The sequence below is a fragment of the Podarcis melisellensis genome (assembly GCF_964234715.1).
Source record: "Podarcis melisellensis genome assembly, chromosome: 6".
In the NCBI taxonomy this organism is placed as follows: Eukaryota; Metazoa; Chordata; class Lepidosauria; order Squamata; family Lacertidae; genus Podarcis; species Podarcis melisellensis.
The window spans coordinates 68,377,519-68,520,489 of NC_138538.1; the positions used below are offsets into that span (position 1 = coordinate 68,377,519).

The following is a 142,971-nucleotide window of genomic DNA, read 5'->3' on the forward strand; positions in this document are numbered from 1 at the left end:
CCAATTCAGTTCAGTCAATTCAATCATCACTCTAAAAAACAACAACCTTGTACTGGAATGAAAAAATGCACCCCAAATTGTGAACTCTGAAATTCTCCACAGTCACAATTCTGTTTTGTTACAGAACTTCTACGCTAACAAAACACAATAAAATTTGCATCACACTTAAAGCTTGGACTGCTATGTGCATTTTTGGAAGGGAGGGCATTTGACATGGAGAGAGACCACTAATAGGCAACAACTGTGGTCCAAAGACTATTTAGCACAAAGTAAATTTGTGCAGGTGGGTGATTTCAGCCTGTAAATTAGGCTAGATTGTGCCCATCTTCCTGACTATAAAGTTTCTATTTACATCTTCCTTTAAAAATGAATTTGTGTTGTTTACTTGCATGGAGTAGCATGCAGCCTCCGGTGATAATAGTACAGACAGAGGTTTACCACTTCTGATATTTGTGAGAATTGGGTCTATGTAGACACAGAGTGGGTGGGTGTGTAGTTATGTAAAAGAAACTGGCACCTTCCAAAAGATTAGCCTTGACATATATAAAGTTGGTCACTTTAGGCTACAATCCTAGCCACTGGGATTAAGCCCCATTGAAGTCAACAGATTTTTTTATTTATTTAAGTAGACATGTTCAGGACTGCATTTTTAGTTTCTCCTTAAGTGGAAGATACAGCTAGCATGGGGGGTAGGCCCCTCCTCTGAAGCTGGAAAAGCAGTTTGCTGATACTTTTTGCAGATGGCGAAGGGCCCTTTCTTGTCAGCCCCAGATGACATCTTGTCTTTATTGCGGACAGAGCTCTTGTAGGCAAGAGAAAGAGAGAGAGCAAGCAAAGACCTTTCTCAAGAGGGAGAGTGGAGAAGAGGTATTTCTCCCTCATCCTCTCAATCGCTTCTCCCTGGCACTAGGAGACAGCGAACCTCACACAGGACAGAAGCAGGTTTTCCTCCTGTAGCTATTCCTATGGATCAGCATAGCTCTAGGAGAGAGCTGTTGAGCTAACTTTCCTCTCCTGCTCCACTACGGCCATAGAAAGCCAAACAATATTGTCCCTCAGACCATTGCAGCTTGCGAGCTCCTAGGTCAGGGGTCTGCAACCTTTAAGACAAAAAGAGCCACTTGGACCCGTTTCCGAAGGGAAAAAAAACTGGGAGCCGCAAAACCACTGCAACATTTAAAGCATGCGCGCTGCTGCCCTCCGATCTGACAGCAGGCGGGAAGGTGACGTCGGGACGGTACGTGACTAACGCACACACCGCCCCCATGCGACGTCACAGCCAGTACAGCGCCCACCACAGTGGGGAGCGTCGGGGCGCACAATACGCCTCCTCCCCTCGCTAGTATCCGCCCCGGAGCCACGGCAAAGGTGTAAAAGAGCCACATGCGGCTCCAGAGCCGCGGGTTGCAGACCCCTGTCTTAGGTACACATCATTTCAACATTTATCCAATGAAAATAGGGATGTCCTAAGGAAAAGTGCGATATTCCAGGATCAGATCGGAAACCAGGATGGCTTCTGTAAATCTCGGACTCTCCCTAGAAAATAGGGGCACTTAGAGGGTTTGAACTTGGAGGGTTTTAACCACTTTCAAAGGAATAGGTCCCATTGAACACAGGTATTTACATCTAAGGAAGTATGCACAAGACTGGAGTGTGACAGTGCTTCAATTTTAAGTTAGAAGTATCAGTGGGTTCATGATCCTGGCCTTGTCCCTCAATCCTATGCAAACTTGCTTGGCAAGGAACTTACACTGAGGTCACTAGGGCTTTTTTGTTGTTTTGTCGTTTAGTCTTGTCCGACTCTTCGTGACCCCATGAACCAGAGCACACCAGGCACTTCTGTCTTCTACTGCCTCCCGCAGTTTGGTCAAACTCATGCTGGTAGCTTCGAGAACACTGTCCAACCATGTCGTCCGTCCCCTCCTTGTGCCCTCCATCTTTCCCAACATCAAGGTCTTTTCCAGGGAGTCTTCTCTTCTCATGAGGTGGCCAAAGTATTGGAGCCTCAGCTTCAGAATCTGTCCTTCCAGTAAGCACTCAGGGCTGATTTCCTTAAGAATGGATAGGTTTGATCTTGCAGTCCATGGGACTCTCAAGAGTCTCCTCCAGCACCATAATTCAAAAGCATCAATTCTTCAGTGATCAGCCTTCTTTATGGTCCAGCTCTCACTTCCATACATCACTACTGGGAAAACCATAGCTTTAATTATACGGGCCTTTGTTGGCTAGGTGATGTCTCTGCTTTTTAAGATGCTGTCTAGGTTTGTCATTGCTTTCCTCCCAAGAAGCAGGCGTCTCTTAATTTCGTGACTGCTGTCACCATCTGCAGTGATCATGGAGCCCAAGAAAGTAAAATCTCTCACTGCCTCAATTTCTTCTCCTATTTGCCAGGAGGTGATAGGAACAGTGGCCATGATCTTAGTTTATTTGATGTTGAGCTTCAGACCATATTTTGCACTCTCCTCTTTCACCCTCATTAAAAGGTTCTTTAATTCCTCCTCACTTTCTGCCATCAAGGTTGTGTCATCTGCATATCTGAGGTTTACTAGGGCTTACTCCCTAGTAAAACTGAGTAGAACTGCAGGCGTAACCCATGATTCCAAGCCAACATATTTATTGCTCCACTAACTTTTTTTTTTGAGATTCAGAATGGAATTCTGTTTTGTTTTTGCTTTATGCTTGAACCTTGCCCTTAAGCTTCTCTGCCTTTAAACTCTTACCTTTATCTGCCATGGTGCTGTTCGACATTACTTTTAATTATGATCAGAACATCTGATGCATGGAAGGAACCCAGGCTTGTAGTTCCACCTTGTGGCTGTTGTACAGCATTAAGCAAAAACATCAAGGACGCTTCTGTCTTCCTCTGGTGCTTTGATCCGAAGCTATTTTTCAGAAGCACTTTTGACGCTGATTGTTATATTAAAACTACACACTGCAATGAAAGTCCTTCTAATGTGCTGATTGAGGAGGTAGGGGAGGTTTTCCCGCAATTGTATAAGAGGTTACTCCAGCAAGTTCCCTGACTTCCAGGTCAGTTTGACAGGTACAATAGCCTGGAAGTGGATGGAAGGGAGAGAGGAAGCTCATGTTTCAGCCAGGCATACAGAACTTCTGTGCATAGCGCATCTCTTTGCCATAAGAAGATTCTACTGAAGCTTTTCCATAAAACAATACAATTAAAAAAAACTAATCCAAAGGAAAACAATAACAAAGGAAAGGAAAAAAAGAAAATGCAAAGTCCTCTCAAAGGTAGATCTTAAACCCTTCGTCTCACACAGAAAGGAATGGAGCCATCATCACCTTCATGTTTGTATAATCCCAACAGTGACCCAGCCTAAAGGAGATACACACATAAGCAAAGAAAGAAGAGAAAAATAATAAAAGAATTAAAGAAGAGATGAAAAAAGAGCGAGAGAAATAAAAGGGACTTCTGATTCTCCACCCATCAGTTACACTTAAAAAAAGATTTTTCAAAGTATTCACTCCAACTTTTCCTCCTCCTGCTAAGCAATATTTTCCCCAAACTTCAGACCCAAACATCTCCAAATTCATTCATTTCCCCTTCCACACAAAAAGTCCAAAAGGGGTTCTCTAATTATCATTATCAATAAATGTCTGCAATAATCTTCCTCCAGTCCAACGTAACAACTTTACCTCCAATAACTTCAACAACCATTCCTCCGTGTTGAAGAATATTAAATCCTTTCATCTTTGCTCAAACAAGAGTCTCTCTACCGCAGTCATATATTATAAAACAATATTCTGTAGTTATTTGCTTATTATATATTCCTTCATTCACAACCCAGTTCCGTATCTTCCGGTTCCATTTCCTGTTGGCTGTGATTTCCAATTTCTTTAGATTCTGCCTAGGGTTAAGGAATTGCAGTGGATAACAATTACCTACTATCATTAGGAATATAAAAGGCGTAGAATCGTCACCAGTACTTTTGCTTAGGGTGGAATCTTCAAAGAGTAAAGAGCTTGCATAGAAAACCATTGGTTGCTTCTCCCAACTCATGAACAGTATACAATTAGCACTTTCTAACCATGGACTCGGGTGGCGCTGTGGGTAAAAGCCTCAGCACCTAGGACTTGCCAATCGAAAGGTCGGCGGTTCGAATCCCCGCTGCGGGGTGCGCTCCCGTCGTTCGGTCCCAGCGCCTGCCAACCTAGCAGTTCGAAAGCACCCCCGGGTGCAAGTAGATAAATAGGGACCGCTTACTAGCGGGAAGGTAAACGGCGTTCCGTGTGCTGCGCTGGCTCGCCAGATGCAGCTTGTCACGCTGGCCACATGACCCGGAAGTGTCTGCGGACAGCGCTGGCTCCCGGCCTATAGAGTGAGATGAGCGCAGAACCCTAGAGTCTGGCAAGACTGGCCCGTACGGGCAGGGGTACCTTTACCTTTACCATGGACTGCAACAGGGCTGGGGGGCCTTTTCTGGCATGGCAGGTCAGATCTAAAGTTGAAATGATGTTGTGTCCCACTCCTCTGTCAAAGTTGACCTGTGGGGGTACAGCAAGTGGAGATTGAACTCTCCAATCATCAGGTGATGAGCAGAGAATTCAATCCTGCTCTCTGGAGAGGCCTGACCAGGATTTAAACCCCACGCTCATCAGCTGAAAAGTGGGGGTTAAACCACGTCGCTTTGGCAGCATGCACCACTTCCCTGCAGAATTGAACCCCATGCCTATCAGCTGATGAAACCCAACAGAGTGACAGCAGCTGATTGACAGGTAGTTGTGGTTTGGGGGAAATGGTCTCATAAGCCAAACTGAACCCCCTTGGACAACAAAGAAAGAACAACCGGAGGGTTCTCATTTATTACATGAACACGATGCTATTAGTACTGTGCCCTGGGTCTGAATCTGATTGGCCATCTATTTGGGTTTTGGAAAGAATCCTTACTGAAGTCAGTAGCGCCTGGGGTTCCATAGCAGCCTTTCTCACTTCCGTGAGACATTTGGAACTAATCTGCAGAAACTCTGGCTGAATACCAATGAGCAAAGTGTTAGGAAGCATTACTATTTGATAAGACTTTTACCACGACACGTTAGAATCTGTGGCAGGGAGAAGGAAATAATGCCATGACTGCAATAATGAAGACCACCAAGAAACCACAGGATAGAAACCCTTGACATGGGGGCAAGGTTTCTTGCCTTTACTCACTCTTTGTTTGAAGTACAAACAGCTTTCCAATTATGACACTCATTCTGATCAAGACTGCACAGGTGTATGCATAGGTGCAGAAGTGTATCTTTTTTTAAAAAAACTATTTTAATTAAAGATTTTCTTGGGTTACAAACGTACATACAGTACACTGTCTTTGTTTTCAGATAATAAAGTTATTTCAACAGGTCAGTTATATTAAATGTGAGACATTAATGTTGTAGACAGACAGTATAAGCTTGGGGGAGAAGGGAGGTGGGGAGAGAGATATCTGTGGTCAATGCAGTCCTTCCTTTGGGCAAAGAAAACCTCTGTGATACAGTTGATAGCAGGGTGTCTAGTGCCCATTGGGACTGGTAGGGCACAAAGCAGGGAGGCCAACAGTAAGTGGCGCCACAACCAATGACGGGCTAATTTTAGTTTTGCTGCTTCCATAGGAGCCAACTCCTAGGGGCCAAGGGGTCTTCTTCCCCCAATAAAATAGGGGGGGCAAAGTTAATGGCCATTGCCATTCAAATGGTGTGTGTGCCCTGCATCGTGATTGATTGCACAGGGCAGGGCTTACCTGGGCACCCTAGGCTAGGGTTGCCATATTTCAAAAAGAAAAAATCCAGGACACCCCCAAATTGTTGTTGAGTTGTTGTTTTTTGTTTTCTAAAAACCAAAAAACCCACAATTTTTTGATTGATTTGCCTAGGATCCAGGACAAAGCAGTGCCTTTCAGAAATTCCCTCCAGATGTCAATTCTGCCTTTGAAATCCCAGTAATGTCTGGAAAAATCTGGATGTATGGCAGCCCTACCCCAGGGCCCTTCCTTGATGAGTTCTACAAAGGCAACGCTGAGACTTAAGCTATGTACAGTTTTGTGGAAAGTTCTCCCCAGGGAGGTTCGGCTAATGCAGGGGTGCCCAAACTATTTTCAAACAGGGCCAGATTTGATAAAGTGAACATGTGTGATTGGGTTGCTGAGCTTTTTTTTGAGGATTTTACCCAAAGACATATACTGCCACGGGGGCTGGATTAAATTGAATTATGCCCCCAAAACGGACTTTGGACATGCCTGGGCTAGTGCCTTCATAATGCACCTTTAGGCACCAGACAAAAACATTCTTCTTTAGCTAGGCCTTTGGCTGATTGACAGCTAATGCCCTTTTAAAATGTGTTGGGGGTTACAGTGGTACCTCGGGTTACATATGCTTCAGGTTACAGACTCCGCTAACCCAGAAATAGTACCTCGGGTTAAGAACTTTGCTTCAGGATGAGAACAGAAATCGTGCTCCAGAGGCGCAACAGCAGGAGGAAGCCCCAAAAGCAAAAGTGGTGCTTCAGGTTAAGAACAGTTTCAGGTTAAGAACAAACCTCCAGAACGAATTAAGTACTTAACCCGAGGTACCACTGTATTGGGTGGTTTTCTTGTTTTTATTTTTGTTATGTATCTTGTGAACTGCCCTGAGATCTGCAGATCTAGGGCAGTATACAATGTTAAATAGCAGCAGCAACAACAACATCAACAACAACAAAAATTCCTTCCAGTAGCACCTTAAAGACCAACTAAGTTAGTTCTTGGTATGAGCTTTCGTGTGCATGCACACTTCTTCAGATACACTTCTTCGTGCATGCACACGAAAGCTCATACCAAGAACTAACTTAGTTGGTCTTTAAGGTGCTACTGGAAGGAATTTTTTTTTGTTTTGACTATGGCAGACCAACACGGCTACCTATCTGTAACTGGAACATCAACAACAGTTAGCAGTGTAGAGCTGCCATACATCCAGATCCCATTACTGGGATTTCAAAGGCAGAATTGAAATACGGCAACCGTAACACATGAGGTTCCTCCTGCTGTGTTTCAAGTCACATTTTTACATTTCTGGTGTACACAGTAGAGGAAATGGGGATGTCTTTACTCAATGCACATTACCTGATTCCCTGCCCCCACCTATGCTGCTCCCTTGAACTACGATCCAATGAAGTTGTCATCTGCACATGTGCAATGGCTGTCTCATACGTACACACCTCAGCTTAGCAGCGGCTTACATTTTCAAATGGGATAGAAGCTGGTTTGGGAGAAAACGCCCCAAACGGCAGTATCTCTGAAACTGCAGGATGCAGATGAATTGTGGCAAGCCAGTGGTGGAAGCGCACTGAAACTGGAGTAGGAAGAAACGTGTGCACTGCCTAAGGAGGAGAACTCTGACAGCCCAGGGAATGGTTCTAAATAAAAAGGCAACTGGGTCAGGGGAGGCTGAGGCTGGTGAGGCAGTGTCCCATTTGCCCTAATGGAACAGAATAATAGTGTTATGATTCAGCTAAAGATACCTGGAACAAATCCCCATTTAGCAATGCAGTGGTACCTCGGTTTTCAAACAGTTTAGTTCCCAAACAGCTTGGAACTTGAACGCTGCAAAGTTCCAGTTTGCGAACTTTGCTTCAAAAGCAGAACATGCTCCATTTTGAGTCCTGAGCTTCTGTTTTTTACTGTTGCACTGCTAATTTGCACTCCCACATTGTAATTCAAGCCTTCCGTTTCTGACTGCAGTGCTCTGAGGTGATATTTGGAGCTTATATTTGGTGCTTTTGTTTTTGCTATTTATTTTGCGTTTTTTGTTTTTGAGGCTTTTTTGCTTAATTTGTTTTTGTGACTGTGTGGAATCCAGTTCAGCTACAAAGTAAGTGAGTGACTGTGGAACTGGATAAAAGCCCCCCATCCAAACAATGACTATCATCAGTGCAGGTAAGAAAAAATAATATTTTTTATCATCTACAATACTGTTTTATTTATTTTATAGTACAGTACATTGATTATTGCTTTCATTTTATGGATCAATGGTCTTGTTACAGTAAAATCCATGTTAAATTGCTGGATTAATCCGTTTTGCATTACTTTCTATGGAAAAACACACCTTGGTTTTGGAATGGACTTCTGGAACGGATAAATTTGAGAACCAAGGTACCATTGTAAAGATAACTTTATTGTTTGAATCCATGAACTGGATGTTTACCGGGTTACTTGCACTTTGTTCCTATTGAAGTCAATAGGGCTAAAGTTCATCGCTGCAAACATTCTGAACTGATTTCAGTGGGATTCAAGTAGGAATTCATATGGACCCAACACACTAGCTCAACACTTTAGGCCTAGAGATTCTATAAAACAGCAATAAACACTGATATATAATGGTAGCATACATTGGGGGTGGGGGAGGGTAGGCAGACTCCTGCAGACTTGTGCCAGCTCAGTAACCTACCATAAATTATTAGAATTGGTTGATACCACCCTTCAAGTCATGTGTTAACCTGGAGTTGGAAAATTCCTGCCCCAATTTGCAAAAGAACAAAGCTGGATATTTACATCTGATTAAAAAAAAAACACAAAAGGTGTTCTTGTGGCTCAAAAAATCATTTCAAACCAAGAGGAAATATGTGACTCTTCTCTGATGGGTGGTGGACATAATAAAGGTTTGTAAGATTATTAACGGTGGAGCCAAATGAGTTTTTCTTTCTCTGATAATACGAGAAACCCAGCTCACCCAGTTAAATCGATTAGCTCAAGGCAAATCAATTTAATCAAGGCATATAAAATACAGGTTTTACTAACACACTTTTTCAAAATGGCCAAATTAGGTAGTGAAGTTAGAGGGTTTTTTAAGTCAGGGTAGCCCAGCAGGCCCTCCTAATAAAAGATCGTAGTGGGGGCTGCACCCAGTGGGCAAGATAAGTAATTTTTACTTTTTGGCTCCCAGAAAGGAGGCAATTAATTGGCTGGCGACTGTTGTGGCACAATGCTAGGCGAGACACAACCATCAGGCATCTCCTTCGAGTCTTATGACCCCTCTTGGCCACTTTAGGAAGAGCAGCTCTGATTTGGGGGCAGAAGGACAGCGGCCTACCTGGTTTATGAGAGGCAGGTGGCTGATTGTAATTCCGGGCGACGAAATTCCTTATGTCTTGAGCTGCTTTAAGCAGAAGCTTCGTGTAATCCATGGAGCCAGGTAAGGAGCAGCCTTGTGCTGGCCTTAGGAGGCAGGTGGACGAGGAGAAAACGCCTTCTCCAGTTTGGGTTTGGTTTGTCACGACTTCTCCCGGGTTTCCAAGGGATTTGCCTTCTATGGGGACCTTAGGGGTAAAGGGCGAGTAAGGCATAACCACAGCGTTTTTCTTTCTTTCTTTTACTTTCCAAAATAGCAATGGTTCCTTAACTTCATTGCTTTCAAGTGTTTAGATAGAGCTCTACTTTATTTCTCACTCCTCCTTCAATGAGCTTTGAGCGCCCCACCCCATTGCAGCAAAAGCAAAGCCTCTTTTTAAGACATTTGCAATGTTTTGTCCTCCAATTCAGTAGGTCATTAAAATCATGTTTTCAGACGTCCTAATCAGCAGGCTGGCAATGTTAAGAGTAGGAAAAGTTGTTTCAGGATAAATACTTTTTAAGTTCCTTGCTCAAGCCCAAACTTGCTTTCATTCAGCGCCCCCACCCCACCCATTTCACTTTTTCCACCCACCCGCCCTCATTCCAGCGTTTATCGCATTTATAAATGCGTGGTTTGTGTATGTTGGATCACAAGCAACGGGTTTGCAGACTTTTTTCCTTTTCTTTTTAACGTCCTCGCTCTCAGCACGTTTATTTGGAAGCCGCTTCCACTTATTTCAGTGGAGCTTACTCCCGAGGAAGCGTGCTCAGCAGCTCCAAGGGCTCCCTCTCCTTATATAGCTCAAGAACCTTCGCATCGGGTCTATAAATACGATTCATTCCCCCAAAGCGGCAGGTTTCTGGAGTTCTGAACTACGGTTCCCAGCATGCCTCCCTCCTTGACAGCTTCTTTCTGATTGGCTGCCCCGTGTTCTAGTTGGAACTCTGCATGTGGCTGCCGCTGTGCTGGGAGGAAGGCAGCCTTTTGCTGGCTATGTATGCATGTATAAATGAAAAAAGGTAAGTGAGCTCTGCTGTGTGCTCCGTTTGCAATGGGGTGTTGTTGTTGTTGTTTGGCCCACTCCTTTTAATTATTGCCTCCCCCTCTACCCCCAGTTCTTTGTTCCTGACCCAGTTAATGGTGAGCGCTTCCCTAAAAGCAGCTGCTTTTCAAAAAGGCATGTTTGATATTGGAATGTGTGCTTAGGAAGATTTAGCCAATCGAAAACTGGAAAAGCAAGACTTGGGGATGCACCGAGTATGATCCCGAAGGGATAAAGAAAATATGTTCAGGGAGGATTACTACACACTCGAGAGCTGTGAAAACACAAGTACTGTAGTGATTTCTACCCCCTCCCGTTTTATGGAAACACCAGCTATTTCTGTTCCTCCTTGAGAAGCTTTGATGTAGTCGAGCAGAAAAGTGGAGGAGCCCTGATGTGCGATATATATATATATATATATATATATATATATTATTTTAATTACAATCTTTCATTAAATGTTTCCTTTCAGGCAACTGATCCCCTCCAAAATCATTGCAGAGAGAAAGAAAGAAAATGTTAGCATTTGGTTTATTCCAAATCCCTTTTGAATTCTAGTTGCATTGCTGCATTATTTTTAAAGTTTGTTTTGCATGGTGTGTGGGAAGCTTCCTTTTCTTCCTCTCATCATAACATGGTGTTGGCACTTTGAAGGATGTTAAAAGCTTTGCAGCTTCTTGGTTAAAAGCTGTTTAGGGATTTAGGACTACACATTAGATGAATGACTTCTTAGCAGGCTTACTTCTCTATCTGTGTGGGGTGTTTGTTTTTTTTAAAGAATAAAATAAAAACATTGTTTTGCTTGATTTCACTTCCAATTCTCACAACATTTCTGAGGATAGACTTAGAGACAGAAAGCTTTTTTGGCACTAAAAGTTACGACACACCTACAAAAGCATCATGCCCAAACTTTACTCCCTTCCCACTCAGCTGTGTTTTTCAAAAGTATAAATTAAACAGCCTATGTTCAGGTGCACAATATAAAACAAGGAAACTGACACTAAATTCTCCCTGTGCCTACTACATACATTCATATTGCTGCTTTTAAGCAGCTGTTGTTGTTGTTGTTGTTGCTTTAAAGGTAGAACACCCAGGCAGTCAGGGAACTTACTGGAAGGAAATTCACGGAGGATAATTGAGCAGCTTCAGAATGGAAAGAATGAGGGGGTGTGAGTAAAAAAGATGAGTTCTCTTTATATCCAAAACAAACACATTAGATGCACCTAATATGGAAAACTCTGAACTCTTCTTTGTGGCATTTGAGAATGAGGATTGTGTTAAGCTTGCTTGAGGTTATGACCGCTTTGGAACACGGGTCATGGTATTTCAGTGTTCTTTCTATACTAAAAAAGTTTATTTTTAAAAAATACTTTTTAGGAAGTTCCCTGTGAATTCCAGTAAAGTGTAGTTAGGTTAAGAGCTTGAAGCCAATAGTTGTGTTCACTGACCATTCTCTTCCTGTAGGTATCTTCTGTTGCTCTTAAGTAAATATGTGTTTCTTTAGACACGTGTTTAGAAGGGTTATAGCCCACTATTTGATTAAATGAACCTCAAGGTGGCTTACTACATATTGTAATAACATGCACACAGGCACACCCCCCCCCAACCAACCAACCCTGGGACTCCAGAGCTGAAAGCCTTTGACCAGGACACCAAGATTTCACTTCATGCCTCTCAGGAAGAATGCCATGGCAAGGGGGAAACCATCCTATCCAGTGCTTTTTCCCTAGAAAAATAGGTGCTGGTATTCACCATGAAGTTGTTACTATAAGTGCCACACCTTTTAACAACAACAAAAGAGGTGATGGTACTGCGTATCCTTGAATGCCCCCTGGGGAGGAAGCACTGATCCTATCCCCATCCACTAGCTAGAGAAGGAGCAGCTGCACACAGCTTTCTCCCCACTCAGGGCAAAAGGTTTTCCAGTGCTAATTTATTATTTGTGTGGAAAATGTTTAGGAAGAATGAATGGGTGCCAATTGCAAATGCAGTATCGGGCAAACTTGACAGTTCCGAGGTTTTTAAGATACCGTAAGTGTGCTAAATCAGATTGTTCTCTGGGGCATCACAGTTCCCCCTCTCCCCATCACTCTGGCCAGCAAGACTCTGGACTGCAGGGAAGCGCAAACCGGCCCCATCCATTGACCAGGGGACTTAGGGCTGCTGGACTGTCTGGTTTTTAGGTGTATGCATGGGATCACACCCAAAGATGAGAGCCAGAATGTTGTAGTGGTTAGAATCTCAGACCAGGACTTGGGAAAACACAGGTTCAAATCCCTACTCAGTCACAAACTCTAGGTGACCTTAGGCATGTCACCATCTGTCAATCCTAACATAACAGCCAGGGTTGTTGTGAAGATGAGATGGAGGTGTTTGTGTGGAGAACCATGTGTGCCACCTTGGAACTCCTCGGAGGAAGCTGGGATATCTTGCCAGTTCCCTTGAGGATATAAAACCAATTAGTATATGTAATGGTTATATGGGGTTGCTCGTGCGTAAGTTGCCGCCACTCCTGGCTAGGTTGCCTGGTTAAACCTTTACCTGGCTGGACAGCCCTTCACTTCGTGGCTGTTTCAGTCGCTAGCAGAATCCGTCAGTGGGCGTTTCTTGAACTTCTTCCAGCAAACAAGTTCTTTGATGCCAAGTCTACGCCTACTTTCCCTGCGCGGAAGTCTTCTGCGCAGGGTGGGTGTGGGTAGCGGAGGACCCGTGCTCTCCCCGCTGGTCTCCGGCGAGGAGTCCTGGAGCCCCCTCGCCGATTCCCCCATGTGCCCCCTTTTATCCCTGGTGTTACGCTGATTTCCTTCCCCAGCCGATGAGCTCCCTCTCTCCCTGCTGGGCCCTTCTCCGGCATCGCTTGGGAGCCTTGCCTCCACCTCTGGCTCCGATATCAATTCCCTGACAGTATATAAAGCCCTTAAGAAGTCAGGACCAGTTTACCTACGCGATCATAGAATCACAGAATTGGAAGGGGACCATAAGAGTCATCTAGTCCAGCCCTCTAGAGTGCAGGAATCTTTTGCCTAACCACCTTGCCCCACATGTGTCCACTTGACTGTGCCAGTTGACGGAATTGGCGCTGCTTACAGGTGCTGCATAATACCCATTCCACATTTGTGAGAACTTGATCATTTTAGTTTGGTAGCACTTACACTTAGGAACCCCCTTCCTATTGAGATCAAGCAGGTGTGTTCACCATACTCTTTTTGGCACCTTCTTAAACGCTAATGTTTAGACAAGCCTGCCCAGATGCTGAGAAAGCCGAGGTAATTTTAATCTGTTTTAATATTTTCACTTTTGTATGTTTTAAAGTACTGTTGTAATTTTGGTTTTCTTGTTTTATCATTTCGTAAACTGCCTTGAAGGTTGTTTTTCCCCTCATTCAAGTGGTGTATACATTTTATGAAATAAAAATAAATCTGTGCTTCAAGATGCTGGCAAAATGAATTTCTCAGACAGAAGTAGACTTGGGGTCTTCTCCCATTTCATCAGTATATGCATATCCATATAATTCTGTGTTCCTTGTCTCCCATTTTCTAAATTCATAGTCCTTTCCGTTCCTCAGCCTTTTGAACCCTCTTTTCCATATTACTCTGTTAAAAAGAAGCCCAAAAAACCCAGTGCTTACTTCTCTAAATTTAACATAGTACAGTGGTACCTCGCAAGACGAAAGGGTTTTTCGCTTTTTGCGTTGCTTCGCAAGACGATTTTCCCTATGGGCTTGCTTCGCAAGACGAAAACGTCTTGCGAGTTTGCTTCCTTTTTCTTAAAGTCATTAATACCCAGTGAATCCGCGCTCCGCAAAATGAAAAAATCGCAAGACGACACAACTCGTGGAACGAATTAATTTCGTCTTGCGAGGCACCACTGTACAGCCAGAATTGACCCTGGGATTGCTCTCAAGAACAAATCACAACTGTTGGTGCACGGGAGCAAGGGGAAATGTGGTGTGTGTGTGTGTGTGTGTGTGTGTCAGTCAAGAGGTGAGCAGTTTGGGCAAAGGCAGAGTTACCTACCTGCTTATTTATAAAGCTGGTTGAGAGATTTCTTAAGGTGGCTCCTGCGAATAAAAACAAATAACAAGAAGCAGACACTGAAAAAATACAGTCATATCTCAACTTACGAATATTGTGGGTTGCACATTTCCGGGCTGCGGACCGCGCCGAACCCGGAAGTCCTGGAACAGGTTACTTCCGGGTTTCGGCACATGCGCAGAAGTGCAAAATGACACCATGCACATGCGCAGACACGGCGCTTCAGGCTGCGAATGCTGCGGGTTGCGAACGTGCCTCCCACACGGATCACGTGTGTAATCTGAGGTATGACTGCACATTGATAACCAGCAGGAAAGCAGTTTAAAAAAGAAAAAAAAAACCTTTGAAAACTCCAAGCAGCATCAAATTTACTAAGGCAAAAAGGCTTGGGCAAATTAAAAACCATTTTTAACCCGGCACCTTAAACCAGTGTTAAATTTGGTGCCCGGTAGGGAGCTCTGGGCAGAACATTCCAGAGTTTGGGTGTTACCATGGCAAAGATCTGGTTACCTCTAATGGTGAGATTACCTGCAAGAAGGACCTCTGATGAATGATCCTAACAAACCGACAGTCCCCTGCAGGAGCAGACAGCACTTTCAAAGCTTTGGAATCGCCACCAAGAAACCTCTGCTTTCCAATTCACACACCCGCCATAACAGGCTGCGCTTCAATGAAGTCGCAAGTGGCATTTAAACAGGTGTCGGTCATGCTAAGCCATGTTTTGAACAAGCTAAAACTGTTACCTTTCCCTAGGCTACAGCTACATAAATCTGCAAAACTATAAAAAGGGCTGGCCCAGATTCTTGCTAATTTGGGGCCCTATGTCCAGCAATGTGTTTGAGCCTACAGAGAGCTGGGTAGAACCTCATATAGAGTCTCATGTATCCTGTAAATACAAACATCCTGACCAGCTGTGGGGAGTTGGGTGGGTGGCAAATAACATCTCATAAGTACCCAAAGCACTGCCTGACCTGGTTGTTTAGGCATGCTTATGTTACAGAGTATGACCTGGGTCGGTCAGTAGTGACCTGCTTCCCTGGCCGGACACCTCACTACTTATTAGCTCGGGGCTCATTCTTAACATGTAATTTTGGTGCAATAAATGAATAAGAGAAATGAAACATTTGATGTTAAACCATATGAGGAATGTGTATACAGTCATGGCTAACGGCCCATAGGGATGCCTGGACATGACTGGATTTCAAGTCTTTTGGCAGGGATGCAGATCTGTACCAAGGGACAATTACCGCGTACCTCTATAGAAACTAACAATTCATAATTGCCTTTTTTATTATTTTGCATGTGGCCATGGCTGGATGGATGGGAGTACTAATAGAATTCTGCACTGCCTTCATGAGGGAAAAGTAATCATTTGGTTTTATTTCATGCCCACAACAGCAAACGTTTGGTTATATCCTTAAATGAGAGATCTATCCAAATAAGCTGGTTTGGGATTAGACGTCTCTCCTGAGTTGCATAAACATATGCAAATCTTAAATACCTGGGGCTTCGTGCCTACTTTGAAAATACAGATGTAGAGAACCATGAAAAATGGTATCTTGAGTTTTCTCACTTCTATGAAAACCTTTTATTCTGTTCACAAGGGTGGTAGTACAGTAGTAGTAGTAGTAGTAGTAATATGTTTTGTTTAGGTCACAGCAAATATTTTTAAATGGTGTTTTCAAGATAAATCCATCCCCACCTCTCTCTTCAAAGAGACTTAAAGGCAATCAAGAAACAACAAATAATCCTTAAGAAAAACCCAACATACACTCACATTAATAAGTTAACAATATCCCTAACTAATAGTTCTGCCTTTGTCTACCTATAAAATCAGCAACTCAAAACAAACTCGCAGGTTTGAATTTCTCTCTCTGCTTTTTCAGTCAGGTTAACGATGGATAGCATTACTTGACCTCCCCACTTGCCAGGAAAAAGTTTCTTTTGCCTGTTTTTTTTTTTTTTTTTACATCACAGGAGTGGAGTAGCTATTTCTTCTTTCCTCAGCTGCCTTCTCTTGCCTTTTTGCTGACCTTCCACCTAGAAAGACTAGAAAACCCAGCTGCAAAACTTGCAAATCAGCCTTGCTTTGCTACAGCTCTGAGCAAGCTAGAAGGTCCCCCTTCTCCAGGCTTGCTAAAATGGCGGGAAAAGTGTCTTGCTTCTGCAGAGCCACCAAGAAGCAGTCCATGTACACGCTTCTCCCTCACCTTAGAACTAATTGCCCCGATACCATCATGAGGACAAATCATCATGAAAGTTCAATGAAAAAAGACGTTTGAAGGAGCCCTGAGTGAATAAAGGATAGCAATTTCTGGCAAGGCAGGCAGTGTTGAAGGAATTGATTCCCTGATGAAATTGCCCCAGCTTCACTTTCCCCTCAGATTAGCACCTCACTACTGCTGCCTTGAGGCAAAGAAGTCAGTTGTGAATCTCCATTTTTGGGTCTGTTTCGACTTAATGTGCTTTCCTACTAACCGTCTTCTCCTCTTGCATTGCCACAAAGAGAAACTGGAAGTGATTGCTTATATTTTTCATTAACCACAGCTTACTGTTCTGTCTGAACTCAATAAACTGTGGATGACCTTAAGTATTGTTAATGTAAACGTACCAAATTTAAACCACATTTTTTTTAAAAAAATTAAAAGGCAGTTGTACCAGAGCCCATAAATGAAGTCAGTTCTTAAGTCCACCCCCTGCTTTTTTAAAATTTAGCAAGGATGGCGTTCAGTGACACAAAAGGTCTTCTAGCTTGCAATCATTGCTACCAAAATCATTTTGGCAGGAATGGGCAGAGAACATCTTTAAAAAGTCAGCTATAGCCCTGAAGACAGTTGCTGCAGCTTGTGTGTGTATTTCTTTTCCACAAATGTTGACATGGATAGAAATATACACATGGATACTGTAAATTAAAATTACCTCACTAACTGGAGCCCAAGAGAAATAACTTAACTGATATTCTATTCATTGCTGATTTTTTAAAAAAATTGCCCTAGAACTCCAGGAGATCCCAAAGAATGTTTATGGAAAAGGTATTGGTCCCGGTTCAGTTGTACGTAATAACATCACTGTGTGGAGGTGAAATGAATATTCCCATGCAAACCCAGCCCATTTCGTGGGGCCTGGATGAGTCGCCATACTGATAGGGATGTATATTGTCATATGTGTTGCTGATGCCAACTGTGAGAAACCTACCGTATTTTTCCGTGTATAAGACTAGGTTTCCCCCCTAAAAAATAATGTCAAAAATTAGGAGGGGCATCTTATACACGAATATATCTCCCCCCATTTTCTTAAATCTGAGTCCCTAAAAATAGGGGGCGTCTTATACATGGGGGCGTCTTAGAGACGGGAAAATGTGGTACTTTTCTCACAAGAGTTACCTAGCTGGATTGAGGCAATTGAAATTGGACTCAGTACACTATATTGATGCTTCACTTGTTGCATAAAGAACTCTATGATGTTTGTGAGTCGGGTTATTTGTGCTTCACCCGTGGAATGAGAAAAATACAGAGAATACTGATGTTACGCTTTTTTTTAATGTGAGGGTGGCAAATAAATTGACTGGTGTTGGGGAGAAGAAATAGTGTAGCTGAGTATCATTTTTACTCTTAGCAATTTGGTAGATTGTATCGCACATTTCATTCCTCTCTGCACAACAATGATATTGTTTGTATTTCCACATTATTCATTACTGCATTTATATCCCACGTTCCCCCCACGCCCAGGAGCTCAAGGTGGTGTACGTGATTCTTCCCCTCCTCATTTAATCCCAACGACCCTATGAGGTACATTAGGCTGAGAGACATCAACTGGCCCAAGATCACCCAATGAGCCAAATGGGAATTTGAACTCTGGTCTCCCAGGTCCTATTCCGATGCTCTAACCACTATACCGTACTGGGTCTTTGTAGATGGGGAACTGTGTCTGAGGGGAAACGTCTTACCCAAAGGCTGCCAAGTGCCCTTCTGATCAAGGGGACCTACACTGAAAAGTCTTAGTGCACAGTCCATGGCCAAAGGAACACACTTCATGCCGATTGACAATATGGCGGTCTCATTTGTTGAAGCTTCAAACAGAATTTACCAAGTTTTCTTTTAGAGATAATGTAATTTGAAGATTCATTGGTGGGTGATGCTTCCCCACCACTTTTATCTGATTTTATCCGATTTTTTTCAAGGAAAAAAAATCAAGGTTTGATCTCCTCTGTTGAGGTACTCTTTAGCTACAGCTTCCAAGTCAGTGTAGTTTTCTTCTTTCTCATCTTTATTAATCTAGCTCCTGACATAAAAGATACTCCCGGCCTCCCCATGCTGTCCATTGACATGGAGAACAAGGAAAATGGATCTCTCGACACAGAAAAGTAAGTGGTTCCCTTGGGGCAGTCATTTTGAGAACAGTCAGTGCCATTTTTTTTGAGAAAAAGAGGTGCCGGAATTCACCACAAACACCTCCCTTGTTCTCTTAGAGTGGCAATGGTGCCCACCTGGGAGGTGCCAGAACCCACCTGAAAGGTGCCCTGGTTAGAGAAAACACCCACCAATATAGCATCCCTGTTTTGTCGGGATTGAGGTCAGTGTATTGGCCCCTCATCTAGTCTGTCAGTAATCTCCAGGTACTTGATTTCAGTATTTCTACCCACCACCAGTTGAACTGGATGAAAATACGAAGTATAGTTTGGTGTAATCTGTGCAACTGACGGCATCTCACGCCACAGTAAGTGACCACAGTAAGTGGCTTCATGTAGATGTTTCGATAGCATGGGGTAGGAAATATGACCCCTGCAGAAATGCATAGCCCCACAGCTGTGGGACTGCAGGAATCAACTCTCCTGGCAGGAGCAGAGCCACCTCAATCAGGTGTCTGAAAGGACACCATGTTTGTGATTATTGAAAGTCACAGAGGAGAATTAATAGGGACACACACACACACGGTTTCTGAGTTCATGAACCTGGTCCAGAATTGCGCCTAGCAACCCAGTTGGCATTAAAATGGCAGTATTTGTCCTCTGTGGTTTGTGTGTTGTGTCGTTTATCCATATCTTACTAGCAAAGCACATGCCATAGTGATTGTTCTTTCCTTTGATGTCTTAAATGCTTCAACGCAATAGTGTTGTTGTTATTTTAAGGCATTCTGCGGTACAAATCAACAGTAATTCATAGTGTTGACTGTGGAAGACACGGAATATATCAAGAGGATGGTGGGAATTCATTTATTCCTCTTCTCTTCGCCATCCTCCTTGGTTTGAGAAGCCATTGGAGGATGAAATTTCGAATAAGGAATTGGCTCCTTTGAGTGCATTTGGAACTGCCTGCCAGGAGGTGGCACTGTAGCAACAGTCTCAGGGTGGAAGTCCCATCTGCAGCTGCATGAGCTGAAAGGGACATCGGATTGCATCTTGTAATCCTTGTTGGTAGTTTATCTCGATGCCACTTGTGGTGGTAAATGAGAAGTTTCTTTTGCATCATGGACCTAGAACTAATAGGTTCATAGTGGACAGAGACAAAATATTTTTGTCCTATAGTAAACACTTGAGAGTTCGTCAACAAGGATACAGTAGATGGTATTTCTTTGCTGACTCCTACAGCCTTCTGATATTAAGACTACTGAGCTGTAGTTCTGATATTAAGACCACTGAGCTGTATTTCAGTGGTGGAGTCCATACCTTGAAATAATCCAATCGGTTGCACTTGGTGCTAAAGGGTTGATATATAATATTTCGTAAGTGTTCTAATGTTCTTTGAAAGTGGCAGCTGAAGCTTTTCACAATCTCTGGCATAGCCAGGAGGAGGAGTTTGCAAGCTACTTACTGGGTAGCCATGCTGCACACACACTCCCAACAGAATTACACTGGATACTAATTAGCTGTCAAACCAGGTTCTTTGGATCTGACCTATAAAACCCTGAAAAGCTTAGGAGCAGGTTACTTGAAAGAGCACCTCTCCTTTATTGCTCTGCTCACCCATTGCAATTAGCTGAGGAGGCTGTCCTAGTGGTGTTGCATTTTGGGGCAACCAGAAAAAAGAGCCTTCTCTGTGGTGGCACCCTCTCAGTCAAAACATCTCCACCTTGAGCTCAGATAGGTGCCAACATTATTAGTATTTCAGCCCCTGTTGAAGACATACTTACATACCAAGACTTTGGCCAGTGCTTAGTTCCAGAATTCGACGTCAATGTTTTGCATTGTCTTGATCATTGCTGCCTTATGTCCTCTGTTGTTGTAGAGGCTGTTGATACTTTAACGTTTTTTTCCTTTTGTATTTTGCACTGCCTTTTGCTGCCATATGAAAGGTGGTGTGACAACGCTTAGTTCAATTAAACAGTGTTTGAGGTTGCATCCAAACTTAATCTTAACTATGGTTTGTTGAAAGAAGCTGGCTCCCTAAACTGCAACTTGCGAAGTTGCTTTGTATCAAACCAACTATAGTTACAATTAACAGTTTGTGAGGTCCAGGTGCCTGGATAAGCTGTGGATAATCAAAAACAGAAGGCAAACTTCCCAACTCTTTACAGCCACATCGGAAAAACAAGGGGGGTGCATACACACTTTGTGGGAGCTGGCCTTACAGTATTCCTATCTGAACACACCTCGCATTTGCACATCAACATGATTGCTATTTGCTGGACTAATTATTTTAGATACTAGTTCATAATACGATAGCATAGGTGGAAATTACATGTTGCATAATTTATGCATCCATCAAACTTGGGGAAGGGGAACCTGTGGCAATCCATATGTTCTTGGACTACAACTCCCATAATCCTTGACCACTGGCCTGGGGCTGAATGGAATTGTAGTTCAACAGCTCAGCTGGTTAGAGCATAGTGCTGAAATAATGCCAAGGTTGCAGGTTCGATCCCCGCATGGGACAGCTGCATATTCCTGCATTGCAGCAGGTTGGACAAGATGATCCTCAGGGTCCCTGAGGACAAGATGATCCTCAGGGTTGCCAGTTTAGATGCACATATTTTTCTCTCTCAGCTCTCTATGCATTATGTTGATGAAGCTATGTTGTAATACCTAAGTACATAACTTATCTACATAGACTTCATGTAGTTACCACAAGATGGTGAAAGAGCATGTTCTCATTCCACCACGTTGTTGTTTCGTAGGCTCCAGTCTTGGCAAGCATCTTCCATTAATTTTTAACTCCTGCTTGGAGATAACCAATGCAATCTGCTAATATGTAACAAATATCCATGTATTACAATTCTAAGCACCCTCTTGTAAATCCCTTTCAATTAGTAGCCTTGTATCAGGTTCGCAGCAGAGGAAATCAAAACCAGACCAGCTTAGATTAAATCCTTTGCCCTTCGGCTCTTATGATTAGGAGTTGGATGCTAATGGAGTCATTCCTTTATTTTTATTTTTAAAAAAGAAACTATGGGGAAGCATAATTAGCTAGTGCAGAAACTGAGATGCCTACATGTGATGTATGTCTTCCTCTATTAAGTATTTGTCACTTTGCGGCAGTGATTACAAGTAGGATTTCAAACTGTTGTCAGTCCATGGTGGGGCGGATTGGGCTGTTGTTGTTTGAACGCTGCATTCACATGGCAGCTTATTCCACCCCCCCCCCCCCGTTAAGCTCTGCATTATATTTGAGCTTTCACACGGCATAGAAGCACTTCTGGAACTAGAGTGCCAAGTTCAGTTCTCATCTATGTGTTATTTGCTTCTGTGGGGGGTGGGGAATCCATGTGGAATTGACTGCTAAATTTGTGCTATACAGTGGTACCTCGGGTTACAGACGCTTCAGGTTACAGACTCCGCTAACCCAGAAATAGTACCTCGGGTTAAGAACTTTGCTTCAGGATGAGAACAGAAATCGTGCTCCGGTGGCAGCAGGAGGCCCCATGAGCTAACGCGGTGCTTCAGGTTAAGAACAGTTTCAGGTTAAGTACAGACTTCTGGAACGAATTAAGTACTTAACCCGAGGTACCACTGTATTCCACTGTAGTTCCGGAAGTGGATTTTTACATCCCGTGAAAGCTCAAATATAATGTGAAACTTGAATAAACTGCCATGTGAATGCAGCCTAAGCAAGACTATTTACTACTGCAACATGATGGCAATAGAAGAGATGGAAGGAGAAGAAACTAGCAGGGTTCCCCCCGCCTAATGATTGCAGTTCTAACCAGCATAACAGCAGCATTGCATAAAGTTAATGTACTTGAACCGCCCCTTGCCAGGGTTTTGCTGAGGTGGCTGCTGCTGCTGCTGCTGCTTCTGAAGCAACGAATCCCACCAGTGATTGCAAACCTATTCAAAAGAACAGGCATAAAGCCCTGAGGAGAAGTCAGCAGTTCAGGGTTCCCTGGTGCTCAGAGTGCCTTTTGGAAAGATTGGGCTGTGGCTTTCAACTGTGCTAGAACACAGGTTTTCAACCTTTTTGAGTCCAAGGCTCCCATGACCAACTGTCTTCTTTCTGCGGTACCCCTGTGGGGCTCAGGAGCCCAGTTATGCCACCCCTTGCTTGCAGAGCTGGCAGCTTCTCACACTTTTTTGAACACCCTCCTTTGTGGGGTGTTCCCTCAGCCTCCTCTCCTCTCCCCTTGGGAGTCCTGCAGGCAGCCGCAGCTGCCACCCCTGGTCTCTGACCTGCCCCAAAGAGAAGTGCCTCCTCACACTGCCCCACAGGGGCCTGGAAAGAGGATGCCCCCAGTCTGAATGGCCAAATGGAGACTGGCCAAAGGTGAGGCTAGCACCTTACTCATCTTGGGTGGCAGCAGCGGGCGCTGCAGGACCTGCATGGATAGGCTCCCCTTCTGCACTGGGCCCTCGGCTCCCCAGCAGACATTGCACAACTAGCACAAGAAAAGCCAGTGCAGTGCCTGCCTGGCCTCCCATTTGTCTGTCCATTCCCAACAGCAAGGGCTGGTAGACTGGCCTGCTGGGCTCCCTTGCCCGCTTGCTTGCTTGCTTACTCCAAGGCTGCCTCAGCTCCTGGCATTCAGCACCCCTGGCCAGCCCCAGAGGCACCATTCACTTGCAGAGTTTGTAGCAGGGCTGCTGCAAGAAACAGCTGTGCAAGCCTTTGTGAGGCAGAGACGTGAGAGGGCATCAGAGGGAAGGGAGGGAAGGAAAGAGGGACAGAGGCCAATGTTGGCCCGCAGCATCCCTGACCATCATTCAAGGCACCCCAGGGTGCCACAGCACAATGGTTGAAAACCACTGAGCTGGAACAAAGTCCCTCTCTTGGGCGTAATGGTTGTGGGCTGCTGCTACTGTTTTCCCAGGCAGTTTTGACTGGGTAGTTTGATCTCTCTCTGGGCTGATTCTCGGCTTTGTGAGCACTCTCACAGCTACCACAAGTATAGCCTATACTGGAGGTGTGAACAACGTGCGTGTCTGTCCCCAAGTGTCCAATTTGCTGCATGTGTGAAAAGTTTCCAGTTTCCCTCAAGCTTCGCCTTCTTTGGTTTGTTCTATTTTATTTAAATGCCTCTGCAGTCCATTTAATGGTTTAGAAATCCCCCTAAGTGCTGCACAACATAAAAACAATAATTCCATTAAAACAAAAAAATGCAATATAAAACCAGTAAAACGGTCGTATAAAAGCAGGATATTTTATGAAAAAACCTTTATAAACTGCCCTGCATCCACATAAGCATGAATGTGTGGGCCAGTTTAGCACATCAGGAAACTGATATTTAGCTCTCCCGTTCCATCTGCAGGGACCAGTACGGTACTGATAGTCTACTGTATTTAATGTGCAAGCATGGAATGGTGCAGCCACCAACCCCATGATTATGCTAGGCTGGCATCTATTTAGGATTGCAATCGCTCCATGGAATTGGCACATTCCTGCTTTCATGGGTGCGCTCTTGAGCTCTTCCCCCCAGGTCCCTGCAGCAGGAAAAGAAGATACTGTACAGCTTGCCAGTTGATGAGGAGAATGGTTCCGGTTCTGTTTGTTTCCTGTTGCATGCCATTCCCAGTGCAAAATGACAAGGCTGAGGATGGGTAACTCAGCAGACCAGCCTTATTGCATTCCTGTAGCAGCTGGCTCATGTACATAAAGGACTGCATTTCAGATATAAGCATATACACAATAGCGGAGTCAACAGGTTTGTGTAGTAATCTTTGTTACGCTTTTCCAAATTGTACCGAACATGCTACACTTGCGTAGCCAGAACCTCCAGAACTCTGTCATGCCCTTCTGTTCATCTAAGTCAAGGGAGCAGGCCGGCAATATTGCCTTTCCTTAACAGTGCCTGCGACTGAGGTCATGTATGCCAAGTGTTTTTAATACTGAAAAGTGCTATAGAAATTCGAATGTACTAATACTTCACGGAGTGCCAGTGTGGCGTAGTGATTAAACTAAGGCCCGGGGGCCGGATCCGGCTCAATCGCCTTCTAAATCCGGCCCACAGATGGTCCAGGAATCAGCGTATTTTTACATGAGTAGAATGTGCCCTTTTATTTAAAATGCATCTCTGGGTTATTTGTGGGGCATAGGAATTTGTTCATTTTTTTTTCCAAAATATAGTCTGGCCCCCCACAAGGTCTGAGCAACAGTGGACCGGCACCCTGCTGAAAAAGTTTGCTGGCCTCTGGATTAGAGTCTTGCCTTAAAAGAATCAAATGGGTTTCTAGTCCTTATGACTGTGACAGTACTTGAAAGGGTGTGGTGAATCTCGGAGGCTAAAGGAATGATGGATTAAAATTTCCAAGAAGCAGGAGCTCATTGATCCACACATCTCCTTAGTGAAGCAGATTAAATTATGCAGAATAATAAACATTGTATGACAAAGCATGAAAATTAACTCACACACAAATATTTGGTTGGATATATAATTCAGCTTTTTGAGGTGCACCGTTTGGGTTAGCTTGGCATAAAACATCTGTCTTAAAAAAAGAAACAAAAAATACCACTGCAAGCGACACTGTTTCTGCAATTGCAAGAGCCGTGCACAGAAAATGGCTGTTTTCATCATGAAGTTATGCAGGAAATGCCTTAATTAAGCCCCTGGAGCCGCTTACTTGGGAAAAACACTAAGAAGCCCCATATTTTGCCCAGCTGATATTCTCCCTAGAACCTCAGGATGGCTTCTGGATAATGTAAACAAGCCCAAGGTTGACGCATGTTCAGGGACACCTGCCCCAAGATAAGATCCCACGTATACAAGCTTGTTTATTATTTATTTAAACAATTATATAATTCATTATACAGCTTTAGGCACCAGGCAAAAACGTTCATTTTTAACCAGGCCTTTGGTTGATTTGATTGACATCCTATGCCCTTTTAAAATGTGGGTTTTTGGGGGAGGGGGTTATTGGGTTTTTGTTTTTATTTTGGTTACCGGTACGTATTTTGTGGTTTTATATTTTGATTTTATTCTGTGAACCGCCCTGAGATCTCCAGGTATAGGGCGGTATATAAATTCAATAAATAAATAATAATAATAATTGATATACCACTTTACTACAATGAGCCTAAGTGGTTTGACAAAGATACAGTGTGTGTGTCATTTAAAACTATAACATCAGGCATCAATTGAAATACGGTAGCTGCTGGAATTTTTTTTTTTTTTTAAGTCTTCATTAGGTGCTGGAAGTTCAATGGGATGAAAGCGTCTGTCTGACCTTAACTGGAATAGAGTTCCACAAATTCCACAAGCTTTTAACTGTTATTGTAAGCCGTTCTTGAAAGAAGACCAAGGTGCCATGCTTGCATTCTGCAAGGTGGCTGCAGGGATAGCTACGTACCGAGAACGAATCTTCACAGGAAATTTGACCACATGTCTCCCATACTACTTCTGAATGCAGTTTACACGTGCCGGGTGTGGCAGCTCTGTAGTGGGAAACCTGCGGCCCATGTGGTCCTGGACCTAATTTCATGCAGCCCAAATTTCATGTGGCTTGCAGAGATGGGTTGGCATAGCAGGCATGGCCAAACTTGGCCCTCCAGCTGTTTTGGGACAACAACCCCCATCATCCCTAGCTAACAGGACCAGTGGTCAGGGATGATGGGAGTTGTAGTCCCAAAACATTGTAGGGCCGAGTTGGCCTATGCCTGTTCAACAGTGTATTTGCTTTTGTTTGTGGAGCCGATTTTTTGCATGGATCTCCTTTGCAAAGAGAAATACTCTCTACCCCACTTGTAAAGTAAGCCCAGCTGACTTTGGGTCTTTGGTGGAAAATCCACTGACTTTGGGCCTTGGAAGCACAAGAAAGAAATCAGTTTGTTGGTTTAACCCAAGAAGAGCGCATGCTTAAAATCAGCAAGGCAGTTGGGAAGGTTAGAACGCAGGTGAGCTTGCCTTTCCTTCCTTATGGTGAGTTTCCCTTCTCTCTTAGGGAGCAATAAGTTACTCAGCACCTGGTACATGTGTGCGATGCACAAATATTAACATTTGCTTGCATTTTTTAAAATTTCGTAGCTTGGTAGAGAATGGAAGACCACCTGATCCTGCTGACTGGGCGGTTACAGATGTGGTGAATTATTTCAGAACAGTGGGCTTTGAAGAACAGGCTCATGCTTTTCAAGAGCAGGTAAATCTGTTTGGACAATCCACCTTGTAACTGTTTGCCTATGCGCCTGGGGACACTCCTAAGAAGCAGTGTAGGCAGTTGTCACAGAAGGATTAATTAGCTGAATTCTTTGCTTCTGCTCTAGAAGACCAACATGGCATAGTTGGAGGGGAGGGGCATGTTTGTATGATTACGCCTGTAAGGCTGTGCACACTGTTTCTAAGAGTAAGCCCCAGTAAACTTAGCTGGACTTAACTTCTGAGCAGGCATGTCTAGGATTCCTTATTGGCAAAACTGCCTGGCTCTACCACATTTGTGAACTTGGGCATAACGCTTAAGGCTGCAATTCCACCCAATTTAACAGTCTTAAACTTGCTGGCAGATCAAAACACAGCTCCCAATCTGATTACTCATTTTGCAATGCAGTTCAGGTGCGCAAAAGTATTGGGTGCAGAAAAATATGTGTTTTACCGTCTAGATGCTCATAAAATGCATGGGAAAGCATGGGAAAATGTGTATTTTGAGGGAAATGCATACAATATAAATGCAAATATTTGGGGCGTTCTTTTTTTAGAAGAAAAAAATCACACCAAACGGGATGGAACGGAGTGCCAACAAAAATGAAATGGATGCATTTACAGTATAATCCAAATCCAAGATCCACCCGGATGGATATTACTAAGCAAGTTAGTAATAGGTGGGTCGTGAGTTGTCCCAGCTGAGCTGGTCTAGTTCCCTCCTTCTGGTTCAGCCAAGGATATGCTAGCATAAGTCTTTCATCCTGGCTGAGGTGAGGCTATGCTTTTCCAGGGCTCAGGTATAATAATAATAATTTATTATTTATACCCCGCCCATCTGGCTGGGTTTCCCCAGCCAGATGGGCAGCTTCCAACAAAACACTAAAATACAATAACCTATTAAACATTAAAAACTTCCCTAAACAGGACTGTCTTCAGATGTCTTCTAAAAGTTTAGTTATTTTTCTCTTTGACGTTCTGGTGGGAGGGCGTTCAACAGGGCGGGTGCCACTATCAAGAAGGCCCTCTGCCTGGTTCCCTGTAACTTGGCTTCTCACAGCGAGGAAACCACCAGAAGGCCCTCGGCGCTGGACCTCAGTGTTCGGGCAGAACGATGGAGGTGAAGACGCTCCTTCAGGTATACTGGACCAAGGTAGCAAATCTTTCACTGGTGTAACTCCCCAAGGATGACACTGTTTCAGTTCGTGTACTGTTTTGTCAAGCAAGCACAAATTACGTAGGCTTACCTTTAAATGTGAGCTGAATCACATTATTCTTATTCTCATTCTTCTTATTATTATTACTATTTATTTTGTGCAATCTTTGCATTTGCCAAATCCAACCCATGTGTGACTTCTGGTTTGTGGAAGAAACCCAGCAAGCTTCTTTTGCTGCACTGCCACTCTGATCAACCTCCGCACATCCTTTTCGTCTTCACTCTCAGTATGGATTTGGAGTCATTCATGTGTTTGTTTCTCTGTGGAAGAAAATGATGGGCGGCTGGATTTCTCCAGCACCCGGTTGTGGGTAGGCGAGAGTGCTGAGGCTTTTACCTGAAATGGAGATTTGGAAAGGAATGAAGATCTTCTCGTAGACTGGAGACTAGCCTTTCCCAACAAAGTGACCCCCAGCCAAGCTAGCGGGGCTGATGTGAATTGTGGTTGTTCGAAAACAAGTGGAGGATACCTAGTTAGGGGAAGCTGCGTCAGAACAACCACTCTCCTCCCTCCTGTGCGCTGGCCCAAAAGGAGATTGCTTCAAGCTGTAGCTGGGGACATCAGAAAGCCTGGCTGCCCCTATCCTCAGTTTCTAAAAAAAGAGAGGGGATGGGAGGTTGATTTGAAATCACATTCTCCGACCCCTGATGCTGGATGGATGAGGATGTTGTTACCTGAAATGTATTCTGCCCACGCTCAGCGGTGCACTTGGAATCTCCTGAGTCTTAAGTCCTGGTACCCAAAAACTGTTTGGGGCCGACCTAAACCCTGCTGCCAGGATGATGGCTGGTGTCGATCCACAGACCTGCTTTCAGACTGACTCTGTGATGCAGCTAACATTAAGTAATAACTTGAGTCGGATGCTGTTGATATGTTTTGTGTAACCGTAGTACTACAGTTGTAAGTTGGTTAATTGCCGTGTTTGGATTAGCCAGGTGATGAAAACCCTGCTTACCCAGCAGGGTTTATTTACTCATCCGGACCTCTTATGTAAGGCATCCTCCAAGTTCTCCTGCCAAGGAAGCTTGGCTGGAAAGGCACAGCAGGACCAGCAATTAGACTGGCATCAACTGCTAGCCTTGAAATCGCAGAGACCCTGGAGGGAGCTAGTGCTTGATTGGTGGTGTGTGCAGTTCCTTGAGAGAGCACTGCCTTGGCATGGGAGGATGTTCTGGCAGCAGCGATGATGAAGGTGACCTGAGGATGCCACAGTGACGAGGCCAGAGAGAGCGTTGGGACCCATCCCTCTTTAGATCCATGTCCTCTGCCCTGAAGCCCATTAACTTCCTCTGCGCCAAATGTGCACAGCTACCTAGAGGGAGAGGGGGCAAGCAATGGGAAAGTCAGTGCTTTGCCTCCTTGCTGCTTGCATGTTCCAAGAGGACAGAGGGAACGGCAATTGGAGCACAGCAAGGAGAGGAGCCCAAGAGGCGAGGGGGTTGGGGAGGGAGGGCCCTAGCAGAATTTTGAGCTTTGGCAAGGTGCCCAGAAATTCCTCCCTCTGGTGCATAGGTGAGGAAAATATGGCATCTTCAGGATTTGCTGGTAGGAAGGCAGCTTTTAGCAATCCAGAACTCCCAGTTAAGATTGCCAGCCTGTAACAGCAGCCTTACAAAGACAAAACGTAACCCGCACCATTCTAGCCACACACCCATTGCTGACTCTCTCAGGGCATACCCGTACTCCTGCCTTTTCCTTCAGGGGCCCTTCATTCATTACTGCAACGGTGTAGGAGTCGCTTTCCTACAACTTCATCTTACTTTGTTGCAGTAATATCTTTACAAGACTGGCACAAACATGGCTGGGTTGACTGTGTTGGCTCATTACGCCCAGTTGCTTCCCTCCCTTTCCGGCTGGGCACTAATTAGATGGGAAGGTCTGTTCTTTTATTACATTTATTTGCTGACCTTTTGTTTACCAATCGCTTTGCCTTATTGCCATCACTGCAACCTAGCAACCCTGGTGAGTCAGTCAATGAACTTTCTGGATCCTCGTGACCTCGCTGGCAAGGAGGTCAAACATAGGGAAATCAGTTGCAAGACTATACATGAGAGCAATTTCCCATGATCCTTAGCCAAACTTACCCTTGCTTCACTCCTGAAAATGAAATGGAGGTGAAAACCTCACAACCAGGGGTTTGAACTTGGGTCTCCCTACTCTTAGTCCTACAAAACTTAGTCCTACAAAACTTTGCAGCTGTTTAATTAGCCAGTCACTTTAATGGTTATTACTTGCATTTTCAGTTGTCTTCACCCCACCGCCTTGATATTTTTATGATACAGCTGTACAAAAATATTCTTAATAGGTAAACAAAACTGAAACAACACAGCACAGTTTAATAGTGAATTAATTTCAAAACGGCAAAATATCAACAAGGGTTTTGTTTTTTTTGAAAGGCTAGAGGGGATATATACAACACCAAGAGCAAAAGCAACGAGCCCGGCTATCAAGGAACACTTGGTGATACATAATGATTTTTAACATCTGTCTGAAGGCGTGAACAGAAATCGGCTACTCCCACTATGCTCGTGGGGTGTGGAGTCTTCTCCCTATATATGGCTGGTTTGCGAGCAGTGTATAGTCACCACGGCCGTAGAAAAACCGTGGGTGGAAGATTGCACCTTCCACTAGTAGTTGGTGAACAGATTTGGTGGGAGTGGAATCCATGTTGCTATAGGGAGGTCCTGTAGGGAGGAGAATAAAGGGAACGCAATTCAGGGTGCTTGTTTATTGTGGATGAGTGTAAGCACTTCTAACCATGAGCTGTTCGCTAAAGCTCAAGATGCTGTTGGGATTCTGAATATGCAGGCAAGAAAAGTTCCCTGTTGATAACCAAAGTGAAAATCAGCAAACCAGAAGATGCCAAAACTTTACTAAACAGGAGCAGAAGCCAGCCAGATACAAATGCAGGAGCCATTCATACTGGAAACGATCCTTTCAGATACCATCTGCTCTGCATGCTTCTAAAAACACCCCGACAACCTCAAAGGAAATTATAGAGTTTTAATTTTCATTATCTGAAGATAGTTCTTTCATTAAAATTATCCCAACAAGTTGCTAGCATGCTGTGTCTACAGCTTTGCTATTATGTCTGCCTATGGAAAACATATATCTTGGCAATGCAGCTGGCTACGTGGGTATATGAATAAATGCAGATCTTTTCATATCTTGTACTTTAGCAGAAAGTATAACCCCCCTGGCCACTTTCCGAAATCAAAGTGCCTTACATCTGTGCTCATCCTTATACTTCTGTTATTCTCTGATGTCATCGAATTCTGAAGGGCGAGCATCCCACCCTCATAGCCAATGAAATTGCCGTATGCAAATGAAAATGGCTGAAACCTAGCAGTTGGCTGATGTCATAGCGATGTCACAATTTCTCCCTGACAGTGGACTGTTTGAACCATTTTGAAATCAGACGTTGGATGTTGAAACAGCTTTCCCCCCCCCCCCGCCCCCAACCTGTTTGTCAGTGCCCCGGATATCGGTGTTAAAACCCTGAGCAACGGTGGTGCACACAAAGACATGTAGCGCTTCATGTTATTTCAGGCCTGCCTTCTTTTGGAAAATGTACTAATAACCTTTCGACTGTGAGACTAACAAGGTGCCAGGACGTAATCGGGATATTGTTCAGATATTTGCCAAGAACAGACGAAGTGGATATTTATGCTTAAGACCATTGGAAGAAGATGGTGAATTATTACGAAGTTCTGGGAGTGCAAAAAACCGCGTCTGCGGATAACATTAAGAAAGCCTACCGGCAGTTGGCCTTAAAAGTGCACCCAGATAAAAACCCAGGGAACAGGGAAGCAGCAGAAAAGAAATTCATAGAGCTCTCTAAAGCGTACGAGGTCTTGTCTGATACTAAAAAGAGGGATGCCTATGACCGATCCCGCAAAGGAGACGGACGTGAGAGAGGGTGGCATGAAAGAGGCAGAGGTACATGCAGACATGGTGGGTCTGGAGACAAAGAGAGAGACAAAGGACATCTCGACGCCGAACCGAGTTTCCACAGATCCCCCCTGGATGTGCGCAAGGGGGTGGACACCTTTTCCCTGAATATCTTTGACGACCTGCTTGACGACATTTCCAGTGACCAGCGAGGCCACCACGGAAGAAGAAGAACCAGAAGTGACAGCAGCTTTTCCGTCTCTATCAGTGGGGTGTCCCCCATTGCAGGAACCGGCTTCACTTCCTTTGGCCCCGAGATCACCGGCAGCTGTTCCTGCACCGCTCTCCACAGTGGCAGGAAAGGAAGGTTCAAGTCCATCATTACCACCAGCAAAGTTGTGGATGGCAAAAAGGTTGTAACCAAGAGAATTGTGGTGGACGGCAAGGAACGCGTTGAAGTTGAGGAGCAGCCCATCTGTTACTGACGGGCTCCCGGCTGTAAATTGGTAAGGGGCAACTGCTATGCTTGGGTACTGAGCTTATTAGGAACTTGGGCTGTGTTTCGCATTGTGTGATGGGCTGGTGGAAATACTTTGTGGTGCTTGGCGGTTCGGGAAAACCTTTGGGCGAGCAATAGCTTATTAGAAAAGATTCCCCCAGTCTCATCATGAGCTTTATTTAGGCATGCGTGGGGAGACTTCAGCCCACAAGTCACACTTGGCCTGCAAAGCTCTTTTTCTCTAGCCATGCCCATTGGCCCCACTCATGACATCATATGAACCCCAACGGTTGTAGAAGTACCAAAAATAAGGTGAGAGGTGCTGGAACTGCGCTCTGGCACGCTCTGGCTGAGAAAAACAACAACAAAGCACCGAGGATTATTAACGATGTCTCCTGATGAATACACCACTCGGTTCCCTAAGTCTGCATCCTTTTGTTTTTGTGAGATCAAACACAGGCACCTGCACGAGATCAGGCATATGATGTTGACTCAGCATCATAAAGAGGCACATCACTCTGTTGTGTCGCTTCTGCCCAAACCAAAAGGGTATGTATCAGGATTAGCTTATGCTAAAAGTTGAAAGTTGTGTGCTGCTTGTGGACTAGCCAGCAGGGTCAGAAGGGAGAGAAACATTGCAGGTGTCTGTCCACTAAGCGCTGGGAAGTTGAAGTGCTGCTTCCCAGCTCAAAAGTGGTACCTCATATTATGTTATTGGTTCAGTCAGCATTTTTCCCTGAATAAGTTTTTGGGCAGCAGCTTCTGTGGCAGTAAGTTGTTAAAGGACCTTATTCAGCCTGCATTCTCCGCAGAAACAAATTGTGAATACCTATTCTTCTTAGAATGTTTTTGTATCTCCAGTCAACAAGCATTGATTGAATGGACTAGAGATTTTTCATTCTCATTGAGTGGCAGCGTTTGTGACCTCTATAGCTAAAAGCCATACATATTTATAATTGGAAAGGGTTCTGCGTATAGAATTTTTGTGGGTTATTGTAATTACAAATGTGGACATGCTTGTGGCTTTACTAATACTGGTTACATCTTCATGTATTTTGTTTGTAATGGCCTGAGAGCTTGAACAATAAATTTTATTCAATCGCAAGAATCTGACCGCAGCAGAACAGGCAGGGGCGGGATCCTAATTGGCATGTTAGGCTCATAAAATACTGAATTCATAGATGCAAGTTTAGCTTGTCAACATCATTTTTGCCGTGTGTGATTTATGGAAAGCATAGTCTATTAAAGTTAATTGAAAATATAGTCAGGTATGTGTCATTAGTTACATTTTGAATGCTAAACTCTTATCAAGATTAAGTTTTATTTTAATATTAGCTGATGCCACACTTTCAGTCTAAGGTGTTGGGGATTGGGAACAAATAACAGCACGGCCTTTTAATTAGCAGGCCAATATAAGATGTAAATCACAAGTATAAGGAATCTCAGATTGGTACAAATTGGCCAGTCAGTATACTGCCACTCCACACAGAATCTCATGGTGTGCCTTCCTCAAGCAAGCTATACACACAGCTTTTTGGTGTGATAGTACTCACTGGTATCTAGTACCCTCACTGGTTTTTGACTGCCCACGGCAGCCATTTTGTGCTTGCACAGAGACCACACTTTCACCAAAATAGGAGTATTTTAACCTCATTTTTTTTTAAAAAGCACTTATATATGGTTCTTGCTCATAACACTGCCCCTATACTTATATACTATACAGGCTCACCAGGGGTAAGTGTTGTAAGTAAAGACACCGTGGCAGTTTGAGGTTTGAGGCAGGTAAGAAAACTATACCCGATCCATTAACTGCCCTTAACGGTCACATGTTTGGCTGCTTTCTGACAGCTGCTATACCATAAGAGTAAATTTGGGTCAATCGAGGTTTCCTGTATGTGGCATCACCTGCTCCCAGTTCACTAGAGCTGCTTCTACACCAACTGGAGGTGCACAAGAGACAAGATTTTTTTATTATTAAAAAAGCTACCAGAAAGGAGCGTTCAGGAAAGGGGCATATAAGAATAGGAGTGGTGAGGACTTTGGGGGAGTTGTGAGGGAGAATGGTGGTTGGAGACCAGTGGAAGGTTTTGTGTTTTCTTGGAGTTCCCATCCACTAAGGCAGACTATACCAAAAGAAAGAAGCTAGCAGGTGAAAGACCAGAAGCTACTGTTAAACATGAATTGCCCACTCACAGGAAGCTCTTCCTTTATTTGATTTCTCCCTTACTTTACACTTTCTGGTCCTCTCTGAGAACCACCAGACCCATGATGGTTCCTCAGTGTGACGCAAGCCCAGGAATGACCTGGACGTATTGGTACAGGAAGTGGAACTATTTCTCAGGGACCACACTCATTCTCACATAATTCCTCTGGCTGGCATGGAACCTTAGTCTTGGTTTAGACCTAGCCCAGGCTTCCTCAGACTCGGCCCTCCAGGTGTTTTTGGCCTGCAACTCCAATGATCCCTAGCTAGCAGGACCAGTGGTCAGGGATGGTGGGAATTGTAGTCTCAAAACATCTAGAGGGCCGAGTTTGAGGAAGCCTGACCTAGCCTGTTCAGAGGAAAGGGAAGTAGCATTTTCTGGATCTGAAGACCATGCTGGCCCCTTTGGAAACAGTACAGACCTGGGCACCTGGTGATGACTCTGCAAGCTGTTCCAGTTCCTGGGTTCATTACTTTCTTGAGGTTTTTGACACCCTCTTGCTTTCATAAATTGTCTGACATATTTATTGATTTCCACCCTTAGGAAATTGATGGGAAATCTTTACTGTTGATGACGAGGAATGATGTGCTAACTGGACTTTCATTAAAACTGGGACCTGCACTGAAGATCTATGAATATCACGTAAAGCCTCTACAGACACAGCATCTCAAGAACACTTCCCTATAGTGGACTGTCAGATGGGGACCATGTTGTGTCTCTGGTATTCAGAATAAATAAGCAACTTTGGTTTCTTGTTGATGGAACTTTGTAAAAAAAAAGAAAAAAAAGACTGTATGTGTACATAAAGAGTTTAAACCAAAATGGCACTGATATAAATATATATAAATATATATTTATAGATATATCCTATTGGATAGCTTTAGCAATATGCTGTATGGTGGTTATTGAACTGATGGGAGGGATGGGTTTCTCACTGTTCCATCAAGTATACGACCAGCTCAATAGTTTTTCTTCAGTGAGATAAAAGGTAAGTAAAAACAGAAAGGTACTTGTTAATGTGAAAGCTAGACAAAAAACACTTGATTCTTAGAATTACTGTTTGAAAGGTAAGGATGCTATTCACCATAAATATCTCTTGCACGTGACTCATTGGGCATAGCATAGCTTAGAGGGATGGAGCAATCCTAGGTGAACCTCGAGCTTCTACGCTTCCTTCTTCTCTAGCGCACCCACCAGAAGAAGCTGGGAATCTTCTACCTTTGCTTTAACCACAGCCTGTTCTGTTTTCCCAACTTTGGTTAATGTTGACAATGGTTTGTTCCAGCTTGATCCAACCATAGTTAAGATTAACCACAGTTTCTCAGTTAGGAGTATGCAATAGGCTGCTGTGGAAAAAAATGGAAGAAGAAGCTTTCCAACGCCTTGTGGCTGCACCAGAACAGGAGAGGGTTGGAGAAAGTTTGATGCTTGGGCTCCTGTTAAGCTCTAGTTTGCTGTGGCATCAAGACATAGCCACTGAACCTCAGTAGTACTGTTGCACAATTCCCTTTTGCTTCAGTGGTGCTTGCACAAAATTATTTCACAGTGGATTGTGCTCGGATTTGAAAGTGGATCGGAAGGGTGTGGATCAGCGGAAGCTGACATTTCTTTTTAGAGTCACAGCTCCTTTGTAACACTAGCAAGAGGTTCCAAATTTGCCAAAATCACCCTTTTTTTGCAGAGGGGTCCTATTTTTGACCTTATTAAGGTTTGTTCATAGCATATTGTAATGTTTAACGCTGTGCATATGAGTAGCCTAGCACCTTTTGAGAGCAGAATCAGCTCCGCAGAGGTGAAACTGGGTTGTAAAATTTCCTCTGTTGTTTCTCCTTTGTGCTAATGTTCTTTGAATTTTAAAAGATGTTTTGTGAAAAGCAGGGTTTTTTCCCCAAAAGAAATAACAACAGTTTGTGTTGCTCTGTAAGACATATTTTGTTTTGTTCTTGTTCTAATTTATAACTTATTAACAGTTCTGCTGGGAAAGTGTTAAAAGCGACATCTCTTTCATATTTTTAAATATTGTATTCTGATGGTGCTGTAAAAAAATAATAATTTGGCAACATGACTGGATTTATGAGCTGAACACCTCTATTTCCGAAAAGCAAAAGGATGCTGTCTTATTATTGTGAATTTCTGTTGAAGGACAACACTGTAGTTCAATCTGTTTTGATCAGTTCCTTATTTTAACTGCAGACTTGTTAAGTCAACAAAGATGTTGCTTGTGTTTTGATTCAGTTTGGTGTTGAGCTTTCTTATATTTCAAAGTGTTTATCTCTCATTGTGAACCACTACAATCCCTGGCTCTATATTGAAAGAAACCTTAATACTGCAACTTTCAGAACTGCAACCAACCTCACTTCAGCAAATGAAGATTTTCTATCTGCTGTTCTTCTATGTTGGGAGAAACTTCCGCTCCTGTGAAATCCATATTGGGATTTCTTCTACTTAGCATAGGAACTCCCGATAACAACAAAAAAGTGAAAGTGCTGCATCTTGATCCATCATGCAGATTTCCCAAAAAGTTTGATCAATGAATCATTGAGGACCTTCAGAGTATTACCTGAAGCCCCAAACTGCTTACAGTTGCCAGCATTCAAATTGCGCAGAGCTATGAACTGTGGGTGGCACTGTGGGTTAAACCACAGAGCCTAGGGCTTGCTGTTCAGAAGGTTGGCAGTTCGAATCCCCGCGATGGGGTGAGCTCCTGTTGCTCGGTCCCTGCTCCTGCCAACCTAGCAGTTCGAAAACACGTCAAAGTGCAAGTAGCTAAATAGGTACCGCTCCGGCGGGAAGGTAAACGGCGCTTCCGTGTGCTGCTCTGGTTCGCCAGAAGCGGCTTAGTCATGCTGGACACATGACCCGGAAGCTGTATGCCGGCTCTCTCAGCCAGTAAAGCAAGATGAGCGCCGCAACCCCAGAGTCGGCCACGACTGGACCTAATGGTCAGGGGTCCCTTTACCTTTTTTATGAACTGAGGAGGGCAATGGATTTCTGGTTTTCTTTTTGTGTAGCGGGGGGCGGAATCTATCCATTGGTTCTAGTCTAGTACTGCCTATGAGACAATGGCTCTCAAACAACTCTGCTGCTTGAGGTAACTGAAGGGATTCACCCAACCTGCCCCACCAGCAGAAGCCCTATAGATTAATTTCTCCTTGCCCAACAGGGCCTTCCTCCCTCCTTCCATGTCCGCCCTGGAAATTGGCAGGGTGTGTGTGTGTGTCAAAACAACTCCCAGAACAGTGTGTAGGGGAGGGGAAGGGGGTATCATTCTGTCTAGCAAGCTGAAATGCACAGATGCAATGATTGGAAGATCGGATTCCACTCAGCCTTTGTAATCGGCTGAGCAAAATTGCATCATTCCGAAATGTATTCAAATTCATTCACAAGGGAGGTGAATAGATTCGTAATTGCCAGCACCATATCAGTAATTTATCTATTCCTGTTTCTTCAGGAGTGTCCATACAACATAAAGGAAGGAGGGTGGTTGACATTTGGATGTCTACCGTACTTTGATGAATTGCAGAAACGTGCCTGGCTGAGATGGAGCAATTCAGATATGACATGTTCCTCGCTGATTGATTAAGGGTGTTGCTGCATCTTTTATAAATTAATTAATCGGTTGCCACATGCTACGTAGCAGCACTGCGTCACATTTCCAGAATTTAAAAGGTTCTCTTTGGAACGAGCAGACCACATTTCAAGAATGGGATTGAATTTCCTTAATAGAGACATACTGATTTAACTACGCTTGTTGTGATGTTTAAATGGGCAATTAACCAGCTTCTAAGTAACACAGTAGTTACCCGAAGGCAGCAGCCTTTATGGGCTGCAGATCCATTTCCGGCCCTGTCAATCTAGGATTGTCCACCAAAGCTGAGAGTGTATGTGTGGAGGAGCCATGTCGCAGAGGAATGCTGCAAGACCATCTTCCTGAAAAGCTGGATGTTTGGCAACCAAATGGTTTGGCATGTTATTTCTTAAAGGGACCCAGTCTCTGCACAGAGCCTAAATTTTATTGATGTTCAGCTCCAGCTCTGTGCCCCATCTGGCTGCGCTCATTCCGTTCCAGGAGGGGGCTGTGGATTTCAAGGAGGAAGATAGAAAATGCGGAAGTTTTTTTCTGCCCCGAACTACAGCAGGGTTTTATGAATAACTGCCACCTCTGGTGGAGGAGACCCACTGGCTTTCCCGTCGCAGGACCCTGACACCACAGAGCAATCTCTTCCAAGCACATCTGGATGGCGACTGCCCAACTCAGACAGCATTTTAGGCATCCGATTTCCATACATGTCCAGAATTTTCCGGACATATGGCAAGCCTACTCCATTACAGATTTGTGTTTGCATAACACCAGTACAGAGAGAGAAAGTACCAGGTGTCTGGCGTTTCCCCTTAGATAGCAGCAGGTTCTTGTGTTGATATATTCCACAGATACCTTCATTGTACAGTTTTTGATGCCTACTTCAGGCAAACCTGCCCAGACATGTGATTTTATTATGTACCTCCTGTTTTTTCCTGTTGATTTTTGTCCATATGCTTACTGTTTTAAAGTTGGTTTTCATTGCTATTTTTAAAACAGATTTACCATTTTGTGTAAACCTCATAGAGATTTATTTATTTTTGATTAACCGGTATATAAGCTAAGGGTTAGGATACATAAGTGGGACTGCAACAAAATGCTGCAGCATGGAGCATGGGCCTTGTTCCAGGATGCTGGTAACCCTAATCTTGTTTTTCTCCCCATCTGCAATTATCAGGCAGTGTTTTGTACCCACTGAGCCTATTTGGTCCTCATTGGGATGTTTGGGGAGGAACTTCCCTTTATGGCTCTTAATTTTGGGTCGTTCTGCGAACCTTGGGGTTTCCCTAATCCTGCTAATGCCTTCCTCTTGAGTGCAAAGCCCGCTTACCCCCTTTTAGCGGCATGGTGGCTATGCGGGACAGCCAGCGCCTCCCCTCCTGCCAACGATGCAGGGCTGGGTGTCAGGGTCTGATCCTTGCCGGAGCGCGAGCTTCAGCTTGAAATCCTGCTCTGCGTCAGCCTGTCGAATTGTCCAATGGCAGGCTGGCGTGGAGAGCTGGGCTTGAGGGAACAATCAGGCTTCCCTCAGGTTAGCCCGGAAATAAATGCTTACCCAATGCCTACGCCAAACCACTTCATCTGTAGCCAATAAAGTTGTGGCCTGATTCAATCCCATTCAACTGTGTTGGTCTCCTTTATTGGTAGCTCACCTGAGCCTGGGCCTGCAACAGTACTGCTTTGAGTACATAAGGATAACGACTTTGCTATTAGCATACAGAGTAAGGTTGATAGGAGCACCAGGGCTGTGTCTTGGCTGCCACAGGAAGTGTTCTTAGTTGCAAACTCAACAGGAAGTGTTCTTGGGTGTACACGGACTTCAAAAACCACATGTGCAGTTCTTGGGTCAGCATACGATGTTGGGGGCTTTGGACTGGTTCAAGCTCTTGGTAACCCCGGAGACTGAAGTGAGATGTTGTAGGCTTTTGCCCCTCATAGACGTGTAACCCTTACTGCAGCTCAGTTCACTCAAGGCCACAGGATTTAATGGGTCTCACTGAGAACCAAGCCTGTGCCTATCTTGGATTCCATTTGCTGGTCACGTAAGAGTCCGATGACAAATTTGGAATCGGAATGCTATTATGACTCGTAAAATGCACAACACGATGATAGGAGCTGGTGCAGCACAGGGCCTAAGATCAGAGAGCCCCTGGCTTGATTCTCACCTCAGCCCTGGCCTTAAGCAATCTACTTTCTATCACCCTCAGCACCTGCCCACCTACTGACATCTGTAAAATGGGGGATAATTATACTGACTTACAGGGTTGTTGCAAGGACTGCAATAATACAGGGCATGTGAACTTCTTTGATCATTTAAAACACTACACAGTGGTTAAGTAATGCCCTCATTATTATTAATAGTATCTGTGTGAGAGAGTACGTGCATAGAGGGCTTTCATTTGAGGCTGGAGTTGGGGTGTGTGCCTCTCAAAAGAGCAGAGTTCAAAGGAATGAATGGCACCAGCTTAACTTGTATTAAGTTGAATCCCATCGCCTCACTTTGTCATCGGTAAATATAATGCCTGCCACCCTGCATTCTATTAAGTGCACTTCCTTCCGTTGAAGTAAATGGTCTCGAACTCATATTATTGGATTGGTGTCGTGACTTGTACTAATAACACCGTCTTGCCCTTCAGAGTTAGTGGGACGCGGGTGGCGCTGTGGTCTAAACCACTGAGCCTAGGGCTTGCTGATCGGAAGGTCGGTGGTTCAAATCCCCATGACGGGGTAAGCTCCCATTGCTCAGTCCCTGCTCCTGCAAACCTAGCAGTTCAAAAACATGTCAAAGTGCAAGTAGATAAATAGGTACCACTCTGGCAGGAAGGTAAATGGTGTTTCCACGCACTGCTCTGGTTTGCCAGAAGAGGCTTAGTCATGCTGGCCACATGACCCAGAAGCTGTACGCCGGCTCCCTCAGCCAATAAAGCGAGATGAGCGCCGCAACCCCAGAGTCCATCACGACTGGACCTAACGGTCAGGGGTCCCTTTACCCTTCAATATTTACATACAGCACCATGGCAAGACCATCCCCAGATGCAGTCAGGGGTGGGGAACCACTGGTGTTCCAGTTGTTATAGAATATGGAATTGTAGAGTTGGAAGGGACCGCAGGGGTCACCTAATCCAATCCCCTGCAATGTAGGAATCTTTCATCCAAAGCAGGGCTCGAACTCATGACCATGAAATTAAGAGTCTCATGCTCTACCAACTGAGCTATCCACCTTTCCTGACATTGGTCATGCTTGGCTTGGGCTGGTGGGAGTTGGACATCCACCAGCACTTGCAGGACCACAGGCTAGTCACCTCTGAAGTAAACTCCCTAAGTAGAAGGGACTGGTCCAAAGATACTGGGGGCCAGGCTAGACTGTAGTACCTCTAGGACTAGAGACATGGGTGATGCTGTGGTGTAACCACTGAGCCTCTTGGGCTTGCCAATCAGAAGGTCCCAGCTCCTGCCAACCTAGCAGTTCAAAAGCACATCAGTGTGAGTAAATAGGTACTGCTGTGGCGGGAAGGTAAACGGCATTTCCGCACGCTCTGGTTTCCATCATGGTGTTCTGTTGTGCCAGAAGCGGTTTAGTCATGCTGGCCACACGACCCAGAAAGCTGTCTGTGGACAAATGCCAGCTCTCTCGGCCTTTCACTGGACTTAACCGTCCAGATGACCTTTACCTTTTACCAAACTAGACCACAGCTGGAACTTCAGTACAGGCCCAGATGTCCCACTGCTTCCCTCCAAATGTGCACTACAACTCCCATAATCCCTGACAATTGACCATGCTGGTGTAGCTGAAGGGAGTTGCAGTCCACAACATCTAGAAGTGTCCCAGCACTTTCCCTGGGTACTCCATGTCTTCTCTCATTTGTCCCTCCCTACTTTTTGACTTTTTGGGACACGGGTGGCACTGTGGGTTAAATCACAGAGCCTAGGGCTTGCCGATCAGAAGGTCGGCGGTTTGAATCCCCGTGACAGGGTGAGCTCCCGTTGCCAACCTAACAGTTCGAAAGCACGTCAAAGTGCAAGTAGATAAATAGGTACCACTCCGGCGGGAAGGTAAACGGCCTTTCCGTGCGCTGCTCTGGTGCACCAGAAGCGGCTTAGTCATGCTGGCCACATGACCTGGAAGCTGTACGACGGCTCCCTTAGCCAATAAAGCGAGATGAGCGCCGCAACCCCAGAGTCGGTCACGACTGGACCTAATGGTCAGGGTCCCTTTACCTTTACTACTTTTTGACTGAGGATCCCTCAAACCTTTGAGCTGACATTAAATGCTTGCAGCTCAGATGAATTGGGCACTACCAATTCAGTGCATCAGCTCAACCCCCGTTGGTTGTTGTTTTCACCTTTACAACACACGTAATGAAATACACGGGTCCAAAGTGGGGTATAATAATATAAGTTTTTATATTTTGACACCAACAAGGTTTCATGTTGCGTTCAATAAACAGATTCAAACTGTTTTGTCGTTGCTCTTTATTCACCCATAATACAGATACATATCGAAACCTTACAACCCATGAAGGCATAATAATTAAAGAAAAAGGAAATCTACAACTCCCTCAAGTGTTAGCAAGCAGCTTTCTGCATGGAAGACAGGATGGGACAAAGAATAAAAAAATGCTGAAGTCCAAATTACTTAGTCAACTTTTGGCTAACATAAAGGTAAGTAACACCAGGTGATGTGAAGAAATCCATCTCAAGGTATAGTATAGGCAAGCGTAGAGTCCCACTATACTTTTTTACGGGCGAAAGCCAAGGCTGTTTTCAAACTTTTCCCACCAGTACAGTATGTCAAATTTCCCCGCACATTGGAAATGTCCAAGGCTGCAAAGCAGCCATCAAGTTTTTCATAAAGCTTGACTTGTAGCAAAATCAGGAGAAACTTGCCTCCTTGAAGGACCACAACAATGGCTGCTGAGGTAGTAACATCAGGGCAGCACCAGATTTAGGGTGGTGCATCTGGTTCCCCCCCCCCAGGGTGCCAAGCCAAGAGGGCACAAAATAATAATAATAATAATAATAATAATAATAATAATAATAATAATAATAATGATGATGTTTTAAAACCAATTCTTATAAGGGCAAATGCATGGGTAAACTGAACCAGAAGGAATTATTGTGAAATAATAAATATGGGGGGGGGGAGCAAATTTGGTCCTCTCTTAGGGTACCACATTGCCAAAGTCTGCCCCTGATCACGGTAAGCATTCTTCAATTCCTCCTTTCCCTATGCGTGCAATCTGCTTGCTCAGAAATCAAAGCACTATCAGGAGAAGAAAGCCAAAGATTGAGGATTATTAAAGATCTACATAACTCTATAAAGGTAGCTCAAGCATGTCTTAGGATTATATAAATAGACATAGTTATTTTCCTACTCACACATGTCCCAGGCTTTGTGTACCAGAGGAGCAAAATACAGCGGTAGGGGACTCAACATGTTACTTGACTATCAATTAGTCAATACTGACATTGATACTTCTATGGCCAAACTAAACAATATATGTCGGATGCAGCTTTTTTGCCGCGTTTATGGGCTAAATTTATATGGCAAATGCAAACTTTGCTAAGTTGGGGGAAAGAGGTCCACACTTTGGGTTAGTGCAGCTTTGTGTCGTGTGGCACCATTGGAAGTCAAGGGATCTGGCATGTAAGCTTGCACTTGCCTTGTTAATATAAAGAAAAAGGAATATCTTAATAGTTACTGCTTTGAAGTATCTACCGGCAGGCTTCCCACCTGTGAAATAAGCCCAGATTGTCCAATTCATATGGGAGGCCTGAAAATTCCTTGAACTCTAGGGGGCTGCTTTGAAAATTTTTGTTTTGTTTTGATTTGATTTTCAAAAGAAGCAAAAAAGGAAATCATGGTGGTGTCAGCATTCAATTTCCTTTAGGCCACCTTGAAAATGTCGATCGCGTGTACACACACAAAGCTATGGAAAGTGTGGAGTAAATTAAGCAAGCTGATAGGAGATCAATTTTGCCGGTTGTGATGATCTAGGAAGCCGCCGGCTGCTTAGTTCATCCCAATGCAGGACTTAAATCCAACGGAGTAACGGGGTTTACATGCGACGGGGCGTTGCTGGTATGTCCCTGGGCAGTCCTTCTTCCTGCGCAGCGTAGATGCACAAGCCCCAAAGGGTGTATCCTGAGGTGTCAAGATCTGTACATGGAAGACACTTGTGTTAATGGGTTTGCCTCCAGCAGGAGTACCTACTACTCGCTTGAGAGTCTATACACCACATGTTCATAGCAGTTTTCAGCAAAGAAATTGCTTCTACTAATAACAACCATTAGTGGTTGGTGGGGTGGTGTCAGGGACTGGACTGAAGAGGAGCAGGAGTGGTGAAGATCACCTCCCCTTCTCCTGTAGCTTCCAGAGAAGGGGGACACAGTATTGAATTACAGCCGAACTTGGAAGGAGATAGCAGATCAGAGACAGGCGAACAGATGAGTTATGAGGTGTTTGAAGAGGAACGAGGGGAGGCAGAGCAGCCAGCTGGAACGTCTGTGGACAGCATCGATGAACCACCACCACCACCCCTAAAACTTGGCGTTCGTTAAGAGTGCAAGAGCAATTGGACACAGAGGCATTTAATCTCGTGGGTCACCATGGAGTCGGATGCTGTTGCTAAGAGAGGGGAGGAGCCCAGAGTGAGCAACTCCATTTTTGAGGGATGTCTGGATCCGTGAGGACTAAATAAAAGCATAAGCAAAACCTTTCATGTTTCCTTCCTGCTCCTTGAAGCCATCAAGGGAGGGAGAGAATTCCTAAAGCCTGACAGGTGGAGGTGCTCACCTGACCAGCTACTGGTGTTGCTTTTGCTGACTAGGAGGAAGAGGGGGCGGGGGTGGGGAGCTTGGTGTGGTGCAAACACAAGCAGGACCACTGCTGGAGGTACGTTTGTACACCACCTTGCCCCTTCCTCTTCCAGTAAGTCACAGCTATCATGCCATAGCTCAGGGGTAGAGCATCTGCCTTATGTACAGAGGGTCCTAGGTTCAATTCTCAGCATCTCCAGGTAGGATGGGGAATGTTCCCCTTCTGAAAACCCAGGAGAGCAGCTGCCAATCACTGAGGACAATACTAAGCCAGTTGGACCAATGATCTGACTTCTTATAAGGCAACTTTCTAAGTTTCTAAGAATCCTCTGTTGGAGAGCCCCAAGCCCAGCCTTTTCTCTCTTTGTGGAGAGGGAATGTCTTTGTAAATGGCTTCAATCTCCAGGGTGGATACGCTCAAAGACTCTGTTAAATTATCCTTCCTTGCCCCACCTCACTCCCATACAACTCCACAGCAATTTATCCTGAAAAGAAGAAAAACACATTTCCTCACCTCCTTGTCGTTGCACAGTCCCAGTTTTTCTAGATCCGCCACAGAATAGTGGATGTTGGACATGATCACTTCCACTTCCTCAATCTGAAAGCATAAAAACATATGCATATTAGACCACAGGATGACCCTGTGCACAACAACTGCATTCACTCAAGTCTCCTTCCCCTGTTCTTGGCAGTGAGAGCAGAAGTCCGAGGTAACGGAGCCAGGTATGTCATGGCCAGCCTGCCAATACTGTGAGAGGGGCTGAAGTCATTGGTAGACAGAGCCAGATCTTTCTTCCCGACACACCCTTCTCTCTCCTCCTGTCTCACTCACCCTTTTCCTCCCTGCCCAGCAGGCTGCAAGAGGAACAAATTGCTTTTGACGGAAATCTGAACAGATTGATTACACAAACGGGATTTGAATTGAGGTTGTGGGCCACAGGCATTCCTGGTCTTGTAAACAATGCATAACAGCTATGTCTTCCTGTTTAAACTATGCATCTGCATGGGATATGGGTGGCACTGTGGTCTAAACCACTGAGCCTCTTTGGCTTGCCGATCAGAAGTTTGGCAGTTCAAATGCCCATGACAGGATGAGCTCCCATTGCTCTGTCCCAGCTCCTGCCAACCTAGCAATTTGAAAGCATGCCAGTGCAAGTAGATAAATAGGTGCCGCTGCAGCAGGAAAGTAAACGGTGTTTCTGTGCACTCTGGTTTCCATCACGGTGTTCCATTGCACTAGAAGTGGTTTAGTCATGACCTGGAAAGCCATCTGTGGGACAAACGCCGGCTCCCTCGGCCTGAAAGCAAGATGAGCGCCGCAACCCCATAGTCGCCTTTGACTGGACTTAACTGTCCAGGGGTCCTTTACCTTTTACCTTTACTATGCATCATGGCCCTTGGCTACAAGAACAGAGCAAGGCACTGCATGGTCATGTCACATCATGTGTTGGGTTTACAAGTACCAAAAAAAGGTACTGTTTTCACATGGAGAACCATACATTTGTTTTGTCCTTCCCTAACAGCGGGAATATGGAGAGGGGTTATTGCTGAGCGGTAGAAAGCCCTGTGCCTTCCATATAGAAGAAAAACACACACACACACACACACACACACAGTTTACATCCAGGGCAGTTCCAGTCATACTGGATCTGAAGTAGCAGGGCTAGAAAACACATCTCCCTGAAGCCAGAATTCCCAGATTCCATCCTTGGCAACTGTAGGTAAAGCCGAGAGAAAATGCTATCTGAAATCCTAGACGGCTACCCTGCCTTGTAGACAATACTGGCTTGGTGTAAGGCAACTTCCTATGCTTTTAATTTCTTCATCTATCCACCCTCTATTTATAATAGCCCGAGAGAAAGCAAAATATAAGGTTACATGATGATCCGTACATTGCCCCTCAAGTCTGAGTCACGGGCGTCCGAATTGGATTGGATTTGTGTTTTTGATGTAAACCTCGGTTTTGTAAGACTACGGTTATTTGAAGCATATTGCATGTCGTGAGGACAAAGAGATACGACGAGACTGACCTGGGGGATTCTATCCAGGATGTAGGTCTGGATGCAGTTGACCGTCTTCTGGTAAGATGGCGAGTAGTGGCCTGTATCAGGTGGCCCGGCAAAGGCATCGAGGGTACACTCGTGGGCAGTTCTCCTTCAAAGCAACATGTAGCCATTAGAATCAAATCTGTACCCACTCCATAATTCAGCTCATGTGTGAACTTGCAAGGCCAATGTCCTGTCTTCAACTTGCTTAGCTCTGTACCTTGTTAAAGCTCAGGTCATGAATTTTAACAGCGCAGTCAGGAAAAGAAGAGAGAGAGAGTTCCAATGTGGGGCATGTGTCTAGGAATGAAGGGCTTTCCATGTGGTCACATTAAGCCTGGCACAGATGATGCCCAGAGAATGGTCTGGGACTGTGTGATGCTGCGACACCGCTAAAGAGACACATGGGTGCATCTGATCAATTCCTTGGATCAGTGGAGTAAGAGTGAGACAGAAGCAAAATAAATATCCCCCCCCCCAATTAATAATAATAATACCCCATCCATCTGGCTGCACTTACCCAGCCACTGTAGGCGGCTTCAAGCATATACAGAAACATAATAAAACTTCGAACATTAAAAACTTCCCTATACAGTCAAAAGAGAAGATAGACAGGGACTGGAAGGTGTTTAAAGGATACTTGTAAAACCATATTAAAAAATCAGAACTCCTATTAGAATAAACAAGTTCCATTTTAAATACTGAAATACTAAATAAGATAGATAACAATGTGTAATAGAAAAAGAAGCATGAAATTAGGTTAAGGTGTGTGAAAGAAAGTAATGGAAATGGAAAGAAATTGCAATTGAGTAGATTGGAAGTCTAACACGAAGGGTGAGGGGGGGTGGATGGTGATGGGAAAAGGAATTATCTGTGGGATTGATTGTAGGTATGTTTGAACATTTTTAAGGATTGTATAAAATGTATGTTTGTATGCTTGTATATTTGCAATATGTGTGTATTAATGCTGAATTATATTAACAATAAAAACTTTTTTAAAAAAACACTTCCCTATACAGGGCTGCCTTCAGGTGTCTTCTAAAGCTTATATAGTTCCTTATCTCCTTGACATCTGGTGGGAGGGCATCACTACTGAGAAGGCCCTCTACCTGGTTCCCTGTAACTTCACTTCTCACTGTGAGGAAACAGGAGCTTGTTTCCACTGTAAAATGACAATGCACACACCCTTCCCCAATTCGGATATTTCCGATCGAAATATTTCCTTTTTTTCATCCATCACAGGGCTGTAATCATACTCAATATCAGCCATCTCTTCTACTGTGGACAAATTTCATGTGCCGTTAGACAAAAATGGGGTTGGTTTGTTTTTTACAGTACCATATGCAGTCGTAGTCAAGACAGTCTGCGCCTTCTCCATAACACCACTTGATGAGTGTTTCTATTGACAGTACTCGATCTCTTCTTTCTGGAAGTGTGGTGTATTTATCCTTGAAGAAGCCTTGAAATCCAGACTGAGTTGTTTTCATAAGCTTCAGATCCTTAATGCCAGAAAAAACAATCGGACTACCTGCAAGAGAGAGAGAGAGAGAGAGAATGGAAGAGAGAAAAAGTCAGTTCTTTTTACAATGAAATAATTTAAAATGAGAAAATTGATATATGCGGATAAATTAAAAAGCACTTTTTAACAGGGCAATCGAGTGGGGGCTCGGTAGGAATACTGTATTTCTCTTGCCTTCCAGGGCAAGGTAAACAGAAACACAAGAAATCCCACCTCTCTTTCTAACACCCACAAACACTTCAATGGCCTTGACAGCCCCTACTTCTCTTCAACAGAGAATAATAAAAGGTGTTACGTTTCTGAGGATTTCTGTCAAAAGAATGAAATTTCGTGTCTTACCTTCCAGAGTCCGTTCCACTTCACAAAACCGAACCCCTTCTGAGCTATAGAGAAAAGCATGGACATGGGGGACACCATCCTAGAGAATGAAGAATATGGGAAATGGGCAAATAAATGTAGGCGATTTTAAAACAATTGGGGAAGTAATAGAGCTGGTTTTGGGGGGCAGCGGCGAAGTCTTATAAAGGTTAAGGTGATTCTGTGCCCTATGAACCCCACCCACATTTGGTCCCCCCTCCCTCCCTCCTTCTGACAACCCCACTTTTCAGTTGTTCCCCCCTGTGTGCCGGGAGCAACCTAGTCAGATGGGTGGGGTGTATAAGCTCAGTATACCTTTTCTAGGCGTTGCCATGGTACTTCTTGGATGAAGGCATTGCAGTATATCACATGGCAAAACGATGTAAGGAAGTGTTCACAGATGTCAAGGCCAAACTCCTCTATTGTTCTGATCTAGTAAGACAAACAGGGTCGTCAAACACCATCAGTTTCTGCCTTTAGATAAATACCGAGACATGACACTGTATTTTATTTTATTTTATTGCAATACGTTCATGTGATTGCAAACCTCTTGATTAAATGGGTGAAGCAGTCAAGATAGCATTATGAAATGTATAGTTTATAAAATAAATGCCTTTATTGAGCCAATTGCCCATAATACTCTGGAATAAGGAGACCTGTGATTCTTCCAACTGTTAGCAAAAATTAAAGACAAAACAAATCCTTGGGTTAGCTCATGACATTTGGCAGAAGATTCCTGAATTGATGACCTTCATGTTCCCTTCCATCTCTACAATTCTGAGAGTCTATGATTCTGTGAAATAGATCTCTTCTGGCTTGTGCAAGATGCTTCCACTCAGTGGAAGCTTAGTGGAATCTGTTGGACTACAGTTCCCATCATCCCTGACCATGGACCATGCTGGCTGGGGCTGATGGGATTTGGAGCTAACAAATCTGGAGGTCCACAGCATTGCTATCTCTGCTGTACATGAGTATTAGCTATGCCAATCTTCATCGACTGAAAGACTTGTAAGACTGCACACTTCCCACAATTATACTAGCAATCTTGTGTTTCCTCTTTGGAGAAAGCTTTTCTTAAGAATTTTGTTGTTCTTTTCCTTTGGAAAGGTGTTTACATTTACCTTTGCATCCAGATACAAAGTTGTTGTTGCCTGGCACTCCTAGCTCTCTGTAAGAGTTATAATACCAAAAAGGAAAGGAAAGAGAAAGAGATTTGGCCACAGATGGGTCTGTATCACATGATACGATCCATCTGTGGCCAAATCTCTCTCTCTCTCTGTTCCTTGCTCTTTGAATTGTCACAGACTCTCATTATTATTTTTGCCCGAGGACAGATTTTGCAATAGGAATGCAATTCATAAAAATGCAATTCATTAAGACAATATCTAGCCACACAAAGATTAAATAAAAAACGGTTGGAAGAGTGCTTTGCAAAACATACCCCTCGGCATTTGGCCAAAGCTTGGATTGTATTCTTTATGGTGTCTGTGGGGATCACTTGACTGTTGTCAGAATTCAAGAATTCGTTGACGGTGTTCAGCCTTATATGCACAGAGACTTCCAGTTCTTTGATGCAGTGAGTCGTGCCCTCTCGTCTAATGTACAGCAGTCTCACTGCATTCTTCCCATACTCAGAATTCACATATTCCACATCCTTATTCTGTAACGGGAGGAGAAAAGCAATTTTGCACAGAATAAGTCAGGGCTAGAAGACTGAGGATGTCTTGGTTGGTACAAATGTCTTCATGTGTATCCAAACCTGGTTAGAATTATCATTTTGCTTTAACATGCGTAGGATGCGGGTGGCGCTGTGGGTTAAACCACAGAGCCTAGGACTTGTCGATCAGAAGGTCGGGGGTTCAAATCCCCACAACAGGTTGAGCTCCCGTTGTTCGGTCCCTGCTCCTGCCAATCTAGCAGTTCAAAAGCAAGTCAAAAGTGCAAGTAGATAAATAGGTACCACTCTGGCGGGAAGGTAAACGGCGTTTCCGTGCGCTGCTCTGGTTCTCCAGAAGTGGCTTAGTCATGCTGGCCACATGAGCCAGAAGCTGTACACCAGCTCCCTTGGCCAGTAAAGCGAGATGAGCGCCGCAACCCCAGAGTCCATCACGACTGGACCTAATGGTCAGGGGTCCCTTTACCTTTACCTTGCATGCAAAATGCACCAGATCTATAGACATCTATCGCATAGTGTTCTGTATGATATCACCTTGAGTGCACTTTACCTACACATTCAGAATTTACGCTCATCTGTCTCGCACCTTGAGTTAGGCATATGGCACTGCAGGAAAACTACTCAATGCATACAGGTTTCCTGAATATTCTTAGTAGGTCAGCTCCCTGGGAAACAGTGGCTCACAGTGTTTATAGCACCTCACTGAACTTGTTTCTTGGTGAGACAACCTACACCCCCCCAAAAAAAACCACACGAAAGCTACATCCAGATGGAACTGATATAGTAACTTTTACTAAATCAAATGCCCAGGAAGGAGTGGAACATCTATCAGTCATAAGTCATTTTTCCACTGTCCGTCATCACTATTAATGCTTTTCTTTCAGTTGTTAATTGTTTTTCAGCTGCAGTGCTCAAAGAGATAAGCATCAGACACAACAACAACAACACAGTTAATGCATTAATGATCTATGCACAAAGGTAGCTTGCCTCCTAATACATTTTTGCACAATTGGATGTTGCCTGGCCTCCAGGCAGAACCATAGTTTTAAAAAAAACAACCCGCAGCATCAAATGTTGAGGAGTGACATGAAGCATCAACCTCATGCGAAAACGGAGCCCTTTCTTCCTTTTCAACAACTCTTTAAAATGTCAGATCTTGTCTGACAGGAGCATTTCAAAGAGAGATTTTCATTACTCATCGTTTTTGTATCTATTGACAAAGAGAATGCTGGGAAAGTTCAGTGGGGATTTTGGGGGATCTTTTTTTTTTTCTTGATGAGAAATTCCTGAGGGGAATTTATTTTTCCACAAACCTCCATAATATAAAATTTCTCTTGAAGCCTTGAATGAATTTACCTTCACCCAGAGGAAATATTTGATTTAGTTTGTTTGTAGTCCAAGCAAACAGCTAAAGTGTACTGATTAGAGTCTCTAGGATAGGATTAAAAATCAAATGAATGGATCAAATTAAATAACCCAAGAGGTTTAGATGAAAGATATTGCTACTATCTTCTGATTACCAAGAATAAACAATGGACCACTTGGAGGTTCTTTACTGATGTGAATTTAGGCTCGTTTTTAAAACACCTGCTTTATTAGAACTATTTTATTTTTGTCACTTTAAAAGTTGCTTCATCCTCATGAGCACTGGAGTAGTCTTTAGTGAGTGACCTTAGAGGCAAATCAATGGACGACAAGGCCATCAACGCCTACTTGCCATGATAGCTATATTCTGCCTCCACTGTTAGAGGAATTTAGACAGGAGAGGATGGGTGGATGGCATCAGAACTACAACTGGAGACCCCTTGAATAGTTGGTAGCAAAGCTGCCAGGAAATCTTTTGTCAGGGAGATTTCTGGCTGGACCTCCCTTAAGTCTTCTGAAGGGGGCAAACCTCCTCTCCGCCCCTCAGCTAAGGACGATGCACTCTATGGCTACCTGCAAAAGGAAATGAAAGACCAGGCAGGCCACAATTTTTGAGTGGGAAGCAGAAGAAGAGGTAGAGATTTGTGTTTGGGCTCTGTAAACATTGTTGGGAGGCAACGGTAGTTTACACCCTCACAGAACTACAATTCCCAGAACCCTTAAAGTACAGTTCCCAGGATGCTTGAGGGGAATCCATGTATGGGTTGTGACCTTTGCCTCCAGAGATCTCCTTCCAAAAAAAAGCTGGATCTTCCCTCTGCCGAGAGAAACAAGGTGTAATTTGTGCCTATTTATAACCTGAGATATAAAGCGATGCTATTACTAAGATAACCAGCTAGGGAAAAATAAAATAAAAGTCTGATTTATGTTTTACAGATGCCTTCCTTTCCCGTTGTGTATACCCACCAATAAAATCAGAAACCCTGTGCATCATTATTGAACACTTCTGCCCAACTTAATTTAATTACCCATCTTAGTGAAGTTTTACACAATACAGTGGACGCTCGAGTTGCGAACGTGATCCATGCGGGAGGGACGTTCGCAACCCACAGTGTTCTCAACCCGCACGCATGGCTCGCGATTTGGCACTTCTGCACATGCACAAAGTGTGATTTAGTGTTTTAGTGCATGCGCGAGCGCCAAAACCCAGAAGTAACCCGTTCCGCTACTTCCGGGTTTGGTACGGTGCGCAACCTGAAAACGCACGACCTGGAGCACCTGTAACCCGAGGTATGACTGTACAGGGGTACCTCTGGATGTGAACAGGATCCATTCCGGAGCCCTGTTCACATCCTGAGCAGAACGCAACCTGCATCTCCGCGTGCGCGGGTCGCAATTCGCCGCTTCTGCGCATGCGTGTGACATCATTTTGAGCGTCTGCGCATGCGCAAGCGGCAAAACCCAGAAGTAACCCGTTCCATTACTTCCGGGTCAACCTGAAAACGCTCATCCTGAAGCATATTTAACCCGAGGTGTGACTGTATGTGTAAATGTGTGTTTTGTTTACATGAGTAGCTGCACTTGTCAGTGGCACACTCTGAAGAGGTTATACGAGAGCTCCTTTTAGCTTTGTCGTTAAGTCCTATATATGTCAGCTCAGTTTCTTATAAAGTGCTGACGATGCGCATAAAGGTCTCCAGGCAAGAATCATCATCTCTTGTACTACAGGTTTCTCTTTGAAAATTACATTGCGCCTCACCTGCCGGTTTAGCAGCTTCCCAAAGGCGACTTACCTCCCGAGGAGGCTGGACGGGGCTGACACCTCACCTTCAAGTAAGCTGGATTTCTTGGGATGCAGCCTCTCAGGTGACATTAAATGTTACAACTCTCTCCTGTGACAGCAGCCAAATTCTTATGGAGGCTGTAATTCAGGGACGAGGAACCTTTTTCATCCCGGGGGCCACATTTCTTTCTGGGTAAGTTTCCAGGACCACATGCCAATGGCAGGCAAAGTAGGCACAGCGACTAAGGCGAATGTTACTTTTGTACGGTAATCTAATTTCCACACACTTGTCCATCCCTCTCTATCCCCCATCTAAGTCAGCAAGAAACATGATTGGTATATGCCACACTTTCCAGTTCATCTGGGTTCAAGGACATGTTCCAGCAGAACAAAAACAGTCTCGGAGGGTGCAAAGCATGGCCGTTTGAGGGGTGTGATGGAAGGGGGTGTGGCCTGCGGAAGACTCCTGAGGGCCAGTTGCAGGAACCTGGAGGGTCACATTTAGGCTCTGGGTCTGAGGTTCCCCGTTCTTGTTGTAAATCTATGATTGGGCTGTACCACTTAGAACTGAAGGAGGTGGGGTTCATGGAAGTCATCTGGGGAAATTCTACTTGTAGCACCACTCCCTACAGAATGTCAAAGGGCACTCAGCCAACAATGGTCTCTTGCCCGTTTACTATGGGATGCCCTTCCCTCTGCCTTTGCGAAGCTGCAACCATCAATTGCTTCAGACATCTTGTGAAGACATATCCCTGGCCCATGTTTTCTCCAGTCCCCGCTTTATGTGTTTGAATCCCCCTAATTCCTGTTTTAATCCATTTTTATATGTGCCTCTACTTTACTAGCTTTATATTGTGTTTTCATTTTTTTCCCATTTGTTTTTAGTGAAAGATTTTCATGGATACCTACAACATCTCTGCTTTCAGTTCATAGAGCCTTTTCTACAGGTCAGCAACATTCGGTATGATGATATTGTCTTTTTATGTTGTGCACCGCTTACAGATTGTGCAGTTTATAAATGCTTTTATATAAGGAAGGAAGGAAGGAAGAGGAAGGAAGGAAAGCATATCCTGTATTTATAACAACCAACAAAAATGGTGGTTTGATTCCTTGCTAGCCTTCACTAAGCTCAAGATCATATTTGGATTAATTATCCTTTAGCATGACATGCCATATTTACCATCAGGGTGTATGTAAAGTGTGGGTGAAGAGCCTTTTCCACAGTTGGGTCTACCTATAGAACTCACTGGCAATAGAAATCCATTGGGCTGCTTCTCAGCTTTCTTTTCATGCACCTGAGATTCTTCATTCATTCATTCACTTATTTCTCAAAGCTTCTCAGAGCTATTTTCAGAACTAGCACACGATAGCCTTATGCAGAATAGGATCTTCCCATAATAGCAGGTGCAAAACCTGCCGACACATCACCTCCATAATAACTATTAAAATGCACATATAGCAACCATTTGAAATGCATGAAACTGAGACGTGGCCATCATAGCATATAATCAAGCCTGCCAAATGCATTACAACAAAGACTAAAAAGCAGGTGTGAAGAAAAATTAGCCTGAAACAGAATGACCTCTCACTTCTCTCCAGATGAATCGCCTACCATTTGTCTGTTGGTGCATCAGCAGGTCCTACAAGGAACTTAGTACAATACCATTACAATATGTGGTTGAGATCTTGAATATAAAACTTTTTCACTGCAAAAGTAGGGGTTGAAACAGAGCCCACATTCGCATACGGTGGTCAGCCAAAAATCCTGGCTGGGGCTCCATTGTAGCCACTTTGCTTCTCGATTTGTCTGAGCAGCTGAACAAGCCAGGATTCAGCACATAGCTTCTCATTACATGCAGACTGGAAAGTCTTCTTCTTCAGAGATCACTCATTGCCTAGTAAGATTGTCTTACATGAATATGGTCTTAAAAGTGAGTCTGTAAATGACTGTGGAGGCCAATTCTGGATCCGCACATCCTTCCACAGTGGGGACATACCGGTAGGTTTCTGGGCAGGAGTTGATCACGGGACGGTTTGCCAAACATCCCTTTCTCTTAGCTCGTTTCTCCCTTTCGTCCTGAGTTTGTGCTGGTAGTACAATAGCTTTGTAAACAAGCATTTTGGTTTCCCTGCAAATGTCCCAGTCCTCAAACACTCTACACTTCAATTGGGAGAAAGCTGCACTCAACTGGAAAGTATGGTCAATGTCTTCCAACCAAGCCAGGACATTAAGCAGCCTCTAAACCATATGGCTTTGTATCCTGGCTTTTGGGAAGACAGGAACCATAGTTTCTGGCTTTGCATGTAGTGGGAAGCTAAGGTTACGGGCTTCATCCTGGTTCTCCCAAAAAGGGAAGAATGACGTGTCTGCAAAAGGGGTTGCATACCTTATGCATCCGGGCTTGTTCATCCAAGATCTTTGGCTTGCAATCATGGCTGAAAACTCTAGGCTGATTCATGCACCCAAATCCATCACTCAACGCTAAGTGGTAGCAAGCACTTGTGATCCAACACAGAAGTCACATATTACCTCACCCCCCCCCCAAAAAAATACAGTGCCTTCTGGTAGAATGAGTTTGCACATTCAAATACGAGTCATCGAGCATTGAATATCGAAATAATGAGATATCAAAGGATGGACTGGGCTCTCCAGCAACACCATGAGGTCCTGTCACCCATGCTATGTGCGCTATTGTCAGCAGTGATGCCTTGATATGCTAATGTTTGTTTTTCTTTCCAGGAGTCTCAGACTGAAGAGATTGCCTACTTCCTAGCACAGTCAGTCATGCTTTGTTCTGTATGCAAGCATAGAATTAACTCTACTGGAAGATGAGCTCTAGGAATTTCAAAAGCAAACATGCTTTTTAAAAATAAAATAAAATAAGGTGGTCTAATAAAAAGTGTCACATTGCCTACTTTGTGAGCACAAAAAGGGAAAAAGGTAAAGGATGCCTGGACAGTTAGGTCCAGTCGAATCTGACTATGGGGTGCGGTGCTCATCTCTGCTTTCAGGCCAAGGGAGCCAGCGTTTGTCTTCAGACAGCTTTCCAGGTCATCTGGCCAGCATAACTAAACAGCTTCTGGAGCAACCGGACACTGTGACAAAAGCCAGAGTGCACAGAAATGCTGTTTACCTTTCCACCACAGCAGTACCTATTTATCTACTCATGCTGGTATGCTTTTGAACTGCTAGGTTAGCAGGAGCTGGGACAAAGCAACGGGAGCTCACTCCATCACAGGGATTCAAACTTCTGACCTTATGATCAGCAAGCTCAGGAGGCTCAGTGGTTTAGACCACAGCGCCACCCACCCTCCCTCTGTCAGCTACAAAGCTTTTTGAGTCACCTTGGAGGGTGGTCACTATCTCTCAGCCAAGCCTTCCTCACAGGGCTTTTGCAAGGATAAACAGATGTGGCTAAGATTTCCAGCTCCTAGGATGAAAGTCAGGTTATTAATGGAAATAAATAAAATAATTTTCAATGCATTTTTGCTTTTCCCTTTCTGCTTCTATGCTCTAAATCAGGGATAAGGAAACGGGTTTGCCCAATTGATCTCAGAATGACTTGCGGTGGATCAACAATACCACCTCTCTTCCAACTCTTTAACATTAGTTACAACTCAGATAATTGGTTAATCAGCTATTAGTGGCATTGGCTTGTTTATTTAAAGTACTGTATTAAGTTTGACCTGCTTGGTCAATGTTGAATGTTAAATTTGTCACAGGTCTCACTATATTATTATTATTATTTACTGCACACTTCTCCCAAAGAAGTCTGGGAACTGCAGAACTATAATTCCCAGCAGCCTTAAGAAACAGTTCCTGGGATTACGTGGGGGACATCATGTACTGTAAACATGTGTTGGATATGCATTAAATGGATGGTTTGAGTGTGCCCTACATCTTACTCTTTTTTTTCCAGAAGAAAACTCAGGGATTGGAAAACGGGGATTAGAGTTTTGTGTGAAAAGGCTGAGAGCACTCATTTCTGGTAATGGGGGGGCTGGGAAATCCTGGACTAAGCATGACCCTTTTTTAATTCTAAGTGTATATCTCTATACTGTATACAAACACTTGGTTCCCATTGGGTGGATCTTAGTGATCTAGTTAAAAAACAAACGAAAAGGTAGATCATTCTCACAAGCCTGCCGTCTGCCCGCTCATACTGTATACTATACCGTGAGTGACAGCGTGCCAATTTTTGCTGTGGTAGTTTCACTGCTCTGACGGCTGACTGTAAAACGAAACTGAATTGAATGGAAGGAGACCAGCGAGCTTCAGATAAGCTTAAATCGTCTTGCCAGCTTCCCCTTTTGCGATCTGCTGATGGAGCCAAGATGACTGTCAGAATTTTATGGAGCATATCTTTGCTGTTCTTTGGTACTGCCCTGCCCCTGTGGGCATCTCAAATTTCCTGCATAAATGATGACGGCAAGCCAGTGGACTGGTAGGTAAAACAGCTGGGTTTGAAGGAAGCCGAGGCAAGTATATATATATACTTGCCTATATATATATATATATATATATATATATATATATATATATATATATATGGGACAACATGAAGCTCCAACACTCAACTCTAAGAGAAAATAATTAGCAAATTAATATCAGAGGCTGTTAAAGTTGCCTTTGAACTATACCTCCAGAAAATGAAATGTAAGCTACTGAAATCTGATTAGTTTTCTGCGCAATTTATGCACATCATCGCATTATGACTAATTGCAAAACAGCCATTGATTCACAGAGGGCTTGTTTCTTTTGATCAAGAGAGAAAATGATTATGCATTACAATTCCAAGCCTCAGGGAAACAAGAGCAGTAAGAATAGCACGTATGCCAAGCTTGCATCTCATCGTGGAAGTGTTTCCCTTCCTTCTCCCTCCCTCTCTTATCCGGCAGTACAGGGCTGACTAGGGAGGAGGCAGCAGGCAGCTATTTCATAATGTCTCCATTTCAATCTTGTTCTTCAGAAATATCTCTCGCATAACTATCTTGGGGAGTGAGCTGTCTCCTCGTATGACAGCCTTAGCATGGTGACACAATCTGGATCCCTGAAGCACATCATCTGCTTTGTTAATCAAGGCTCATTTTGCAGCTAGGCATATCAGTATGTGAAAGCTGACAGATAGGAGAAACGAGTTGCTTGTTCTACACCTGTGGAGACGGTACTGTCAACTGATGCAGAAAGTCTTTCGGCGATGATTGCATGTGCTGTTGAAATTCAGTCTCCAACGTTCATTTAACTCTGCTGACTCTAGGTCCACATTTGCAGATCCTTTTTTTTTAAAGACATGTTGTTACTCATACAGAGCCCAACTGGCAATGGGGGGATTTTCCTAATACAGTGCTACCTTGATTCTCAAACTCCTTGGTACTCAAACAACTTGGAACCCAAACACTGCAAACCCGGAAGTAAGTGTTTGCAAACTTTCTTCGGAAGCCGAATGTGCTCCATTTTGAGTGTTACCCTTGTAGAGTGTGCCACACTTCCGTTTTGAGTGTCACGCTGAGGTCTGTTCTGTTTCTGCTATTTATTTTGTGTTTTTGCTTTTGTGGCTCTTTTTGTTTTGTTTTTGTGACTGTATGGAACCCAGTTCAGCTACGTATTGATTGATTGTGTGACTGCAGTACATTGTTTATTGCTTTCATTTTATGGGTCAATGGTCTCATTAGATAATAAATTCATGTTAAATGGATGTTTTAGGGGTTATTTCTAAAAGTCTGGAACAGATTGATCCATTTTGCATTACTTTCTATGGGAAAGCGCGCCTTGGTTTTGGAACACTTTGGTTTTGGAACTGACTTCCGGAACAGATTAATTTTGAGAACCAAGGTACCACTGCACTAATTGAAATATGCAGGAGGTGGGAGTACCAGGATTGCTGCTGGGGAGGGAAGGCTTAACACTATGCTCCCTGCACACTGCAGTGCCCCCCACCGGGCTAATATTTAGTATTTTAGAGCTCACAATCTCATTCCTAACCAGGCATTGTAGTTAGGTTCTCAGCTAAGCTCCATTGACTTTGTGTACATCTATGCAAAGTAGGAGGAAGAAACGGCCAAATTTTCTTTCAATGTGACTTTTAAGTTTTGTAAAAACAAGAACAACCCACCACCACCATCTTGCAAAACAAAACACAATTAAAAATCCCAAGCCAGCTGTTTTAAACTGACAGTATTTATGGCTTCCACATTTGTGTGGTTTGAAGTAACGAGGGGCAGAGCAGAAGTGAAACTCTTGCATGAAAAACTACTGCTCCTTGCAGAAAAGCAAAGGGTGCATTCATTTCTAATGACAACTCTTAGCAGAAAGGTGAAATAAGTTTCAGCAGGTGCGTTTCATAAGTGCACTAATTATTAATCTGCTTGCATCCTCATTTAAAGCACGAGCTATTGTGATGGGGCATTGTTGTGATCTGGTACGGTAGATTAATAAAGAATGTTTCTCTGAGACCCATGAAAATTACAAGGTGAATTGACATGAACTCATTTTTATATACTGTATAGGAAATGGGTTCTTTAAAAATCTCAGAAATATTTAATGCACAATGTGATCTTGGTGGTTTTTAGTTTGCGTTCACAAAACAGCCTTGCGAATAAGTATACTATATACTAGCCCGCACAAAAGCTTAACTTTCCTAACATGCCTAAATGCCCGTGGTATATAATTTTTTTAACAGCTACTGTAAGGAGTTTCTCTCTGGTCAACTTGGAGATGACACTTACTTGCCACAGAACAAACAAGTCACTATATATAGGCCAGTTCTGGCCTAGAAAAGGTTTACTAGACTATTTGCTCATACGCATCTGCATTAGGTATTTCTGATGTAGCCTTTAAAAGAAGGTATCTCTGCTTTACAAAAGCAACCTGGTAGCTTGGATGAATTTCTCATTTTCCATAGCTGACCAGTCTAGTGAATATTATGAAGGAGCTGACATAGCTTACTTGTACTCATAGGAGCCAACTCCTAGGGGCTCAGGTCTCTTCAGCCCCCCCCCAAAATATTTAAGGGGACCAGGCTCCCACAAAGTTGATGGGCATTGCCATTCAAATGGTGTGTGCCATGTCTTGTGATGGATTATGTGGGGTGGGGCTTACCTGCCCCACCCCAATATTTTATTAAAGTTGGCTTGTACTTCATATTATATAGAAACAAAGACAACTTTTATTTAGGCAAGTATTAAGTTTGGAAAGATAGGGTGCTTGCTGCCAGTCCTCTCCACTGCTCCCCACTCCCCCCATACTTAGCTGGAGAGACAGCAGCACATGGTGTGGAGATGTTTAACAAAGTCCACACCTTTTCAGCACCAAGCGTTCCCTGATTCTTCTAAGAATGTTCAGGTGTTTGGGTTGTATTCAGCTAATGCAATTTATTTGTCATGGCTGAATTAGTCATGTTGGTTCATTTCAAAGGGTCTACTTTGAGTAGAATTTGCATCGAATTCCACCCACAGGGTAATGTTATTCCCAGTGGATCCCAGGTCATTTAATTAAGCAGAGGGGCATTTGGAACTGCATTTCCCTTGCTTTCTGGTGGCAGCCGGCACTTCTGACCTTTCTTGGAGTAATTCAGGAGTGTCTGAGACTTCTGCCACAGTTAAAGCATCCCACACAAGCCCTCTGTGGTTTCTTCAAGGTCATAATTGGAATCAACTATATATAATAGCATGTAATGAAGGCACAACATAGCTATAATGGCCAGAGCACAATGCAATTTTAATGTAACAGCATGCAAACCAGGATGTCAAAATATAAGTCCGAACTTCCAGGGAAAATATAATTAATCGGAAAATAGGAAATATTGTAAGAACTGGCTGTACAACAGGCATCCAGACCATTAACTTGTCATCTGAATTTTAGCCATTCCCTTTCAAATGCGGTGATATACCTGAAGTTCAAGCGAGGTGTATCTGAAAAACTCATTTCAAGCTGGCGCGTTTACATAATTAGCTACTGACAATTTCCAAAGCTGACCATGTTTGCATCATTAGCTACAATTTGTTTTTAAGGTATAATTTTGATGCATAACAAACCTTTTCTTAAAGCACTCCCAATTTAACCCTACACATTTTTTCCCTAGGTATGTTCTTTACAAATTCCCCAAGCACATGAGTCACGATGTGGCTGGAACTGGGCTGGAATACATGTTTATGGATTCTTTGGCTCCGATTTGGAAACCAAGCAAATATTTCGTCAACATGACAGAAAGTGCTCTGGGGCAAACGTTGCAGCAGCTCTACCAAACGTACAAGTCCGAGGCAAGTGATAACTACAAAAGCAAATGAAGCAGACAGAAAGGCCCTTAAAAAAGTACTGAGGGAAATCTCAGTAAGAGTATTTAGGGCAGGGGTGTGGACCACAAGCAATATATTTACTGTAACCATTCAACAACCAACGAGAACCGAGCAAATAAGTTACAAAACAGGAAACACACATAAAAAATACAGTGGTACCTCAGGTTACATCCGCTTCAGGTTACAGACTTTGCTAACCTAGAAATAGTGCTTCAGGTTAAGAAATTTGCTTCAGGATGAGAACAGAACTCGGGCTCCAGCAGCACGGCAGCAGCGGGAGGCCCCATTAGCTTAAGTGGTGCTTCAGGTGAAGAACAGTTTCAGGTCAAGTACGGACCTCCGGAACGAATTAAGTACTTAACCTGAGGTACCACTGTATCCATAATACATACTGCAACATTAAAATACACCAGTTAAAATTAACTTGAATCTTCATAATCCACATAGATTCTAGATAAACAGCCAACAACTTTATTAGCACTTCCTTTTATATGTCAAATATAAACTATGTCAAAATCAAACTCCTGAAGAGTGAGACTCCACCTTAAAAGCTTTTAGTTAGAATTGTTTACTCTTGTCTAACCAACATAACGGGGAATGATCTGTTTCGATCGTAAACCATTGACCCCAGTGGTAAGAGCATAATTTATCAAGGGCCCATACTACAGCCAAACACTCCTTCTCACCGCAGCATAATTGCATTCTCTGGGCAATAACTTCTTACTGGTAAATACAACAGGACGTAGTTCACCTTCAACACCATGTTGAAGCAGGATGGCACCAAGACCAGCTTCCGAAGCGTCAGTCTGAACTACAAAAGGCTTCTTTTGATCAGGTGCAGTTAACAATTGAGACTGCAGCAAAGCTTGCTTTAAGGCATTAAAAGCATTTTGACAGATATCGTTCCATACAATTGTCAGTTTGATATTTTTAACACAAATCAGCAAGTGGTATTACAAAGTCAGGAATGAATCACCTATAAAACCCAATTAAGCCTAGGAAAGACAGTATTTGACATTTGGCCTTAGGTACTGGCCAATCCTGAATACTTTGGGCTTTAGACTCTAATGGCTTAATATGACCACTCCCAACGAGGTGTCCAAGATATCCCACCTCTCCTCAGGCAGACTGGCACTTCGAAACATTCAAAATTAGACCGGCATGTTGAATCTTGACCAAAACACTCTGTGCATGCTTCAAATGATCATCCCAGGAGTTACTAAAGACTGCAATATCATCTAAATAGGCACAAGCAAAGTTAGACATGCCATTGAGCAGAGAATTAATCAAGGCCTAGGAGCATTCCATAATCCAGAAGGCATGTTAATGAACTCATACAAGTCCATATGTGTAATAAATGCTGATTTGATAGATGTATCATGGTCCATATTAATTTGCCAATATCCTTGCCGTAGTCTGTGGCACTATCATCTGTCTTCTAGGCTCACACTCTGGGGCAGATCTCTTTGGAAAGAACTGTCTATAAAGCAACTCTTTCTCCCGCACTTCTACATACTTCCAAAGTTGGGTCCTTAAGCAGTTCTTTCTTAAAGTTATGATCAAGAAGGGGTGAAGGAGAAGTCATGGTATTCTCACCAGACTTCGCCAAAGAAATTTCTGTTGACTCACAACCTTCATCAAACTGATTTGCATTTCCAGTGACAGGCTCAACACATTGGCTAGCCAGCCTTTCTCAACCTGTGGGTCCCCAGACGTTGTTGAACTACAACTCCCATCAGCCCTAGCTAGCAACAACATCTGGGGACCCACAGGTTGAAAACAACTGGGCTAGACGATTCACTAGCCTGCTGAGCTAAATGCTGTCTAAAATGAGATTGTTGTCTATAAGGCAAGGTGTAAACATACCATTTTTATGTACTAAAACTGGTAAGGACACTTTAAAATCTTTGTATTCACAATCCACCTGGGCTAGACTGGTTTTTACTGCTTGGCCCCCATAGGGAGTTACAATCAACTCATTACCTCTTTACCTGAAGGAGCAGGAGCACAGCTTGGGAGTCATTTTGGACTCACAGCTCTCCATGGAGGCACAGATCAAATCTGTGTCCAGGGCAGCTGCCCACCAGCTCTATCTGGTACGCAGGCTGAGACCCTATCTGCCCGCGGACTGTCTCGCCAGAGTAGTGCATGCTCTAGTTATCTCCTGCTTGGACTACTGCAATGCACTCTATGTGGGGCTACCTTTGAAGGTGACCTGGAAACCACAACTAATCCAGAATGGCCTTGGCCCAGTATACCTGAAGGAGCGTCTCCACCCCCATTGTTCAACCCAGACACCGAGATCCAGCACCGAGGGCCTTCTGGGGGTTCCCTCACTGTGAGAAGTGAAGTTACAGGGAACCAAGCAGAGGGCCTTCTCAGTAGTGGCGCCCGGCCTGTGGAACACCCTCCCATCAAATGCCAAGTAAATAAACAACTATCTGACTTTTAGAAGACATCTGAAGGCAGTCCTGTTTAGGGAAGTTTTTAATGACTGATGTTTTAATGTATTTTTAATCTTTTGTTAGAAGTCACCCAGAGTGGCTGGGGAATCCCAGCCAGATGGGTGGGGTATAAATTATTATTATTATTATTATTATTATTATTATTATTATTATTATTAGCCTTCTAAAATTTGGCCAGGTTGCAATAGCTTCTTGGATACTGAGGTAATATCAGCACCTGTGTCCCATAACCCAACTAATAAGAGGTTATTAATTTTAATTTCCTCACTGAATTGCACCTCAGCCCATCTAGATTCACACAGGTCAATTAATGCAATTCTCACAGTCTGTTGAGCCCCATTCGGCGCCTCTTCTGATTAACCATTTTCTGTTGAAGCACCTCTCCCCCAAAATGGAAATGTGACACACCCACACATGGTCAAAAGAGGACATATTTTTGCATAAGATGTTCACATGCTAATTTACAGGTTATAGGTGCTAATTTAGAAATGATTGTAAAATAGAAATAGAAACGCAATATCTCACCGTAGTAGAGAAGAGTGTCCTTAAGTGACCTGTGTGCCTGCTCAGTCCACTCCATCCTTGAAGTTCATTGCTGGACAACCAGACGGTCATTCAGTAGATGATGACCAAACAGAGGGTTGTCCTCTGAAAGTGGGGCATATGGCTACCCTAGGTAAAAGGGTGACTTGAGCGGCCATAGAAAAAAAACACCACACAGGTGAGTCCTCATTAGGGATTGGCAAATTTGTCCATTTTAGTTTCTCATCTTAAATCCTTCATTCATCATGTTTTTCAGTTCTCAGGATTTCTGCAGCAATTTGCACACATGGAGGGAGAGGAATTAAACCCTCGTGAAAATTTGTCAATTTTTTTGGATACAGATTTCTCCTAATAAACTTAATTTTGTATGCCGTTTTGACAAATATGCACATTTTTGCAAGCAGTTCCCCCAAATATTTTTGTATGTATGCATCTAATGAACATTTTCCCAACCTTTTGCTATGAAAGAGCACTGAGAAGGCTAGGTTTGTGGTTGTCCTCCCAGAAACCTATGTCTACAGGCATTTAGCTATACTATACCAGGTTTCCTTTTAATAATTAGCAGGAAGGATTAGCATCACAGCTAATTTCCACATTGTTTGGTCCCAAATCTGTGAGTGCTACTAAACCCTGAAACACACAGATGCACACACAAGTATCCATGTGTCAAAAAGAAGCTTTCTCCCTGGTGTGTTGGGTAGGAGACAGAGAATTCGCTCATCTTGGGGAGAATGTTGTCTGAAATGTTTAATGTTAGTATGCTTGTTTCTCTAGCCTGGTAACTTTCTCAAAGAGCCAGGTGCAAGCTCTTTTTTGATTATCATAGGCAAGGATTCTATAAAATGTAAAGTTGGACAGACTACTAACTTGGTCTTTTGATGTGCACCTTGTTGAATGAGATAATTTTCTTATCTGTTCTGATTTCAAGAACCGAATCTATGACTTTTTTTTAAAGTGACCAACAAGCTATTAAATTTGCATTCTCTTAGGAGCTGTTTTCCAAGTAGTGTGTATATTTAAATATGTAGTTAATGATTGATTGTTAGTATTCATTACAAACAACATTTTTTACTAGGAGTTGTTAATTATATTGAAATAAGTAGGCATTGATATATATTTTAAAAAGTTGGCCAGACTGCCAAGATAGTATTAGCTTCTTGCCATCTTTCCAGCAGCCACATTTAAATACAATTAAGTTTTTTTAAAACTAGTGATATGCATCCACTTATAACACACAGGAGAAAATGCAATGCGAAAAGTTCACTCTGTACAAAGGGTAATTTTGAAGGAGGATAATTTTAATAACATAGGCTATGGGCCAATGTGACTGCTCGCTAGGGGTGTAAGAATTTCTGCTTCGATTTCTGTTTTCTTTGGTATTTCCCAGCATCCCTACTTTTTACAGCACTAGAGGTGATTTATAGCTGTGTATCTAGATTATGCCTTTGGTTTCAGACCAGCGGCAAAGGACCCTCTTGTGTCAATGATCAGGAGAGTGTTGCTTTTTAGAATCATGTTTCCTTAAATAACATATTTAATAGACTGGTGTCTGTCTGTTTAGGAAAACAGCACTGCCTATGTGATATATAATGATGGACCACCTAACAAAATGAATTACAGCTGGACACATGGACATTCTAAAGGTATTACCAAGTGGCTTTTGGGCCCGTTTCCACCTGCGACAGATGAATAGGGGTCCAGAAAACCACACAATGCCCTGCACACCTTCCTTGCTATGTGAGGGAGTTGAAGTGGGAAATCGGAAACTGGCCATTCTGAATGGGAAAGCACTTTCAAGGATGAAAACCTTCATCTCCGCCACCAAAAAATTTTTATAAAAGGAAAGAAATGTATTCAACCTCCTGAACAAAATAGGAGGATATAAGCAAATGATTTGGTCATACTGAATGGATAGGTGATAGATAATGCCTGAATATGAAATATGAATTCCTGGGCAGAGAGTGACTTCTGCACTCTCCTATCTGGGTGACCCCAGAGCAGAACATGCCTCCCATATGCCATTCTGGCGCTGAACTCTTTTGGGAAGCTGTTTGGCGGTAGCAGAAAGTTAAGTGTGTAAAATTTGGCAATCTGAACCTATACTGAAGAAATGGCTATTTCCCCACAGGTTTAGTCTTGATGACTCCACGTCTAATCGCTCTATATCTAGCAATCCACATTTCTCCACATTTAAAAGGTCGTGCAAATCCTCCCCTCAAGGCACATGCTGAAATACTTTCTGCAGTGAGGAAAGAAGATTTTTTTAAAAACTATTCTAGAGAGGGATAATCAACTTCTGCAAAGTCATACGCTGGGATCTTGGCCAAACTAGTCACAAAATGTGGAGAAATCCTTGATTACAATGGCCAGTAGGCTGTTGCGGGTAGATTTTGAACTAATTAGTAGCTTCAGCTATCAGGAAAGTGGCCCTTGGGAAGAAGGTGTTTAATGCATTCCTCTTTGAGGTTTTCTTGCTATTAGCTTTGCCCAGAAGTACAGGAGGAAAGGGTTAAGCACCCCTTTCCCCATTGGCCACTTCCCCAGAGATCCTGGTTGCCGAATTTTCACATCATGTCCAGTTTGACCCCAGAACTTCCAGAATCCGCTGAGAAAATGAGTGAGTTGCTGGTACCTTTTTTCTAGGCAGACACTGTCACCGTTTACTGTGTGGAAGACATGTGTGAGACTGTGCTGAGTGAATAGAAGGATCCTGTGCTGGGAAAAGTGATTCCAAACCACATTCCTGTGTATTAGTCAGACCATTAAATTATTTAACTGGGATAATGCATTGGAGAGAGGCTTTTGACTTTTATGTTCACTGAAATTCCCACGATGACACAATTCTTTGCATTTTTCTTCCTTTATTAATGACAGGGTTTTTGCTCTTGGACCAGTCCCAAGGTTTCTGGGTTATACACAGTATTCCCGAATTCCCTCCATTTCCCGAGGACGGCTATGGATATCCACGCACGGGAAAGTTCAATGGGCAGATAGCAATCTGCATAACATTCCGATATGAGCAGTTTGCGGAAATAGGTAATGATAGCTTACTGTCTAGAAAGTGAGCGCGAACATGTCTAGATGAGTTTCTGGCTGCCGGTGTTTGTTACCTTAGATGTGCCTTATGTATGTATGGCTTGTTTTGAAACTTGCAGGACGGTCATCTTAAATCGTAATTGGTAGCACTTCAAGTTTTGAATCAAGAATGTGAAACTTGCTAAGTGCCGACACACATTGACTGCAGGCCTCAACGAATTTGGCATACCATTTTCATGCATGTGGCAAATTATAATCATTAGCTGGGCATGCTGACTTGGAAGTCAAATGGGCCTTGTCCCCTAGGAAGAGCTTTTGAAACAGCAGTCTTAATCTCAGCTCCAATGAAAAGAGTTACAAAATGGTTGTTCTAGGGCTGGAAAAAGTTTACAAAGGCTTAACACTAAGAGCAGTAAGTACTGTATGTCCAGAAACACAGATCTATTCAATGGTTGTGATTCATAGAATTGTACAGTTGGAAGACACCCTGAGCATCATCTAGTCCAATCCGCTGCAAAGCAAGAATATGCAGTTGTCCCATACGGGGATCAAACCTGCAACCTTGGCATTATCAGCACCACGTTCTAACCAACTGAGCTATCCAGGCATAAGAACAAAGGACACCTGGATATAAGGATGTAAGTCGAAGCACGCATATTAAGTGTCCCAGAAATTGAATGTTTTGCAACCGAATGTGTTTAGAGTTCAGAGACAAGCCATTGCCTTGGTTTTTGAAGGACTAATGTGACTAATACACATCTGAACTGTAAGTGTGAGATTAAGGCTGCAATCCTAAAAGTTCAACTATTGCCTTTTCTCTCAACTCGAAAACATATTCAGCTACAAAGAAACGGATTTCAGCAATGTAGCCATACTTAATATGTTTGCTTACGATTACAACCTTTATCACAAATATTGAAATCATATGGGCTTTTGTTACATTGTTTTTGGTTTTAGGGACATAGACTTATTGCTCCTAGGGTTTTCAAACTAGCCTTGGCAACCATGAAAGCTAGAACCTTTTGCAAGTGCCAGAGCAGCCATTGCAACACCTTTTTCTTATTTCCAGCATGCATGCCAGTGTGCAGTTACTTTAAAAGGTGACTTTTTTGGGGGGGGGAAGGAAACTTTTTCAATGTTTTATATTTGCTGCTTCTCAATTCCACATGGAATAAGCTGCATTTCTGCAAATCTAAGGTGTCTGTCTCAAACTGTTAACAGTTTCCCACTCAGATTCCAAAGTATGGAGATGCTATGTTGTTGTTGTTGTTGTTGTTGTTGTTGTTGTTGTTGTTGTTATCATACAGATACTTACTGAGAAGTGAATTAAATGAGACTTACTTCCAGGTCAGTGTGTATGGAATTGCAGCTCAAAATTTGGTCTACATATTGTCCAAGTTTATTCTGAATGAACATGCCTATGTTTGGGCAACATAATCACCTGATCCTGGGTGAAGCACAGACCAGAAGCTGGGCACAGGAACAAGGAATCAGTGGGCTGAAACTAGTGTTCACCCATGGAATATAATAGGCATTGGCTGTTGTTTCTTTAAGTCTGCAAAGGATACATGATTGATTATACCCTTCTCTCAGTTTGCACCATGTTTTCGGTGCATTGAAGTGTATGGAGTGGAATAAAGTAATGACAAGGGAACAACAAGACAAATAACGTAGTTTTTGGCAGAGGACGAACTGCAGCAGTGTGGAAACAGCGCTGAATGCAAAAGTGTAAAGCAGAAAACAATTCCTTCTAGAAACTCAGGAATCAGATGGGTGTGTAATAGATCCTCTCACAAAAATTGCTTGTATCAATGCTGCTTACATATGTTCTTCAAAACCAGGACAGCATTTAGCACTTTCCCTGATTTTTTCTTTTTTCTATTTTCTTCAGATAAGCAATTGTTATTCTACAATCCAAATGTCTACAACTGTTCCATCCCAAAGCCCTTTCAAGCAGAGCTCCCCAACTTGCAAACAATGTGTGCAGGAGCACAGCTGCCTTCAGTTCCTTCAAATCAAAGCCTTACTAAGCTTCAGTCAGCCCAGGGAGAAATTCTTTTCAACTTTGCTAAAACACGGTATGATCACGAAGGTAAGAATATCTATCATGAAGTTATTACTTTTGTGGAAATGGGGGAGGAGGGGGCTTTGAGGGGATTCCTGACAGGAAACCTGATGCATCAACTACTGGAGGTCTTAGAAACATTTAGCAGTATATCTATATATTTGCATATCCGTAATAACAAAGGGATGGATAATAATTCACCTCCCGCTGAGGGCAGAAAAATTGTGATAATGGCAGTGAGGATGCAACCCAAACTCTGAACACTGAAACACCTTAATCAAAACTGAACACCCGGGGCCTTAATCATTACAAACATCTAGGGGTCCTTCAAAAAAGGTAAGTCCCTCTAACAGGAAACTCCAGGGTCCCCTTGTGGACAAGACTGGAGCCACTGAGAATGAAACGAAATAAAACAAAATGAAATTGAAACCAAAGTGGGGTGGGGGTGACCTTCCTTCAAAGTAGCCTAATGAGTACTGAGCATGCCCAGTTCTCACAGAAAGCCATAAGATACTGAATGTCAGCTGAATAAGAAAAAGAGACAGAGAAGCAGGGAGAGTTTATTTGCCACTTTAAAAGTTCAAAGCCATGCTGGATCAGACCAGAGGCCTGCCTAGTCCAGCATTCTCTTCCCTCAGTGGCAAACTGAAATGAAGTATACAAACATTAGCCCTAATTGAGTCAATTTAAGAAGCAAAGCCAGTGATAATTTCTCACTTGCCCCCAACTCCTTATTTGCCAGATATCTACATAGCCTGGATGGCTCAGAAACTGCAAACAAACTTCCTGGTGGAATCCTGGCAGCGCAAGGGACACAGACTGTTCTCCAATTGCTCCCTTCCTTACCACGTCTACAATGTAAACCTTGTTGGCACACCATGGAACTCCTCATTCTCATCCTATTACGACCATTCTAAGTGGTGCGTTTCTTCGCGCCCTGAAGACCAATGGACATGTGTCGGAGACCTAAATTATTCCCCTCAACAGGCTAAGAGAAGTGGTGGCTTCGTTTGCACCCAGAATCCGCATATTTACATGGCTTTCAGGGCATTGGTTCTCCATTATTATGATTGCCGTGAGTTTCAGGAATTTACACATGCAGCACAGACCTCTGGCCTCTAGGTCCTTCCTGAAAAGTGCAATTTTTCCTTCTTTCTTAAAAAAGAAACGTTTCTGGTCCTCGTGGCTTTGGAGAAACAAAAAGAGGCTTGGGCATGATTTCAGGAAACAAGATGGTTCATCATGCCTGTCCTGGAAGATCATATCTATTTTCTTTTTTTACTCTTACATTCTCCAGTCTTTTCTAAGGACTTTGTATTCTGTAAAATACCCTAATATCAGAATTATATACATTATGTAACTTCAAGCAGGCCTGCATGATTTAGATAATTGGTTCTTAGAGCAAAATAGGAGAGATAATGTTAGTGAAGCATGTGGGCTTCCTTGGTATATAATTTGGGTTTGTTTTTAAGCTTGAAGTGACTAAAAACACAGGCTGGGTTTATGAACCTAGCATGCCTACCAGTTATGTAAAAGAAGGAGGACAGTGTTGTTTTAAGTGCAGTTTCAGAACTTCTTCTCACAAATACTCCTGAAAGAGAAAACCTGCTGAATTGGAAAGGGGGATAAAATTTGATTCAGTTTGCATTTAAAGGCCAAACTACCACATCCACACTTCCTGAAACAATACGAAAACTGAAACACAGCCATCTTTTGCAATTAGTAAGCGCCTGGATTTTGCAACACAGTTTCCCAGCCATATACTAGTGGCGGTGGGACGTACATGGATGCTTTATATTTGGCAATATTACTTTGCAAAAATGTATGTATTCGGAGAAATCTACACTGAAGTGCTGATGAATTTTCAGGGTTTATATATATACGTATATCACAAACCGATGTGGAGATGTAGAAAACTGAATTTATATTGGAAAAATAAGAAACTGAGAGTGCTCAGAATTAACACCCCTAAAGTGTATTTTAAAGGGGAATGTGGCCTAACCCCTATACTTAATAGTTATTTTGTACCTGGGTCTTAGTACCCATCTTCTCAAGATGACTGAGGGGACCAAACACAATGTCTTGAGGTAACATGCGTGACATCGCGTGGAGCCAGGGGAGCGGGTCCAAACACCTTCTGAACACTGAGGGGGCCCTGACCTCTAAAGAACCAGGGGTGTGAAAGTACCTCAGCCCCTAAGAGCTGGTGCATGGTACCCCATATGATTTAGCAAAATGTTTGTCAGTCAGGATGTTTGTCACCAATCAGAAGCAGGGCTTTTTCAGTGGTTTCCCCCGCAAATGATGGAATTCTCTCCTCCTATAGGTCAAATTGGCACATTCTGACCCTCTTCTGCTTTCTCTTCTGCTGTTTCCTCTTCTGCTTTCTCTTGTTGTGTAATGTTAGTTGTAGCTTTCGAAGTAATTGTTGTTTTGACTGATATTACAACTGCTTTGTTATGATTATTGCGAGACACCTTATGAGCCACAAGGGTTGAAAAGCAATTTTTAAAAATCCAAACCAATAATGAAGACTGTAAGCCTGTCTATACCTTCTTAGCTGGGAGTAATGTCTGATCAGGCGTGTAAAGGATTGCACTGAAAGAATCAGCACTCAGAAGATCTAGGTTCAACCAAGTCAACAGTTTGGGCCTCTGCTTCTAATGTTGCAAATTGCAAAGTATTAAGATGCCTGTAAATTTGAGTTAGCATATCCCCTGCAGCTGTGGATAAACTTGGGTTCCAATAGTAGTGCTTTAGAGTATGTGCATGAATTCTTGACAATGAATTATTGACTCTTGACAATGTCTCTACTTGGTGGGGGCAGGGGTGATGTCAGGGTGGGAGAGAGGGAATTACAACAAAGTTGCACTCAGCAACTGCAAGGATTGAGCAAAAGCTTCCTCTTTCACTTTCAGAAATATTAAAGCAAGAGCAAAAAAGCATATAAGGAAGTTTTTGAGCTGAAGGTCTTTGTATTGAGAGGTGGGCTATCAGGGCTTATAACCACGTCCCTGCATAATGTCCATATCCCTGTATAATGGGAAAGTATGGGTGGTTACCCTTGCTTCCCGATTAGCGATGAGGAAGATGATTCAATTCAGTTTGCACTGAAAGGCGATCCTGTCATTATCACACTTCCAGAAACATCCACTCTTTCTGAAATGCGAGAAGTTAAACGCAGCCTGATCTTTGCACTGGAAGTTGGTTTTGGTAAACCGCTCAGAAGCTTTCTTATAATCAAGTGGCATATATACGTTTTGTTGAATAAATTTTTAAAAAGATTGATCCTTTGGCATTTTGGTTGCATTTGTGTCTTATTGGTTTCAAACTTTTGAACTGCTAAGAGGACAAGCTTCAGTATGTGACGGTGACTGCTCTTTGCTTGGAGAAGCTGGTGGATGACTAATTGCAACCATGATTAAGGTCCGGATCGTAGCTCCAAATTGGCTTCCGCAAAGAACAAAGCTTGGAGAGAGAAGGTGAAAAGGATGAAAGATTTGTTCCTAGAGTCAAGCAGCACATACAAACAGCTATCTTGAAGATTCGGTCAAAAACTTGGGTGGAAATAAGCACTTTAGATAGGTTAAGTTGACTCAAGCTAAGGTCACCAGGAGGCAACCCAGAGAATATCTGCCCTGTTGCAGGGAGGGCAGACAAGAACACAGGGGGAAGAACAGCAGCCTCACCTTCTGTTTGATCTGCATCTTTAAAGGTGGCTTCACGTTTTCCAATTGCAACGTGGCAGCCCCCACCCCAACTGAATCAGAGCAATGAACAAAGTAGACCATTGCAATAAAACAAAGGCTAGTAATTAGTAAAGATCTGAAGGCAGCACTCTTGTTTGTTGCACAATGTGTTTCAGAATAAATGCATCCTTTGCCATAACTGTAAGTGGCAGGGAAGGAGGAGTCTGGCAGAATTCCTGCTTCCTCATTCACGCCAGACTAATCCTGGCAAATTTTGAATAGGACGTGTAGCAAAAAGGCACAACTGAAGAGAACTTCTTGTCACTGCAAGCAGGCAGGTTATTTTGTCCACCCATTTGGTTCCCTCTCTGGCAGTAGGCATTTAAACAGTGTCTTTCAGGAAAACAAAAAAGCAGCATCTGCACCCCTAATCCAACACACCAGCAGATGTTAAGCTTTTTGCTGTCTGTGATAGATCCTCCTCTACAAACCAAAGAACATCTGCTTAAGAGTCTAGTGCTGCCACACTGGGTTAAGTGTAGAATATTGCAAAGCAATGTCAACTATTCTCAGAATGATGACCACAAACAAGCATACAAAGCCAGATTTCCAAGGAAGAACTAATACCATACGCACAGCATGCACAGTTTAAGAACTAAATTTCTGGTTAAGGTTGCAATTTTCAGGAAATGTTCCTGGCAGTAGATCCCCCTGGCATGAGGACTAGCTGTTAGGAGCTATAAATGACAATTGTGTGGTGTAATAAATTATTAGATTTACTTCTAGGATAATCCCTTTCCTGCCTCTCTTGACAATCCCTGCTTCAGCCATAAACCCAGTGCATGATCTTGGACTATAGTCACTGACTGAGTTTGGACATCGTGATAAACAATGGTTTATCATGAAGGAAATAAATCTAGTCTCTCTAGGACTCAGACACCCTCCTCCTCTGATGAGGCCATACAGAATTTGTTTCCATTTTTGATTAGCCACAGTTTGTCGTATTGTTCAGCCTTGACAAACTGTGTTGTTGTTGCTTTCTTATCTTGAAACAAGACAGCTTCAAACCATCGTTTATGAAGCTGGGTTTAAATTAACCACAGTATAGGGTTTGGAAGTGGCCGCACACAAAACAGCTGTACTTGGTCAATCTGTCTGTCTCTTAAAATAAAAGCTGTAATACATGTTTCTTACAACTGATAACTTACCACTTTTACTGAACTGCAGCTTATACCTACACTTTTAAAACCAACACGCAGGTGATAGTTCTACCAACATTTTATGCTGTGAAATCTGGAAGACTTACTGGGATTTCGAACAGCAAAAGGGGTGAGGAATTGGGCTTCGGCAAAGATTTCCCACATCTGGAAACTGTATTTACACAAAGGCCTTTCTCTCGCAGAGACCAATGACTGAATATGGTTCTACAAGTTTAGAAAATTACTATATATTTCACAGGCACGCCCTACATTCCAAAATCCATTTCATTTGAGGGCAACTCTTTTCCGTGCTTCCTCACCATCTTCCATAACAACAAATCTTGACTCATATGTTAAACACCAGTTCCATTTTACACAGCTAAAATGTGATAGCTTATTGTCTCGTAGCACATCTGACTTGGAGATTTGGAAATAAAACAGGGAGGGGAGGATCAACACACAGTGATACACAAAGCCTTCAACAAAATATTGAAAAGACGAGCCAGACTCTTGAACAGAAGCAGACAAAGATGTCTAAGAGGCAATGCCACATGTTTTTTGCTGTGTATTCAATGGGAAAGCACACTTTTTTTTATCTCTTCCAATCTCTGGGAAATGTCCGTGACATTCGCCTTTACTTATGCTTACCACTTGAGATCAACAGGACAATTACTGCTGAGTAAATGTGCTGAGGACGGCGGCCTTAGAGAGTGAAGAAATAACTCAGATAGCATATGATGATTGGAATTTTTTCCTGGTAGACTTGCATAACAGGAGTTGTACCGGATCAGATAATCTTACTACAGAAAGTTCCCCCAGTTGCTGCCCAGGTTCTCCCAAGAAACCCTTATAAGCTTTCCCATTGTATGCACCCATCCTCTGATTTTCAGAATTAGACTGCCTCTGCTTTTGTACATAATACAGTAGTCATGGACAGACTTGTCCTCTGTGAAATAATTTAACCTGTTTTAAAATCAATCTAGTGTGGTGGCCATCACCAAAAGTTAATTATACAGTGGTACCTCGGGTTAAGTACTTAATTTGTTCTGGAGGTCCATTCTTAACCAGAAACTGTTCTTAACCTGAAGCACCACTTTAGCTAATGGGGCCTCCCACTGCTGCCACGCCGCCGGAGCACAATTTCTGTTCTCATCCTGAAGCAAAGTTCTTAACCTGAAGCACTATTTCTGGATTAGCGGAGTCTGTAACCTGAAGCGTATGTAACCAGACGCGTATGTAACCTGAGGTACCACTGTACACTGAATGATACAGTACCCCATTTGTCCTTTCTGAATCTACTTCCATTGGGTGACCCTGAGTTCTAGTACTAAGAGAAAGAGAGAAAAATATATCTGTCCACTCAATCCATTGAATGCATAATTCTATTAACCATGTTGTCTTTTCCTCCCGAACATCATACACTGACCCAAATTTCACCATAGCTCAAACACTTAAATCTGTTCCAGAGAGCATTAGAGATAAAACACCCTGAAACTCATCCACCACAGTCCCTATTGCTAGTCTGACATTTATTATGTCTACAAAACACATACTCCTTGCTGTGAATTACAATATAAAGTGAAAATTTCTCTCTGTCATGCATAGCAGAGTGATGAAGTAGTTGCCTAGTTCTCCGAACACAATTTTACTCCAAAAACGGAAATCAAAATATGCTCCCTGTCTGACTCCAAGCTTTCTCTTTTGACTGCATTTGAAATTAAAAGAAGGATCTCTTATATCAAGTGTGTACTAATTCATAGCCGCTTGCAATGAACTAGACCACCAGTGGAAATTACCAGAATCAGTGCAGTCTTGGTACCTAACAATGTTGTTAGAAAAGAGAACATGGCAAATGTACCTATCCCATAGATTTGGTCAGACCAGATTCCTCTCTGTCACATTTCACAGGTCAGTAAAGATTCTTTCCATACACATACTATCTAGCTAGTATGTTCAATATGCTTCAAACAAGTCTTAAAAACTCCTGCTGTGGTTCTAACTCACTATCTTTCATCGAGATCTTTCAGTTGGTTATAGTTTTGTTTACATGGTCTTTGTAATCATGCTAAAAATGTTCAATAGAAACATTTTTAAGAAATATATCCAAAACTCCAGTGCGTAGAAGCCAAACATTATGAACGACAGAACATGAAACTGAAACTGATTTCATTAATTATCATGGTGTAAAAATACACTAGGTAAGAGATTGACAAGCTAGATAATCCATTAAAACCTCTGTAGTGTGAATTTAATTTCACAGGCATCTGCGGAACTTGAATGGAGAGTGTTCCAGTATAAGCAGTTTGGCATGATTAAGAAAGTACTACTCCAAACACTCTGCCTATGAAAGGCTCGGTCACTTGAAGACTAGGAAATAGAATTTTAGACATCAAGGAAATGTGTGTTTGGTGCCATAGCCTTTTTCCAAGCTGATGGCTCCATTCACACATCTTTCATTTAGAACTTTCCTCAGTGCCATAAACAGAATTTCCCTTTTATTTAGAACTCCCCATTATCCCCAGTGCTTACATCCACATGCACACACACACACACACACACACACACACACAAACACCACACACAACACACACCCTGTGATTCAAACACTGACTGTAAAATCTGCCTACAATAGCATGTTCATCTATGTACATCTGAGATGCCTGTCCTTAGCAATGTGCTAAAGCACAAAGCTTTTTAAGAATGAGATCCGACTTACAGTAAGGTGGCACGAAGTAGGTCTCTGACACACTGTAGGTCTCTGCATTTTCGACTCTTGGAGATGGCTCAGGAAAGTAATAGCGACTCAAATTATCTTCTGGCTGCGGCAGCTGCTGCCGGTGCTTTATAAAAAGTGTCGTCTTCATAATATGTAAGGTGGAGCGATGATTGAGGGGTTGGCTTGACAGATGTAAATATTGCAGCACTTATTCACTAGCGCTGCATTTCTTCTTTTTTTTCTGCCTCGGGCAGAAATTTTAATGAAGGAATCTATCCGTGACAACAAAGGGAGCAGAGAGGCAAAGGGTTGAATCCTGCCGCTTGTATTTAAAACAATGGGAGTTTACCTTCAAACTTAATGGTAACAGGACTTCAAAGACTGAGCAATTCTGGATTGAAATAAATAAATAAATCCGAGGGCAAGATGCTAATTTAAAATCAATTGGCATTATACAACATAGCTAAAAGAAGGCCAATTTCCATATTATCGAGTCTAGGGTTGCCATGTTTTCTCAACAGTGGTTATGGGGCTGGGAGTGTCTTTTGCTACAGAAATTACCTTTACAAAAAAGTTGGTGCCAAGTAGCAGTGAGGGGTATATGGGTATGGAGCATAAGCAGTCTAACCATCATTATCCATCAGTGTATATGCAGATCCTTCACGTGCCCCTATTTTCCAGGGACAGTCCCAGATCTACAGAAGCTGTACTGGTTTCTGATTTGATCACAGAATGTCCCTATTTTCATCAGATAAATGTTGGAGGGTATGGAGTTATGTGTGACACACACACACAACCGAGCCAAGGAGATAAGTAACTACACCACCTTTAGAAGACACCTGAAGGCAACCCTGTATAGGGAAGTTTTTAAAAGTTTAATGTTTTATTATGTTTTTATATATGTTGGAAACTGCCTGGAGTGACTGGGGCAACCCAGTCAGATGGGTTGGGTATATAAAAAAAAGTTATTATTATTATTATGGAACAGAACGTCCCTATTTTCACCAGAGAAATGTTGGGGGGTATGGCTTGACACTTTACAAAATACTAGAGGAGAAATCTGTGCTCTGAGATGCAGTATGACAGGATTAAGGCAGGATAAAAACCATCCTATATACTAATTCTTTCTTTCGGTAATGTGGCTTTAATTCATTTTCATATTTAAACTGTTTAACATGGTTGCATTGAGATATATCTTTGTTTACATTATAGCATATGGCATGCAAAAATTACATAAAAATAAAACAACAATAAACACCCAGATAAATGTCTCTGAATATATTCACAAAGTTGTGTCAAATTATATATACCCAAATGATTAGAGTCATTACAGATAGGAAATGATGTAAGTTGCATGTGTATTGCTCAGATTGGTGATCATAAGTAAAATGTATTTTGTGTTAATAACAATTAGAACATACAGGAATTTATAGGATGTGGGGAAGGAGGGGGGAGGAAAAAAATTATCACCTGTACTTCATGCACACCAAATTGTGCTGTAAACTATGAGTTCTTTTCTACTATATGACTCAATATTTGTGTAATCACTAAAGTCACACCAGTCTGCACAAAAAGTGTCGTGTTTCTTTTGACCTCTTGCAACTTTTAATTTATGTGTCAGTTTTTACAATTACACGGTTTGCCATTACATCATTATGCCATTGCTCCATAGTTAATAAATGCAGTGATTTCCATGCCCTGCAATAGTTGCACTTGCAGCTGTTAGTAGATGTGATATGATGCAAATTAGAAACAAAGAACTCATAACACGACTATACAAGTTAAGTAGAGACAGTGCTGGGGGTCATGGGCACTGTCTGCCTTGTAATCAAAGATATATTTTTTGTAAATACATTTCCCCAGAACCTTTCTATTTTTGGACACTCCCACCACAGATGCTGATATTTCCCTATATACCACTTCTGAGTGTGGTTCCTTGTACAGTCAAAACAGCAGCCCAAACACAAGAGGGAGGTATCAGTAGGCTTGAGGGCACCCAAAGTTTCGTCCACCTCCCAAACAAAATATTGGGAAGGGGACTAAGGGAATTTGGGGGCGGGGAGCCCAATGCAGAAATGAGATTCCGACTAAACATTAGGAAGAACTTACTGACAGTAAGAGCTGTCTCTGTTATCAGAGCTTTTTAAACAGAGGGTGGATGGCCATCTGTCAGGGATTCTTTAGTTGTGATTCCTGTATTGCAGGGGATTGAATTATATGATCTTTGATGTCTCTTCCAGCTGTCCAATTCTATGATTCTACAATCATGCACCTCAGTGTAGGAGGAAATGTGGGCTAAGCGAGTGATTAACGGGAAGTCATGTAAACACCCCGCAATATCAGGGTGAATGCTCATCACCTTGTAAGTAAATCAGAATGCATGTTCAGTAAAGACCAGACATAGCCCAACCATGGCGTAAGCTTTGTGTATGCAGATCAGGATGAATGCTGAATAAACATCTCACCTGGAGGAACCCATATACTAATATCGCCCACACACAAGAGGACCGTATCAGCAGACTCAGGGAAATCTTGAGGGTGGGTTTTTTTAGATAGTTCTGAGGTTTGCAGAAGTACAGTGGTACCTCAGGTTAAGTACTTAATTCATTCTGGAGGTCTGTTCTTAACCTGAAACTGTTCTTAACCTGAAGCACCACTTTAGCTAATAGGGCCTCCCGCTGCCGCTGCACCGCCGGAGCACGATTTCTGTTCTCATCCAGAAGCAAAGTTCTTAACCCGAGGTAATATTTCTGGCTTAGCGAAGTCTGTAGCCTGAAGCGTATGTAACCTGAAGCGTAAGTAACCCGAGGTACCACTGTCCTCAAAAAATGCAACTTTCCCACAGGGCATTTGCAGAATGAGAGATCCAATTGCTGCTCCTATTAGTAACTGTTATTTAGTGATTTGCTGTTCTGTGTTTTAATGCAGTGTTTCCCAGCCTTGTGTCTTCAGCTGTTTTTGCACTACAGATCCCACCATCCCTAGCTACAAGACCAGTGGTCAGGAATGATAGGAGTTGTAGTTCCAAAAACAGCTGGAGACCCAAAGTTGGGAAACACTATTTTAATGGATTGTGCTTTTAATGGATTTAATGGATTCTTATTTGCGTGTTTTAATCATACACCGCCCAATGGCTTGTGTAAAGGGCAGCACAGAAATCATCAAGATAATAGACAAATAACTGAAGATGTGAAAACAGCTAAAAGGAGCCAAGTGAGGACTAGCATGCTCAGTGTGGACATGGAATGCTCGCAGACTGTTCAGGAATATAAAATGGAAAACTGAGTGAAAAGAGGATTTAGAGAAGTCACTCCTGGATGAAGGCAAGGCTCTGGTATAAAGCAGCATCCTCTGTCCCAAGCATTTTGTTCCACTTGTGGATTAGTTATGTTTGTGAAGCTGTTTTCTAGATTTCCTTTGTCCATAGTAAACAATGATAAAATGGCAGCGCGCTCTACTTTTTCAGGAGGGCAGTGACCACAACCTGCAACAGATTTAGGCACATATTTAAAGCCATTGGTTTTTTAATGAACTTAAGTATGCCCAGTTCTGTGCTAGAAGATGTTTCTACAAGTTCTTCCTATCAAGCAAATTTTGTGTTATTAGATTACAAAGCTGTGTATCTCCAGAATACTGAAATTGCTAGGCAGTGGAGCCAGCCCTACCATTAGGCAGAATGAAGTGGCCACCTCAGGTAGCAGATGCTGCTGGCAGAGGGGGGCGGCAAGCAATTGGTAGGCTGAACTGTGTGTACCTCACAGCCAGTGTTGTGCCCCCAAGTTAGCCATCTGCCTTCAGGTAAGGATGTTGCTCTGAAGTAAGATTCAGCTGGTCAGCATCAGTACGCGGAATGTGGGGAGTCACCTTCTTGTCATTCACTTCAGGTGGTAAAATACCTTGAGCCGGTTCTGCTCAGAAGAGCCTCATTCTGAATTCCATTTTCTGGAAAAATTAAAACTCTTCCTGGTGGCAGAACAAGATTATGCAAGTCACATTTATATGTGCAGGCTTTGGCAGTGAAGGGAACAGTCAGGTTTGCCATGTGGTTTTTCTGCTTTCTCACTTTTTTAATGGTTTAGTGGACTTTTCAGTGCATACTACAGTGGTACCTCGGGTTAAGTACTTAATTTGTTCTGGAGGTCCGTTCTTAACCAGAAATTGTTCTTAACCTGAAGCACCACTTTAGCTAATGGGGCCTCCCACTGCTGCTGCTGTGCCACCGGAGCACCATTTCTGTTCTCATCCTGAAGCAAAGTTCTTAACCTGAAGCACTATTTCTGGGTTAGCAGAGTCTGTAACCTGAAGTGTATGTAACCTGAAGCGTCTGTAACCTGAGGTACCACTGTACGTCTTATCATATTTTAGGTGTAGAGTGTGTGTGTGTGTGTTTGTGTGTGTGTGTCTGATGTCAACATGTCTACGGTGCACACTGATGTCACATGCCCAGGCACATTTTGGGTGCCCCCCCGGCTCCCTCATTGGGAGTGGCAGATTTGCTCTTTGGTCAGGTCTGACCTGGGGGCGGAGTGGAGGAGAGGAAGTGGCAGCAATGTTGCCACCCCTCTCCTGCACTGGGCTAGCTCATGAAGAAGCAGCCAGCTCCTTCACACCCAGCCCCAGCTCTGTTTGGGTGGAGAGTTGCCACAGCGCCCCCCCCCCCTGCACTGGTGACTTCCTTCCTCCTCTTTCTGTGGTTCCTTAAATTTATTTTTATCATTTCCTGTGTATTCTAAATTAACCTAACTTATTCTTTAATTATATACTCTTATGGAACTGCAGGTTATTACAATAATCCAATGTCCTTATCTGTTTACAATTTGTTTCTAAATATTCTACGAACCATTTCCATTCTTTCATAAAAAGTTTGTTATCTTGATTTCTTATTTTTCCAGTAAGTTTCACCACTTCTGCATAGTCCATAAGTTTTTGTATCCATTCTTCTTTTGCCGGAACTTCTTATTTCCATTTTTGGGCAAATAACATTCTTGCCGCTGTAGTCGCGTACATGAATAAATTTCTATACTCTTTAAGTAGTTCTACCCCTATAATTCCCCAAAGGAAAGCTTCTGCTTTTTTATTTTTACAAATGTTATTTTAAACATCTTTTTCAATTCATTATATATCATTTCCCAGTAAGCTTTAACCTTACCTCAAGACCACCACCACCTTTCTCTTTGCATTTCCCACACTTATTCAATTTTGATTTATACATTTTTGCCAATTTACTTGGTGTTAAATACCATCCATATAACATTTTCATGTAGTTTTCTCTTAAACCATAGCATGCTGTAAATTTTATAACCGTATTATATCCCTCCTTGGTGTGCATGAACCGGGCACAAAAAAATGGGGGGGCCTGGTCCCTTCATGGGAAATGTTGTGTGGGCTGGAGCACCCAGGGCCCCCCTGCACCCAGCATCTATGCTAGAAGTTTCCTTCAAAATTGTTGTTTAGTCGTTTCGTCGTGTCCGACTCTTGGTGACCCCCATGGACCAGAGCACGCCAGGCACTCCTGTCTTCCACTGCCTCCCGTGAGCACTCAGGGCTGATTTCCATAAGAATGTATAGGTTTGATCTTCTTGCAGTCCATGGGACTCTCAACAACAATAATTGTCCCTATTTTCATCAGAGAAATGTTGGAGGATATGGCTCTGCCTTTTCTGCAGAACCAGCAGGGGTGGGGTTCAGATTGCACTCTAAATCAGACTTTTGTTTTCCTCCCCCGCCCCCCGAAAAAAGATGGCATTGCTGTCGTGTCAACCAACTTTAGATCAGGCTGTGACACAGTAGTGTATTCCTGCCTAACATTTGAAAGCCACTGCAATAAATGATAAAGCACAAGAAATGATAAAGCAACAGGTAAAATTGGGTCTCCTTGAAGGGGTTGGGCGGCAGAAGATATTAATTAATCCATGATTCTTTTGATTTTGAGGGCTTAGTCACACTTAACTTTTGCCCTGCTCTTGCCAAACACAGGGCCATGCTTAAAAGTTCCATGTTCAAGCGGTTTGTTTGTTTGTTTGTTTGTTTTTGCCCTGGAGCTTTCCCTGCTCAAATTGCCATTTGCTCTGATTGAGCTTTAGAGAGCAGGTTTTCACAGGGAAAGCTCTGGAGCAAGCAAAGGGGGAGCACTCAGACACAGAGCTTTAAAGCAACAGACCATGCCTGGAAAGAGTGGGAGAAAGGTCAGTGTGGATAAAATTAAAATTGAAAGATCCCGTATTCGACTCATCCCAAGGCAGGACGCTATACATACATACAGACATACATACCTACCTACATAATAGAGATCAGCCTTTACCAGCATTCCTGAGAATCTTTACTATCCTGACATCACCTGCCTCATTATGCCAGCTAATGCTACGCTGCAAAAACTGTTTGCTAACACACAATCTGATAAGACATCAGTTTCAGCAATAAATATTCAGCACAAAATTCTGCAGCACTATAGGTATCAACCTACACACAATGCAAATCAGTTTCCAGAGAAATGCTTACATCCTGTCCTTTACTTCCTCCCAGAAGATCTTTTCTGCACATAATAACCACAAGCATAGGAGCCAACTCCTAGGGGCCAAGGGGACTTTGGGTTCCCCCATGAAATATTTGAGGATGGAGGCAGGTCCCTCCAAAGTTGATGGGCATTACCAATCAAATGGTGTGCATACTCCATGTCATGTGATTGATTATATGGGCGTGGCTTACCTCCCCACCCCCAATATTTTATTCAAGTTACCACCCCTGACCACAAGTCAGTCACACAGCCGATCCACCTGCCTCTCTACCTGCCCCGCACTTGATGTCATCCATGCAGCACCAAATATGGCCCTCCTTGCTGCTATATAGGATTGCGCTGTTAGTAAACATGCCGTATCTGTTCTCCCCGTAACCATGTATCACCTCATGTGAACTTCTAATGTTGAGGGGAAACCTGTACATGTCTGCGCCATAAAAGAAAAACACCATATCTGTACTCCCTTCCCCCAGCTTATGAAATCTGGACTTGTACTCCCTTGGAAAAAATGGGCTTACCCTAACTGTCAAAGCAATGCAGGAAACTCTGGTTTAGTCAGACATTCTTTGTGTTTTGTTTCCCACTTCATGTAGACACTATCATTTAAAGAATGATTACTTAAGCTTTCGCAAGAGCCCGAAGGTAGAAATCAGGGTCATGGAGTACATTAAGAATCATGAATGGGCCAAAGATGAGGACACATTACCAGGCTGACATTTTGATTAAGTGCATTTTCTGGCAATGTCTTGTGCTGTCATCATGAAGATGAGACTTTGTGAGGGTGAAAGAGGAGAGCGCAAAATATGGTCTGAAGCTCAACATCAAAAAAACTAAGATCATGGCCACTGGGCCCATCACCTCCTGGCAAACAGAAGGGGAAGAAATGGAGGCAGTGAGAGATTTTACTTTTGTGGACTCCATGATTACTGCAGATGGTGACAGCAGCCATGAAATTAAAAGACGCCTGATTCTTGGGAGAAAAGCAATGACAAGCCTAGATAGCATCTTCAAAAGCAGAGACATCACCTTGCCAACAAAGGTCCGTATCGTTAAAGCTATGGTTTTCCCAGTAGTGATGTATGGAAGTGAGAGCTGGACCATAAAGAAGGCTGATCGCCGAAGAATTGATGCTTTTGAATTATGGTGCTGGAGGAGACTCTTGAGAGTCCCATGGACTGCAAGAAGATCAAACCTATCCATTCTTAAGGAAATCAGCCCTGAGTGCTCACTGGAAGGACAGATCCTGAAGCTGAGGCCCCAATACTTTGGCCACCTCAGGAGAAGAGAATTCTCCCTGGAAAAGACCCTGATGTTGGGAAAGATTGAGGGCACAAGGAGAAGGGGACAAGAGAGGATGAGATGGTAGGACAGTGTTCTGGAGTGCCTGGCGTGCTCTGGTCCATGGGGTCACAAAGAGTCAGACACGACTAAATGACTAAACAACAACAATTGTTGCTGCTGTTGCTGTTGCTGTTATTATTATTGTTGTTATTATTATATATACACCTCTCATCTGACTGGGTTGCCCCAACCACTCTGGGCGGCTTCCAATATATATACAGTAAAAACATAAGAAAACATTAAACTTTTAAAACAACAACAACAACTTCCCTATAGAGGGCCGCCTTGAGATGTCTTCTAAAGGTTGTACAGTTACTTATCTCCTTGGCTCAGGGGTCGCATCACTCCATACCCTCCAACATTTATTCAGTGAAAATAGGAAGGATCAAATGAGCTTCACTGAATGCCCATGACATTTTGTGTTATGAGCCCCCCCCCAAAAAAAGAGGTTTATCTGTCCACTTTCTCTATAATGTGCATACTTTTTTACACTCTGGCAACCCTAGTTGCAGAGTATGCAGCTTCCAAGTAGAAAAGGATTGGTACATTTTATAAAATGCTTGTTGTCTGAGCCTCCCAGTCCACAGCAACAGTTGGAGAAAGATGGCCAGGATTTTTGGTGGGGGTGGGGGTGGAAGATGAGGAGAAAATATAGTTCGGTCCCCTGCCTGTCCCCTACTGCCTTTGAGCATTTGCAGGAGCAGCAGCCTGAAACGTCCCAAACTTCCTAAAACAGTAATTTGGGGGTGGTAGGGAGATGACAGCTACCTGCTCTCAGGTAATGCTTCCACCTCAGATTCCCACAGCCAAGCTCCCAGACATCCCAGGGAGTGGACATGGTTTAGGGGGTGGGGGTGAGAGAGTTTATGCTTCTCACCTGTACAGGATAATTACCCACAAGCTTCTTGTGTCCTGATGTGATCCACCTGTATTTTAGATGAATGATGAAAGAGGAATGAATCTGGAGATGTGATTTGAACAATCACACCTGAGGAGAACTTCTTCCCTTCCTTTCCAGCTCCAAACCCTCCCCCAAACTGCTGCTTTCCATAACATTTAAGATAATTATTTCTAGTCATTTTCGGCTTTGCGTTCCAAGATCCCAGCTGACTAGTTTTTGCCCCGTGTGCCTGGTTGACCCTCTTGGGTGGACTCTGGGTAGATTCCTCGTTGCTTGAAAAGAGGAAAAAAACGAGTGGATTTCCCACTCCCATGAATTTAGTATTTAAGAATTAAATAATTTAAAAATTAATCTTTGTTTTCCACAAGAAGGGAGTGTGTTGTGTGTGTGTGCTGCCGTTACCACCCAGAGAGACTTGCCATCCCACTTCCCTGGCTGGGCTGCTGAGGAAAATGGCCGCCACACCAGGTTACATCCATTTCCCTGACTAGCACAGCAAAGAGGAGCCCGGTTGGCAGCCCAGCTTCCTTAGCACATTCAATGAAACAACCTATTCTATTTCCCGCCCATATACATTTCACACATTGTCAGTCATAAGTCAAAGCCTGCATCAATCTGGATTTTTTTTTAATACACGAAAATTCACATTTCCCCTCACAAAATACATAACTGTGTACACATTTCATCCTAAAATATGCATTTTTAATACATTTTAACCGTATATACATTTTTATATGCACTTTTTTTTCCAGCTGAGGACTATATCACAGCATTTGGAGGTGTGTGAAAACCCAAAAAAAACCTGCATTCCGAACCGTGCATTAGTCTCGGAAGTATGAATCAGGAAGTAGTGCCAACTTCTCTGCTACTTTGATCCTCTTCCTCTCTTTCCCTGTAAGCAGCAGAGACTTAGCTGCGGGGGGGGGGGGGAGATAGAGCACTGCCTTCCTATCATGCCATCTGCTACTGGAATCAGGCCAGTTTGCTTTAAAAATGTGGTCTGAATGAACTCTCTGAGAGTCAGAGATTTCCTGGATGGCAGCAATGTTCCCACAGCAATGATGGCCCATGACAAGTAGTGAGCAATGCTGCTGCTGCTGCTGCTGCTGCAGTCATGGTGGCAGAGAAAAGGATGGGTAGACAGAGATAAGGAGCTATGCCAACTACCTGGGCCACTGCATTTGCCTGCAGTTGTGAAACTCAGGATGGTGGCAAGGTGAAGCTGCCACTCTGTTGGCCCATTCCAGCTGCCCACCAATGCCAGGACAGCCCAATGCCTACCTGCCAGCTCAGTTGGCTTGCCCATCTTGGAACAGTACCCTCCAGGAATCAGGAAAGTGAGTGGTTTGCAGAGGGTGGCTTTACCACAAACAGCAGCAAGACCACAGAGTCATAGATTCATAAAATTGTAGAGTTGGAAGGGACCCTGAGAGTCATCCAGACCAAGCCCTAGCAATGCAGGAATCTAAACTCAAGCATTCATGACAGATGACCATCCAACTGCTGCTTAAAAGCCTCCGAGGAAGGAGAGTCCACAACTTCCCGAGGGAGACTGTTCCACTGTTGAACAGCTCTTGCTGCCAGAAAGTTCTTCCTGATGTTGGACCAACTAGTAGAAGCCGCTAGGTTAAGGTCCGTTTTCTGTGTTTGTACAATGCTTGTCCAATATATTTTGCTGCCTGAGGTAAAGGTCAAGATTCCCCCCTGCCCCAACAGAAGTTGACTGGATTTGGCTGTTGAAACTAACTTCTTCACTGGTAGTGAGACATCCTTTTCCACTGTACCAGAGGAAAGCAGATTCCCTCAGAGGGCAAAAGCAAAAACTGTTTTATACACATAGCTCTATCTTTCAGCACCTCACTGACACGCCTTGTCACTTCCACAGCAGCTGCCACCTGAGGCAGCTACTTCACTTTGCCCAGTAGCAGGGCTGCTCCTACCACTGGAAAAGGAGAGGCATAATTGTGAATATGCAATGTCGCCAAGATGTTTTGCCACAGCATTGGTTAAATTAAGGGCAACTGGTTGTTGTTGGCTTCCATCAGTCTCAGGAGACAATGGAAGTGTGCATCTTTGGGAGTGAAGTCAAAGAGACGGAGAGTTACGGTGCCTGCTGTGGCTGTAGAGACCGATATGGGAGAGACATGATATGTTGCAGCTGGACAGAGATGGTTTTAGAGCAGCGCGACTGGTTCCCCCACACTGGGGCACCGAGCAGAGATGCGTTCCAAAACACACTTGCACAGCAATGGGAAGGAGGCATGGGGGCTCTGACATAGTCCCAGAGTCTTCCCACCTCCTTCCCAAAGTCTAGTTAGCGCTTGCCCAGCTTTGGGAAGGAGGTGAGAGGATTTTAGGACCCATGAGGGCTAAGAGTGGGGGCACCACATTTTGGCCTAGCTCAGGATACCATTGTAGCAAAGTCTGCCCCTGAGTTAGGGCATCCAGTTTTGTTGGTGCAAGTACACCATGGTGTTTCTTCTTCCTGCATACCTCCCAGTGCTCATGCCTCCTCAGGTCACATTTGTAGACATCTTCGTAACACAGAGTTGGTCTGCCAACGGGTCTGGTGCCGGAAGCCAGAACATCCTTGGGGATCCTGCCATCTTCCATTCTGTGGGCATGGCCAGGCCAGTGTAGACGTCGCTGAGAGAGAAGTGTGAATGTGCTGGGAATGTGGGCTTGGGAGAGCACATCTTTTTTTGAAACTCTGTCCTGCCACGTGATGCCCCAAATCATCTTGGCGCAGCGCATGTGGAGCGCATTGAGGCATCGTTCCTGGTGGCTGAAGGTTGCCTGTGACTCACAACCATAAGGCAGTGTGCTGAACATGCAAACCTGGTAGACCTTCATCTTGGATGTTAGCATCACATTCTCTCTCTCCCTTCTGGAGAGAATAAAGTACAACTGATCAGAAATAAACACGACAGCCTTTTGCATCCGGACTGGGTTATTAGTGAGGCGAGTGAAGGTGGAATGTGGCCAAGGGCCTGAAAAAAAAATAGAGGGAGGAAGAAATCATGCAAAAATGTGCTCTGCCAAATGAATGCATATTTGTACCATCCTGTCATGAGAAGAACATTGTTTCCTTTTACGTGGTAGGCGTAGCGAGAAACGCCTATTGGATAGATTAACAAAAAAACAAAACAAAACAAAAAAACCTTACTGATGCTGTTCTGTGGTTCTCTTTAAATGAATAATTAGGAGTCTGGCGTCGATTTCGGATGATAACTACTGCTTTCTTAGTACAGCTTTCCGAAACCTGTGAGACCAGTTTGCTGAGAGAAAGAAAGAGGGAGACTCTCCAGCAAAGTTATTGTGCTACAAGCGTTACATCACCAGAAGGAACTGTTCGTGGCTAATCAGGGATCTTGAGGGCACCCCGCAGCTTCCTGGTACACATACACACAGATTGAGCTTGACAAATTAATGCAGCGCATTTCAAGAGTTGTTTCTCATATTAAGAAGAGGGGCAGAGACACACAATTTTTATTTGTTTGTTTGTTTTTGCTGCTGCTGTTGCTGAGGTTCCGTAGAGCAGAAGAACCATCGCCACATCCACAGCCCAGCCACTTGCAGCAGCAGAAGCAGGGGGAACAGCAGGTGGATTGGGCCCGGTGGCACTGGCTGTGAGAGCAATTTAGGATCTAGTAGACCTTGGGCCAGCTGAGCCCCACCTTCAGGATGTTCCATTTCGGGGTTTTCCACCAAGCTGTGCTGGCAGGGAAACTGCCAGCGAGCCTTTCAGCTGCCCACAGACTCATTCTGTCAGCAGCTATTTGCAGGAAGCTGGCTGAGCCAGCAGAAGTAAGCAGAGAGAGACTTTTGCTCTATCTGAACACTCCCCTCCCCACAGTCCCACATCAGGGGGTTTGGGCAGCAGCCCTAATCTGGAAATAAGTTATCTAATATGGATGGGAGCCTTAAAGCCCCTGCCCTCTTTATTGTTATGAGATTGTGGGTGACAGGCACCCATAACCCCTGGATTTAGTAAGTGTTAGAATGTAATCCCTCCTTCATGGATCACTGCCTTGCCATGGTGAAGGGGCTTGAATAACTCAGAGAAGCTATGAGTTATGCCGTGCAGGGCCGCCCAAGATGGACAGCTCATAGTGTCCATCTTGAAAGTGTCCGTGACTCTTGAGAATCCCATGGACTGCAAGAAGATCAAACCTATCCATTCTGAAGGAAATCAGCCCTGAGTGCTCACTGGAAGGACAGATCCTGAAGCTGAGGCTCCAATACTTTGGCCACCTCATGAGAAGAGAAGACTCCCTGATGTTGGGAAAGATGGAGGGCACAAGGAGAAGGGGATGACAGAGGACGAGATGGTTGGACAGTGGGAACCCACATGAGTTTGACCTGTGGGAAGCAGTGAGAGACAGGAGTGCCTAGCGTGCTCTGGTCCATGGGGTCACGAAGAGTCGGACACGACTAAACGACTAAACAACAACAACAAAGAATTTAACCCATGCTTGGAGAGTTAAACTGGAAGTCAGACTCTTAATAGTGGGACTCGGCTTCTAGGGTTCAGGAGATTGCCTGAGAGATGGGCCATTAACACTGGCTTCAGTGGCTGAATCTAACTTAATGTACCACCTCTGTTCTAGAGCTATATGCAAACATAGCAGAACGAAAGGCAAGCGGGGGAACACCAGGACAGGTGAACTCCACCCAAATGAAATAATCACAGAGCAGCAGCAGCTATGATAGGAATGTTAGTGTCATATTCAGAACGTCAGTTATTTGAATACTGCACATTCTTCATTTTAAGGTGTATTGAAATCTTCCTAGGCTTAACTCCTTCACAGCAAAATGTTTGTCATGAGCATGGGTAGTGTTTCTACATCTGCCCATTAATCCTTTATTCATCCCACCCTTTTCAGTGTGTGCCCCTGCCACTTTCCAAACTGCAAAATGTCCATTTTTAAAAATAAAAGAGTGGGTTTGTTGTGCTACGCTGGCAAGAGAAATTCAATGCAGGCAGGTGAGTCGGAGAACGAGAGAGGGGGTTTGCATGGGCCTGGTCTGGTGGAGTCATGGGAGAGAGAGTTTGAAGTTACCTGCACCAGGTAAAGTAATTTTAGCCCCTGCTTCCCCCAATTCCCCTCCAACCTGTCCCCTATTTTCCCTGACCTGTCCTTTATTTTGCCCGACCAAAGGCATCAACCCTAGAGTTGACCTATGTTTCCTCAGAGACAATGAAATTTGCAAAGAGCAAGTAGAACTCCGAGTTGAGATCTTCTCTTTGAGATGTTGTAGTTTGTGGGCTTGGGTGTCAACACTTACAAAATCCGTGAGGATCTGCTGTTAATCCGCACCCTCTCTCTTTGTTCAAAAAACAAGTGAAGCCATTCTGAAATAGGGTAATTGTGGATGTTCTTTCATGTCAAAAGTAATCCTGGCTCTTGAGCATAATCTGATAACACGTGAACAAAAGGCTCTTCATAATGGTAGAAGACACAGATAAACTAGGCCTGAGTACAGAACAGTAATCCCGGTTGGGTAACCTATTTAATAGGGAATTAAATGAAATTAGATTTAAATGAAAGCTGCATAAAGGACTGGTAATAATCCTACAGAGGAGTGCTCAATCTTTGAAGTCGGGGATCAGAGTGGAAAAATTGAACAAAAAAGAAAAACCCCAGCACTATAGTCAGACTTTAAGATTGTCCTTGGCTTCAGCTGCATATTTATGTGAACATTTAGTTTGGCTCAAAATCCAAACTTTTCCAGGTATTAGGAATGGGGAAGGAATTTCGTTCAGCAAGGGCAAATATACCTCATTCGCACTTTCTGAAACAATACATGAACTGAAACATAGCCCTGCTTTGAAATCCACATTTCTCCAGGCCCCCTTTGAAATCCACATTCCTTCTGCATTTGATGTTGCCGTGCTCCATCCAGAGTAAATCATGCACAAAGATGCATATATGGATGGCTATCTGTCATGGATGCTTTTGCTGAGATTCCTGCATTGCAGGGGGTTGGGTCCCTTCCAACTCTATAATTCTATGATTAGTGAAAATACATTATATTGGGGGGAAATGCTTTGAAGGATGTGCATATTAGGCGAAATTGCATCTGTATACGTAACAGAAAGTTGCATTGAAATACTGATGAATTTTTAAAAATAAGATAAAATAAAACTGCATGCTGATGTGGAAATGTGGGGAACTTGAATTTAAGATTGGAAAAACAAAAAGCAACAAAACCCAAACTGACAAATTCACTCATCCCTACTAGGTGTAAGAAGGAAATGTTCTCGGTCATCAGGAGCCCAGAAAACACTGATAACACTTGAATAACCACGGTTAACCTGGTTTCCTTTATTTAGTACATAACATCTAAGTAATGTCAACCATATACTAAATAGAACAGAACAGAACAGAAATGTTAGTCTTTATGGTACCCAGTGGCATAGCGTGGGGCGTGCAGGGGGGCCGGCTGCACCGGGCGCAACATCTGGGGGTTAGGGTTAGGGGCGCAAATCCACGGGCTAGGGGGTGCAAATTACTTGCCTTGCCCCGGGTGCTGACAACCCACACTACGCCACTGATGGTACCATATTGTTTTTGCAGTCATATAGAAACCCAGTTCATCCGCTCCACTTCCCAGAGGGGAGGAGTTGCAGTGGACTGCGTGGCCACCCACTCCCCACCGGGGGCAGGGGATTTTGTCCCCCGTTGCCTGGGGGATCCTGGCCACATCAGAGCCCGGCCAGCCAACCCACTGGCTGTTGGGGTGTGGCCAGGGCCGTTTAAACAAAGGAGCGAGCCAGAGGACTTCCTCTTTGGCTTGCTTCGCAATCACATTCTGTAATTTTAATGAAGTTGTGGCCAAAATGTGCCCAATAACATAAACCTAATATCCGTGTCCTTGTGTGAGTTATTTCCAACGAGGGGGTGGCTGCGGGGTCTCGACACGCAATTCATTTTGTCTGTCCCTAATCTTGTTGTATACACATGCCAGCATAAAGATTATGGATCCATTGACTGTTTGGGTTCCTAACATAAATTCCAGTATTAATGTTTATCCTGCACCATTTATCCTGGTTCCCAGTTAGGGGGTCTGGGGACTTAGCTTGTTAATTGCACAATGAAAGCTACAATGATGATCCACTGATCACCCAGTCTCTGCTTGCTGGCAGGAGAAAACTTGTAAAAGAGTTGCTGGATGGCAAGGGAGTTGGAATTGGGCAAAAAACCTCTGACACAGTTCCTTGGGGCTCTTGCGATTGGAGGGGGCAGAGAGAGAGTGCAAATGGCTTGCTCCACAAGGTGGGTTCACATGCTTATCGTATAAAAAATGTAAGAGGTCCCTTACCCTTGCTCTCTACTTTTTAACTGAAAAGAACTTCTAATTGAAGAAGAAGAAGAGTTTGGATTTGATATCCCGCCTTTCACTCCCTTTAAGGGGTCTCAAGGCAGCTAACATTCTCCTTTCCCTTCCTCCCCCACAACAAACACTCTGTGAGGTGAGTGGGGCTGAGAGACTTCAGAGAAGTGTGACTGGCCCAAGGTCACCCAGCAGCTGCATGTGGAGGAGCGGAGACGCGAACCCAGTTTCCCAGATTACAAGACTACCGCTCTTAACCACTACACCACACTGGCTCTCCCCCCCCCCCCCGTCAAAAAAAGTTGTGATCATTCAAGGGCTTTCAAGGGCTATCAAGGCTTTCAAGGGCTTTCAAGGGCTATCAAGGGCTACACTGCTTGTAGGTAGGGTTTTCAGTGAATCTTGCCTTATGAGGTTGGTATTCATGTCTCATCTTGGAAGTCCAACAGGGGATATAGCTAAGCAAATTGCCACTATGGTTAACACCACTCACCTTCTAATGATTTAGTTTAGTGCTAGGGCTGGGCGATACTTCATTTTTTAACATCACAATGTATCAGCAGCCAAATACTGATATATCATGATGACTGGAATTTATCTCGGCTGCTTCTTTCAAGATACATAGGCCTACATGATGCCTCTCAAGCTCAAGTCCAAGCTGAGGAGCATCAGCTGAGGGGTGGAAGAGGCCTCCCACCCACCAGCTGAACAGCTCCAATGCCTCAGAAGGCATCCTAGCCCCCAGCTGAGAGAGCCCCGATGCGTCTCCAGCTTGCATGCAAACAGGAGAAGCACCAGGACTCCCTGTAGCTGAGGTGGGAGGATTTTAAGGAGCCCACACCCCACAAGCCAGCAGCCGGTTGGGGGCTCTGTTAACTGCTCAATGGAGGGGAGCAGCAACTGCTCACCCTTCAAGTGGAGCAGTTTCAGGGAGCCCCCATCCCACCGCTGGCTCGTGCAAGCTGTTGGCAGGACAGGCACTCCATACTGGTTGACTGAGGCAATGGCAACCATGCGCTCCTCAGCTGAAAAGTTTAAATAAGCAGGTAAAGGTAAAGGGACGCCTGACCATTAGGTCGAGTCGTGACCCACTCTGGGGTTGCGGCGCTCATCTCACTTTACTGGCTGAGGGAGCCGGCGTACAGCTTCCGGGTCATGTGGCCAGCATGACTAAGCTGCTTCTGGCGAACCAGAGCAGCGCACAGAAAGGCCATTTACCTTCCCGCCAGAGTGGTACCTATTTATCTACTTGAACTTTGATGTGCTTTCGAACTGCTAGGTTGGCAGGAGCAGGGACCCAGCAACGGGAGCTCACCCTGTCATGGGGATTCGAACTGCTGACCTTCTGATCGGCAAGCCCTAGGCTCTGTGGTTTAACCCACAGGAGCAAATTGTATTAGCGCCTTACCAATGCAGCTTGTTTCTCCCCCTGTGGTGGTAATGAGGGCAGAGCAGACTGCTGCTCCTGAGTCCTTCTGTTACCAGCGCCAGCTGGAGAGAGTCAAGTGCAGCAGCTGTTTCACTCGTGATACGTATACTGCCGAGTGAAGCAGCCATCGCACTCTGCCCCTCATTCCAGTCCAGTCCTCATTCCCAGGCAGAGGTGAAGCAACCTGCTCCTGTTATGTATTGAAATTCTCACCCTGGCCACCAGGGGTATTGTGCATATAGTTTTCACTCAGGTCCACGTCAGTTAATTTAGGCGGGAAACCTTGGGTTGTTGTTGTTATGATGTTGACAGACGGCTGCGTATAAAAGCAGGCCGGCTGAGCTGTTTGCTGTTCAGTTCAGTTCCAGCTTACTTATAAAGAACTACTTGGAGAAATCTCTGTGTCGTCTGCTATGTCCACCCACTATTTAATAGCTCTGGTATCCAGAGTGGGGCTCGTCCCAGGGGGCGTGGTGCGTTGCCCTCAGGCAGGTTGCTTTGCCTCTGGCGTGTGGCGAGCTTCTCAGGGGGTGCCACTGATTGGAGGTCAGCATTTTGTCACATCCCCCCCCTTTGGAATGGCACCTGGGGCGGACCACCCCCCCATCACCACCTCAGAACGCCCCTGTGCCCAGGCCTATTTAGCGCAAAAGGCAGACTGTGTGGTTTTGCTTCCCCCGCTCCCATGCATGAAAAGAGCATAACCAACCAGGAATTAAGCACACTTGCTCAGAGTATTTTCCTTTTGCTTATCAAGGTTGGCAAAAAAATAATAAGGATAATTGCAGTTTGCTGAGAGTTGTGAAACCACATACACTCAGGAGGTTTTGTGTGTGTGTGTTTAGTAATCCATCAATGTTTATGCCCTTATAAATGTTTTTAAAAGAAGACGAAGAGGACCCCAGCGCCATTAAGATAGGGCCATCCCAGCCGTGAGACGCAGCAGTGACCTGCTGAGCTGTGCTAAACTCACCTTTATCTGTCCTTGACAGTGTGTGCACTGTTCCATACGAGCGACTGCTCCAAGGTGAGGAGAACGGGCAGAGAGATCAACAGGACTGGGGATTTTTGAGGTATAAAAGCAGCCTTTCCACCCAGCGTAGCAAGCTGGAGAGGCTGTTCCTGAAAGCGTGAGAGAAAGCGGCAAAGCCTGCCCAAGACATTTTGCTGCCTGAGGTGGAACAGCAAAATAGTGACTCTCTGAAGTCAAGATACCAATGCCACCCAGGTTGTTGTTTTTTCCTGTATGTACCTCACCTGCTCCCATGCCAACAGCAGAAACACAGCGGTAAGAAAATTAAATAACTAACCATTTGAAGCCTGAGCCTCCTTCTCTGCCTAATAGTGAGCCAGCTCTGCAGGGGGGCGGGGGGAGGCATATATTCTTCACAGAATGGAAATGTCAGCCAAATTACTTGTTTATTAAACATCCATCTTTATTTGTTTGTGGAGTGGTTATATGATGCTGTGTAAATAATAATAATAATAATAATCATCATCATCATCATCGCTTTCCTTACCAAAAAAGGGGAAGCAGGTTTGGTTCCCTAGAGCGGCAAAAGCTTTTAATTGCCCAACCTAAATTTTCCAGTACTCAACTGAATCCCACCTCACAGTCTAGATGTACCCAATGTATTTTATTCTTTTTTTTTTTTTTAAAGGATGATCTTCCACAGGATTATCAGGAGATCTTGAAAGGGAGCAAACACAAATGGACTCACAAATGGACATCAGGAATCACAAGACAGAGAAACCAGTAGGAGAACACTTCAATCTCCCAGGACATTCTATACAAGATCTCAAAGTAGCTGTTTTACTACAAAGGAATTTCAGAAATAGACTGGAAAGAGAAGCTGCTGAATTGCAACTTATTACCAAACTTAAAACCATGGAGAGACCTGGTCTGAACAAAGACATTGGATTCTTATCTCATTATACATGACAAAGCCATTTTTCACCTTCTCACCCCTTGCTTTTTCCTGTAAGACCTATTGCAGTCGTTAAGAGTCGTCAACAGGCTCATCACAGCTATCTGCCAATCACCCATTCCCACCACCCTTCTGAGTAATACCCCTCCCCACCTTCTCATTATATAGAAGGGTCTGGTGACTTCTGTTTCAGTGTATCTGAAGAAGTGTGCATGCACACGAAAGCTCATACCAAGAACTAACTTAGTTGGTCTTTAAGGTGCTACTGGAAGGAAAATTTTTTGTTTTGAAATGGACTCACAGTTACGGTACCTTTGTTTGCATTGGAACCTAGAAAGGATCATAGGCTCTTTTAAAAAAAGGTTATCAGTCCTATCAGCATAATCAGGAATCTGTTCTGTATTTCTTGGTACATGCAGAAGAAAAGGATATCATTAGCATTTGCAGTTTTGTAATAAGCAATTTTTGTACAGGCTCCAGGGTGTTTTAGGAAAACCTTCAACCTCTTCCCCATCCCTTTGTCACCCTGCTTCTCTCTGTGACCTGAGATCAATAATGTAATTTCTGCAAGTTGTGTAATCTAATAATGACATATTCCGGAGGCTATTAGGTGGAGGTGGTTGGTGGATTGTATATGTATGTGTGTCAATCCTACCACCTACACACGGGTGAAAGAAAATAATTAGTTTTCTGTGATGGTACAAACTGTCAATGCAACAAGATGATTTTGTTTTAAGCAATCTTAGTTAGCAACACAGCCCCTTATTTAAACAGAGTCAGCTGCTGAAGAAGAACTGTCTCCACTTGTTGATTGCAGGTTAAGGATGAACTCTTTGAAGATTGTCATTCAGTTTTGAAAAAGTTTCTATACCAGAGCAACAATTCAGCACAGAGTTAAATATGTTTAAGCTCCTTGAAAGCATGAGGCTTAAGTGCAATTAACATTCTTAAATCCACCAGCCTAACACCTTTTACACCTGAATACAGAAAGCGGAAACGATCCATTCGAAAATCAGTTGCATATTCTAATCTATGCCTTTGTAAAATGTATAATTATAGGAAATTACAAGGTGTCTTTCTAGGGTTCCTTATAAAACCACACTCTTCCTCAAGGAACATCTAGACTTCCTCTTCCCAACCAGGGAAAACTAAACAGTTTATTGGTAATGAGTTGTTTTGGTGCGGCCAGCTAAATGCGATTTTCTAAAGGACAATTCATACTTTATGCTGCTGCAGGTATATCATTTGCATGTACGCAGGCCTCTATCATAGCAAGCAGGACTAAACTGGGATTTTTTTTGCCTGAGGTTAAGGACAAGGTGGCACCCCTCCCCCATCCCCATACATTTAAAGCACAAGGCTTTCTCCCAAAGAATCTTGGGGAACTCTTATTTATTATGGGTGCTGGGAACTGTAGTTCGGTGAGGAGCAAATTACAGCTCCCAATATTCTTTGAGGGAAAATCATGTGCTTTGAATGTATGGTGACGATAATCAGATGAGACTTGCAGTCAAATCTCATTTCAGCACAGGCAAAGGGACAATATTTTCCGTTGTGGCTGTGGGGAACAAAATAGCTTAGGAGGAGCAGAGCAGATGAGCTTGTGGGACTCTGAGTGGAGACTTCTTGTTTCCTGACATCTGCCACCCGAGGTAGCTGCCTCACTCGGCCTAACAGTAGGGCCAGTCCTAATAGTGGACACCAAAAATTACAAAGCGGGTGTGCAGCTATAAGTTTGCAATTGACAGTTACACACCAGTGAGGTAGTTATGATCTTAGTAATGTCTTTTGAGAACAACAGGCTACATACAGGTGGTGTTAATTCTCTTTTTTCACAGAAGACCTGCTTGGGAAAATGAGGCTCGGTCAGATTTTGACTGTAGGTTACATTATGCCATATTCCGGCTGTTATGTACTGAAGTTCTCATCCTGGACCAGCAGGGGGATACTGTAGATAGTTATGCAAATAAGGGATTGAAAGTGACGTTCAGTGATTGGATAGTTTTAGAAAATTGTTACAGTTACGTTGTACTGGAGCTCTATATAAGCAGGCTGACTGAACCCTTCAGTTCAGTTCTGTCCTGGCCTGTGAATAAACAAAAGCTGTTGAAGAATTGCTGTGTCGTCTGATATGTTCACCCACAACTTAACACCGGCATTAATCACATGTAGGGGCAACAAAGGGAATGTGGGGCCTCTAAATAGGTGGCATTATGTAGGGCATTATGTAGGGTGGAGGCTTGAGAGCAGTGGCTTTACTGGAAGGATGCAGAACGAGCTGTAAATTACATACTTAAATGGTTTGCTTTAGAAGATCAAATGCTTCAGAGAAAGTGTCTCTCTGAACAGACAGGACAACCTGCCCTCAAGACTCCTGGTTTACAGTAAAGAATAGCTTCCTGGAATAGTTCAGCCTGTCTACATGGTCTGGTCATGTTGTTTGGTGTGGCATAGGTAATTTTTAAAAGAGCTAAATAGCTGGTGTGGGATTGGTGCTGCTGCATGGGGCAGAAAGGAAGAGGACTTTAAGTTTGCCCATGCAGTCAGAATTGGGCTCCCCACATACTGCAGACTCTCCAAGTGCCCCCATGTTCCAGGGACAGTCCTGGATTTACAGAAGCCATTCCGGGTTCTGACTGGATCCCGGAATGTCCTGCTTTTCCTTAGGACGACCCTATTTTTTCATTGGATAAATGTTGAGTGGGGGTATGGAGTTATGCGACTCCTGAGCCAAGGGAATAAATGACTATAACAACCTTTAGAAGACATCTGAAGGCAGTCCTGTATGGGGAAGTTTTTTAAAAAATGTTTAATGTTTTATTATGTTTATATATGTGTTGGAAAGTGTTCGGAGTGGCTGTGGCAACCCAGTCAGATGGGTGGGTGTAAATAAATAATAAATAATTTATTTTTTTTATACCCCGCCCTTCCCGGTTCAGAAAACCAGGCTTGGGGCGGCTAACAACAAATTTAAAACACTTAACTGATGGAACAAAAAACAACGTGAATAACAATAAATTCAGAATTCAAAAATCAATTTAAAGGGGAAATCCATCCAATAAACATTAGATGATCACCAGGACTAGCTGGCTAAATTAGTCCTATTTGGGCCAGCGAGGAGACCAGGGAAGAATTAGCTGTGGGATCCCAGAGCGGGTAATCTTCATAAAAAGGGGAAGGGGAGGGAAGGAAGGGGAATAGATCAGGCTAAGTTCAAACTGAAAGCCAGGTGGAATAGCTCTGTCTTACAGGACCTGCAGAAGGAAGTTAAATCCTGCATGACGCTGGTCTCATGGGAACAGAGCATTCCACCAGGTCGGAGCCATCACTGAGAAGGCCTTGGCCCTGGTGGAGGATAATCTGACTTCCTTAGGGCCCGGGACCTCTAAACTATAATTATTCATGGACCTTAAGGTCCTCTGCAGGGCATACCAGGAGAGGCGGATAAAATTACCATTAATAATAATATTATTATGGAATAGGACATGCTTATTTTCATCGGAGAAATGTTGGAGGGTATGATACTATGGCTGCTATGGGTGTAGCCAGGGGAGGCAGGGAGGGGCAGCTGCCCACACTAAATCAATAAAAATACAGAGCAAACTGAGGTTCTGCTCCCCGCCCTAACAAAAATCCTGGCTACCCCCATGGACTGGCTGCTATTCACAACGAGAGGAGAGCAGTGAGGAGAGGGATTTTGAGCAAGGAAATGGTCTAAAGGCGAGAGTGAAGCCTTCTTTCCCCACTGCTGTTGGAATACCATTGACCGCGGCTCTAGTGCACACCCTCCCAATGGTCTTCAAAACCAACTACACATGTAGTTGGCCATAATCCATAGACTTCTTGAGAAATACGCCTTTTTGATAGGTTTTCTCTCAGATCAGCTTCCATCCCATTTGAAAACAGAAGGCCACAGTTAAACTGAGGTGTGTACAGTTCAGGCGGCCATTGTGCACGCACAAATGGTGGGCACACATTGGAATTTGGGGCTGGAGATTCAAGTCCAGGGAAACAAATCAGGTAATCAGCACCTGATGCTAGTACTCACCACTGTCTGGTGTGCACATTAAGTGCAAACGTTTCGTGAAACCCAGCAGTGGGCGCAGGAAAACCCTGCTGCGTATTAACATGCTAATCCTTACACAACCATAAAGAGAACTGTGAAGGTTTTGGGAGTGGAGAATTACAGTTGCCTGAAAACTATAAAACAGAAGCAAAGCTTCCCAGAAGAATATGAGAGCAATTCCTCAGGGAGTTTCCTGGGTTTGCTGGAAGGCAGGTGCGGTTTTGTATGTTGGAGGTAAATGCCAACCTTTCTGCTAGTGGCAATTAGATATGGCTTAAACATCATTAATAAAATATACATTCGTGCACAGAAGAAAATTGCTTATCAGGTGCTGGCAGTACTGCAAGCTTTATTCTTTACAGGGAACCGATTAGGTTCACTTTTGTCCTTTGCAATCTGTGCTTCTCCCAGCCTGTCTACTTTTGCTAATGCTGTTACTCACATATGTTGAGTAACAGTGGCTGGATTCCAACAAGTTGCTCAGAGAATATCCCCATGGAGGCTTTTTCTTCTTCCTTTTTGTGGGGAGGAGAATCTGGGACATTTTGACATGCTGTGAGATTTTACTTTAGGAGTGGCAGCATAAAATGTTGAATGAACAGCCTCCAAAGAAATTTCACTAGCCTTATCAACGTCTCTCACTCTCCCCCCCCCCCCAATCGAAATTCTTCGGATATTTCCTGCAAATGACTGCTTTTGGTTAATTGCAGAGGGACATCCTGGGCACCTCCAGATCCTCGCTGTTCAAGCACATACAGTGGTACCTCAGGTTAAGTACTTAATTCGTTCCGGAGGTCCGTTCTTAACCTGAAACTGTTCTTAACCTGAAGCACCACTTTAGCTAATGGGGTCTCCTGCTGCCGCTGTGCCGCCAGAGCCCGATTTCTATTCATATCCTGAAGCAAAGTTCTTAACCTGAAGCACTATTTCTGGGTTAGCAGAGTGTGTAACCTGAAGCGTATGTAACCTGAAGCGTATGTAACCAAGGTACCACTGTAGTCAATTTTTAGTGACTTGCCCACATTAATCTGTATTTTTGTGATTTGACTTAAACCTCTGCAAATCTGAGGATCAGGAAAAAACCTACAGTGGCACCTCAGTTTTTTAACATAATCCGTTCCGGAAGACCATTCAAGTTCTGAAACGTTCGAAAACCGAGACACAAAGGGTGGTCTGAGACACAAAGGGCAGTCTGCAAATTTAATAGAGAAAATTGAGAAAAATACAGTGGTACCTCAGTGGAAGCCATTCAACTTCTGAGGCGCGTTCAAAAATGGAAACATTTACTTCCAGGTTTACGGCGTTCGAGTTCCAAAACATTCGTCAACAGAGACGTTCAAAAACCGAGGTACCACCATATATGGAAATGGATACTAGATTTCCATTTCTCAGTCTCGGATATGCTTCCAGAAGTGTACAGATGGTAGAATGCTCTGATGAAGAGCTGCCACATAAAAATCATGCCCCACAGTCCCAGATGGGAGGCTAGTTGTCAAGCAGTGAGTGTCTGAATTTGGGCCTCTGCATTTCTACACTTCAAATTGCTATTGGGATTAGCTCAATGTAAATTTCATGGTTCTTACTCCAAAGAATCCTGGAAACTGTAGTTTAGTAAGAATGTTGGCAATTCTCTGTTAGAAATCCTTATCATTCCCCTCAATGCCTACAGGAAAATACTATTTTTTTAATAATAATTTTTATTAGTTTTCAATTACAGTCCAATAATAGCCTCATTATAACAATGCCAATTTATAATACAATTATTAATACCAATCGTTCAAATACCGAATTATATAATTTAGATAAAGTGCCCCCACCCCGCATGCTAGATTTGGTGATTTGATTATTTTCTTTATTTCTGCGTTCCAAAATCTTATTAATTTCCATTACATTCAGATCATAAAAATAATCCCTTATACAACAGCTGCAACATGAATAACTTCTATTCATGCTGACACATTAAATGATTTATAAAACTACAAGTGAGGAACTCAAACTATATCCTTGTTCTTCCTGTGTGGCAATTATTCTGTCCATGGTGGAAACTACTATTAAACCAGTGTAAGTTTTTGGTCCTCTATCAACCAATTTGGAGTAAGTCTTGTTGAACTTAATGGGGAAATATTTCTGAGCAGACATGTTAGGGCTGTACTATAATTGTTTGGAAGATTTTTTTAAAAAAAACACTCAAGCTATCTCTCTATCTATATCATGAAATAAATAAATCTGTTGCACAGATAAATTGTAGAGTACCCTTCCAAACTTACATTTACTGTCTGAACACATAGTGAACCATCAAAAGACTTGAATACATAAGGAACACTGCTTTGAGATCCCTGAGAAACAGCACATTTCCGAAGGTTGTTTGGGAACCCAGCAACTTAGACGCTCAGAATTTGGTTGTAGTTTCTAAATGCAAGTGCAGGAAGGACACTCTGCATCTGCCTTTGAGTGTTCTCTGCTTTATTACTACTGATGTTTCTGATCTGAGAACTTGCATTAAGGTTGACAGCCCTTGTTCAGATTGAGACCTAACTGTATGCTTCAGAAGTTCTCTGCTTTCCATGGCGCTGTGGGTTAAACCACAAAGCCTAGGACTTGCCGATCAGAAGGTTGGCGGTTCGAATCCCTGGACGGGGTGAGCTCCCGTTGCTCAGTCCCTGCTCCTGCCAACCTAGCAGTTCAAAAGCACATCAAAGTGCAAGTAGATAAATAGGTACCGCTCCGTCGGGAAGGTAAACGGCGTTCCCGTGTGCTGCTCTGGTTCGCCAGAAGCGGCTTAGTCCTGCTGGCCACATGACCCGGAAGCTGTACGCCGGCTCCCTCGGACAATAAAGCGAGATGAGCGCCACAACCCCAGAGTCAGTCACGACTGGACCTAATGGTCAGGGGTCCCTTTTCCTTTACCTAACCAACAGATGGATAGCTGGAAGTCCCTTTTTATCTACAGGTATTTCCTTCTTTTCTATCTCTCCTTCTTTTGGTAGTTTATTACTTTCATCATTCTCTCTTATTGTATTTGGGTAAGAACGGCATGCAGGTGAAGGTGAATGATACTTTGAAGGGCCCATTGTGAGAGGAGGGGAAGAGGGGATTTCACAGGCTATGAGAAGAGAGGGATGCTTACAGGTGAGAGCTGGGAAGGCTCACCTTTTTCTGTATGGGATAAAAGTTAAGATATAGCAGGGGAGAGAGGATTTTGTAGTTTTCTATTTCTTTTCATCACTTCTAGTTTCTCTCTTGTTAGTATTCTTTGTAGATTAGCTCTTTCTTCTTGTTGTATCATTAAAAAATTCAATAAAACTTTCCAGGGGGAAAGAAGTTCTCCATCTTGCAAAGCAATGTACAATTAACAGCATGATATTGTTGCCGGTGTATTGCCTCAAATCTGACAAGGTCATCTTTTTCTCCCAGGAGATGTGAGAGCCTGCTTATCTCACATGCCAATCTGTGCAGACAATCAGCTGTCTGATAGGATGCCAGGATTGAATTGATTCCTGGGATAACGTAGGAAAACGCTGATTCCGGCAGACGAGGAACAAGAAGATCCTTATTTGTGGTAGCCTTTTCCCATAGTTTGACTACGGCAATTAAATTAAAACATTTTACTGCTCTCAAACCAGCCTCCTGTCTGGGGCAGTTGGTTTTGATGTGGGTATGATTTTTCACAAGGTAGCACATTCCAGCTAGCGCCTCCCTATCTGCAGAGTGAAGTGCTACAGCCCCATGAGAGGACTCTACCACCTAAAACAGTGGCCATCTCCCAACAGCTCGTAATCAGGGAATTATGCCTTCTGTACACTTGTGAAAAGTGCATTATTTTTCTCGATTTGTAAGCCACACTCAGAGCTTTTCCAGTTGATTAGCAGAGTATAAACACTTCAAATGACTGTTCATGCTGCTGAAGGTTCAGTATAACCTTAGCATTATGCCAGCTCCTTGAGATTCACAGTGCTTCTTTTGCAAATTCGGATATATAACAACCAGGAACCAGGTGCAAAGTAAGACTGAAGATGACAGTATCTCTGTGTCTGTTAAGAGTGCTCTTCTCTCACCACAGGCCCACACATTTGGGTTTAAAGCGAAGGGCTTTCAGGACTCATAATTTGTCAAAGTGACCTCCCCAACATAGTAATTTCAGGAACAAAGTTCTGAATCCGTGTTTAAAATAACTACCTAGACTTATGCATGGGGGCATGTGCTAATCCAGTGGAATCTTCATGGGGGGGGGTGGAAAATGGCATGATCAAGTTTTTCAGAAGATAAGAGCCAAAGCAGTCAAAAAACTTAAGATTTACCGTAGAAGCAAAGGGCTTGCTCCTGAATGGTGGGAGATTGTGGGGACTTTCTGCATTGGTGCAACAATAGTGTATTAGTGGTGCATTTACACAGGACTGCCCACACAAGAATCCACTTCATTAGATGTTCTGCAATGCCTCCCCTGTTGCACTATTTCCATTTAGGGAAGTTTTTAATGTTTGATGTTTTATTGTGTTTTTAATATTCTATTGGGAGCCGCCCAGAGTGGCTGGGGAAACCGAGTCAGATGGGCGGGGTATGTAGAAATAAATAATTTATTATTATTAGAAAGGGTCCTTTGCACTACAGTGTAACAAAAAGTAGGCAAAAAAACAAACTGGAGCATTTGTGGTATCAAAAAGAATAGGATTTGAGCAGGAAATTATGGGCAATGTCTTCTGAAATAAGAGAGGCCCCATCAGTGTTGGCATTCTGCCGGCTCCTAAAGACACACCTGTTTCTCTGACCAGTTTCATCTGATTTTATTGTCTCAGCTCTTTTTAAGCTGATTTAATTGTCGTGCTTTTTAAATTGCTCATTAAATTGTATTTTTTAATTAAGAATGTTTTAATGTCACAATGGAACGGTTATTGTGTATTTTATTTACAATATGCATTGACTGTAAACTGCTTCAAAGCAATTTTGGCATAAAAGCGGTATATAAGCAAATAAATAAACAATTCTCTCCAGGTTCCCAGGGAGAGGTCTTTTCCCATAATCTGTTACCTGGTCCTTTCAATGGGAGATTCCATGAACTGAACTTGGGACATTTTGTGTGTGAAACACATTTTCTGCCGTTCAGCTGTGATCTCTCCCCAAATTTATCTACTTTGCTGGCACAATGCATTTCTGAAATGGTGAATAATAAGATCTAGGCAATGAGCAAATTTAATACAGTAATCCCAGTTTCCTGGAAAACAGGTGTGCCTCTCCATGATGCGTAGGAGGTAAACACCAATGATTTTATTTTGCTAGTTCGAATTACGCTATTGAAACCTACCGATCTTTTTTGAACAATGGAAAGAGCCTATCTAACACAGAGAACATTATTGTTTCTTTCGCGTTCGTAAGTAGAGGTACCACTGTACACAGAATGCATTGCTTTCTATCTTTCTATTTCTTTATGCTGCACTCCCATCATGCATGTAGAGCTAATGACACCCCCTCCCCCCCGAATCCTGGGAACTGTAGTTTGTTAAGGGGGCTTGGAATTGTACCTCTGGGTAGGCAAACTAAGGCCCAGGGGCCGGATCCGGCCCAATTGTCTTCTAAATCCGGCTTGCGGACGGTCCAGGAATCAGCGTGTTTTTACATGAGTAGAATGTGTCCTGTTATTTAAAATGCATCTCTGGGTTATTTGTGGGGCATAGGCATTCATTCATTCCCCCCAAAAAATATAGTCCAGCCCCCCACAAGGTCTGAGAGACAGTGGACCGACCCCTTGCTGAAAACGTTTGCTGACCCCTGGTGTAGGGCTTCTCTGCCTTTGCTGCATGACAAACAGAAATTGAAAGTTACAGGTAGGTATGTTATGTACTGAGTTGAACTAAGTTTGTTATTGGTATGAGCTTCAGTGTGCATGCACGCTTCTTCAGACTGAAGGGTTATGTGGTGGTGGAAGCTGGGTCCTGAGGATGAGTTGCTGTGTGAGGCAGCTCTTAAAGGCACAGGAACCTTCCAGAATAAGGGAGGCGCCCACTCACTTTGTTGAATGTGTAATAGGGCAAATGTGCTCGCGCAAAGTAGGCACCTATAGTCCACTGAGATCTTAGCCAACTTTGCAAGAAATGGTTGGGTCTCTTTTGAGGAAGCCAACATTTTCTCTCTGTCTCACTTCCTCTAAGCATGGAAACACCCATGCCCATGTTATGTGAGGACAAATAAAAAGCTGGCGGTGATACACTTCGCATATTAAAAGACATTATGGAACTGGTTATTGCTATTTAACATCCATATTGTGCCAGCTGTGGGTACAGGCACAGGGAAGTGAGGAGGTCCTTGCTCAATGGGTTGTAACCTACATTAGTGCCAAGAGGCAAATTCCTCAATGATTGCCCAAGGTTATTCACCAGAAGCAGTCAAAGAAGAAGAAGCAGAGTTTGAATTTGATATCCTGCTGTATCACTACCCTGAAGCAGCTAACAATCTCCTTTTCCCTTCCTCCCGCACAACAAACACTCTATGAGGTGAGTGAGACTGAGAGACTTCACAGAAGTGTGACTAGCCCAAGGTCACCCAGCAGCTGCAGGTGGAGGAGTGGGGATGCGAACCCGGTTCACCAGATTACAAGTCCACTGCTCTTAACCACTACACCACGCTGGCTGCCTTTTACTGAGTCAGATCATGGGGTGTCTCCAGCTCAGTATTCCATACTCTGATGGGCAGTGACTCTCAAGGATCTCAGACAGGAGTTTCTCCCAGGTCTACCAAGTGACACAAGGGATTGGACCTGAGATTTTCTGCATGAAAAGGATGCAGTCAACAACAGAGATGAGGTCTATCCTAAAGACTGCTTGTGGATGCCGTGCTGAAATTTTAAGTATGGGGGCTTTGATGACTTCCTGAGGGTGCTAGGAAGTGGTTCCTCAACTGGCCTCTGAATAAGAGCCAGTTCACACCGGTTCACACTGGAACAATTCTGAACTAGGAGGGACATTAATTACATATCAGTACACTAAGGTAAGGGACGCGGGTGGCACTGTGGTGTAAACCACAGAGCCTAGGGCTTGCCGATCAGAAGGTTGGCGGTTCGAATCCCTGTGACGAGGTGAGCTCCTGTTGCTTGGTCCCTGCTCCTCCCAACCTAGCAGTTCGAAAGCACATCAAAGTGCAAGTAGATAAATAAGTACCACTGCAGCGGGAAGGTAAATGGTGTTTCCGTGTGCTGCTCTGGTTCGCCAGAAGCGGCTTAGTCATGCTGGCCACATGACCCGGATGCTGTACACCAGTTTCCTCAGCAATAAAGTGAGATGAGCGCCGCAACCCCAGAGTCCTTCACGACTGGACCAAACAGTCAGGGGTCCCTTTACCTTTACACTAAGGTGAGGTAAAAGGTAAAGGACCCCGGGTGGTTAAGTCCAGTCAAAGGCAACTATGGGGTTGCAGCACTCATCTCGCTTTCAGGCTGAGGGAGCCAGCGCTTGTCCACAGACAGCTTTCCGTGTCATGTGGCCACCATGACTAAACCGCTTCTGGGGCAACAGAACACCATGACGGAATCCAGAGCGCAAGGAATTGCTGTTTACCTTCCTGTTGCACCAGTACCTATTTATCTACTTGCACTGGTGTGCTTTTGAACTGCTGTGTTGGCAGGAGCTGGGACGGAGCAACGGGAGCTCACCCTGTTGCGGGGGTACGAACCGCCTACTTTCTGATGGGCAAGCCCAAGAGGCTCAGTGACTTAGATCACAGCGCCACCCGCATCCCTATATCAGTATACTAGCCACATTTAGATAGCTGTTATAATAATAATATTTTTTTTATTGATACCCCGCCCTCCCCAGCCAAGGCCGGGCTCAGAGCGGCTTACAAGCAATAATAAAAACAAGATGAATGATTACAACTTAAAAACAAAAATAAAATACAACATTAAAATAATGGAACATTATTGATAAAAGAAGGCAGAGGCTTTGAACCTGTTTGAGGTACAGATGCTGAAGGAGGAACGTGTTCGGCCAGAAGAGAGCAACTACACTGTCCTAATCGGTGGTTGTGGCAGAGTTAGTAACCACCAGTAGACCTTTCTGTCCAGTTAATGCTGGGGATTTGTTCTTGGGATGCTTCTTCATTCTCTGTAGGAAACCACCTCTGCAGTGTTCCTTCATTAAATATCTGCACATTCTCAGTCTGAGGGATTCCTCATTGCTTGATTCGGAGATCAGAAACACTCAAACACTCTCAGCAATAAGAGTTATCCAATGTTCCTTGTGTACTGCATATACCTTGGGTAGTCTGTGACCTTAGTTTACCTATAAGTAAGGGATGTCCCTTAGTTTAGACACCGCACTTGCCATGACTTTTGATGCCAACGGCTTCCTGTTGAAACAACTCACCTTGGTTAATTCGCCTGCAAACCACAATGCCATAGGGTTTGTCGCTTCCCAGTTGATGGGAAGTTACCACACAGGGAAAAATGAGGCTTATGCGTAGAGCTACCACCCAGCCTTAATTTTACCAGCCTGTGCAGAATTGGATCGTCTTGGCCAGGTGCCCAAATTGGAAGATGCAATGCAAGCCGGGGGTGGGGGGGAAATATCAGCTGAATCATTTTTGCAATTTCCCCCCAGGAAAACCAGCTCTTTGCCGCTGAATCGGAGCAAACATCAATCAGATTTTCAGCAGATGTTGGCTCTAATTCAGTGCTAGCAAGTAGGTTTACTAGGGGACAGTGGCATGGCGAACAGAAAACCACACAGACATCTGCCTAAAATGCGCAGGACAAGTGGAAATCTGCTCGGATCTGTGCTTTCAAGGCTTGGGGCAAGCAGAAGAGTTAATGCCCATAGTCTAACCACCCTGTAAGATTTGTGCAAGCAAATCAGGATGAGGGCCAAAGAAACAGGTCTTCTGGGGGAGCCTGGAAACTGGAAGCAAAGGAGCCAAGGACTAGAGGAGGAGCTCCAATGGGCTGGATCTTTCTGAGCTTAGGAGAACTCTAAAGCAAAACCAAGAATCATGCAAGTTTCTTCCAATAACACTTGCAAAGACTGAACCTTTGGCAGGGGGTTCCAGTCATGGCCGCTCATCGATAACCTATAGAAAGGCGAGGAAGTATTACCTTTGCAAAGAAAAGTCATTTTATGTATTTTTGCTTAGGATTTTTTTTTTAAAAAAAGCAATAAGTGGCTTAAATATCAGATGCGGCTGTCACCTAACTCTTCAACATTTTCATTGGAAGTAACTCCTATTTATTTTGTGGTTGGGAGGTTAATGTGCTTAGGGTTGGTTTGTATGTCAGTGGTTCCACTAAAAATATCCATTAGGGGACATGTGACTTAACTCTGAACTTCCCTTTGATTTAATTATTGTCCCCCAGCAGTACCCATAGACATTGTTTCCAACACCCATTACAGTTTATCTGTAAAGCACTTTCCAGACACAGAGCTCTGTTTGCAAATTACCGAGTTAGTCTAGATGTCATCTGAGGGGGTCTCTTACAACACTGCGATTCTTAGTTGCAAGACAGAGACTTGGAGAAGGTTAATGGAACCAAGACTGCCTTGGTTTTCTTAAGGCATGTCATTTGATTGATGGACTATATGGGAATAAGAGAGCCATTTGGGAATCAGGGTCTAATTCCCACCTTCCCCTGGGTGGAGTTGGCATCACAGGCTATGTAAACACTATCCCAGACCTTCCAAGTGTGCTAATTTTCCAGGGACAGTCCCGGATTTACAAAAGCCATCCTGGTTTCTGATTTGATCCCATAATGTCCCACTTTTCCTTGTTGTTGTTGTTTAGTCATTTAGTCGTGTCCGACTCTTCATGACCCCCTGGACCAGAGCACGCCAGGCACTCCTGTCTTGCACTGCCTCCCGCAGTTTAGTCAAACTCATGCTGGTAGCTTCGAGAACACTGTCCACCCATCTCGTCCTCTGTTGTTCCCTTCTCCTTGTGCCTTCACTCTTTCCTAACATCAGGGTCTTTTCCAGGGAGTCTTCTCTTCTCATGAGGTGGCCAAAGTATTGGAGTCTCAGCTTCAGGATCTGTTCTTCCAGTGAGCACTCAGGGCTGATTTCCTTAAGAATGGATAGGTTTGACACTTTTCCTTAGGGCATCCTTATTTTCATCGGGAATCTGCTGAAGGGTATGGTTTCCCTTTAAAGCACACCCTTCCCCCAAGAATCCTAGGAACTGCAGATTGTTAAGAGTGCTGAGAATTATTGCTTGTGAGTTGTAAACTACAATTCCCAGGAATCTTTGGGGGTTTTAAATATATCATTTGTACACAGACATGTTTCTGTGTGAAACCAATCACATATCCACGCCATACATTTAAAGTGCATTTAACACACTTAAATCCTGTACTCTGTCAAGGATGCTGAGAATCGTATCTCTGTGAGGGGTCAACTACAGCTCCCAGCATCCTTTGGGGGAAGTCTTGTGCTTTAAATGTATGGTGTAGATGCTCTATCTGAAAAAGACCCAGAAGCCTGACTTGCTCTCTGTTAAGAAAGCTCCCCTAAAAATGTGACATGGAGCAATATCTGCTGAAGTTGATTCTGAGAACGCCCATCTTAAGTTCAGCTGGTATATATGCATAAATAAAACTGTACATCACACAAATGCTGCAAGTCTCAGGTGACCCTATTCAAAGGAAACCAAGCCTGGGATACGTGCAGGAACCCCTGCAAATTCACTTACAGATTTGGGTGTGTGTAACATTATTATGCTAAATTATAATTGAATGTGCTCTTTGGAGATCAAAATGTGTGTGTGTGTTTTCATCCAACGGGCGTTTAGCTTTATATTAACAGCAACAATCACCTTAGCCAGCACATTTAGCCTGGCATAAACTATCTGCCATAAAAAAATTGTTTCAAGTACAGTACTGCAAGACACTTTGTTGTTTGTGCTGCAACATGGCTCTTTCTCAGGGAATTTGTTTATATTGGCAAACTCGCTGGTTTTGGCAGTACTGATTCCCACAGCTTCATAGAGGGGAACCCCAGTCACCACCATGGAGCTCTCCCATGTCTGTACAATATAGGACAAGCCTCGTGCCTAAGACCTGCTTCTCGGTATCCTGTAATAGACAAACAATGAGTTTCATTATTATGAAAACAAGTGTTGTCTAATAGGGGTAATTAGAGACTTCAAGCCAGGACTCCAAAAGCTGCTAGTTCTCTGTGTGGCCATAGGCAATGCGCTTACATCCCAGTGCCTCAGTATGCTCACCTGTAAAATGGGGATATTAACACTGTGCACGTTGTAAATAACATGAGATCATCACGATCAAAGGCTTTTAACGAGCGCAAAGTATCGTTATTAATACTGAAGCTGCCCTGCCTACTTGGATTCACAGACATGCTCTGCATATTAATTTACCTTTACAATATTTAGAGTGTGCTGCCTGAAAGAGTCCACAGGACCTATTCAAATGCCGCTTAGATTAGAAGGAAGTTCTTTGAATATGCAAAGTGGCCACTCCAGAAACATTCCCCAGTACGTGCTCAACATTTTTTTATTTTTTTATTGTTAGCTTCTTACAAAACATCTTGCCCTGCCTGCAGGTTTTTAAAGAGATTTGTTTTAATGTATCAGAGTCATGTAACCTCTCCTGCGTGATTGAAATAATTTACACCTTGTCTCGCAAGGCTTCTTCCTGCATGAATAAACATATGAGAAATTTACGATTTTTTTAAAAAGTTCACATTTTATATTGTAAATATGGTTGCTTCTGGAAGGGTAGAGTGCCTGGCTCTATCAGATCATTGATCTTTCATGTCAAGATTATGGCTGTGTACACACTATAGCTTTAAACCACATCTGAAGCATATTTCCCCCCTCAAAGAATTCTGGGCACTGTAGTTTGTGAAGGGCCGCTGGGAATTGTTACTCTGTGAGGGGTAAACTACAGTGCCCAGGATTCTCTGAGGAAAACGAATGTGCTTTGAATGTGCTTTCAAGGTGTGGTTTGCTTTCAAGGTGTCCTGTTCGCTGGGAGGCCGCTGTAGAAGCAAAAGGGAGGTCTGGCCTCCAAGAAGTGTGCGCTGCAGCCATTGCTGCCACCATAGCAGTAGCAGCAGCAGGCGATGCATTTATTGGAGGCCAGATCTGCTGCCCTTGTGGATCCTGCCCCCGAGGCAATTGCCTCAGCTTGCCTCATGGGTGGACTGGCCTTTAATGAAATCGACTCTCACTAAAGCCTGTTGGGAGTGATGGACATGCAGCTACTACAGCTACCAAGAGCACAATCTACCATGTGCCACAGATGTGCAAGAGTCTCAGTAGGACTCACTTGCCAACTGCTAAACCCTAAACCTAACTGAATTATGTGAAGTGGGAGGTTGGGGCAAGGGTTTGAGACAATAAACCTACTGTGTACCTTTCTGATTCCATTGCCTTTCCCATCTCTTTTCTCTCTCTTAGAGATGCTAAGGGTTGAATCTCAAGACTTCTACATACATGCATTGAGCTGTGATACGTGCCTTCTTCACATGTAGGCCTTTGCTTGTGACCAGATTTGTATGCATAACTAAAGTGTTATGTATGACGGAAGACAGAACATGGAAGATGGAGCAAGCTTGTTTTCTCTTGCTCTGGAAGGTAGGACTCAAACCAATGGCTTCAAGTTACAATAAAGGACATTCCGATTGAACATCAGGAAGAAATTTCTGTTAGTAAGAGCTGTTCGACAGAGGAATGGACTCCCTCTGGAGGTTGTGGACTCTTCTTCCTTGGAGGTTTTTAAGCAGAGCTTGGATGGCCATCTGCCAGGGATGCGTTAGCCGAGATTCCTGCATTGCATTGGGTTGGACTAGGTGACTCTTGGGGTCCCTTCCAATTCTACAACTCTATGAATCTATATCAGGTTTGGGACAGGTGGGCATGGTTTGGGGAAAATGGCTTCACGGGACGAAATGAAATCCATTTGGCTTGAGGACCAAATGCAGAGCTCCGCGCCCCCTGCCCCCAATATAGAAGAACACATCTTTTGCATAGAAGAGCTTCTTCAACCATAGTTGTACTTGGCCAGAAGTGGCTAAAAACATTTTGGCACCTGATGAAGAAAATTTCAGCCTCTGGCGAAAGAAAAGACCACCTGACCTTCCAAAACAATAGTAATGCCTACAAATCCATGTTTTATAACCCAATACAGTGGTACCTCGGGTTAAGTATTTAATTTGTTCTGGAGGTCCGTTCTTAACCTGAAACTGTTCTTAACCTCAAGGCCCACTTTAGTTAATGGGGCCTCCTGCTGCCGCCGCGCCGCCGAAGCACGATTTCTGTTCTCATCCTGAAGCAAAGTTCTCAACCCGAGGTACTATTTCTGGGTTAGTGGAGTCTGTAACCTGAAGCGTATGTAACCTGAAGCGTATGTAACCCGAGGTGCCACTGTATTAATACGGTATGTCACACACACAATATTATTTATCACACAGTCAACTCATTCCTTTTTCCGAGACAGGCATCTGTAAGAACATTGACACCTGTCAGGTTTCTCACTCCTAACTCTGCATAGAATAGGGCTGGTACATTAAAAAGAAAAAGAAAACCTTCATAAATTAATAAAAAATAATTTGCTTCCCCAAATCTACCTTCAGGGAACTGCTCACATAATAGGGCCAGCCCTGCACGTAGCATTTTTATTTGCAAAGCATGTCAGCACTAATTGTTTTAAATTTTCTCTAGTAGTGGGTGTGTGTGATCCAAATGTAACAAGCAGATCCTGGGAAGATTAAGAACCAGGCCCAGGGGAGGAAATCCAGCCCAAATCCACCCATCTTTTCCGGCATGAAGTTCATGCATATAGGAAAGGCACAAAGTACTGAGCTCAAAGAAGCAGACAATGAACAGTGAGATCGTCACCTTAGGATCTGAGAGAGATGATTTAGTGTTGTAGTTGCAAATGACAACATCCTTATATAAAGAGGTGGTATGAAATCACTGAATCTTGCATATTTAAGTAATTTTTCTTTTCTTTTGCAAAGGCCATAAAAGGGAACCCTCAACACTAGCTGAGATAGGGTTCTGCACAGAATAACCCTTTGTGTATTTTCAGTTATTTTCTCCCAGTAAATAGTAAAAGTATTTGCACTTGCCCTAAATGACTGGAAACTTTGAATTATCTCAGCTAATTTGCCTCCATAAACTGGACCAGTTAGAAATCATATCTGAGCCCCAGATGCTGCAACCATTCCTCACAGGGTGTTGCCCCATCCCCTTGATAATTTTCGTTGCCTTTTTCTGAACTTTTTCCAACTCTACACTAGCCTTTTTGAGGTGAGGCTGCCAAGTATTCCAAGTGCAGTTGAACCATGGATTTTGTAACAGTATTATGACCCTATAGAGTGAGATGAGCGCACAACCCTAGAGTCTGGCAAGACTGGCCCGAATGGGCAGGGGTACCTTTACCTTTATTATGGCCCTGGCCCTTTTATTTCATACCCTTCAACATTTCTTCGATGAGAATAGGGGTGTCCTATATAACAACAACAACAATAACAATACCCTGTTCATCTGACTGGGTTGCACTAGCCACTCTGGGTGGCTTCCAACATATATAAAAAACATAATAAAACATTAAACATTAAAAAGCTTCCCTGTACAGGGCTGCCTTCAGATGTCTTCTAAAGGTTGTGTAGTTACTTATTTCCTTAGCTCAAGGTCTCATACCTCCTTACCCTCCAACATTTATCCAATGAAAAGTGGGACATCCCGGAATCAAGTCAGAAGCTTCTGTAAATCTAGGACTCTCCCTGGAACACAGGGATGCTTGGAAGGTCTGCATTTTCAGTGCCTCTCCTGATGATTCCTTCCATAGAATTCACCTTTTTCACAGCTGCCACAAATGAGGTGGACATCTTCATTTACCTATCCACTATGACCCCAAGGTCTCATTTCTGGCCAGTCACCAGGGACACTTGGAGGGTGTGCAAGAATGCTATTTTTGTGAGTATATTAGACTCTAACATTTTTTCCCCATTGTATTATTTTCTCTCAAAAGAAGTGCTTGTGCTCAAAAGTCACATCTAAATGTGCTAGAAGCTTCATGTTGCCAGATCCTTTCTGCATTTACTCAGGAATCCCACTGAAATCTCCGTCAAATAGGATCGCAGTCAAAATCTACGCACGGCACTTTTTGAATGTAACTTTTGCTTAGTAAACAACCAGATGCAGATTTCGGGCATTGCATCTGTAAAGCCTTTTTAGTATAAGTAGCTATTTGCTATGTGCATGCTTGGTGCATATAGATATATACATAATCAGTACAACATCCTGAAGGAGACATCCTGTCTCTATTAAGAAATACTCTATGCTTCCCACAGTTTGAGTTATGATTTAATTCAGTAGTTATGCCTTTTTATTAAAGTGTTATTTAAATCACAACTTCATTCATGATTGTATCACATTCTTTTCAGGTCAATGAGTCTAATTTTCCTGTGTTTACAGTGCATTTCACTTGTCACTCCTTGGCTCCAGGAAGTTGTGTGTGTGTGTGTGTGTGTGTGTGTGTGTGTGTGTGTGTGTGTGTATACGTGTGTTTGTATTCCCTAGATTTTCTTGGAAATAAGCCTAGGGAAAACAGTAGCAGTTCACCTGGGGGATAAAGACAATCAATCTGTCATAGTGGCAATGTGAATTTCAACAGTATAAGTATTATAAAGCAATATTTCAGGAAATGCAGGTTCAAAGAATAGGAAGAAGGAGAACAATGATGTGATTACATGTGTGTGAATGTGATGTAGCCAGAGCAGACCCTCCAAGTTTCCCTATTTTCCAGGGACAGTCCTGGATTTACAGAAGCCATCCTGGTTTCCGATTCCATACCAGAATGTCCTTCTTTTCCTTAGGATGTCCCTATTTTCACCGGAGAAATGTCAGAGGATGTGCAAGTGATCTCTCACTGCTAGCTCCAGATTTGAGCAAGCCCTGGGCAAAATGGCCGGTGCTGCCACAGGAGGAGGATAAGGGGCAGGCAAGACGAATACTGCTGGACTGATGCAAATTTAGTCAGAGGATTTTGCTGTTGTTTAGTCATCGGGGCCACGTTTTCCTGGCTGCAGCAAAAAATAATGTGCCGCTTCTCCTCATTCCATGTAGTACGGATTGGTGATGGGCTGTTTTGCTACACCTGATGTAGAAAGCCAGGTTGTGAGGCCCAGGTGAGGCTGTGTGCCCATTACAAAAGGGGTGTGTGTGTTGAGGAGCTCAGGAGGGAAAGGTACCTCCTGTGGTAGTTGCTTCATTCTTTAGCATTTGTTTTTATTTATTCAGACAATTTATATATATACCACATACATTTTTATCAATTTTGAATTTTGAAATCTGGAATTTTGAATTTTGAAATCTGTTGCTTTAAATCACACAAGTTCTATGTGTAATTCTTATAAATACTAGTATGTGTGAGAGAGCTGCTTTACATACACAGAAGGAAATGTAGATACCTCAAGGAATTGACCGTTTAATATTTTTAATTAAATACTTAGCACGAATTTAGAGCCTATCATGTCTGGGGGATGATAAGCTTCATAAACTACATAATACATAGACACCTGCCCTGGTGCTAAGTAGCACCAGTAGCACTTTTAAGATTCAGGCAGTGTGACGGTGCTGTATGGCAAATAAAAAACAGGTCTTGCGCTCCTACTTGCCTGAATCTATGCTCAGGTTTTTCAAGTTCATCAACTTTTGTAATCCACCAAAATGCAAAACTACTGTGAGGAAAGAACTTTACAGCTACATAAGTATAAAAGGAAAATAGCTGAAAATGAAAATATTATACATTTCCTCTTTTATGAAGATACTTGCAATAAAACCAGCAGTAAATTCAACTGCAGCAGCAGATTACAGGAAAGGACACTGATCATTTGTTGCCTGAAATTACTGACTCTTCTGTCTATTCTCTGTAAGTACACTTTTCCAGACAGCCCAGTAACTTTTAATTAAAGGTAAAGTAACTCAAGTGCCCTTGTAGTCTGCTGGGACCCTAGACAGACCAATTGTTCCCCCGCTTTTATAGATTTGGGGGGGGGGATGTGTCTCCATGCTTTGTGTATCCACTGAACTAAACATGTCTATAATTACTGGTAAATGCAGGTTGAGTTCTGGCAGTGTAGATTTAGCTCTACACACTCCTTTACTTCCAGTCTCAAGAGCCCATGCAAAAGTGTAGTAAGGAACACTTTTAGTCCTACAGCCCAGTGTTCTGTCTAAACACTGCCAAAAAAGAGGATATGCTTCCCCCGAAAAAGGGACACATTAGCATGTGCTAATTTATGTGTAGATGCAAATTCAGAAACCCATTACTGTCATTTAAACAGAAACACAACATAGCTCACTTTATTGGGGAAGTATGTGACCACATAACTGGATCAGTCTGCTATACTGGTTCTGTTTATGGAAAACATCAAGCCCCCTGCTGTTCCTTCTTATGGTTCCTTTTCTTGAAATTGGCCTTGAGCTGGATTGCTCTTCAAATCACTAGCACTTTCAAATAAAGGGCTGTCTTTTGTAAAGTTCAGAGCACATATTCTGGTGTTGATCTCTGTTCAGCCTGTATCTCATCACTAACCCAAAATTGCTTGAAGTTTGTTGAGAGGTACTTGTATCAGGTAACAATACTAATTAATTACTGAATTGGTAAATAATGTGTATTGTATGGCACCCTAGGAGTGTTTTATTTATTTATTTATTAAGTGCACATTGTTGCAAGTTTCATGAGGTGGGGTGGGCCAGATAGCAACTTGACAGGTCCCTGGCGGACTCAAGGATGAATGGGTAGAAAACTGTGGTCTTCATTGATTTTAATGAGACTTGTATGTGTGGAACTGCGCACACACACATTAGGGTTGCTGCCCACTTCTAAAGATATTATCATCAATTGTCGGGTAAAATGTCCACATGCTAGGATTTTGTCCCAACAGGAATAATGGAATTTGACCCTAATTGCCACTTTAACAGCATATTTTAAATGTTGTGAGGGGTTTTTTTTGGAGGGGGGATAGGTTGTTTGCCTGAGTCTCTTCTAACTCCCAGATCCAGCAAGGATTTCAATTATTGCAGGCTTCCTCAACTTCGGCCCTCCAGATGTTTTGAGACTACAATTCCCATCATCCCTGAATACTGGTACTGCTAGCTAGGGATCATGGGAGTTGTAGGCCACAAACATCTGGAGGGCCAAGGTTGAGGAAGCCTGAATTATTGGAATAACCAGACCAGCTTCTTGGTAACAGCATAAGCCTGGGTCCTTAAGGGAACAAACGGCAGTGGCTCCGTGCCAAAGGACTCCCTCAACTGGTTGGTAGCTAGAAGGACAAAATCAGAGTGAGCTGTGTATGTGAGCAGAGGGCTGAAGCCTCTGATGGGCATAGAATCATAGAATTGTTGAGTTGGAAGGGACACCAAGGGTCATCTAGTCGAACCCCCTGCAATGCAGAACTTTCAACTTAAAGCATCCATGATTTCTGCTGGAATCTAAGGCTGTGCCTATGGGAGAAGCAAGACCTTCTTGGGGTGTTCATGGTGTGAGGCCCTCCCATTGTAAGCTCAGGTTGTATAAATGTGGAAATAAACCATATATCCTCAAGATCCATTCTGAATCTTTTCTATCTCTAAGGATTCCCCTCGGCGTCATTTCGCGCATGCGCAGAGTGCCTTCCACGCCTAACTCGTCCGCTGACGGGCGAGGCTTGACGGCTCCGAGCATGCGCCCAGTGACCTCGACCCTACCCTTTTACTTCCCCACAGCTCTGAAAGTTTTAAATGTACGTTGCAATAAAGCACACACAGTCCTCCTGATAATCTCCCATTTTAGTCACGCTCCCTCACGAAAAACAACTTTGCCTCAGCCTTCGTGTAATGCGCAGGCGCATAATTCGCCCCCCCCCCCGCCTCGCCCTCCTGTTATAGCAGAGATGAGGGCGTCGCGGGGGGGGGGGGAAGTCGCGCGCATAGAACGCCGTGCCTCAGGAACGTTAAAAATTCGAAAATAGATGCGGCCGTTGCCCGCTCGCGCACGCGCAATCACGCGAGCCTGTCGCGGGGTGAGCCCGGAAGAGGAAGTGGAAGAGCGGGGTGAAAGGTCAGTGGCTGCGGGAGACAGCATGGCCGGCATCCCGGGGAAAGGGAAGAAACGGCAGAAGGAGCAGCACGATGCTGAGAGAACGAGCGAAGGGCTTGGCCCTGAGGGGGCACAAGGCAGCGCCCCCGAGCAGGGCCAGGTCCTGTTCCCGCCGTCTTTCAGCGTCTCGGAAATCAAGAACAAGCAGCGGCGCCATTTCATGTTTCTGCGCTGGAAGCAGCAGCAAAGGAAGGTGCGAGTTGTGAGAGGGAGGGAGGGAGGTTGGGAAGGGTGGCCGCTGGCAGATGATACGTCGCAGCTGTCCGGATCTTGGGGAGCCTGAAATGAGGAGGAGGAAGAGGGATGGTTGGAAGCTGTTGGGGCGTTTAAAGGCGCACACGTGGTGGGGGTGGGCGCGATGAAGTATTAACAAAATACCGAGACTGGGGCAGGGAGATGCTTCGTCGTGAGAGGGATCGGGAGGTACTGTACGTCTTTTCGTTTGATTTCGGCTGGTCAGACCCGATTTCAAGTGCCCACTCAGAGGCAAAAACTCAAGTCGATGGGCTGGGCAAGTCAGTTCCCTCAGATTGAGCCACAGGGTGACTGGGGGGAAGAAAATGGGATAACACTACTGTGCACATCTTGGAAGAGAGGCAGGGAAGAACTGTGGCAAGTTCTTCTGCCTTTAAAACTTATTGTTGAGAGCAGTGTATTGAGTTTTTATCTCATCTATGTGATCAGTACCTGAATTTCTATATATACCAGCCTTGCTATCGTTCGTGAGAAGGATGTGCCTGTTCGTTCATTCTTAGTGGCCAAGTTTATCAAAACGTTTTGTTTTCTTTCTTTCCCCCCTGTATGGTCCAGGAGAAATTAGCCATTAAGAAAAAGAGAAAAAAGGAGCGAGAAGCACTTGGAGACAAGGTAAAGGGGAAGAAGTAGGAATTTAATGTGTCTTAATATGTAAAGGGCCATTCGCGGATGACTCTGGGGTTGTGGCGCTCATCTCGCTTTATTGGCCGAGGGACAGTGGCGTAGCGTGGGTTGTCAGCAAGGCAAGTAATTTGCGCCCCCTAACCCTAACCCCCAGATGTTGCGCCCGGTGCGGCCGGCCCCCCCTGCACCCACCACGCTACGCCACTGCCGAGGGAGCCGGCGTACAGCTTCCGGGTCATGTGGCCAGCATGACTAAGCTGCTTCTGGCGAACCAGAGCAGAGCACGGAAACACCGTTTACCTTCCCGCCAGAACGGTACCTATTTATCTACTTGCACTTTTGGCGTGCTTTCGAACTGCTAGGTGGGCAGGAGCTGGGACCGAGCAATGGGAGCTCACCCCGTCATGGGGATTCGAACCGCTGACCTTCTGATCTGCAAGCCCTAGGCTCTGTGGTTTAGACCACAGCGCCACCTGCGTCCTGTCTTAATATGTACTTTTTATTAATAAAAGTAAATGTTCATTGACTTGCAACTGACTTTGTAGAGTTTATTTTCTCTTGTACAGTGAATTCCTGATATGTGTACATTTGTTGTAGCAAGTGGTCTTAGAAAACATTCTCGCCGTTAGGTGCGATACCATGGGATAGATAGGTTATGTGACTGTGGGGACTCAATAAAATACTAGACCTGGAGGGGCCTTCATAGCCTATTTAGTCCAATCTCCTACTCAGTGCAGGAAATTAGAACTAGAGCATCCCCAACAGATGGCTGCCCTGTCTCAGCTTGAAAGTGGAGAGCCCAGTACTGCTCTAGATAACTGACTTCATCATCAAACTGCCCTCTACCCTGTTAACCAAACTTTACCCCCCTGTAACACACACACAATGTTTTCACATTATGGAATCACACCATCCATAACAGAGGTGATAATACTATTCTGCCTTACATGGATATTAATTGCAAATAAGAACATCTTCCAGGCTTGAGGGAACCTCCAATGAAGAGTTGCTGAATGGGAGCTCCTTGGTATGTTTATGAATGGTGAAGGGTAGCAGCAATTCCATTATTTGCAATATGTGACTGTAAGCACCCACAATTTGCTCCTGGGTGTTGTGGGGAATTGAAAATGGTTGACAGCAGTTGTCTCCTGCTAGATAAAAACTGAATGGGAAAATGTGTGTGTGGGTCGAAGACCCAAAGCGTGAGAGCCTTCAACCCTGGTAGACCCTTGGCAATTGAAAGTGAAAGGCACTGACAGTGGGTTTGAGTACTGATCTACAGCTGCAGGACTTTGAAAAGATGCAATGTGATAACCAAATACTAAGGTGGTGTTGCCATTTTGGTAGCCTTTTCATGCATTACAGAAGTATTAGTGAATTTTAGTTTGTTGTAAGAAAAACAGTTTTGGAGCACAACCATGGTTCCTTGTATGCAAATGTAATACATTTTAGTGACTGCAGAATTTTGATAATTTCTATAGTTATAATTCTGTTTAGAACCTTTAAACATTCAGAAATTATTAAAATTGATTACACTTGATGCGAGCACATTATTTTGAGTAGCTAATAGAAACTTAGCTACTTTGCGGTACAGTTTTAGAAGTCAGTTACTTTTTGGTGTAAGTACATTTTGGCTAGAGGCGGTCCTAGTAACTTTCTTTCTACCACCAGACTTAATCAACACACTTAACACAGTCTGTGGAGTGCTCTTCCCAGGGAACTTCATTATACCTCTTTAGGCGCCACGCAAGAAGTTCCCTTTTAACCAGGCCTTTGGTTGATTGGACTGACATCCTATGTCCTTTTAAAATGTGGGTTTTTTTGGGGGGGTTATTGGGTTTTTATTTTGATTATAAATTTTTTTATTTTATATTTTGATTTTGTTCTGTGAACCGCCCCAAGACCTCCGGGTATAGGGCAGTATCTAAATTTAATAAATAATTTTATTTTTAAAAACTACTGGAGCAGTTGTTGGAAAAAGAGATTACATGAATATTTATTATTTTATATTAATTTTATTTCTTGCAGGCACCACCAAAGCCGGTACCAAAGACAATTGAAAACCAGCGTGTATATGATGAAACCACAGTTGATCCAAACGATGAAGAGGTAGCACTATTTGAGAAAACTATAGTTTCCCTTAAAATGTGCCAATGTTGAATAACATTTCCCTTTTGTATATTCTGAATAGTTTTTGCATGATTACATTTAATAAATAACCGAAGTAGATGGATGTGGATAAAAGTATTTAATTCCTCCCTCCCCCCTGTTTTGTAATAGGCCATTAATAGCCATAGGGTACTGATCAAATGTTAAGTTTTCAAGCTGGTAGAGTCTATTTCTCAATAAAATATTAGTTTAATATTAAATATGGGTTTTTATTTTGCAAGATAAAGCAAGTTTCCCTAAGATTTTTCTCAGAAGGTCCCAGGTTCAATCCCTGAAATCTAAAGTGATCAGATGGCAGAAGGTGTGAAAGATTGGAGCACTGCTGCAAGTAAGATAAGATAATACTGATTTAGTTAGGCACACAGTCTGACCTGTCTTAAGGCAGCCTTTTATGGTTCTGTTTTGAAAATATACCTGAAGCATCTGCCTGACGGTAGATAAAAAGAAGTGCCTCTGATCCTTATGTTGCAGTCTTATTTTAAAGGGCCTCATATGTGTTGCTTAATATTTAAAGATTGTTATCCAAATGCCTACAAGTACATGTACGGTTCTGGTATGAAATGATTACTGGCTGTTAACTCTCTCAAGTTGAAGGTTTTGATTTTTAGCATTATCATCAACAACAAAAATACTCTTGTGTGATTTCATGTAACATTTATCATTTTATATTTCCAGGTTACTTTGGATGAAGCTACGGATGAATTTGCACCCTATTTCAACAGGCAGACAGTTCCAAAGATTCTTATCACAACATCTGACAGACCCCGTGGGGTAAAAAAAATTCTTTGAAAAAAAATAAAAAGAAACATGGTAAAAGCTTGTTACACCTAGCTTATAAGTAAGGTTAGGAGGCATAACATTGTGGGATTGTTTATTTGCTCCAGATTTGTTATCCGTTTGTAAATTATAATGTGTATGATCTACTGCCAGTTTCTTCTTTTTAAAAAAGAATGACACACAATAATCTTCATATAACCTTAAAAATTGAAGTGCAGTGACCCATTCACAAAAATCACGTTTGAAGAAAAACTCTCTTAAAATATTTGGTGGCTATAATGGAAGAATAACTTGATACATATATTTTTTTAGCCAAGATATCAGAATTAATTGGTTATCTGCTATATTTTCCCCAGAATTATCTCAACCAACCAAGTCTTTTGCATTTTTGTGTTTTTTTTTTTGTTTTTTTAATTATTTTTTTGCTTGCAGAGAACTGTGAGATTCTGTGAACAGTTATCAACTTGTATTCCGAATTCACATGTTTACTATCGAAGAGGACTGGCTCTAAAAAGAATTATTCCACAGTGTATCTCGAGGGACTTCACAGATCTGATTGTTATTAATGAAGATCGTAAAGTACCAAGTATCCTTCACGTATGAGACTCTCTTTTATACAGTAGTTATTAATGTTACTGTTGATAATTGCTGTCCTTGGCTCTAGCGGGGGGAGGGCAAGATAGACAATTAATAAATAATGGTAGCACAATTAGATTATAAGCAAAACAGCATTTTAATGGTACTTAAGGATGTGCATGTATATGTAATGTGGAAACTGCAGTTTTGCACTAAGTATAGAATGGTAAGTGCAATAATTATTACTCTTGCACTGGATAGTCTGTCACTATTTTAAGTTTCTACAGAAGCTGCCTTTGCACTGAGTGCTTTTATGTGAAAATTGTTTAACTGTGTTTGTCTTAACTCTGTTGGAATAGATGGGCTTGTATTAAGTCACTTGCCTGAAGGTCCAACTGCTCATTTTAGGATGAGTAGTGTTCGTCTACGTAAAGAAATAAAGGTGAGTTTATTTTCACAAGCAGTCTTCCAACTTGTATGACTGTGTGCTCAGTGTAATACTGTTATTTTGTTCTAGCGAAAAGGAAAAGCTCCCTCAGAACATCAGCCTGAAATAATCCTGAACAACTTTACAACACGATTGGGCCATTCCATTGGGCGGATGTTTGCTTCTTTATTCCCTCACGATCCCCAGTTCGTCGGTAGACAAGTAGCTACATTTCACAATCAGCGTGACTATATCTTTTTCAGATTCCATAGGTGAGTGAAAACGTCTGTTGCAAGGTGTAAGAACTCACTTTGCTTGACATTTTTGCTAATGTTTCCTATCATCTTTTAAAGATACATCTTCAAAAATGAGAAAAGGGTAGCAATTCAAGAACTGGGCCCACGTTTTACCCTGAAATTAAGGTCTCTTCAAAAGGGAACGTTTGATTCTAAATTTGGCGAATATGAATGGATTCACAAGGTATTATATTTCAACAATCTCTTAGCAATGAAGAATTCTGTATGTGTAATTCTGTATGCCTTATCCCTATCATTCACTGTACTTGCCAGCACCTTGTCCATTTGAGGCAATCCTATTTTCAATTATGCTTGCTCCTAGGTACATCTACCTATTTTAATGTAGTAATGGGCTTGTCTATAACAAAGCAACCAGGGCTATTTGCCAAGCAAAAATAAATTTACCTGGGAGTAAAGTCCATTGAACACGGCAAGCATGCACAGGTTCAGGCTGTTGGTCCCTAGTCCTGTGCCTTTTCTATTATTGTGGTTGGGGACAACCCCAGCTTTCTTTCTGCAGTTCCATGTTTAGAGCTGAAGGGGCAACCAGGCAGTTCCTGCAGTTGCACTTCATATTAGGTGGCCACAGAAGCCCAGTACAATTTTAGGGAGCAGGGACTCATTTGGGCATGTGCCAAAACAAGTCCCTTTTTTGCCTACCAGTGTCAAAGTAAAATTTTGGCAAAGTAACATTTAGCTGCCAGCCCAAGCTCTTGCAATCTGCCTTGGGCAGCGAAAGTCTTGGGCTAGCCCAGTCAGGAAGCACAAGCCAAATTATTTGATGACCTAAAGTGAGGCTGACTTAACTTTTGAAGTGCTTATGTGGCTACCTGATCCCCTACCTAAACCCCTTGTGAAACTATGCCTGGTATTCAGCATTCCTAACATGCAAACAAACCTATTAAAATTGTTTAATATTTAATAATCTGTCTCTTACTCATGACTGCTTTATCTTTTAGCGCCGTGAAATGGACACAAGTCGAAGAAAATTCCACCTATAACAGACTAAAAGTGCGAAACTGCTGTTTTATGTTCTGCTGAGTTTTCAGGAACACAGGGGTTGCTAAGGAGTTGCCTCAAGTCTATTCCTGGTCTACATGGAAAACTCCCAAATGACTATTTTCACCAGACTTTACATAAGCATCAGTCAAACTACCCATCTTCTTCAGTGCCTTGAGTACATTCCTCACATCACTGCTACTTTGAAGTGGAAGATTTCATGTTCCAAGAAAATGAATAATCTGCCGATCACTTGTATTTAAGATATGAACTCTTAATCCTGTTCTTTGCAGAGGGTGTTTTGTTTCTAAAGTAGGCTGTTTTAGGAGTAGAATCCTGATACTCAGAGAACAGCATACATGCTAACTCAGTTGTTTACTTTTGACAACTGCTCTTGATAAAGATTGTCATACCATTTTCAATAATTTGCAAGGGTTGTCTTGTATCTTAACTTGTATGGTCACATATTCAGTGCTGATTAAGGTATGGAAATACAGGTCAAGTATTGCATAAATCTGTAAGACTTAAGGGGGGGGATCCAAGTCTCTATTTAACTCTGAAAATATTAGAGACAGGAGACAGTGACTTGCACTGCTTCATGGAAGGCAGTGTACCCCAAATTTTTCCCTTCTTCACACAGAAAAACTTCAGTAAGGGTTAAAGGCGTATAAAACAGGTTTCATTAAAAACCAGTCTTCATATATTGATTTAAATAATACAAGAAAAAACCTTGCTAATGTTAAATCTGAGTATTACCTTGCAGTTATTATTGTTTATACTCAAAACAGCTCATTTAAGTCCTGGTTTAATGGTTGTTAAATGTATGGCCTACCACCTATGCATAGCCACAAGGAGAGAGGAATTTGTTATTTTCAACTAGCTGTGGCTTGTTGTGTCTTAACTGCCAGAAACTGGTGAGCTTAAACTGTTTGGTCAACATAAACTTTCAAACGGAGGTAAATAACCCTGAGCAGCTTCCATCTCAGAATGCCAAACTGATTGCTGTCCTCAGTTGTAGAATCCTTTAACCCCAAGGTACTTGATGCGGTCCCCTCTAACTATTGAGTACAACTCACAACAACCTGACAGGGGCTGATGGGAAGTTGGGAGCCCAACATCTGTGGGGCAACAGGTTGACTACCCCTGCTCTAGCCATTGTAGTAAGAAAAAGAAGTGGCAGGCTGCTGCTGCAAGCAGTTTAGAAAGCTACGTTTTGACAATGCCCTGTGTTTATCTAATGTGTAAAGCATTATACCAGCAAAGTTATTAAATCAACTCTTTAATGCTTGAATATAAAATTGATTCCATCATGATAACAGAAGTTATTGCAACTAGCATACAAGTTTAGAGAGGTAGATTGTAAGAAGTTTGACAACAGTAGCAGTATTACTAGTTCTAAGTTGGCACATTTAACATTTAAGTTTCTGTACAGGTTTCAGGTCACTCTCTTTCACTTCCATATTCACCAGACCCACAACAGATTAGATCTGAAAAACACAAAAGAGAAACTCATTGCAGGAAAACTATTTGCTGATATGTGTGAATTCTGAAAACTACTAACTCCTTCAACTGAGCTCTTCTGTCTACAATTCCAAATACATAGAACAAAATTGCTGAGATGCAAAAAAACAAACCAAAAACACAAAAACAAAACAGCTTTCCTCCCATGTAGTCACTAAATGTTTTTTTACGCTACAAAGGAAGTTTGCTAGTCAGGCTTATTTTACTTAGGAGTTGCAAGGGGATGGGTGCTCTAGGAAGGCTGAAGGCTAGCTAGCCCTCATCTGTGTATCTGGCTGAGAGAACATACAGCAGGTTTCCCCCCAAAGATCATATGGCACATGGGATTATCTGCTCATTCATATATCCTACATAGACCAGCTTCACCAACCTGGTGCCTTCCAGCTGTTTTGGCCTACATTTCCCATCACGTTGGCTGAGGTCAATAGGCGTTGGACTGCAGCACAAGGTTAGGAAAGGATGACTGCCCCAGCCCACAGGCAGCCAAGAGATTTAACATTAGTTCTATCTAAATTCAGTAAGTTGTTTTTAATGTGAAATGGTAAATAGAGCCCTGTATCTCCACAAAATTTAATTATTTAAAAATTACAGTATGTTAGTAGATATGCACAATCAGTTCTCATTTATGATTCACAATAACAAGTTCTTAGCCTAGAAACTGGTGCAACTTAAGCTGCACTACTATACACTTGCCTAGGAGAAAGTCCCATAGAACACAGTGGGACTTACTTTCTAGAAAGCATATCTAGCATTCAACTCAAGTGGGTAAGTGTTAGTTTAACTCTACGTAGCGTAAGGAATGGAACCATAATTATTTTGGGTAGGGTGAGGAATATGTTCCTGGGCTACAACTTCCAGCATCCCTAACCCTTGGGACATGCTAGCTGGAGATGATGGGAGCTGAAGTCCAACAGCATCTAGAGGGCTACAGACTCCCCATCCCTTTTATAAAGACACCAAAGCCATATATTTCACTTAAAAACTTACCACTAAAAGAGTTCACGTAGGTCACACAAGTTAGAGAAATGAACACACTTTCTGCGGCCTAAATGGATTTGTACTTGAAGAAACTCCTGTTAGTAGGGGGTCATGGTGTGCATTCTGCAGGCAAAACTGCTTCAAGTCAGCTGCAGCTTGTGAAACCTAGAACAAATCCACATGATTCAGTAATATACTTAATAGGATGTTAATATGCATATGCTAATCAGAAATCAAAATGGATTCCTCACCCCACCCCCCCAAGGTTCCAGTTGGACTGCACTGGCAGCAGATCTCCAAGAAGCGGCACTAACGTTCTGACAGCTGCGTATATTATTTGAGTCATCAAGTACACAGTATGTCTTCACCCACTCTACATGCTTTAGAACAAAAGCTAACGAAGAACATCAAATCAGAGCCTCCATCATGCAATCTTGGGAGTAAGCATAACTTGGTATACAAATACTGTACATTTAGGGACGCGGGTGGCACTGTGGGTTAAACCACAGAGCCTAGGACTTGCCGATCAGAAGGTCCGCGGTTCAAATCCCCGCAAGGGGGTGAGCTCCCATTGCTCGGTCCCTGCTCCTGCCAACCTAGCAGTTTGAAAGCACGTCAAAGTGCAAGTAGATAAATAGGTACCGCTCCAGTGGGAAGGTAAACGGCGTTTCCGTGCGCTGCTCTGGTTTGCCAGAAGTGGTGTAGTCATGCTGGCCACATGACCCGGAAGCTGTCTGCAGACAAACGCCAGCTGCTTCAGCCAGTAAAGTGAGATGAGTGCTGCAACCCTAGTCGGTCACAACTGGACCTAATGGTCAGGGGTCCCTTTACCTTTACCTTACTATACATTTGGTAAAGCAAAATTAATAAAGTAAGCGCCTGTATTTGTGTAGACACTCAGTTGACTATACTACTTTTTAAAACCAGGAAGGATGCGGTGATCTGCATCAGGGCCCCATGAGGCCACACATCAGTCCTACTTAGCACCACTGCCTTTAAGACCAGCCATCTGAACTCTTATTAATGGGAGATGTTACAGAATGAATCTGGCACATCTGGCACTAAACCTCTAACTTTGGGGGGGGGTAAGATCTGTGGCTCCCCACATGCTGCCCTCCACCTTTCATCAGTCCCAGCCAGTACAACCGATTGGCAACAGTGGTGGGAGCTGAAAGTCCAACAAGATGTGGAAGGCCACAGGTTGCCCCACTCCAGTGCAGAACTGTAAGGGATTCTCACAAGAACAACACAAATATAAGGTGTCTGGATGTGGATATCCTGGGGGCTGAGTCTCTTGCTCTGAAAGAGCCACGTTTCCCCAAGGAGACATGGTGGCACCAGAGGAATAATATTTGTGAGTTCCTTGCTTGCACAACAAATTGCCCTTGCTGGAACTGAAGGCGAAAACGCAACAAGTTAACGAATGAGTAAGCAAACGAAGCGACGCTGAACATAAGGTTGCCAGGTCCTCACTTCAAGAAGCGAGCATTCTCAAAAGATCTTACTCGTGGGTCCTGTATGCAAAGGTTAACTCCGCTTCTCGATGCGAAGTGCTTTGAGCGCTTGAGGGGGGGAAAGCGACCAAAGTTCGCCATTCTTAAATCGGCCTGGATTGCTCGGAGCGCCCGAGGCCAAAGGCTCAAAAGTGCTTGTTTTTAAAGCCGGGGATTCCCCCGCCCCGCCGCGATCTTTCTTCCTCCGCTTGCCCGGGGCCTCGCACACTTCCCCATTTTGCGGCTTGGGCGGACTCCGGCTCAGCTCGCCAGATCGCTCGTTGCGCCTCCCCTTCCTTCCTTCCTTCCCTCCCTCCCTCCGAGGAACAAAAAGGCTTCCAAGGGAGAGGAAGCCGAGATGACAAAGCACCCGCTTCACGATTTCTGAAGCGCTCCCAAACCGACCCCTCCTCCTCCTCCAACTTTCTAAGAGAAAGACAACAGATCCCAGAAAAAGAAGGGAATAACGAGATCCAAGTATGGGTGGGGACTGGGCGGCGGCGATCAGCCTCTTCTCCGGGAACAAGCGCCTAACGGGCCAAGCTAGAGAGCGATCAAGCCAGTTTTAACCTGGGAAGGTCGGGTTGGGGTGTCTCCTGCGCCCCGCTTTTGGCGAGTGCGTTGGATTTTACGCACAGGGTTTTTACGCGCGCTAAGGCGCTGCGAAGGGAAGTGCAAACGAAATAGTTGAAGCAGTTGTGTGAGCGGGATTAATAGCTCCCGGGGCTCAGATTAACGCCCCGGTAGCAGCCATGAGTAGGCGCTCCCCCGAGGCGCAATAATGGCGGCAGTGGTAATGGCACCCTCTCCACCCGCGGCTTCCCCCCGGCTCTCACCTTCACGCGGCTCACGCTGGCCTCGAGGCGCAGCTGCTGCACGACCTTCTTCATGGCCGCCACGTTGGAGGAGCCGGACATGGTCCCCTCGCTCGAGGATCCCGCTCGTTTTCTGGGGCAAGCCGAGCCGAAGAGGCGCCTTCGCAACTTTCCCAACTAAGTTTCCGGCGCTCGGCAAACTCTCCCGCCCGCAGACTAGCGGCGGCTCGCAGACTCACGCGCAGCGCTCGCTGCCGGGCTCCTTTTTGGAAGAAGAAAAAAAAAAGCCTGCCTCCCGGATCTCACCCCACCCCACCGCCCCAAGGGGCGGAAGAGGGAGCTGCCCAGAGGGAAATGAAGGGAAGGGTTTTAAAAGGGAAGAAACGAGATTTTAAGGTTCTTCCCAACCTCGTGTGGTGGCGGGGCGAGGTTTAGAAACACTTAAGAAGCGCGGTGCATTGCATTGCAAGGGGTATTGGCTACACGACCCTGGGAATCCCTTCCAACTCTACTGTTCTACGCAGGTGACACCCACAATTTGCATCGTAAACGTTAGGAAGACTCCGGCAGTGAGACCTGTTCCACTCCCATGAGAGAGTCCTTCCTTGGAGTTTTTAAAGCAAAGATTGGGTGGCCGTTTGTCACTCTTACCTGGGAATAGTTCTGAGTACAGGTGGGATAGCCGTGTCGCAGTTTTAGCCGTGGAAGGTTCGTAATCAGCCTCCACCCATCATCCACTTGCAATATGTACTAGGTTATCTACATCTGCAGGGTAATTTTTTAAGGATTAGGGGTAATGCTTGGATTTGCTTCTGGGCACTTGATTACAGTTACATGCCATTCCTATCATCATCATCATCATCATCATCCTCCATGTATTAATACCCTGCCTTTCTCCCTGTAAACTCAAGGCGGTTTACAGATAAAAACAAACCTGGGTGGGGAGACAATAATTTAACAAACACATTTAAACATTAGCATAATTAAAAATGTATAAATTTATACAATATGTTATGTTATCGTAGAATTGTTGAGTTGGAAGGGACAGCAAGGGTCATCTAGCCCAACCTGGAATGAAGGAATCTTTTGCCCAACGTGGAGCTCGAACCCATGATTATCCCTGGAGGGGGGTCCAGAAAAAGCCTTAGCCACCAAAAGGGAGAATGGCCATTGGGCAGAACTCCAACCCTGACAAGCCTTTGGCGATTGTGGATGCCACCCTGACCAATTCCATTGATGGGAGGAAAATGCCTCACCCGTTGCTGTGTCAGCAGACACACTTGCTTCCTGTGTGACTTCCACAGCTAGTGGAGCAGAACTGACATCTGTCCCCCAAGGCATCCAAGCGTGCTAAAGTTAAATCAACAGCACCCTGGTTAGACTTTTTCTTTTTGTTGCTGCTGCCAGGCACTTCCCACTGCAGTTGCTGAATTGGAAGCCGCAGCTGAGGCAGGGGCTGATTTCTGCCCCTCCAAGGCCTCAAGGCTTGTCAATATAGGACCCCCCTAAAAAAATCTGGCTTTTCCACCTCCTCAGGGGAGGGGGAGGGGTTGGCTGCTCACGCTACCTCTGGGGTGCAGGTGGTGCTATTCCTTTACCCATAGGGCCTCCCCTGCCTCCCCTTGCCTTCACCTGGAGCCAACCACTAAATGAGACTCGGCATGAACTTGCAGTTGAAGGGGGATTTTTAAACCTGATCTCTCTCAGCTCCTTGGGCTTAGTGTGCTAACCACTATACAGCACTACCTACCAAGAAAATAACAAGGCCACAGCAAATGAGTACCAAGCTCTGGAAGAAACTCCCTTCACCCTTCCCTATATGACTGCTCAAGCCCAGGCCTCACAACAACAAGGGCAATATTCTAACCCCAGCCACTGCTAACTGCCTAAACCCCCCTGGGGGGGATTTTCCCACAAAGAAGGCCCCCCCAAAAAATGGCTGGCTGTAATGCTTTCCCCCTTACCCCCCAGGTTTATTTTATTATTATTTTTCAAAAATAAATAAATATTGGTTTTCCAAATTTATAACAAACAAATAAAACAAGAACATCAAAAACAAACAAACAAACAAAAACCTTTATCTTAACTATAATAATTCCACTTTTGTTAACATTGTTAAGTGACTTCCTCGAATCCCCCTGGCTGAGTTTCCATATCAATCATTGTAGCAGTTTCCCAAAAGTAATTTCACATAAAATTTACATAGTCCTATTAACATCTTTCTTTCTTTTCATATTGACTTTTATCCATGATGTTCTACAACATCCCATGTTTAGATCCTAGGCCTATATGGTACTCGCAAATAATTCCATTTATCTTAACATATTTAACTAAATATTCTTTTAAATTTCACCCATTCTTTTTGGTGCTCCTCCACCTTCTGGTCGCAGACTCTTCCGGTCAGGTCGGCTACCTCACCCCCCAGGTTTAGGAGGTCTCCTCGGAGGGCCCTCCTGCAACCAGTACTGCAGTCCATGTTTTGCTCAGCCGGCAAGGCCTTCAGCAACTGCCAAGTCCTCTGCAGCCAGCAGGCTCCAGCCTATAGGTTGCTCAGGATCCTCCTCCAGAAGCCACTGGGTGTTGCCTCGCCAACTGGCCTTCCTGTGAGTAAGGGAGCGGGTCAGGAGAACCAACTCTCCTCTCTAGGCTCACGCCTACCCTTCCCCGTTCCACTGTGTTCAGCCCGGGGTGCCGGCCTGAGCCCAGATTGAGGCCCCCGCCTGGCGCTGCTGCTGCAAACGGAGAGGCTAGAAGGGAAGTCAGCTCGTTTCCCTTAGATTGGTATCAAGCCCTGCACCACCCCCTCCTATGGGTGCCAAGGATTTCCTCCACTCTGCCTCTCTTTGACAATGCGCCCAGCCTTCAGGGCACCATCTAGGCCAGGGGTCAGCAAACCTTTTCAGCAGGGGGCCGGTCCCCTGTCCTTCAAACCTTGTGGTGGGCCGGACTATATTTTTGGAGGGGAAATGAACAAATTCCTATGCCCCACAAATAACCTAGAGATGCATTTTAAATAAAAGCACACATTCTACTCATGTAAAAATACCAGGCAGGGCCCACAAATAACCCAGAGATTAGCACACATTCTACTCATGCTGATTCCCGGACCGTCCGCGGGCCGGATTTAGAAGGCGATTGGGCTGGATCCGGCCTTAGTTTGCCTACCCATGGTCTAGGCCTTTTGGATGAACGTTCTCTGTTTTCGCCCTGGGGAAACCGAGGGAGCGGGACTGCTTCTAAACACTCCCGCCCAGCCTTGTATATAAGTTTGAGGGTAGAGTTTAGTCCCCACAGAGAAGGCTGATGCCATGCGCAGGCCTCTCTCCTCCTTAGACCTTCATGCCTAGCTGCCCTTTCTCCCCTCTGCTGCCAGTAAGGGGGCAAGGGGGACACAGCAGAAATGAGAATTTTGCCCTATTTGTGCACCGACCAACCAGAGGAGCAAACAGGACTCTGCCCTAGCAAGTGAAATGGCTTGCAGTTTTATTTATATTTATATATATAAAGTAAAACACACCCAACCACCCTTTCCTAGCCTAGTGAGCTCTCTCCTTTGTTTTTGTTATTCTTCAAGGGTTTAACTTCTGAACTCATTTTATAGCTACACCAGGAGAAAAGTAACAAATGCGTGTGAGATGATTGCCCGGGCCAGGTTTTTTATAAATAAATAAATCACAGTTAATTTCATTTTGGTTTTGTTTGTTTAACTCTGCGTGCTTATTTGGAAGTAAATTCCACTTATTTCAGTGGGGTTTGCTCTCCAGCTCAGTGTGCATTCTTCATCTTGCATTTTCCTTACATACAGGGTTGCTGTCTTTCGTAGGTTTGCCCTCCACCCTTAAAATAAAAACAAAAAACAATAACAGGTTGAATCAAGACTGAATCATTAATTTCTGAATCAATACAGGGATCAAGCAATCCCAATCATTTACCCCTGCCAGGTAAAACTATAGTCTTCTATATTTTCAAGTGAGAAGGCTGTTAAAACGCACAGGAGCATGTCCAGGAAAACACAACCGGTGGCAAATGGCCTACATCTGGAAAGTATTGGCATGATTTTTCTCAGCAGAACTTCATGTCATTAGATAATATCCTTTGATGTAGTATGCTGAGTAAATGCGTGGAGAGGGAGGAACGGGTGCGGCAGGATGATAAAAATGCCCGGTTCAGAAATTAGTGAGTGTTGCTAGGCGTACAATTGCAACAGTGGAAATTCCCCAATCTGTTTACTTGTTTGTCTTTTGAGGGAAGATGCCCACAAGGGCAGCAGGGCAGCAACCAGGAGGAAGACATCATAAAATATCTGTTTTATGACCTAACCACAACTCGCAAGTTTTGTGATCTAACCAAGGTAGCAAAGGTGACAGGAAGATTAGTATATCTTTAATGAAATACAGACTCACTCTCACAAGATAGGATCGGGAAACCAAACTTAATAAAATCAACTAAGAAACTTCAACTGGTCCAATAAAGCAGCAGCCAGATGCCAGGTTGTGGTTCCTTTTAGATCTCATGTAACTCCTGTTTTCGGTTTGTTTCCAGGCCTGATTCAAAGGCGCTCGCACTAGTGTTTAAAGCCCTAGACAACTTAGTTGCTAAGTATTCCCTACAAACTTTCTTCTTCCCTACAGAGCCTCTTGGGTGTTAAGATTGACCAGAGAAGTAGTGGGTAGTTCCATCACCCTCAGAGGTTCTGGAGATGGTAGCCTGGGCAATTATATTCTCTGGCAGCTCCTAGGTTGTAGAATTCGAACAGAGTTGCATCGGACACCTTCATTACATAGTTTTTGGTGTATTCTGAAGACTCACATCTTTACTCTAACCTTTACCCTAACACCTGAGATAAATGTTTTCAGAACCCATCCTGTTCCTGCGACGCTCATTTGCTTTAATTGTTTTTAATATGGGATTTTAAATTGTTATAAGATGCCTTGGGACTTGCTGGTGAAGGGCGGGTAATAAATTGAATAATAATAAAATAATAATAATAATAATAATATAGGGGTTGTCCTTGTGAGGCTGGCCTTCATCTACTGGGTTGCCTGCAGGACATGCACTGAGCACCACGACAATGTGTTTCATATGATCCTCATGCTCTGTTTGACATGCATAATCCTTCACAGATCAACCGGCTTCGAGTACTCGTCATTTGTATGATCCTCAGGCTCAGCCCTAGTTCCCCAAAGATCATAAAACTACACATCTTGACAATATGATCTACAAAACACCTAAGCCAATATCAGTGGTGCATACTGTGTTTCCCAAGCTCTGTTTATGTGTGAGTGTTGCTCATTCCTTCTAGTTATGCATGTTTTTAAACATAAGTTCCATTTTGGTTACTGCCAAGTATAGGATAATTGTGTTGTTGTTATGAGTGAAAGGAGCAAGTAGATTCAGGTACTAATTCTTCATATTTCTGAGTGTAGAGTTACAGTTAGGATTATCTGGCCAGTGCCTTTTTACAGCATAAACTGCATTGTCCAACCGATGGCATTCATGTTATTGTTTTTATTCTACATGGCAATTATCCCCATGTAAGCAATGTGCGTAGAGCAGACCTTTGATTACTGAAATAAATCTCAGTTACACGGCCCTGGTTGTGCAATTCACTGGGTTACTAAGGTGATATTTACTTGTATAGAAGGAGTGTTCACATCAAAGCGTAATGTTAGCCAACGTTTGAATCCTTTCATTTTGTTTTCAGATTAGCTAGAAGCAAAGTCTTCTGTCATCCTAAGTAGTCTCATTTTTAAACGCAGCAATGTTTTTGACACGGAAATACATATGAAATGAGTGGAATGTTACCTCCGAGAGACCAATATCCTCTGTTAAATTATGTTTGTGCGATTTTTTTTAAAAAAATGATCCAGAATTCGCTGTGAACGAGGCTAAACAGGAACTATGCCATCCAGCCATATCAGACCTCCCACATCAGAGGTGAGAAATAATGGATCTCAGAAAGCATGTCTATCCGATCTTAAATGTACATAATCTTGCAACATTTTCTGCTGTAGATTGATGAGGTAACAGCAACGTATATCAATTGCTTTTTCCTATAAACAAAGCCCTTTATTATCTTCATTTTTTGTGCGATTAAATCTCACCGCCTGCGAAAGGTGTTTACAAGTAGGCTGGTTTTAAACATTACCCAAATAATGTTTTAAATTTGCTTTATGGGGATTAAATACATATAGGCATTGGGTGTGATTTAGTAAAGGTTTTCCTTTGTTGCCAGTGGCAGTTCATCTCCATCAGGAACAGCACCGGTGGTAACTGAAGTCTCTTCAGCATTCTCTCTTGTCTGTTACACTTTTTATCTTTAAGCTCAGGGTCATATTACCCTACGTGGTGCTTCAGTTTAGAAGGTTGTGACAGCTGCTAGTTACGCACATGAGTGCTCAGTGTTCATGTTCTGTGACTAATAGACCTGAAATGCTAATAGCAACAGTTGATACTTTTTTAAAATAAGAAGTTCAAAGCAAAGGAGTGTTAGGCTACCTTAATACAGCAAAGGGAGCACCTCCTCCCTGCTATCATGTCGCTAATAGCTTAACTGTACAGATCTAATGGAGGGAGGAGCAGGGGTAACAAAGCCCTGTTTCGCTAATTACTCTGCTTTCCTAATTTCTAATTAAAACCAACCTCCCCGCAAATCCACCTAGCTGTGAAAATAAAATCTAGACTGACCAGATCGAAAGCCGGTTCTGGCTTAATCAGTTTAACCTAGAAAAGAAATGACACATTTTGAAAGGATCGCATGAATGGAGATAGAGGGTTTTCGTCAACGCCCCCGCCATGTCATCTTTTGAGCATCTGCAAAAACTTTTAATTTATTGTCTCTGCGCCATCCTTACTCCTTTAATTTCTTGATTACATCTTTTTATTTGCACCAAAACTTCTAAAACTGTTATAAACAATAAATGTGACAGTGGGCAGCCCTGTCTGGTTCCTTTAGTTATTTTACAATTCTCAGTCAGTATTTACTTTCAGTTTTGCTGATTGATCAATATATATTGCCTTAACTCCTTTTATAAAAATGTCTCCACAACCCATATATTCCAGAATGCTCAAACAGTATTTTAAACTGGTAATGTAATTATCCCATGGCACTTTTAGATTATATGAGGCACAGCTCTCCATTCAGCTTCCATAAATTTAAATGACTGTGTTGCCATTTTTACCCAGTGATCTGCCACAGTTCTTTTATGTTCCGAGCAGGGTTAGAAACTGAGATATGAAAGCTGGGAGCTAAACAGCACCTTAAATCTAGGTTATGGGTGCAACAACTGAATGTCTGTAGGCACACTTTTTTATAACAAGAATACAAAGCTGAAAATAAATGAACTGTGGCTAAAATATTATGTTCATTTTTCACATGGTCTAGTCCTTCCCCTAGGGGACGCAGGTGGCGCTGTGGGTTAAAGCCTCAGCGCCTAGGACTTGCCGATCGAAAGGTCGGCGGTTCGAATCCCTGCGGCGGGGTGCGCTCCCGCTGCTCGGTCCCAGCGCCTGCCAACCTAGCAGTTCGAAAGCACCTCCGGGTGCAAGTAGATAAATAGGGACCGCTTACCAGCGGGAAGGTAAACGGCGTTTCCGTGTGCGGCTCTGGCTCGCCAGAGCAGCGATGTCACACTGGCCATGTGACCCGGAAGTGTCTTCGGACAGCGCTGGCCCCTGGCCTCTTAAGTGAGATGGGCGCACAACCCCAGAGTCTGTCAAGACTGGCCCATACGGGCAGGGGTACCTTTACCTTTACCTAGTCCTTCCCCTGCTCACCCCTCCCCCCCAATATTCTTAAGAGGATCTCTTCTCCAGTCTTTGAAGAGTAGCTTGAAGTGGGGAGACAGAAAAAGGTCCTCCTTCTACTCCGCAGTTTTAATCTGAAATCTTAGGCTGTGCCCAGAGCTCAGAAACTGCTCACTCTAATGAAATTCCCTGTCGCAAAATGTACCTAGAACAATGGGAGTTTCCAACACTGGTTCCGAGGTGACATTACTTTTCTTTTTTGAGTGCTGTTACTTAGCAGTCAAGGGACATGGGTGGCACTGTGGTCTAAACCACAGAGCCTAGGGCTTGCCGATCAGAAGGTCGGCGGTTCGAATCCCCGCGACGGGGTGAGCTCCCATTGCTTGGTCCCTTCTGCCAACCTAGCAGTTCGAAAGCACAAAGTGCAAGTAGATAAATAGGTACCGCTCCAGCGGGAAGGTAAACAGCATTTTTATGTGCTGCTCTGGTTCACCAGAAGTGGCTTAGTCATGCTGGCCACATGACCAGGAAGCTGCACGCCGGCTCCCTCGGCCAATAAAGCGAGATGAGCGCCACAACCCCAGAGTCGGTCACGACTGGACCTAATGGTCAGGGGTCCCTTTACCTTTACCTTTACTTAGTAGTCAGTCAAACATGGATAACAGTGCTGGATATTGGGGAAGGGGAAGCTCATCTCTCAGTTCAAGAGCAAATCTAGCACAGCTTCATCCTACCAGAAGCCACTTTTGATCACCACAATGTGTTAAGCTTGCTGCATTTCCCTGAGCAGTGTGGAAGCGTATAGCATACATGTGGAAGCATGCAGCTTAAACATTCCAACAGCACATTCCACTGCCCCAACAACCTTAGTTTAGCATTAAGAGCCAAGCAGGCCAGTTGCAGAAATCTGATAGCCAAACCTTTAACAGTAGTATTCTGTTTCATTGTGTCTTGTTACCATGTCAGAGTTTCTGTCATCCTGGCAGACATAGTGTTTGACTAAACAAACAAGCAAACAAACACCATTAATAGTTCCCTCCTGTTACAGGACTTGTGTGTATAAGAAATCAAAGATATCTCATTTGGCATCAGTGCAAACTTCGACCCCATGTAAAGCCCCTCCAAAGTGGTGGATTGGGGGTTTGGGTTGCCCCTTTGCATATTTAGTTTGTCCATACTAATTGCATATAAGATTTTTTAAAAAATTAAATATTTATTTTAATGCATTTAGCTTTTAGAGCTTCACGTTTTTTACGTTCCGGAAGATGTGTGGAATTTCAAGTTGAATACAGTTCCAGTAGATGTTGCCAGCAAATTTTTTTCGGCGGGATTTATAAGGTGCGTTGGAATAATAAACGTCGGGTCTGCCTTTGAGTGTAGCAGTTCTAGTAGCAATTAATCCACTATATAAGCCGTATAGTTTTCTAAAAGCCGAATGTCGTATGTTAGGAAGCTTCCATGATTCTGCCATCAATTCTTTTGTAAAATGGAAAGCAGCCAAATTACCGGTACTCAAGGGGAGGGGAGGGGTTTTTCAATCATTTGTCCTCTCAAAACCACCCTCAAGCTGCTTTTCTCTCTGAGGGGAAAAGATTTGGATTGCTTGTATCTTATCTCTCATTAATGAGAAATGAGCTTCTGGGAAGATGGGCTTTTGACTGGACAAGTAACAGGAAGGGACAGAGTCTAGGAGCTCCTCTTCAGCTTTGCTCCTGATTTCAGCATACCACATAGGAGATAAAATGTGTGTTATATTAATTGTATTGGAAAGTTTTATCATTAAGGTTTTAGAAACTAGAGTTCAGGTTCAAACAAGAGGAGCAACTTGCCCCAACCATTTAAGTCAGACAGTATTGTAAAATAAATGTACTTGTTTATAGCACACTTATGACAATTTATATCATGTTAACTCTTGGGCTCCTGCCGCCAAGAATCCTGAGAATTTCACTTTATTAGCTTCTGCTTATTTTCTTTTAGTGATTGCTACTCTCCCTCTTCTCAGCAACCTACAATCAGGGATGCAAAGATCTCAGTTTTGGTTCTCTCGATTTCCCATTTTCCCAGTCTGAAATTCAGTTCTCCACATTTTTCAGCAATTTGTTATTTATATGTTTTTTAAAAGTCCTCATGAAAATTCACCAGCATTTTAGTGTTAATTTCTCCTAATAAACACCTTTTTACATGCAGTTTATACACATTTTTGCAAGTACTTCGCCAAATGTAATGCATTTCTGGATGCTATTTTCACTAATTACATTTTTATGCACACTTTCCCTATATATATACATTTTTGTAAACACTGATTGAAGAACTGGATTGCAATATTCAGATAAGTATGAATTTTGAAGGACAGTTGTGTTTTGGTTTGCATTGTTTCAGAAAGAGCCAATTTGATAGATTTGGCTTTAAATGAGTACCGAGTCAGATTTCTCTTCCATCCCTGACTACAATTCCTAGATTTTATTGGAAATAAGTAATGGTTGCTACTTATTGTCTATCGTGTAGAAGTGTTTAGTGTTCTTCTGTGTAGAGTGCACGCCTTCAATACCAGACATATTGGTGGGAAAGGATGTTGGCAATCACTGTAGAAAATGTCGACAACTTTAAATTAGGCAAGAGTCTTATTATCTTCAGGTTAATCACCTTACTAAGTTCAGAAACTTGTACCCACCTACTTACATTTCCAAGATCATAGGGAATTTTAATAATTACTTATCTATAGATCACAGAAACTATTAATGTCCTATTAGTGTTATTCATTCCTAGCATTATGAATTACAATACAATGCTATCTTATAATGAAGAAAATTCCTGCCTTAATTATCTGAGAAACTGCTTAGAACATTGGTCTTGCTAACCAAGATCTTACGCATGAAATTAGAAGTTTTGGCTACGGTGTTAACAGAGCTTGACATGGATGAATCACGTGAATAAAGAGATTTCTGGCACCTTGGAGATTCTATTTGTTATCACAAAATAAATGTTTCATTGTTTGTGCACAAGAAAACCCACCTTGGCACCAGAGGGCTCTAAAAGTTAATGTTCAAGGATTAAGTCATCAGTGTGAGCTTTCGGAGGTAAAATTAGATCTTTGTGGCATGTAATTAATGTACATTTCCTTTATACACCCACTTCCAAAACAAATATATCAATCATGTCTCTGCAGTAATGTAATCTGGTATTCTAGGGTGCCACCTTATATGACATTGAGAACATTAAGAGAGCAGCTCGGAGACTACCTGGGTGAAGATGCAGTTGTGGATAAGTATATCTTCCTAAAATGTATAGGGAAGAAACTTGCAGTGGTAAGTTTCTTCTGTGTTTCTGTGAGTGGGTTATCGAGAAGAGTTGTATGCTTATTTTCAAATGTTCCCATTTAACATTTCATGTTCATGTAGTGGCAGTCAGGGAAAAAATGTTATTTTTTTTCCTCCCTGGCAGCTACCATTTCAAAATAAAGAGTTATAAAACCAAGATTTTTCTTTTAATTATGCATTTTTTGGTCACAGTCCAGTAGGCTTCTTTGCTCATGGGCTGTAGATGCCAAAAAGAGCTTTGGCTTTATCTTCCTGCATGGCTGCCCTTACACTATACACCACAAGTTTAATTTGAAGTCATAAGGAGGTGAATATTTGGGGAAATCCACATTATATGGGTCTCTTCTGTCACATGCAATTTAGATCATGGCTTACATTTCTAAAATTCTGTAACAGTCATAACTGCCACTCACGAGCTGGGAGCTTGGAAGAATATGAACCATTGAGTTGGATGGGACCATAAGGAACATCTAGTCCAGGGATCGGCAACCTAAGGCCCATGGGCTGGTAGCGGCCCACGAGGCTTGTCTAACCAGCCCATGGCGACCCCTGCCGTCCCCCACTGCCCACTCTTACCGGTGCGGCACAGGGACCGACTGGGTTGATGGCACCTGTGCACATGCGCGCGGGTGCTTCTCCGAACCAGATATGCACTGGAAATAGCATGTGTGCATGCATGCGGGGCGGAGAAACGCCCATGTGCATGCGCACACACTATTTCTGGTACACTTCCGGGTTGAAGGAGCGCCGGAAATAGCGTGTGCTCATG

At 43.5% G+C, this 142,971-nt stretch overlaps 6 protein-coding genes and 1 long non-coding RNA gene across 15 annotated transcripts in view; 5 read left to right on the forward strand and 2 right to left on the reverse strand.

Annotated features, from left to right (window-relative positions):
* Window positions 1-9,001: 9,001 nt before the first annotated feature.
* Window positions 9,002-35,204, forward strand: SAMD13 (sterile alpha motif domain containing 13). Of its 7 annotated transcripts, XM_081914316.1 has the most exons (5): window positions 9,002-9,156; window positions 11,199-11,286; window positions 18,430-18,514; window positions 26,539-26,650; window positions 35,001-35,204. In XM_081914316.1, the coding sequence occupies exons 2-5, from the start codon at window positions 11,268-11,270 to the stop codon at window positions 35,142-35,144; spliced, it is 360 nt and encodes a 119-aa protein (XP_081770442.1). In that variant the 5' UTR covers window positions 9,002-9,156; window positions 11,199-11,267; the 3' UTR covers window positions 35,145-35,204. The 7 variants fall into 7 exon arrangements, with proteins under 7 accessions (XP_081770442.1, XP_081770443.1, XP_081770444.1 ...); XM_081914317.1 differs by lacking the exon at window positions 11,199-11,286 and having other exon boundaries at window positions 9,003-9,156; XM_081914318.1 differs by lacking the exons at window positions 9,002-9,156; window positions 11,199-11,286 and adding an exon at window positions 9,980-10,094.
* Window positions 35,205-39,829: 4,625 nt separating this feature from the next.
* Window positions 39,830-42,668, forward strand: LOC309372505. Of its 2 annotated transcripts, none has more exons than XR_014169536.1 (2): window positions 39,830-40,368; window positions 42,530-42,668. It is a non-coding gene; the product is annotated as an uncharacterized lncRNA (long non-coding RNA). The 2 variants fall into 2 exon arrangements; XR_014169537.1 differs by lacking the exon at window positions 39,830-40,368 and adding an exon at window positions 40,378-40,546.
* LOC309372504 (uricase-like) lies at window positions 42,494-78,320 on the reverse strand. Its single transcript, XM_081916139.1, has 8 exons — window positions 77,609-78,320; window positions 50,219-50,437; window positions 49,093-49,209; window positions 48,760-48,838; window positions 48,240-48,429; window positions 46,887-47,010; window positions 45,371-45,454; window positions 42,494-44,197 (listed from the first exon to the last, which is right to left on the reverse strand). Exons 1-8 carry the CDS (start codon window positions 77,654-77,656, stop codon window positions 44,051-44,053), a joined length of 1,008 nt encoding a protein of 335 aa, XP_081772265.1. The 5' UTR covers window positions 77,657-78,320; the 3' UTR covers window positions 42,494-44,050.
* DNASE2B (deoxyribonuclease 2 beta) lies at window positions 57,903-73,302 on the forward strand. The gene is made up of 6 exons (XM_081915535.1): window positions 57,903-58,045; window positions 61,682-61,859; window positions 66,465-66,546; window positions 67,778-67,939; window positions 69,831-70,031; window positions 70,747-73,302. Exons 1-6 carry the CDS (start codon window positions 57,936-57,938, stop codon window positions 71,124-71,126), a joined length of 1,113 nt encoding a protein of 370 aa, XP_081771661.1. The 5' UTR covers window positions 57,903-57,935; the 3' UTR covers window positions 71,127-73,302.
* A 41,746-nt stretch (window positions 78,321-120,066) lies between the features above and the next one.
* Window positions 120,067-127,076, forward strand: RPF1 (ribosome production factor 1 homolog). Its single transcript, XM_081914268.1, has 9 exons — window positions 120,067-120,402; window positions 121,020-121,076; window positions 123,117-123,197; window positions 123,933-124,028; window positions 124,467-124,620; window positions 124,970-125,052; window positions 125,128-125,309; window positions 125,391-125,517; window positions 126,293-127,076. Exons 1-9 carry the CDS (start codon window positions 120,082-120,084, stop codon window positions 126,332-126,334), a joined length of 1,143 nt encoding a protein of 380 aa, XP_081770394.1. The 5' UTR covers window positions 120,067-120,081; the 3' UTR covers window positions 126,335-127,076.
* A 519-nt stretch (window positions 127,077-127,595) lies between these two features.
* Window positions 127,596-131,828, reverse strand: GNG5 (G protein subunit gamma 5). Its single transcript, XM_081914346.1, has 3 exons — window positions 131,161-131,828; window positions 128,841-128,996; window positions 127,596-127,819 (listed from the first exon to the last, which is right to left on the reverse strand). Exons 1-2 carry the CDS (start codon window positions 131,239-131,241, stop codon window positions 128,871-128,873), a joined length of 207 nt encoding a protein of 68 aa, XP_081770472.1. The 5' UTR covers window positions 131,242-131,828; the 3' UTR covers window positions 127,596-127,819; window positions 128,841-128,870.
* A 1,409-nt stretch (window positions 131,829-133,237) lies between these two features.
* SPATA1 (spermatogenesis associated 1) overlaps window positions 133,238-142,971 on the forward strand; it is a 26,510-nt gene continuing 16,776 nt past the window's right edge. Inside the window, exons 1-5 of one of the 2 annotated variants that reach the window (XM_081914222.1) lie at window positions 133,238-133,742; window positions 134,945-135,080; window positions 136,844-137,076; window positions 140,117-140,223; window positions 142,073-142,190. In XM_081914222.1, the coding sequence (XP_081770348.1) occupies window positions 137,041-137,076; window positions 140,117-140,223; window positions 142,073-142,190 (261 nt within the window). In that variant the 5' untranslated portion in view covers window positions 133,238-133,742; window positions 134,945-135,080; window positions 136,844-137,040. Of the gene's footprint in view, window positions 133,743-134,944; window positions 135,081-136,843; window positions 137,077-140,116; window positions 140,224-142,072; window positions 142,191-142,971 lie in introns of those variants that run through there. The other variant, XM_081914223.1, reaches the window with a different exon arrangement.

Bases quoted from the DNA above. Each gene is read 5' to 3' on its own strand.
- SAMD13 (XM_081914315.1), top strand. From the start codon at position 31,553: ATGGTGAATTATTACGAAGTTCTGGGAGTGCAAAAAACCGCGTCTGCG.
- DNASE2B (XM_081915535.1), top strand. From the start codon at position 57,936: ATGACTGTCAGAATTTTATGGAGCATATCTTTGCTGTTCTTTGGTACT. The intron at 58,046-61,681 runs GTAGGTAAAACA...TTTTTTCCCTAG, and splicing joins GACGGCAAGCCAGTGGACTG to GTATGTTCTTTACAAATTCC. The intron at 61,860-66,464 runs GCAAGTGATAAC...CTGTCTGTTTAG, and splicing joins ACCAAACGTACAAGTCCGAG to GAAAACAGCACTGCCTATGT.
- LOC309372504 (XM_081916139.1), bottom strand. From the start codon at position 77,656: ATGCAGAGACCTACAGTGTGTCAGAGACCTACTTCGTGCCACCTTACT. The intron at 48,839-49,092 runs GTATACTGAGCT...TTCATTCTCTAG, and splicing joins CATGGCAACGCCTAGAAAAG to GATGGTGTCCCCCATGTCCA. The intron at 48,430-48,759 runs GTAAGACACGAA...TCTCTCTTGCAG, and splicing joins AGTGGAACGGACTCTGGAAG to GTAGTCCGATTGTTTTTTCT.
- RPF1 (XM_081914268.1), top strand. From the start codon at position 120,082: ATGCGGCCGTTGCCCGCTCGCGCACGCGCAATCACGCGAGCCTGTCGC. The intron at 121,077-123,116 runs GTAAAGGGGAAG...TATTTCTTGCAG, and splicing joins GAGAAGCACTTGGAGACAAG to GCACCACCAAAGCCGGTACC. The intron at 125,518-126,292 runs GTATTATATTTC...TTTATCTTTTAG, and splicing joins AATATGAATGGATTCACAAG to CGCCGTGAAATGGACACAAG.
- GNG5 (XM_081914346.1), bottom strand. From the start codon at position 131,241: ATGTCCGGCTCCTCCAACGTGGCGGCCATGAAGAAGGTCGTGCAGCAG. The intron at 128,997-131,160 runs GTGAGAGCCGGG...GATTTGTTCTAG, and splicing joins CCAGCGTGAGCCGCGTGAAG to GTTTCACAAGCTGCAGCTGA.